Source organism: Syzygium oleosum, unplaced genomic scaffold (genome assembly GCF_021117445.2).
Source record: "Syzygium oleosum isolate NSW1041296 unplaced genomic scaffold, Sole_v2.1 Sole_v2.51, whole genome shotgun sequence".
In the NCBI taxonomy this organism is placed as follows: domain Eukaryota; kingdom Viridiplantae; phylum Streptophyta; class Magnoliopsida; order Myrtales; family Myrtaceae; genus Syzygium; species Syzygium oleosum.
The window spans coordinates 26,367-148,068 of NW_026607535.1; the positions used below are offsets into that span (position 1 = coordinate 26,367).

The following is a 121,702-nucleotide window of genomic DNA, read 5'->3' on the forward strand; positions in this document are numbered from 1 at the left end:
TAGGACCTAATTGACAATATTAAAAGGTTTAGGACTGAATTGGCAAAAATATAATAGATTTAGAAATTTTTGGACAATTTTCTCCCTTTTCCAATCATCTTGCCTTGGCGATCACTTCTTACCCTTGTTTAGCCTAGTCATTACAAGCCCACTAGCTTTCATACCCTTGTTTAGCCTAGTCATTACAAGCCCACTAGCTTTCACATTGTTCTTCTCATTCCGATACTAGCAAACATGCCGTGAACACTATTTTTTTCAAATAGATATCAAATTTTCAAGACATGAGTTTACAAAATCATAAAAGATATGAGCACCACTCATTTGAGAATGCAAAACCAAACAACAAAAGCTATCTCGAGTGTACAAACTTGAAATCCTATCTATTAAGTGAAAAACAAATATCAAAATCAAGTACATATCTGTCTTAACTAAGGCTTGACTAAACTAAGCTTTATTCGGTGACAACATGACTCTTACATGCCAATGAAAAGCTCACTCATAGCGGAACATTTATTGTTGTCCGATGTATCAAGGCAGCTCACACGTCGAATTTGGTCGTATCATATCTATCTCTACTGAATTCCTATTCCAGCGAGCTTATTGTTAAAAACAGAAAAAAGCTCTTTCGAAGTACTAAAAGAATCTAACACTCTCCGACCCAAAAGATTGCCACAAATGGGTAGAAACCAATGCCAAACATAGTAACTCGAAATTATTTCCGATAGCGAGCGAAACTTCAAAAATTCATTCCAATCAAATCATAACCCCAAATCAACTTCCGTAAATTCCCACAGCTTCAATACACCTTAAAGTCTCATTATAATATCATTTTGCAGCTCAACAACTCTTAGAATGAACCCAAAAACTCAAAATTGGAACTACTCCGAATTTACAATGTATGAAAATTCCTTAAATTAAATGAACAAGGACTTCGAATCTTATCGAGCGCTAGAAAACGAAGTTAATTGGATTGTCAGGACCTTCATAGCGTGCATGAAAAAGTTGGGAGACGAGCAGATCAATTATGTATTCCTGATGATTCAGAGTTGAGAAGGAGATATTTCACAAAACTCATTGCACAAGATTATCAATTCATCAAGGTTTGCTTAAATGTAGAGGCGGTGTTGAAATATTATCTTACATTACTTGACAACGAATCATATTTTCTCTTTATATACACATGATCTCCCTCCGCCTATTATTATCTTATAATAATAATCCTCATTCCAACATTCGGATGTGCTTTACGTAATGACAAGGTTTAACATTGAAACTCTAATGTTAAGCATACTCAAGTGAGAGCATTACTAAGATAGTGATGTCTTGGGGAAGTGCTTACTTGTATGCCAAAAGACAAAACCATAAGATTCGGTTTGAGACCAGCCAAATTGGACAACACCTAGAGTGAGTTAATCTAGGGGTGTATGGGAAAATTACCAAAAAAGTCCTAAACCTATTATACGGATGCCAATTTTGTCACAAACTTTTCAATTTGGCCAATTTATTCTAAATCTTTTAACGATTTGTTAATGTAGTCTTTCCGGCCAATTTTAGCTAGCAATCGCTAATGTGGATATCGGCCATCCGACATGGCACGGTCAGCATTGAAGTAGACAATCTTTTACATTTTGTAATTTTTATGATTTTTTTTCTTTTTTTCTTTTTTTTTCTTTTTTTCCTTCTTCCTCTGGTGGCCACAAGTGAGGGTACCCTCACTAGAGGCCAGCGAAGCCTCGCTCAAGATCAACCGTTGTCGAAATGCCTCGCCAAAGGCAAGGTCAACTGTTGCCAGAGGTTGGCAAGGTCCACCCTCGCTGGCCATGGTGATTGGCGGAGGAAGAAAGGAAAAAAGAAAAAGAGAAAGAATAAAGAAAAAGGAAAAAAATAAAGACTGATAAAATTTATAAATAAAAAAATCAGAAAAATTAAAAGGAAAATGCAAAAAATCGTTCATGTCAACGCTGACTATGTCACATAAGACAGCCGATGTCTACGTCAATGATTGCCGGTCAAAATTGGACGGAATGACTAAATTGATAAATAGTCAAAAGGTTTAGGACTGAATTGGTATTGATATAAAAAGTTTATGACTTTTTTGGTGATTATCCCCACAAAGCGAGTCTTGTTAAACCTAACAATAATTATCTAGAGAAAACTAAAAGCTGCAGATACATAATAAGATGTACATTTTCCTGCAGAAATCGAAGAAAGTGATTGCATTGTTGTTACCAACATCTTGCGAAATATTGAGTTCCGAATCGAGGTAAGTTTCTGAAGTCAAGAGAGAATGAGCTGCACAGCTTATGGAAATGGGATACTGCTCGGAGTTCACCTTTCATGTCTGGAAATAAGTCAATTCAAATAGCACTCCAGTATCTCTGGTTGCGTGGATGAAGTTTGCGGTCCAGCCCAACGTGGGGATTACGAATGCCATGATGAAACTGGTCAGAGAGGAGAAATTCGAGTGAAGAGAAAATGGGAAGTAGGCAGAAAAATCTGCTCGTTGCACGGCACGATTGGTGCTACCAACTCCCCTGCTTCAACATGGCTTAGCTGGCTGGCTCAAGTTGGAACGATTTGCGGTGATTAAATTATACGAATATGGAATGGTAAAATCTGTTTTTGACTCTCTCCCACCACTATTATAATATCATTTGTTAGTAATGAGGAAACAAAGATATTGTAATGTAAAGCTACATGCGGTGCTGCGGAGGACTGTCTCTCTCATTTACACTGAGATCTCCCCTGGATTTGGCGACTGCCCATGTTAGAAGAATGTCGTCTGTAATCCCTCTTCTTGTCCTTCACACCACCGCGTAAAGTGGGCTGGCAAATGCAAAGCCCTACCGACATCCCTTCAATAGCAAAATGGCTATTAACACCGCTAATCTTGACGATGCTCCAAATATATATCTACCAAATATAGGGCTATCAATTTTAGATGATCTGGAATCTTGTCTTTAGAAGTTAGAAAGTTTTCTATTTTATTTATTTCTTTCTTGCTAGTAAATCTTTTAGAACGTACTCTTGGGTATTTATATACCCCAACTAAGCTTAATGGAAATACACAACGATTTCTGTCTCAACATAACATATTTTGGTTATGGTAATAATGTGTTTGGCCGATCAGTGAGAACCAGTATTTTATCAATGACCTGTAATGGATGAGTCTATTAAAATATGCTACATAAATAGGTTATGGTCTCCGTTCCCCTCCTAATTCCGTACACCTATAGTTTATCCACTAAGACCGTCTAAGGTAGGAGAAAGAGAGGAAAGCCTAGTCCTGAATTTTATGGCTTTATATGTATTCCTCGATTCAAAGACGGTAATTGGCTAAACTAGGTATATGTCTTTTACTCTAAGGCTAGGTATTGTAAATTCTATAAATGAGTTTTAGATCGTTGAATTTCTTATATGGGTATAAGCACAGTTGTATATGGGTTCAGAATTCACTTGATGCTAAACTAGGTATAAGTCTTTTACTCTAAGGCTAGGTATTGTAAATTCTATAAATGAGTTTTAGATCATTGGATTTCTTATATGGGGTATAAGCGCAGCTGTATATGGGTTCAGAATTTAATTGATGCATAATCTCGATGTAATTTAATGCAGAGTGCATAGATTTCATGGGTTATGGGCGAGTTCTGGAGTCCAATTCTTTTGGTTGCTTACTTTTTATATCGATATGGGATTTTAGTTACCCCTTCTATGGCAAGTCTTCTAGGCAAAATTCGTGTCATAACTCGGTCTATGCCAGGAGAATTTAAAATATTGAAGGGCATGTGAACTGGAAATGATATATTGCAATTTGACCATCTTGCTTGTTATTTTGATGAATTAAATTAGGAAACACTTAATGTGATTATTTCTTTGAAAGAGTGAAATCCAGATAATTGTACTGAGCAATAGATACTAGATATGTCCACATGACCGAATGCATCTTATGATCCGCTAAAGAATGCCAAAAGGCCATATCTATGCTCCTCGGGTTTTTTACTTTGGATCTGAAGGTTCTCGATGCAACCTACGTACGAGCGCAGCACATGCATCTCCCATGGACAGCTGGAGTGCGGTCGGCCAAAGTCAACCCGCCGAAAACAGCCTGCGCTCCAACTCCTCCGCCCGCCGCCCTGCTTCAGCAACACAATCGTCCGGATGTTTCCTTCGCCATTGAATTTATGAATTCAATTTCACTGTTCCCATGGAAATTTGCCTCTCTTCCTTCACGCATAATGCTGACAGAAGTGTAGCTCTCGCGAGGTCAGGATGACCGGAAGGAAGCCCAATCATAGAGAGGGTGGCCAGAGATCTCATACTATCCCCTCCATTCAATTATCTAAATTAACAATTTAACGCACGCACGCACACACACTTAACGCCCAAAAGACGATATTAATCTACACGACACGTTATGGGGGCCACAATCAATCATGCAACACCATTTTACGTTAAAAAAAAACGAAAGAAGAGAAAAACCCTAATCAAGAAGGATCCTAACGACTACGTCTAGCCACTTGATTGGTGCTGCAAGTAACGTGGACCTTTTAGCTATTTAAGAAGCAGAAGAAAGAAGAAACGTCTCTCGTCTTGTGAAGCTTTAGGGAGTCTGCTTTTTGTTGCTTCAAAGTATTGATTTTCGTTTTGTACTCCTTGTTTGTTGTTGCCTTCCAGGATAGCTCCTTACCCGTCTGGAAACTATGCTGCTACTTCTTGACTTGTCCTGATTTTTTGCTTATTTAACTTCCAGCTTCCCTCTCTTGCAGTAGCTGTTCCATTGGAGCATTCGTGATCAAGCATCATGAACAAACTAATGCTGCCCCTCACCTACATTTTACTCCTGTTGATGATCCAGACCGATGATAAGTCATCTTCTAGTTATGCATCCCCTGCCGGTGGGAACATGCGATTGAAGTTGATACACTCGCAAGCATATGCTCTGAAGTCTACTTATGACCAGATGGAGCGCATCAAGGAGCTTGTTCATAGCGACATTGTTCGTCGGGGTACCATGTTCAGTAAGCACCATCAGAGCACGAGGAGGAAGGCGTGGGAAAAGCCAAGAACCCGAACCAATTGCAGTGACGTCTCCATAGAAATGCCCATTTCCTCAGGTCGGGATTACGGAACAGGCCAGTACTTCGTGGAAGTGAAAGTTGGGACGCCCCCTCAGAAGATGTTGCTGATTGCAGATACCGGCAGCGAATTGACCTGGATGAGCTGCAAGCGCCGCAACCGGAGAAGAGGATTTCGGCCAACTCGATCCTCAACCTTCAAAACTGTTCCTTGCTCGTCTCGCACTTGTAAGATTGACTTCGCGGATCTCTTCTCGCTTGCTCGGTGCCCCACCCCATCCACACCCTGTTCCTATGATTACAGGTACCCTGATTCTCTCCTTGCCATCAATGAAATACAGTAATTGTGCACAGGCACACTGACGTGCACTTTACTTTTTAGAACAAGCAGCAGAATTAGCCCATTAGAGTAAGTAACCCCCTTCCATTTTGGTGAAATAGATACTCAGACGGGTCAGGTGCGTTGGGGATCTTTGCACGAGAGACAGTAACGGCAGAAATCACAAATGGAAAGGGGAGGGCTACCAAGGTGGAAGATGTGGTGGTTGGATGTACCCTGACCGTCCAAGGTCAGAGCTTCCAGGGAGCCGACGGGGTGTTGGGCTTGGCATACAGCAACTACTCCTTTGCGACCAGGGCTTCTAACATGTTCGGCGGAACCTTCTCGTATTGCCTTGTTGATCATCTAAGCCACAAGTACCTCTCCAATTATCTCACTTTTGGAGGTGTGGGCGTTGCGAGCCATTCACCGTTGCTTTCACATATGCATTACACCAAGCTTGATCTGGCCACCCTCAGCCCCTTCTATGCGGTGAATGTGAAGGGCATCTCCATCAACGGAGCATTGCTAAAGATTCCCTCCTTGATATGGGCAGCCAATCGGGGCGGCGGAACGATCATTGATTCAGGTACAAGCCTGACGTTTCTAACGGAGCCGGCTTACAGGCCTGTCGTGGGTGCTCTACGATGGGCACTGTCCAAGAGACTTGAAAGGACGAGGTTGGATGGAGGAGGGCCTTTGGAATACTGCTACAAGTATAACAGCACAAGCTCCAGGTTAAGGTTCGAGGAAACGTGGGTGCCGAGACTGGCATTTCATTTTAGTGATGGTGCTCGGTTCGAGCCTCCAGTGAAAAGCTACGTGATCGACGCGGCTCCAGGGGTGAAATGTCTGGGGTTCGTGTCGGCGATGTGGCCCGGCGTCTCAGTGATTGGCAACATCATGCAACAAAATCATGTCTGGGAGTTCAACCTGGTCCAAAGCGTGTTGGGTTATGCACCCTCCACTTGCACCTCCAGATGAATGTATTCATGATTTTGTACTTAGCCTCACACTTACTCTGCCACTCCTCTGTTTTACACACTTGGCGTTTCATATACATACATCACATACTACTCAAATGACTTCGACGTTGCTTTTCTGTTTTTACCAGCAAGACGCGCTTGCGTCTCCTGGGTCTAATATTGTGTCTGTTATATTATTGTAGATGTTGTTATCATCAGTGAATTTTCGCAAGAATAATTAACATACAGAACATTGTAACGATATAAATATCCACATAAAATCGGATCTTTTGCTAGAGTTTACATGAGGAGCTTCATTGAGAGTGGATTTGAAGTCCATCGTGCAAGTTTATTCTCCAATTAAAAGAAAACTTAGAAATATAAAATTTTAATGTGTATTGAATCATACAATGATTACATGGAATATTTAAGTCATTGACTTGCTAAATTGTGCAGTTTATTCTTCGAAATGATTTTCCAATTCAGTTGGTTGTTAATATGTCTTGCATTTATTATACTTCAACTTATTTGATTCCAAACTTTGTAATGTGAAATTGGTTGTATAATTGATTAATTTTTTTTTTACTTATGTTACTATATTTGATATGTTGTATAGACATTAATGTCACGATAGTGAAATATTGGAGGTTCAGTAATTAACATATCTATAGAAAAATTGATATCGAATCAAAGGGAGTAGGAGATATTATTTAGAAGTTCCAATTAAATTTCATTAAGATATATTTTGAAGTGTGATGCAAACTATACTTTGAATTTGTCGCTGCTACAAAATATGTCTTAGAATAGTTATAATATTTAAACAATACCAATAGGTAATTAAAAATATAGTTTATTAATTAACTATACGGGATACGTTGAATGTTGATTGATCTAGATTGTCTTAATTGCTTTAAATTGTCCTATTTTTCCTTCAAAATGAGTCCCAGCACGTATCCATTTATGTGATAGTTCTTAGAGAAGCAACAGTCTGATGAAAATTAATATAAATTGTGTTACTATCATTAACAAATGTAGTAAGGTTTATTCATGTAAATCGAATACTTTATTCGTCTCATCTTCATGATAAAACAACATCTGGGCACATTCCATAAATTTTTTAGCAGGTAAACTTAGTTTTGTATTGATTCTGATCATCTTATAACATACATTTATTTGTGAAGTATGTGCTTACTAGAGGTGTCAAAATGGGTCTTAAACCTATATATGATCCATTTAAAAATAAATGGGTCATATATGAGTCACTTTAATTTTAAAGAGTCAACCTTAAATGGGTTTTAAATTTTAAAGCTTAAAGATAAATAGGTCTAAATGGGTTGAGTTTGGAACCAATGTCCAACCCACCTACTAGACCCATCCACAAACTCTCTCCCTCTTTACAAAATTTTTTAAAAAATCGAAATTTAATTATTTTTTTTCTTTTTCTTTTATTTTTCTTTTTCTTTTCTCTTCTTTCTTTTTTTTTTTTTTTAATTCCGGCCGGTGGTCGGCCACGGCGACCGGCCACCGGGCGGGATGACCTCGCCGAAGGCCGGCGAGGGCTCGAGCTCGCCGGCCTCGGCGAGGCTCGAGCCTCGCCGATCTGGCGAGCCTCGAGCTTGCCGATCTCGAGCAACCTCGAGGCTCGCCCGATCCCGCGACCTCGGGCGAGCCTCGAGCTCACCCGATTCGGCGACCTCGAGGCTCGCCGACCCGTGGTGAGGCTCCAACCTCGCCGATCCGCGAGACTCGAGCTCGCCCGGCCTTAGGCGAGCTCGAGCTCGCCGGGATCTGCGGGCGAGGTGGAGCCTCGCCGAGGCTGGCGAGACTCGAGCTTCGCCGGCCTCGGCGAGGCTCCACCTCGCCGAGATCCGGCGAGCTCGAGTCTCGCCGGATCCAGCAAGCTCGAGCTCGCCGAGGCCGGCGAGCTCGAGTCTCGCCGGAGACGGCGAGGCGGAGCGTCGCTGAGCCGGCGAGGCCTCGGCCTCACTAGATCGGCGAGAACGAGCTTCGCCGGCCTCGGCGAGCTCGTCCTCGCTGTGGTCGGTGCCGCTGGCCACGGCGGCCGGCGATCGGCCAAAAATAAAGGAAAAATAAAAATAAAAATAAAAATAATTAAAAATTCTATTTAAAAAATAAAAAATATTATTTTTATTTTTATTTTTCTTGGATAATGACTTTATGGAAAAATTTTCTAGAAATGTAAATAAATATTCGTAAAAAAACAAAAAATCAATATTAAAATTTTAATTAGGGTAAAATTGTCACTATGCTTTGTATTGCATAAAATGTTTTGGTAAGTTTAAAAGAAATCATGAAACAAGTATTCCTAGATTAGGTTAAATATTTTGATGGTTAAAAAAATAGTTCGGGTAAAATTGTCATGGGGTGTCGGGTATGGGGTTTTTTATGGTCAAAAAAATAATTTGGGGTAAATGTGTCACAAGTGTATCAGTTTAGGGTTTTTTGTGGTATTAACCCACTAAAGTATATATACTTAATTGTGAGAATTTTGTCAAGACTTTTCCAAATACATTTAATAGGGAACTCCATCAAAAGCTCGTTTAAAAAATTACTATAAAGTAATAGAAGTCAAAGTTTATTCTCATCAATTATAAAGTGATAGAAATTCTTTTCATCAAATATAAAGTAATAGAAATTATCTTTGATAATTCATTTAATCATAGCTTAATAATATAAAAAAAATGACATTAATAGGCCCTTAATTTTGCTTCGTGCTTTTTAACGTGCAATTTTGAAGTTTAAATATTAAAACCTATCCATGATCACGCATATAATCATAAGAGTCATCACCAACTTTGCATTTATTCATATTTATTTATAAATTATGGGAAATTATGTAATATCTTAAAATATATTCTTTTTTCTTTAAAGATTGTGCAATTTATTCTTATCTAATGAAATTTATTTCTCTTGATTTTTAAATTTCCATTTTTTAATAATTCTCTAATGTATAACTTTTTGACGGGTTCTTTTATAGATTTAATAATTATTTTATTGATATTGTAACACCCATCTATCTGGGAACTGAGGTATAATTCTTTATTGATGTATTTTTTTATAATCCTTTAATGTCGTTTATTTATCAAATAAAGGACATCATATTATAAATTTTTTTTGATAATCATCTAGCATCATATATTTATAAAATATTCATTATCATGTCATAGAGTCCTTTTTAAAGTAATTGTTTTCTTCAATAAATATTTGTGTTGATGGATAATTTATTATCAATTTTGCTAATGTTCGTTCGTATGTAAAATGAGTTATAATCTAATTTATTTATCACGCCATGCAAGGCAAAATGCTCAAAGGTTTTAAATCCCGATCAGAACATGTTAGCCACACAAATTTGCCTCATCTTGGAGCCACCCTTTCAAGTGCTGATTAATTCACGTTATTATACTCAAAGGTTTTAATATTTTATGTTTGCAACACCCATTTTCCTTTGGGAAAAAACACAAATAGCCTCTGAACTTTGGCCCGATATACAATGCAGTACCTAAACTTTTAAATTGTTCAATGTAGTCCCTAAACTATTACTTAATGTTCAATGTAGTCATTCCATTTTCTCAAATGACAAATCGGATGTTGATGTGGATTATTATATGCTGAGATTGCGTTTTTTTTTAAAATGACGAGTCAAATTGTCCATCGTTTTATCTATCTATATCAGAAAAAGAAAAAAAAACGAAAAGCATTAACATGTCCATCATTATTTAATGGCGTGAATTATTGTATTGTGATTTTTTAGATTAATATCTAACTTGGTTGACTCACATGTAACTTTTTTTGTTCTCCACCATTCAAATTTAACGGATTGGAAGCCACATCAGTAGATTCCATTAATTTGAATTAATGGAATGACAACATTGAATATTTTCATATACTTTAAGGATTAAATTGAAATTTACTAATAGTTCAGGAATCACATTTGAACAAATTAAAAATCCATGAAACGACAAGACATATTGAACCAAAGTTCAACAATAATTTGTGTCATTTTCCCTTTTTCTGTTCTCTACTTGAAAGTGCACCTGGTTTGTGGCAGGCTCAAGTGAATCTGGGTCGGGCTCAAGGCCCCTGTTAATACCATATCTAGGCCCAGCTCAAGAGCCGAGCCTAATGTTTTTTTTCCAGGCTGTCCCTTTCAATTTAGCCAATCTGAAAAGAGAATTCTTGTAGATTTTTCTTGGGTCAGATCTTCAAATCATCTGCTTCAAACATCCAATTTTCTTTTCCTTCGGAATCTTATCATGGGCTGGGTATAATTTCAGGCAAGTTCAACCTCAGGCATACCATTAACTTTGACAAACCGAAGATCCCGTCATTACACATTTACATTCTCCTTGAACAGTGAGGACAGGAAACTCCAGTATCCGTCAGGGAATTCAAAATCAATTAGTTTAAACTTTATTTTCATTATTCAAGTCAAATCATATTGAGTCGAACCAATCCGATCCGAGTTTGCGCTTGATTTTTCAAGCTTAGTCAAACTTGTCGAAATCTAACTGTAACCATTCTAAACGAGTTCCAATGACTCGGATCTACCACAACCCTGTGCAAAAATTCATGGGTAAGAGCATACTCGTCTCTGGTCCATCGACTTCTCAACGTATCAATTTCTAGAGGCAACAGGACTGAGTTCGCAAAAGGGATCTCAACCTACAATTAGGCTACACAAACGAGATCACAGAGCCTCCTCTATAATCAAATTAGGAAAAGAAAAAGAGGATCACGGACGAGGAAGGTTCAGTCGGGTGGAAAAGAATCTCAACCTGCATTTCAGAAAATCTGGTGCCTAGTATATTCTTAACTCATCTTTTAACGTGAGGTTGAGAGTTGAAACAGCTATTTGTGCAATGAACATCTTCAAGCTATAAATGACTACTCACAAAGAATTATTGTCCCTAGTGGATCAGGACATTGATGAACAACCACATGACAAAATTGTCGCATATATATTGAACTTGACATTGTTAGGCTCTCTCCCCTATCTGACAAGAGACCAATTGCAAACAATGCAGCTCCAATTGCAAAATGCAAACCTAAGCAAAAACAGGCAGCTGGACCTTATTTGGAGCTTTGTCCTGGTTCACCCTGGCCACGCCCAGTACGGCCACCACGTCCACGAGCACTTCGGCCACGTACTGCTCTAGCGCGACCCCTGCTCGATGGGGGAGTCACAACTCCAGCCTGTCTCAGGGCTGCTCGCTCCCTGGCTCTCTCCAACAAATTAATGGTAGTTGAGGTGCCACTGGCTGGTGAAGCCCGTTTGCTCTCTTCCACCTCGGCATTGATACTGGAACTACTCTGTACCAAGCTAGCAGCTTCTGCAGAAGCACCAGCGTTTTCACTGCCTGCGGCACCTTCAGAAGTCTGCTCAATGTCCACCGTCACCGCATCACTCCCATCATTCATTTTATCAGAACCTTCAGCAGTTTCCTCAGTTATCTCACCATCTTCAACCTTTTCATGCTGTGGAAGTTCAGAAGAGTTGATCTCACTCAGGTCTGTTACAGTAGCTCCGACATCCACATCATCAGCCCTCCATGGCGAAGTTGTGGGAGTTAATGCCTGCTCAGGCTTGCCTTCTTCGACTTCTGGACTCTCTAGAAGGTTAGACACATCGCCACCACTCTCAACATCAGCAGCATCTGGAATAAGCTCTCCTTCTTCTTTATCGCTAATGAACTCTGCGACTGAGTTAATATTGTCTTGATCAATGGGCTCCTTTGACCCATCGTCAGACTTATTCAGAATCTCCTCAAAGGAAATACTTTTATCATTCTTCCTTTCGGGATCACTAGCCTCCTCTAATTGCTGTGATTCCCTTTCCTCAGCCTTCTCCTCAGGGACCTGAGTGTCTTCCTTCTCATCAACAGCTTCCTCACTGAGAGCTTGGGGTAGATCGCGAAGAGCATCGAAAGATTCCTCAATCGTTAGTCCCACATTAAGATTCTCCAGAGCAGACCCGCGTTTTTCTTGAGCAGCATCATGTGATACATCTACTCCTTTGGACTTCTTCATCAAAGGTGCTGAAGTGTCACCAACTCCTTCTCCTTGGGTCTGTGACTGCTCATGCAACTCAGAAGCAGATGAAGCCAGACGTTTACGAAGCGGATGCTGCAATGATGTCATGATATTACTTTCAGTGTCGGCAGGAGGTCCAACCTTTCCACCATTGTTAGAACCTTCAGCATCAGTCATCTCAACATCCTGATGTTCCTCCATTTTAAGACGTGGCCGAACCAACTTCCTCCCTGTTTTACGAGTTTCAATATTGGGTTTAGGAAGAATGAATCTTCTTTCCTTTTCTTCCACAGCTTTAGGCGCCACGTTGCTTGTTTCAGGAGCACTTATGGTGGCTTGAGCAGAAGCAGAAGAAACTGAAAGGACATTTCATGCATTATCAACCCTTCAACACTAAATATCATTCTATTTCTTTTCTTAATATGCATAACTTATCTTCAGTGCAAAAAAAGTACACAAGTCACCCACATGCACCATACTATGGCTATGCTTAGGAAAAAGAAACCCAGATCTGCCTAAGTTGCTTATTCCTTCAAGAGCTAGGCTACTTTTTTTAATAATTGTCACTGGAAACTCGATTATTGAATCATAGGAGATATTACAGCATTCAAAGCAGAAAAAGGAAAAAGAAAAAAACCTTGTCATGTTATTCCTATGCTGGAAATACCAAGAGCGAAGTAAACCAAGTTACCTGCAGCAGCAGCCAAGGAAGCGTCTGCATCCTGAGTAGAAGCACGAACACCAAGCTCGGTGGCAAGGGTATTTGCAACCCGTTCAAAATTTTCAATAGCCAACACATAGCCAGAGGCAAGATCATCTAATAAGTTCCCAGAAAGAAGCTGAATGACCGCGGTTCCCTAAAAACAACAGCAAATCAGGTTTGAACTATACAGCAAAGAGAGAAGAACGGGGGCGGGGGGCCGATCCACACAAGCAGCATAGAATGTAGATCTTTTCATAGAATTATCACGGAGAATTTAAAATTCTCATCTTTAATAGTCAATTCCAGGATCAAGACTGCAGGCAATAGACACAGCAAATGATACCATAGGACAACTGTATAGTATTTGTCATGGCCTGAATTACTCAAGTACAAATTACTTATGAGTGGTTATAATGCAGATGACATTTTTACCTCAGGAAGACTGTCTTTGGCATGCTTCAGCTTTTCCAGCTCATCGGAAACCTGCCTCAAAACTTGCTTATGTTTCTCGAGTTCCCTTGCAACTTTTGTTTTCTCCTATGGATGATGTCAGTCATTGTAAGCAGAGCAAGGCAACAAATTTACGCTAAATTAACCAGCCGCATTGCGCATAACAAAATAGTGCTTACTTATTAAACAAAAGACTCCTCTCCCAGACTCATACATTTCCACTGGAAATATGCCTGGAGTTTTTAGGAGGCAAACTTGCCCATATATGCCAACACAGGCACGAGAGTGAAGAATAGGGATTCATCTTAAGAACAGAAAAAAGGTTATCTTGAAACATCTGCCGGATTGTGATTAAGCATGAATCATGAACAGCCAACAATCAATTACATTGGGATCATCACGCGGACATGAATCATTGTTGGAGAAACAAACGGTATTGACCTTGCTGCATGACGCCAAAAGGCAATTTTGGATTGGATCAAAGGGTTAAAGCTTATCCACTAAATAGCACCGACACCGACACGCGACACGACACGACATGACACGCCGACACCGGCAACATGTCATATCTCAAAAAATAGAGAATTCCGACACATTGGGACATGTTGTATAATAATATATATTTTTATATATACATCATAAATTATCATTTTTATGATTATTCCAATCGAACTAATTTGATTCAAATCCACAAATAAAAAAATAATAAAAAAAGAGTGTTGGACGAGTGTCGGTGTCCGACACCGACACAGAGGCCCCCGAAGAGTGTCCGTGCTTCCTAGCTTATCCAAGGCTCCAATAACTAAACATTCGTCCGCACCTAATTATGTCCATATAATTTATAACGGAGAAGCAAATCACCTCATCAGCTCTTTTAATGGAGTTCATAATCGTTTCCTCAATCTTTTGGCGCCTTTCTCTCTCTTTCTTTAATCCATCCCTCTGTCTCTCGACAGTTTTCTCCAAAATCTAAATGCGCCAAGGAGAAGTCAGCTGCTGCTTAAAGCTAGTAAACAAATATACGAAGTCTGAAAGCAGACCTGTATCCTGGCCTCTTTTTCCTCCTTCTCCTTCATAACCTGCTCCAAGTTATCTCCCATAGGCCTTCTCACTATAGCAGACCAAGAAGACTTACACAATCAATAGAAAGAAGAAGCCACCATCTCAGTAAAGCAACTGAATCTTACCTTGTTTAGATTCCTCCAACTGCTTTGAAAGAGCTTGACTTTCTTTAATCAGCTCCTCTTTTTCCTTTGTCAGAGTCTCAGCCTTTCTCTTCATAAGGAAAGTGGACAAATTTATTGGAAGAGTCAGGAAGTAAAGAAAACAAGAACCAATGCAAGTATCCAAGTTACCAAACATATCAACAAATCAAGGAATCAATATATCTGCTAAAGAATTTTCACATTAAAAGGAAAGGAAAGCAAAGAACCTTTAATTGAGCTATTAGCCTTTTATGCTTTTCCTGCATGGCAACCAAACAGCGTCAACAGATAAACAACGAAGAAAATAACCCAATAGTTCTTTAAATATTTATCAAATTAATGGATCAGAGAGTTACCTCTGTCTGCAATATATCATGCACTCTCTTTTCTTTCTCATTCAGTTGCAACCTACTATGCTCAAGGTCCTGCTCCAACTGCGAAACTCTATCTTGCTTTTGAGACATCAGCATACTAATTTCTTCGATCTGAGTATCCCGCTCTTTCAACTTCTCCTGCCCAGGAAGAACAGATAAGTACAAGCATTGTTTACAGTAGTATTTGACATTAAAAGTATGTAATACCTGCATTTGTTGAACATCATTCTTCAAGCGATTATAATGCTCTACATCTATGTTCTTCCACCTTTCAATTAACTACATAAAACCAGAGGTCAGTATGGCAAAATTATCTTTCTCAATCACCAAATTGTCCAAGTATGCAATACCTCCTTCACCCTCTTCTCTAGGCCGTATTTTTCTGTTCTCTGTGTTTCAATTTCTTTATTGAGGGCTTCCAACTCAATCTGTTTCTCCATCAAAATATTCTCCAGCTTTGCACGTTCAGTTGCAGCCCTCTGAGTTTCTTCTCGCAATTTCTAAAGTCACATCAAAACCTTCATCGTAAATGGAAGTGTGGAATGGGAACATAGTTGAACACAAAGTTATTATACTCGACCATAGAAGAAAAAAAACTGATTTCCTTCTTTATGTACCTGGCATTCCTCGAAATTGTGTTTGTTTTCCTCTCTGAGTTGCAGATTGCTTTCACGAAGCAAACTGATTTCCCTAACCTGAACAGGAATTCAGATAAAATAAACGTGGAAAATGAGCCTCATACTAAACAGGCCAAAAAAGATCCTTTACACAATGATATGTGGGTGTGAGTGTGGGTGTGGGCGTGTGGGTATGTCTGTGTGTGTGTGTGTGTGTGAGAGAGAGAGAGAGAGAGAGAGAGAGAGAGAACGGAGTATGTACTGCAAAAAGCTTTCTCAATAACAGAAATAAATGTTCAGCATATCTATAGAGAAGGAGACACATTATTGCAACCTCAATAAGGGTAAGAAAAAAAAAGAAAAAACAAAATGGCGGAACCATAACCTGAAGCTGTAGGGATTTGAACTCGTCTTCTGAGAACAACAATGACCTTGAGCTTGCACGCTCAACACGAAGTGACTCCTGGGCAGTTTCTGCTGCCTTTATGGCACTCTCGAGCTGCATAATCACCATATTTAGACAAGAGTACAAGAAAAGGGATAGCCTAAGGATAGATCAGTGGGATGCAAACATTTAATAAATGCTAAATGAGAAGCTTTCGATCATATGCAAAACCACAGAGAGAGGAACAAATTAAACATAGTTACATAACAAGTAGCTTCTTAGAGAAAGAAGAGGAAAATTCCAAACGATTTGTCCAAGAGGGTAAAGTTTAAGCACAGCATTGAACCAAGAGAGAGAGCATATGGTAAAAGGGCATTAAGGTAATCAAGAGAAAAAAAGAGCAGTTCTAGGTAAGGAACGTAATCACTTACTTGTGATTGTAAACGCAACTTTTCCTGTTTTAACAAAGAGATCTCTGTTTCCGCCTGTACAAGATAAACCTCTCGATTGAGTTAGAAAGTGGTGTGGCTGGACACTTTGGTGGGTGAGAGACTGAGAGACACTTACTATTTCCTTTGACCGTCGGAGATAATTAATCACATTCTGCAAGCCAGCATCGTCATCCACAGAGATTCCAGCAGAAGTACGATCTCTCTCGGCTAGTTGAATGTGCAGAGCTCCAAGTCTATCATGCAGTATTTTATTCTGCATAAGATATGTAAAATTCAACTTGGACTGTTTTTATTGGAGATGAAGGTGCTAAGCAGAGTTATGCTTTAAATACTACATCACAGATTAGATTACATAGAAATGACTGATAGATGCAGATATCGGCAATGTTAAACTAAAACTGTTCTTATGTTAATCACTTTTAACAAGCTCTCCAGATATAGCTCTCAAACTAGCATAATTCCAGAGAACATAATCATGTAAAACAGCAAATACAGTATGAGGTTAAACAATGACCTGTTCATTCAATTCGTTGTACTTTTTCTCAGCTTCTGCTTTGGATTCCACTAGCCTTGACTTCTCTGCTTCCCACCTGGCCTTCAATTCATCCTACGCAATTCAGCACCAATAAAGTCATTGATAGCTGCTAACACCGATTTAATAATACAGTTCTGTGAATTGTCAACATATTTCAAATAAAAGGAAAATACGATGCCACAAATGAAAACTTGTGAATATTTGCTTTTCCGGTCCTTTTTCCCAAGCTGCTAGGAAAGGAATTAAAAGAATATTTCACCAGTTGATCCATAAGCAATCACGAGTGTAACTTCAATTGAGACTACTCAGATAACTGTAGAATAGTAAAACCTTTGATTTTATAATCAATGCTCCTTCCCATGGCAAATGCTGTTTTTGCATTCACTGCAGCAATTATGCAAATTTCTTGGAGAGCGTTTATTTTTTACGATCTTTAGACATGCTTATTTCTCCATTAACTGAGAATAAATATATGTATTGGTCTTGTACCCCACCACCCCGAGGACTAGTCCATTGCACGTGGGATACCTCGGTTATCAAAAAAAATATATATATGTGCAACCCATTCCATCACTTTGTGAAAGTGATGTTAGCTTGGTATCCAACTAGCTTCCCAATCAATAAAGGAAGAACTTTACAAATCCTATGCAGATCTTGAGGCCCAGATATATTGTCGAAAACGCAGTCTACCTCCGTGGGCTTGTCCCACATAATCAAACATTTGAAGCAACTTGAATAGAAGATCTAGATTTTTCAGCTCTAAAAGTCAACTAATCCTAGGATGCAGCACTGCTGGTCCGTGTAAATTCAAGAAATTAACATATCTACCATAACTAGGGAGGCATTGACATCAAATTTTCACTAACAAATTACAAATCCACAGCACAACCAACAATTTCTTTAAGCTCCTTCTCCTTCCTACTTCAGCTCACTCACAAAAACAATAACCAAGCAAGTGTTATTTCACTGCAAACCTTCCAGTTCAAGGAGCTTCAATAATGGATGGCCATCTATTTGGGAATAAGCAAACTAATAGAAATTCAAAGAACCAAATTACGCCATTGCGAACAGTCAAATAACTTGTCTAAGATCTAAAGCAAAGATACTTCTTTAGGGTTCTTGCCAAAGTACCACTTCTATTCAGCCTCTCTAACGAAAATTGCATCACCTCCATGAAGCAAGTGATCATCTCTATCCATATTTAAATCATCTTTGTAGAGTTTCATCCTCTTCTCTTCAATTGGGGTCATTCAAATTTTTTCCTGGATATACTTGTCATTACTCTTCTATGACATTGTCACACCTGCACTAAAGCATCTTAATCTTGGTTGGTTGTGAACCGTAGAAGATGCCAAATTCACTTCTTGATTCATGAATCCCACCCGTATTACATGAGTCAAGTCTCCATCAAATTCCCATGATTTTGTGAAAATGATTCCCAAATAGTAAAATCCACGGCGATTTGCTACTTAATAGGATGCCATTTTTTCTCTCAATCAAACCTTTTGAATTCCATGCTTCCCATCCTTATTATTGATTTGAAAGAGCTAAGGTTCGGTTCATTATTCCAAACCATATTCAAACATATCCAAACTGATACACGAAAACTGTAACATCTGTAGAAAGCACACCAAGATACAACTTGCATGTGCCTGATAAACACTCATATGTCTAAGGAAAAGCCAAAACTTCACATAGATCTATATTGTTATAGCTAGCCCTCCTGTAACTCCTCATCCTGTCCTTATCACATCTATCATGCATGTACATTACAGCTGACAATGATGCAATTTAAGGCCTTTTTATTCCACAATACCCTCAAATTGACTTCTCACGGGACTTTTTCATGCACTTTCTCCGGTTCCCTAAAAGACATATCTCCTCTAAACTATCAAAAAATATCTCCATCAAACTTTTCAATGAATTTTCTTTTCAGCCATAGACCTCTTCAACAGATAAATGATGTGACAAGTTAACTTTCCTGGCCAAATCCAAACTGATTCTCCAGAATATGATCCTTTCGCCTCATCTGTTGCTCAAAAACTCTTTCCCACACAGCATGGAGAGGCAGAGAGACATTTACATTGTGATGGTTGTTAGAATGTCCAACGCAGAAGTTCACACCAACAAACGTGAATATAAAGCCCAATGAAACACAATAGACAAGCAATGCAGCATCTAGTTAATACTTCCTTTCACGTGCAAACCATACAAAGAACAATACACAGAATTGACGAACAGAAAGCCTCGCACGCGAAATAAATCTACGGTTGAACCAGGCTTTAATACTATGTTAAGATGTCCAACCCAAAAACTTATACTGATAAGTGGAGGGAGACCACATGAACATAAGGCTCATTGAAACCTTATAGACAAGCAATGTGGGATACACTTAACATTGGTAATTTATTTTCTAGGAACAATGAATATCTCTTATTTTACAATTTCACTGTATTCTATTTCATTTCAACAAAGCATGCAGTCTCTTAATGCTCATACTGTCAATTGTAAGAAAAAATATGAGAAATATTATACGGCACACTTACAACATGAACTATTCAAGTAAAATAATTTAGCAGCACTAAAGCTGAGATGAAGTACATACATTCTCACTTTTCTGGGAATTTGCCAGCCTGCGTGACCCATCTGTCTCCTGTTGCAATGAAGCCAAAGCTTCCGACGTTTTTGTCAACTCTTGAATTGTCTCAGATTGCAGAATAACCTGCCAAAGGTAGAGAGTTCACATCTAGCCTTAGACACACCAAGTTTAAAAACCCAGAGCAGATAATCTCAATAACCATTTAATAACATGTGCCTCTCCTCCGTTCTGGTCATGGAACACGTGAAATAAATCAAAAAATGTATTTTTGTTCAGGAATGAAATCATTGGAACTGTCCATATCCAGTTCATCCTTTGGAACCATATCACATCCCAAATCTGATGATATAGGATGCAACAACAAAACTACAAACCGTCAATACCAAAAGATATAATAAACAAATACAATTGAAGCTTGTTTCTTTAGCATTAAGTGTAAGTAAAAAGTACTTTTTGCCCTCCTGCCAAATTTAAAATATTGTGAAAGTTTCAAGTGTTTCAAGGTAAATAAATAAAAAAGTCAAAGAGCGTCCAGCGCCAGATCAAAAGTCAAAAAATGAAAGTCAATCGGAACAGACCCTGAGATAGTCTGATCAAGTGAAGTTTCTTTTAGCTCTCAAGGACAAGAAGATTAGGGACAGGGATGGGGAAACACTAAGTTTTGTTGAACAGGATTAGAGAGATTTCAACCAATTTTTCCAAGCTTAATTACTGAAATTATTACAAGAATCTTATCCACTTCATTTGATTTGACAGAAATATACAGTTCGAAAATGATGGCTAAATGGGTTTTTTTTTAGCTTTTTCCTTTTTATAAATATTAGGCTCTTATTTAATATTCAATACCTTAAATTATTAAAATAAGAAGATTTTAACATTTGATGTCATCTTAGATTTCTATAACGTTTATGACTAGAGGAGCTTAAAATTTGATGTCGTCTTAGATTTCAGTAATTTCTCGTGAGAAAGCAAAACAGAGATCTAGAGGAGCTTAAAATTGAACCAGACAGGCAAAAACTTAAATTATGTCATTGAAGTACCTGTCGTTCGTAGTTAGACTGAGCAGAACGCCAGCGTTCATGCTCATGCTTCCACTTATCTTCCAACAGAGAAATCTTTGTTTCCAATGTGTCAACTACGGAACTGCACAAAAAAGTGGTATTTGAGAAAAGAAATTCCACATTTATTCACACAAGACACAGATAACTAAACTTGTCGGATCATCATCTAGCACCCTTGCATAATGTCACCACTACCTTCAAAACTGCAACATGGGCATTGCATTCAGACTTGCAAATTAATCATGCAATTGGCTACTAAAATTAGTTCTTTACAGATATACAAAACAAAAGGGAGATTTTGAACTGAGCTCAGTCCTGCAAAAGAAAAGAAAAACATTAAATGTTTCATGTTACTAAGGAAAAAAATACTCACCTTTTAAGTGTGCTTTCTTCTTTCAAACTAGTAATTTCTGCTAGCACAGATGCAAGGGCCTCTTCCTTCTCAACATTGATAGAAGCCACTTGCTGTGATTTATTGTTGACTTCAGTTTCCATTTGAGAAAGCCTCTCTCTTAGTGAAACTACTTCAGCTTCCAAAGATTGCTTTAGTCTCTCTGCCTACAGAATATTTAAGGAACAAAATGCATACAAGAACGTGTCAGTATAGGTATAAACATGTTCAAACAGACTAGCGAAGCTACCTCTGTTTTGAAGTTTTCATGAGCGCATTCCATCTGCTTCAATGCTGATTCGTTGACTTGTGCTATGCTTTTGTACTGCAAACTCATAAAACATTTTTAAGTCCTCGAACAAAATTGAAACTGAAGTAGTATGTCCTTTCAAGTGCTACATGGATACCTGTAGCATGTGATCCTTGTTTGCCTGTGCTTCTTCTCTTAATTTCTCTATTTCTTCTTTTGCAATTTGCAGTTCTGAAATAACCTGAGAAAACAAATAACCAGCGATGTGACCATCTGATAATCTTGCCCTTTATTCCAAGTAACCAGTTAACTTGCAAAATGACCACCAATAAGTGTCTCTGATTTCATGTCCATGTAGGCTAAAGTTAGGGATGCAGTTCACAAGTATATTGCTATACATGTTAAATGGTAAAAGCACAAAGCTGCCTTGCTTATCCAAAGAAATTACATCGTAATCCAATGGAAGCTAACCTCATTAGTTGAAATAGAGAGACTTCCACCAGCATTAGCCACCTCTACAATCTGCATCAATGAGAGGGTTCAAAAGTTGTACCATGCGGGGAACATTTCTCTTCAGAGCAGAAAGATCTCCATCTTATTCGATCAGCACCAGAATTAATTGATTATACGAACATAGGCACCAGAATAAACAAACAAAAACTCATATGAAAAGCAAGTCTGTCATTATCCTAGTCAACCAATCATGATAATGTTCAGCAGGGACAGGAACGTAATGCACCTTTGAATCTGAAGATCTAACCCTTTTCTCCAGATCAGATAGTTTAGCCTGTAAAACAGCAAGGAAATTACTTGTGAATTTTATTTCCAAACATAGCGAACATAGCACCTCATAGAGGAAATATAATACTGAAAGGAAATGTCAAAGTACCTCGGCCACAGCTGCCCTAGTCTCGGCAGCTGCAACAGCATGCAAGGCACTGGCCAACTCCTTTCCCATCTCTTCAACTTGTTTCATTGAATTTTTTAAAGTCTGGTCCCGATCAAGCATTAACTTTCGAACATTATCATGTTCTTCTTGTAGCTCCTTCTTAGCCTCAGCCCATTCCTTCTGCAAATGTACAGTTTTCAGCAGCAGTTTAAGAACATTTCTGTTGCGTTTCAAGCGACTAAATCAGGAGACCATAACAGAACTTCAATTTAGGCATACAAATCCCTTCATCATCAAAATACATTTTCACAAACGTTCAAGGACGAGAAATTATTCTCTTCAAACAGGCAAAAGCAAAATTTTCAATGAGGAAAGCATGAATTTATTATCCAAAATCTACAAATACCATGACCATTTACATGCACCTTTCATCCTATCAATGGTCCTGCTAGCATGATGCTTATCATACACTCAACAAATGCACCCTTTTATATGTAGGTCTCTGATAAAATTGAAACCAAATCTTTTTATAAACCTTTTCTGCAGTTCCGAAGTTGTTCACCAAGACACCACACGATTTATATGAGAGTTCTCAACTTTTTCTTCATGGCAATCCATCTAGCTCACTCTAATTCCAAGTCTTACAACCCCTAATCAGGAAAAGCAGCACATTACAGGAATTTAACTACACCATGATCATTCCCACTATTTCTAAAGTCAACAAAAATTACACTCATTTGTGGAGTAAAGGTTGCACCACTTAAGATATAAGCAGGACAAGGACATGAAAAACCTGAATATGTTGGATATATTCCTCCTGCCTTTTCTTCTCCACAGTCCGTGCTTCCTAAGAATCCCAGAGTATAAGTTAGACTAGAAAACAGCACTGCAGCATCACTCTATAAGAAGTAAAGAGCTAATTATAGGGAAATGCACCTCACGGACTTCCTCAGTGCTCTGAATGGTGTCCAATGTAGCCTATATTCGAAGAAAACAAACCAAAAATGTTCATTTAATTTCTATTTCGAGGAAATGACATGTACATAATAGTTATCGGTTGTTCTCCAGAATGTTACATTCAAAGTACAGCAGTGATATGACAAAGTGCGATATTTCCAAAGTGCTGTATGAGATAAATATGGTGTCTACAATAAATTGCTGGTGATATGCCATGCATTATTGATCAAAACGATTAATATGGTCAAAATGAGGATTCAAAAACTGCTGTAATAAATTAGAATCTTCACAAAAATAGCAGTGTTGGTAACTGATGAGCACTACATGAAACAAGAAACCCAATTAGAGTAATCATCAAAGATAATAAGAAGGGACTAGGTCGCCAGTAGACAATCTATGCAAATGACCTTCAATGGAGATCTCTTTAAGCCAACACAAATTGTGACATTGAAATTGTGCAAATAAGTGTGACATTTTACCTGGAGACGATAAATTCTTTCTGACAAACTTTGAACTTCAGCACAAGCCCTCCTTTCAGCAGATGACAATATTTCTTTTTCTTGCTTCAGAACAGCAACCTTAGGTAACATATAAAGCATCAGCACCAAGGACAAGGGAAAGAAGAAAATGGAAGAGGCATCCAGTTTATCCACTTCATTGTCCTTACCTCCATATTCAATTTCCGAGTAAGCTCCTCAGCAGCATGCAAAGACTCTGAACTTTCACGAACCTTCCGCTGGTAGTCAACTATCAACTGGGAAAACTCCACATTTCTTGCTAGAACTCCATTTATTTCCTCTCTCTAAAATTGTTGCATCATTAGCATATTAGATTACAAAAAGTACATTTCACATAAACTAAGAAATAATAAATATGCTGCAAAAGTCATATTTATGCCTCAAGGTGGTCACATTTCTAGGAGAACGATTAATACATGTACATGTCTTCATAGAGCTAAATTAAACAATAATTAGATCTTAGGTATAATTTGTAGACAAGGACTATGTAAGACAGTACGATCTATACAAAAGGGATAAACTATGCCTGCCCATGGGGGAGCAGCTACCGTGAAACTAGTTTGTCATTTGATTAAAACTCTCTACGGTAATATAAGTAACTTCAGATCATGTGCACAAAGACTTATAGGAACAAAAATTCGAAGGACATATATCAGATACCTTGTGTCCAAATTCATTCATCAGCCTATCAAGTTTCTCCCTCATAAAAGCTGCTTCTAGGGCCATCTTGTCCCGCTCTGACTGCAATAATATAATCTTGCTCCTGAAAATATGAACATGCACTCAGGTAGGACAATGAAACTGGTAGCAGAAAGGATGGTGTCTCTTAGCAGATATAACAAATCATCAAACCCAAACACATGGCGATATTCATCCAACAATAACAACCTCAATCCACCTCAACCAAGTTACACTGCGAAAAGAATAGGGGGAAAAGAGCCACAGTAGTCTAGCCTTTCCTAAAAAGTTGGCTTGGAACAGCAACCAAAGAAAGGATTACCTAGACTTTGCCAACTCTTCTTCAAGACATCTCACTCGTTCCGCAGCATGTTCTTGTGCCTTTTTAGCGGCTTCCTATAGTTTGGACATCCGAACATTATAAAGCAATATAGAGAAAATGCAACAATTAGATATCAAAACATCAAGCTCCGTTATACCTGAGAACCCTCAATAAGCAACTGGAAGCCCGTCCTTCCCTCTTCTGCAATAAAAAAGTCATATGTACAGAAGCATGGAGCAGGACCACAAAGGGAACAAACAGATAAAAGAATATCGCTGGTAATGAAATGAACCCTACATTACAATTGCAAAGAGGAAAAAGAAGAGACATAAGAGAATTTATATATACAAAAAAGAAGCCCCAAAACCTGCCGGTGTCCACAGAGGGAGCAATGAATTTATAAATGATAATCACAATTACTGAGTAAAACAAAACTGACAATTCACATACGAGTAAGGCACAAGAGTTACGTCCTCCTTTAACCATTTATAGGCTTTCTCATTTAACCCATTTTGGCCTCTCAACAAAAGAAGTTTCGCATCACTCATTAAACAAAAGCACAATCAGAAATTGAACAAAATTCCCTCCCTCCCTCCCTACCTAACTGCACCCCTCCCTCCACCTTCCCCCCCCCCCCCCCCTCTTCCCCTTCCTTTTCCCCCTTCCCTCTCTCCCTTAGAGGTAGATCTGGTGGAGAGGGCTGATAACTTAGGTTTCTGACTGAAAGAGATGTAGATGACTTAATTCTCAATCCCGGATATCATGAATTGTTGCTCATAGACCAAGTGCAAGAACATAGTTTGCCAATAAAATTCCAGATATAAAGAGACCCTGGAGGGACTACACTAATGCTTAAAAAGAAGCAAACCATAAGGATCTAGGAAATTACTATCATGCTTATCCTACTAAAAAGTTCTACAGGTCAGAATGGACTATCGCATTATCAATGCCAATCCGTCTCCACATATAGCTGCCCAAAAAGTAGACAAACTACACTTCAAGTTTAACGAGGCATATTTTGAACAAATAAGGCACATAACAGATGGTTCTGCATGCAAAGCAACAAGAAGAACAACCTGGAACTGCAACAGCAGTGTGGGCATTAGAAGAATTAAGTTTATGCTCCTCTTCATATAGCCTTTTGTACATTGAAACCTGTCCCAAAATGGATAATGATCATGATCAGTAAATCATACATGCCTCATACACAGAGGAGGAGAAAAGCACACTAGAGAAACCAATAATGTCAACATTCCTAAACAAAGAACATACTGAGGTGTGCAAGGACTCGATCATAACAGTTTGCTCCTCCGCTCTACGTAAAACAGCAGCAACCTTAGATGCAGCTTCCTCAGTTTGCTTCTTGAGCTCCATTTCTAACTTTTCCTACAATCAACAAATTGATACTCCTAAGCTAATAAAGTAATCACCACGTAATATCAATGAGGTGAACAGGGAACAATCACCACCACATTGATACCTTAAATTCCAACTCTTTATTCTCTATCTGATCAGACAGGCTGCGAACAAGGGTTCTAAGCTGAACATTCTGCTCAACCAATCCGTTTATGTCCTTGAAGGTCAACTGTCAACAATCATGTACCAAAGGAGAAGGCATCAGAAGTTCTGAAGAAGAATCTTAATACTTGCTTTAATAGTTTGTCGAACGTGAAAAAATCCAAGGAACTCACAAGCCGATCAGAAATAACTTTCTCAGTGTCATATTCAGCAATCATCTCCACTGCTCCATTTGTTCCCTTATCATCAGAATAATCATGCAGACTGGATCCATAACGTAATTGTATATCACGGCATTCCTTCAAAAGAACTGTAACCTAAAGGAAAAAAAAAAAGAAAGAAAGAAAAGAAAGCAAAGAAAAGAAAAGAGGGTCAAAACACAAAGATGCTTCAATCAACCCCATCCAATCTCATAGTTGAAATCTAAGATATGGACCAACAGTTGGAAAATTTAATAACATAATCCAGAAAACGCATTTATGAGAGAGCTAAATTATTGCAACCACACTATGTTCAGCCACAAATGCAACACCTGATACTTTCTTGCACTCCAATATTCGACTAGGCCTTAGTCCCAAATGACTTCAAGGTAAAATAAATGATGTCTTTGAGGGACAATAACAGTACCTTAGAAACAACAGATAACACTTTCCTGTAAGAAAGTTAAAAAGGTAAAACACACACACCCTCTTTGTCCTTCCTGGCCCTTTCCTTCCCTCCCTCTCAACAGGAAAAAGCTGTAGAGAACAAAATGCAATTAAAAGCACCAGCTAAAAGCTCTTCAAAATACCTGCTTTTGAAGGTCAACAACCTCCTGCTGAGCAAGCACGTAGTCTCGTTCACGCTTCTTCAGATCAGCCTGAGAATGACACATGATCACCAGCATTAAATGAACTGCAGACATCCTAGCAAGCATGTTAAACTGCTAACCTTTAACTCCCCAATAGCTCTCTCTAGGTTCAACTGTTCAGACGTAGCCTGCTGTAACCTTTGGTTGATCATGGAGTACGCCTCAACCATCCTCTCATGTTCAGCTGCAAGACAGGAGTACTACTTAAGAAGAAAGCTGATGAGAGTTTAGCCACGTGGCACGCTGATATGTGAGCTTTACCCAGCAATTTGTTTTTGATGGTCAATTCAGCAAATCTATAATTCTTGTGCATCTAATGTTTATGTATACAGAGACTTTATTTTAATACTTATGCATATATTGTTATGGATATGTAGATTCTCTTTTACAATATCTATATATATTTAGATAAAAAAAGTTGTAATCCATGATAAAATATTCCATGATCGCACACAATTGGGTAGTAAACTTTGTAAAATAATTGCTTATGAATATAAATACATAGACCTTATATTGAAACATCTATGTAAAAATAAGATTGATTGTGCATATTCTATAATATGAACATTAGCAAATTAAAAATAAATCACCCATTAACACAAAAATCTTATTGAAGAAAAAAATCACTTACGACATGATACTACATATTTCATCGATGTATGATGTTAAAGGATCATTAAAAACGTTATATGGCATGATACCTATAATATATGGCATTAGAAGATCAATAAAAAAATCATCAAAGACCATCTCTTGCAGATTAATGAATATTACAAAATTTATAAAATACTTATTAAATAAAAGAACCCATTACTACATATGACTGAAACATAACTAGTCGTACGCATACCCTTACCCTTACGGTAAAACACATTATTAGAGTTATCATCTTGCAATTCAAATATTTTGGAAGAGTTTAATAATTATAGATATACAATGTAAAGAAAGTTTTTAACAAAAAATGATGTTAGACGACCATAAAAAGTATTGTATATAACATGATAGCTCATATTTGATGAACAAATGATATTAGAAGATCCTACAAGTCATTTTTAAAAATAAATGAATATAAAAAAATTAAAGTTTGCAAATATAAAAACCATAGTTACATATGTTTATAAAAGAAGAATTATACTTTTAATATATTGCACAATTTATCATATTTATATTTCAAAATTACATGTCAACAAACAAGCACGTAAAACAAAATTAAGGCCTGTTACTTTTGAATTTCATATTATTCACCTATAATTAAATGAATTATAAGAGATTACTCCTATTACTTTATAGTTAATTAGATAATTTCTATTACTTTACAATTGGCAAGACCAATGTTCGGAATAAGGATTACAGTAAGTTTTTGAATGAGCTTTTGAAGAAATTCCAGTATTATATGGATTAAATAGGTCTTGAAGAAATTCTCCAATATAGTATGCTTTAGTTAGCAAATATTTAAAAACAAATGAATATCATAAAATGATAGAAATGAATCGAAATTCAACAAAAGAAATTTACCTCTTATTTCAACAACGTTATGAAGGAAAATGTTATTTCACCAAGAAAGATGAGATACATAAATAAGAGATTAACATCTGCTGAACCTAGCTACATTTGGTAATAAGAACTAAGACTTCATGTTGTTAATTTTCATCACAGATGTTGCTCATTTAAAAAAAAAATAAGATAAATGGGTATTTGTTTAGACTCATCGAAGGAAAAAAAAAAGGCAATTTTGATGAATTTTGCAAAGCGATCAAGACAATACCTATCAACATTCAGTTTATCCAACAGGATGCATCAAAACACTAATAAGATTTTCAATCATCTATTGGCATTCTGGAGATTTTACTATATTTTCAATTTGTTGTTCAACTAATACCATTATTCCAAAGCATATTTATGATACAATTTTGTTGAAACTTCTAAATATATCTCACTCCTTTGAATTTAATAACCATTTTTCTTTTAGAGATGTTAAAGGAAGGAGACACTAATCTTTCACAATTGTGAGATGAATGTCAATATAAGACATTTGAAAAAAACAAACCAATACAGAAATTCAATAGAAGTAAACCAAAGACAAGAAAGACAGTGCATAATGGAAAATTACTTTCAACTATTAGCACAAACCTCTTTCATCCAAAATAGCTTCAGCTTTCTCCTCTAGTTCATATAAAACCTGAAACAGTGAGAGCAAAGCAAAACCCTCCTTGTCATATCCATTGAACACATCAAGAAGTCATGCAAGCCGACAGAAATGTAAATGTAGCACTGCATGCACAGCAAGCAGTTTTCTCGATACAAACCGCATGATCCTTTATCGATTGCACAAAGTAAGCTGCCTTACGCATCAAACCAATTCATTATGTCCTTCGCTATACATTGAACATCATAAGTGATTTTAAGGAACTGATTATTAACCGAGTCAACGAGGAAAGACATGTCATGATATATTTCAGGGACATTTTTCAAGTCAAGTGACGATGCAAGCCTACCCTTTGTAACACAGCTTCAGCTTCTTTTCTTCCCATCTGCTCATGTCTCAATGCATCAACTGCCTCTTGGTACTTCGCGTACATCTTTGCAAGCTATACGAAGCACATAAATAAGAAAGCTTTTGCAGATAAAGGCATACATTTTTAAGAAAATTCAGATAGAGAAACTTACACTCCAACCATCACGCAGAAGGGAAGCAGCTAATGCTGTCCCTGATACACCCATTGGTACCCTAGGGACAATTGCGAGATCATCCTGAACCATGTCATTAGGACCAGACGAACCCTTCCAACTGCATAACAGAATATAAGCATAAGCCATGTTTTACGAACCTACACTAGAAGCATATAAATTGATGAAATAACATGAAGTGATGGCTAACGATATTAACAATTCAATGAAAGCAAAGGGCATCAAGCAAACATAGAAATAGATCACAGCAAAAGGTTTCTATAAAAACCCATCCAGAATCCTAGCTCTCAGAACAATCCATGTCAGAAAAAGTTCAGAGATCCCATAAAATAACTGTAAAATATAATTTGGAAGTATAAAAGATAGTTTAAATAGTCTGGAAGATGAGATAAGACTTTCCAGCGGGGATCTCAATACTCAACGGTGAATGTACAGATCATGACAGTGGAAAACATGCAATTATGATAAGTTATGTGATGGTACAACAAACAAAAAGACCCCATAGACGCGGCGCCACACCTTTCTAAACTGAAACTACTAAGAGGAAGAAGATTTGACTCATTATCTTTCCTCTGAGATTCCATTTCAGCTTCACATTTTTCCAGTTTTGCCTTTAGATCTTCAGCTTCCTATACAAAAGAGTGAAAGGAAAGAAAGTCAATAAATACCACAATGAAATGACTAACTATTATGGATAATTTGATTATGACCCCAACGTTTGCTGCAGTACTATAATTGCCAAGATAAGTTAAATAGGGTTGCCACCTCACAAACTAAATGATCGATATACCCAAATGCATAGTGATTATTAAAGCTCACAAATGGCAGCAAACACACGAAAATATTACTAGGGGTTGATTCAATCAAAAGATAAGAAATTATTAATTACCACTGACATATTTTCATCCATGGTCAAAGTTCTACAACCTCAAATAAAACAAGTACGTCTACACAAATTTCTTTAAATTCGCTAATGACTACCAGATATAAGGAACGATAATCAAATTAAGCTGCTCTTAAAAAGAAGAGAGAGAATAGAACACCTTCTCTAGTTGCCTTCTGGTGGATAACTCCTCTTCAAGTTTTTCTTTGTAGTTATTTTCCACTTGAGTTAAATGTGTCTGTCAATGTTGGGGAAAAAGGAAATTACAAAATGGACAATCAAAGTTTCGAAACATTAGGTATTCGCCAAAACCTCACTTCTAAAGCTTTAATAACACCCTCAAGCTCGCCCGCCTTTCTGGACCATTCATCGCTACTTTCTTTATACAATTCAACAAGTCGATTTACCTACACAAGGAGAGACACATAAGAAGCGTTTGTTAGCAACAAGCATGAAAGGTTCCATGCAAAGTATTTAAGAAGAAAAAAGAAGAGTTTCATGATACGCATTATAGAAACTTCTCAAAATGATCAGAGTAGTATTAGGAATAGAACTTGTGCTCCTGGCATTTTGTAGACATGGTTCCAACGATGGATTGAAAGCACGGAGACAAAGAAGAGCACCTAGAGTTGTGAAGTGATTGAAATTGACTTGCGACAGAGACTTTTAAGTTGCGAACCTCAAAGAATGACACGCATCTTTAATCTAGAGATATGACCTACAAAAAAGAGAATATTCCGAACCAAGGATAAAAACCTACAAGGCTCCACATTTAACCCGATGCTTAAGCACAAAAGACTTCTATCATTGGAATCATCAAAGACCCCCTGCACACAATAGAGGCCAAAGCCCCTGAAATTTCTTTGCCAACAACGGAATAATCTACTTCTTTCCCAAGTAATACAAAGTTTGATAAAACGGAATTGCTAAACTTCTAATCGACTGTGCAATATTCCTTCACCGTCAAGAGTTTGCTTATTTACATTTGCAAGATTATCAATCTTAGCCAATCTGGAATAATTAAGTTCATGTTACAGAGGCAAATAATTTTTTTATCACTTACAGTAGAGATTTCTGCTTGAAATCGATCCTCATTGGCTGCTGCAGAATCTTTAGTCGAGCAAAGCTCCTTTTCAATTGAACAAACCATTATCATAACTTGTTTGCAAGTGCAACCTGGAAATCAAATACAATAGCAACAAAAATAGCTAACATCATCATACCTCCTGCACGGCTACTAGTTTCGTTTCTAGCTCCCTCACTCTTTCCTTGTTCCAATTTAAAGATGTAGAGGAATCAGCTAACTGTCTATCTACCTGCAAAGGACAAAAGGGTCAAGTAGAATTCTACAGTGAAAGTATACCAACTAGGATCAAGACAAGTTCTTGCAAGTTTAAACACTTACATCTGCAAGCTTAGCAGACATATCTGCTTCAAGATCAGCATTGACTCTACGCGACTCAGTGGCACTGTCAACTTTGGCATTCAACTCATCATTAAGCCACACATTATGTCGCTCAATCAGTTCTTTTTCCTAAGATACAAATTCATAGCATTAAAACCAGTATCTCTAGCATCGAACCAAGACATCATATTGAGAAAGCAAAATGAACAGAGGATTAAAGATCATAGATATAATTCCAAGTGACAATATAGACTGAATCAAGATTAGTCACATCCTACAATACGTCTACACAGATCTGCGCAAGCATTGCGCCCTTCTGATGGCTAAATACGTAACTTGGACTTGAGATATGCAGTGTCAGCTTTGCTTCAATTGACTAGCTCGGGAATAACACGTTATTGATCCCGAGGGGGGGAAATTAGGAGGGAGAGCATCGACCTCTCTTCGACAATCGAAAGAGCGGAGGCAGAAAAAAAGTCACTGTAACAAGAGAAAAACCAATAGAGCTACTAGGAAAGCCAAAAAATTGAAAGATTTATTCATTTATGATGATAAATTAAAAGTAGGTTACGTCTTCCAACGTCACTGAGGTCTGCACATATCCTAAAACTTCTACACGCCAACCAGCAATAGAGTCATACAAATACAATCAACGTAGGAGACAGAGAAAGAAGTCTAAAGAACGTCTAAAACAGAGAAGGAGCAAATAAGTAACCTGAGAGAGCCGAGAACAGGTAGCCTTGCTTCTTGTTAATTCTGCTTCAATTTCACCGAGACGTGCCTCTCTCTGAGAAGCATTCTCTGTCAAGCTTACCTGCGAAAGGGTATCACGTAAGAGAACAAAGCAACCATCCTTTCAAAGAAGTTTTACATTTGTCCAAGATACGTTTGGGACAGCTACATGAAAAGGAACTACATCTTTAGTACTTGTCATTGCCTGCGGTCACTAAACTGTGGAGCGAATTCTGAAGAGAGAAAATGCGATAAAACAATGGCATATCCCAGCCTACTCCAAACAATACAATGATTACGGGGAGAAATGAACGTGTTAAGAATGATCGTGCTCGAGGGATTATAATAGGGAGGGAGGAAAGGGAGGGAGGGAGGGAGAGAAGGTATATACGATCTTATCGAGATAAGACTTGATGGTGGCGTTCTTCTCGGAAAGCTCGAGGCCCTTGTGCTCCACCAACTCCATGAGCTGCCTCTTCGACTTGTGAAGCTCGGAAACCTCGGTGGCCAGCCTCTCAATCTGGCCATCCTTCTCCATCTGCAGACAAAACGATCGGTCGGGGAACCACAAAATAAGGAAAAAGAGGAGGAAGGGGGGGAGAATCAAGAGCAACGGGAAGGGGTGGGGGGAAGAAGAGGGGAAGAGGGGGGATTACGCATTGGAGGTGGAGGTGGTGCTTCTGAGACTGGAGGTCGGCGAGGTCGGAGAGGCGCTGATCGAGGGAGGACTGGAGGTGGAGGGAGTGGGACTGGAGGTGGGAGAAGTCGGAGGAGAGGGAGAGGTACTTCTGCTCGAGGAGGGAGCAGGTCTGCTCGGCGGTGATGGAGGAGGCGTCGAGGTGGGCCTTGAAGGAGTCGAGCTCCCTCTGGAGGTTGCGGATGAAGGCGTCGGCCTTCTCGGCGACGAGACCGGCATCGTGGGAGCAGCGAGAGAACTCGTCGTCGGTGAGGAACAGGGGCATCCTCGTCGTCGGAGTCGGAGCAGCAGTGCGAGATCAATTGGATTCGGAAGCAGCAGCAGCAGCAGCAGCAGCTGGGTGCATCTCTTTTTGAAGGAGAAAGGAGGAGAAAGGAGAGGAATTTGAAGCGCCCGGGCTTTTCAGGGACTGGGACTGGGAAGCCCTATTTCATTATGGGCTTTTGAGTTGGCTACGACTAAAAATGAAGCGCGGAAAGGAGGAACCAGTTAACCAGTAGGAGATGATGTATGAATATGAATACCAAGCTTGGGATAAATGGTTACAGTTGGCGTAGTTTAGATTTTTTGGTAGCTTTTTTCCTTCTTTTTATGGAGTATTTTTATATTTGGACTCTCATGTATAGATTCAAGTGATATTTCATTCCACGGAGTTTATCATATTCCCGAGTATCTTCATCTTCCTGCTCTTTCCAAACGAGATAAAGACATTTCCTTTTCCCACTTGTATCCGTGATCCCATTCTTCATTTCATGTTATCACAGTTGTGCTGCAGCAGAAGTAAAGGACGTGATTATGGTAAATGTGTGACGAGTAGGAGATGAATCATGTATGAATTAGGGGTGATCAGTTTTAGGGTAAACAGGTTCTGGGCTGGAACCTACCTTGTTATAATCACTTTCCAATTTTTGGAATCAAGAACCTACCTGCTTACCCTCGAACCTGTTTTGGAACCTATCCTATTTTTTCAATCTGGTTCCAGTGTCTACCTGAGAACCTGTTTTTTCTTTTGTTCCTTTTTTTCTAATTTCATTTTTCCAGCAAAATAATATGAGTAGTCATGAAACGATTCAAAGTAAAAATGAATAATAATAATTACTATCCGCCAAAAGCAAGAATCCCTATGATGAGCAATTGAAATTACTATCCATCAAAAACAATAACCCAAAATATAGTAATAGTATATTTTTAACACTAGCTAAAAATTGGTTCCAAAACCGGTCCGGTTTCCGAGTGGATCTTCCCTTGGAAACGGGAATCGAACCGGTTCCCAAAAAATGGAACTCGTACCCAGACCGTTTCAAACAGGAACTAGAAAATATTGTCATTTTTCTGGAAAATGACTTTCCAGAAAACATTTTCCAAACACGTTGCATTTTCCGCGAAATGGACGGAGCCTTAATATACATATATATATATATATATATATATAAATGCCAAGTTGGGGGTAAATGTGTTATAGTGAGCGTAATTTAGGGTTTTTGGTAACTATTTTCCTTCTCTTTACGGAGTATCCATATATTTGGACTCTCATGTACATACTCAACTGGCATTTCATTCAGTAGAGTTTATTATATCACATAGGTATCTTCATCTTTTTGCTCTTTGTAAATGAGATACAAACATTTCCTTTGTCACTTGTATTCATGATGCCATTCTTCTGCTCATTTCATTTAATCGAAAATGTGACGTTTTTTGAAGCTATTTTTTAAGAAAATGACAATATTTTCCAATGTTCGGTTGAAACCTGAAAAATAAACCAGAAAATATTTTCCACCGTTCGATATCTGATAAAAAATTACCAAAAAATTCGAAAAATTTAATTATTTTTTATTTTTAAATTCCTTTTCTTTTTCTTTTTTTTCCTTTACTTTTTTTTTTCTTCTTCCTTGGCCGATTGACAGCCACAAACGAGCTCGAGCCTCGCTTGATGTTGGTGAGGCTTTGGCGACCTCAAGCCTCACCCAGCTCGCCGGATCTAGGGAGGCCTAAGCTCACTAAACTCGAGTGAGGCGGAGCCTCGACAACCTATGGCAAGGCTCGAGCTTGCCTGTGGCTAGTCGTTGGCCGTCGGCCATCATCGTGGCAGGCCGAGGAAGAAGTAAAAAAAATAAAGAAAGGAAAAATTTTAAAATAATTAAAAATTTGATTTTTTTAAAATAAAAAAAATAAAATAAAAAATAAAAGGAAAATGTGTTATTTGAAAGAAAATAAGGTGGAAGAAGATATGGAAAATGTTTTTCGTTTTCTAAAAAGCAGAAAAATTTTCTTCACTTTTGAAGGTGTTTTTTCCATTGGTAGAAAATGTTTTCCTAGTTTATTTTCCGTGAAACGAATATCGAAAAATTCAAAAAACATTTTTCTAGAAGTTGTTTTCTGTGATACAAACGGAGCCTTCATTTCATGTTGTCGCAAGTGCGTTGCCGCGGAAGTGAATCACTTGGTTGGGGTAAATGCGTCATAATTGGCATAATTTAGGTTTTTTTGTAGCTTTTCTTCTTCTTTTTATGGAGCATCCTTATTTTTGGCCTCTCGTGTATATATAGACTCAAGTGGCACTTCATTTCGCAGCTTTTATCATATTCATTAGTATAGGTATTTTCATCCTTTTGCTCATTCTAAATGAGATACAGGTATTTCTTTTTCTACTTGTATTCATGATCCCATTCTTCATTGCAGCAAAAGTGAAGGGCGTGATTGGAGGTAAATGTGTGACGAGTGGTCGATGAATCATGTATGAATTACCATCTCGTGCATAATATGAATGCCAGATTCGAGATAGTCAAAGACCTTTGTTTTGACTAAAAGAACCCGGACATTCTAATTCTAATCTCGGATGTAACCCTTTGTACGATGGATTAGATCAAAAGAAAGTGAAGGTCCCCACAGGCACAGCACCGCACGACAAAGACTAAACTTCTAGTTTCTCCCAGACCCTTCTCCTGCATTTGACTTCCACAAGCCAGAATTCAACTGCACTCCAGGTCCTTCAGGAAGCCACCGCTTGTCTCCCCCTCTTCTATAACTACCACCTCCCTCTCGACTTAGTGTTCAACACAGCATACAGCTACATACTTGGCTTGCTTCCCCACATCACAACCGCCTCCGATCCTACATCATGTCGACGCTTCCCTCCGATTTCTTTGATCATCCCTTTACAGGTCTGATCGCTTATAACTCACCATCAGACCCCCAACCCCAAGTGGACTGGAAGGAAACTCCCGACGCGCACGTCTTCCTCGTGGATCTTCCCGGCTTCTCCAAGGAGGACGTGAAGCTACAACTTGTTGATGGAAGAGCCGTCCTAATAAGCGGGGAGAGGAAAGAGGATGCCGAAGCCGTGGAGAAAGGCTGCAAATGGCACTGCCGAGAGCGGGCGAGTGCCTCCCGTGTCTACCGCCAGTTCCGTCTACCGGACAATGCTAGAGTTGAAGAGATCAAGGCATCGATGCGGGACGGCGTGCTTACTCTGACCGTGCCCAAAGATGTGCACAAGAAGAAGCAGCAGCAGCTGAAGCACAAGGCTGTGGAGATATCCGGAGACGGCAATACCCATCATCCCCCTAAAGGATTCGGCCGCTTTGTTTGCTGCAAAGCTTAAAATCTTAAACTGAGCGCTTAGCAGAAAGCATGTCTGTGTGTGATGCCAGTAAGCTGTCTTCATCGCTTGGTGATCTAGTGTCTTCTTCTTGCGTACATACTCACAAACTAGGTGTCATTGAAGTTTGAATGAATGGAATGCTGGGCTGTTAGCTTAAGTCCCAATGGTACAATTTGGTTCCTTAGCTCCTTTTCATCGTTTCCAAGGCAATCCCGTACATGTAACTAACTAAACGCCCTTCCTTTGGGATTAAATTGATGTGGTGACTGACCACACCAGTCGGCAGTCGCTTATGTAACAAGTTTTAGGTGCCTCGCTCAACGTGGGAAGGTCTTGCAACCCTCTGAAGTTGTCATGGATTAGATCTTACATCAGGATTGGCACCTTGTCATGAAATGCTTTAAGCATATGCTGTTTGCTCACAGTTCGCGCAGGAAGACTCGCGAGATCTTTCGTTTCGTCCTACGGAAATGATTGTTGCGTTTTTTTGCTGACCTGACTCCCCTATTAGTAATACCTTTCATAGCTATAGTTCCCTGTCTCTAGACTCCCACTAATTAAACCGATGTTAGATTATGTTTGCTGTAATTTAAATTACTTACAAGATAAATGTAGTGGTTAATCATAATCACAAACGAATTGCTATATAACATCCTGATAAAGCCAATGACTCACTATTAATTATGATAGTGAGTAATACCTAATTAGTTGTTTTGTTAATGCTTATATAATTATATAATCATACTTTTATAATAAAGTGATAATCCTTTTGATCTAATCAAACGTTATTTGATTAAGAAGATGTAATCACATTCATAAATTATTTGTTAAATAATAAACAAAATTGCTACAATAAACTATTAATATCTCGGTAATACATACAGGGAATTACATTCATGATTGGGTATTAAAGGTGATTTTCGCTATCACTCCATGTAATTCTAACTAGAAGAGTATTTTGAAAATTCCGATGCTAGTCATAATAATCGTCTGTAACACTATAGTTCAAAACTTCTGCACGTGAGAAGCTCCTATATGCACATTAAACTAACTTTTCATATATTCATATTTGCTTCCTTTTTGTTTTTTTGTCTCATTCCTCTTTTCTATATACATGTGTGTGCGATATTTACGAAAATCAAACTCCGAATCTGGTACTTTTTGGCCCCACCCCTCGATCCATTTATCAATAGGGCCGCATGCTTGTTGACGCTCATTTTCCTTGAAAAGTACCAACTATAGGTCTAGTCTCAATTCAAGCCCAAATTTTCTTTGTCTCATAAAAAAATACCAATTTTCGGTTAGTAACAGCTTTTCTTTGTTTCATTAAAAAAAAACACTAATTTTCAGTAAGTACCAAATTTTGCCCCATTAAGTTTCCTCTCTCCCGTCACGTGTCATTTCACGTCATCTTTTTTCTTCTCCGTTTTTCATTTCCTTTTTGCCTTTCATCTTATTCATTGTGGCAGCCATGGCTGTTCAAGCTCATACGTGTGGAGCCATGACGATTCGTGCTCATGGCCAGGGTTGCAAAATCATCAAATTAGTGAAGCTCAAGGTCGCCATGACTGCGCTAGCTTTAAGCTCACGGCGTCCATGGCTGCTCAGGCATTGAGCACGAAACTCAGGCAGCCATGGCTTGCTGCAAGCTCAAATCGAGCAACCATGGCTGCCATGAGCTACAAGCTAGAGCAACCATAACAAAGAGCTCAAAGTCGTATCTCACAACCATCAATCGAACAGATATAACTGCGAGCTCAAGTTGAGCAGCATGGCTGCTGTGAGCTTGAAGATTGAGCGGTCGTAGCCTTGAGCTTCATGGATCAAAATTCAAGCAACCATTGTGCACTTGTGGCTGTGAGCTCGAATCTTGAGCGACCACGATGGCCTCGATCTCACGGCCATGACTGCCGCAAGGTTCCTGACCTAAAGCTTGAACAACCACGGCAGCCTTGAGCTTCGCCGCTCAAAAGGATCTCTCCTGTAGAAGCTCTAAGTTCGGCATGTGTTGACAAGTTGACTTTTTGCTTATTGAGTTTCAGATTATGAGGTTTTGATCTATCATGCATGCTTTTTTTTCGCGACGAAGGAGTTCTCTGGGGTCGAATCAAGGATTAAGAAGGGAAAGAAAAAACAGAGACAACAATGAAGACGACGTGGAATGACACACGGCGGGAGAGAGATAGAGATGCATGTTGAATGACACGTCTATCTTTTACGGCACAGAAACTTGAGTGAATACCTATTGAAAGTTGATGTTTTTTATAAGACAAAAAAAATATATATATATATATATATATATATATATATATAATATATATATTCAAACCTAAATCAAAACCCGACCTAAAGTTAGTCCTTTTTAAAGGAAATTGGGCCAATTTTATTTCAATAATAGATTAAATGCTGTAAATTATCTATGGATTTAAGTAAAAGCCAACTCATGCCCATAAGCTAGGCCGCTGATTCAAATCCATTTAAACGGGCACGATATGTTGACATTAGCTCAAAACAAAAATGACAATGACAGATAATCACAGATTACACACAACAGTAGGTAGGAACCAGTTTGCCGATGTGACACAATTTCAAGAATGCGTACAGCAAGACCGAAAAGACCAAAAAAGTTACCGCAGCATGTTCATTCGTATGCCAATCGGAAAAAGCTCCGGTTTGAATTCTCGGAAGAGCGTGGGGTAGTGGTTGTTATGTATTTTTTTTAACTTCAGTTTAATCAACTTCACGGAGAAAGTAAACGACTTTAAACGGAGTGAAGATTTACATACCTGCACCGTTCATGTGAGTCCCTATGACGACTGATACAACATAGTTCGCGAGACATTCATTCACCACTATATCAAGTAAACCATCTCCTTCCCTTTCTTGACAAGACCTTCGTATACAAAATTAGCGCCCAAAAATGGAGCAAAAATATACATCAAGAAAATTGCAATATCATGTGGAAGAGCATACTTTCCCCCAAAGGAAAGTTAGCCTACATATCCCACAAATTGAAGGTTGCCCCCCATACCGTAACTCTGTTAAAATAAGGTTGCGGTGTCCTGACGGATCCATTTAACTCGGCTGTCAAATCTATTTACTCATGAAAATGCTGAACTGCCATCTCAATCATCTATATCCTGAACCCATGCCAAACCTGCAACAAACATGTTTTTAAGTACCAATTACACTATCCGGTGGTAAACAAAAGGGAAACACGTCCCAGCAATCAAAGCAATAAAGGTTTAGCATCCAAACCAGGAAACAAGACGACAAAAGATGGCTATGCACAAGCACATGGAGACAGAGAGAGAGAGAGAGAGAGAGAGAGAGCAAAGCAACCTTGAAGGACAGATTCAATGGCCGAATTTGGTACAAAAAGCCCCACAATACGCTGTCTGTCAGTAGTAGTTTCAATGTGCACAACACGGAGGCGCTTATGACTTTGCCGAGCCTGCAAACATGTAAATTGAGGTTTCAGCACTTCCAACGAGACATAACCCTAGTGATAAGTCCCACTACCAAAGAGATGAGTATCGTTCAATATGCATAATGAGATGTGCTTGTTCCAAAAGGAATTATAATGAACAAAAGCTTGTCAAATCAAATGAAAGAAATTCGATTAGAGGGTTGCACTCTCTCTATGGCATTAAAAGCTAAGCACTGAGGGGCCAACATACAGCAGTTCCATCAACATCACCCCCATAATCAATATAATCGGGAAAAACCCCTCTTAGAGGCTGCTCCAATCGCAATCAAATGCACAAAATTTGGCAAGTCATTGATATTTACAAGCAAAACAGAAAGCTCACGAGGCATATTAACGCATGGAAGATTTCAATGAATATGCCTAAATACAGCTCCTGAAAGTGCAACATATAAATTGTAGTATAGTTCTAGCATTAACTATCCCAGCCCTTGGTCTCAAGCAAGATAATACCAAAATTTAGGGAGTCACCAGATTATGCAACCACTACTTAAAACCTGCTAAGTAAAATTTATGCTGGCCCCACTGCAATTATGCATTACTTTTTTCTATACATATGCAGTTATGCATTGTTGGCGTCATCTGGAGACGTTGCACGGTAATTCCTTAATGAAAAGCATGCCCCAAAAACTGTGCTCCTAGACCACCAAACTCTTGGTTGGGGAAGAAATAGTGAGAAATAAATGTAGCAGCAGGGCAACCGACCTGCTTAGCAAGGGCCTTCTCGATAGTGCCCCAGACAGGAAGAATGAGGCCGCCCAGGACATTTACTTCCTGTAGTCTCCTCCCAACAGTGCAATAAGTGCCGATTTTACAGTTGGGGCCATGCATGCACTGCAATCATAATTAACACCAATTAAAAAACAGCATTCTAATGAACCATCAGCAAGATGAATGATTGGACAAAATAACAAGAAAATGCACTTCTGGATCATACAAATCCAAAGAAAGAATGACCAGTGACCAGTGGGACAGGGACTTGCATAATTAGCAAGCAAGAATGGATTTCTCCTCATAAGGATATAAAAGAAAGGTATCCACAAAGTTATTGACAGGAAAAGGAAAGTGTAGATAACCAAGCTTCTATGCAGCTCCTTGCAGCAAATGATAGAAAAGAAGAGAGGCTTAACAGCGGGGAGACAATCCAGATCTAGCAACTGTGTCACCCCTTCATAAATTGCAGTTTTACTTTATGTGAGTTGGTGTCCTGGCCACTAACAGCTCACCAAAAATTTTCCAAATGGTCCTATGCACCTAATAGCTGTTATACTGCCACAGGTCAGGAAACTCACAAGTCATAAAGTATGCCCAAAAGAGCCGTAAATTCCTCATTAAGTCATTCTGTGAACTTATCAGCATGGCTAAGCACCCAGATCAGAAGTCAAGATAGATGGACTGACAAAAAGGAGTAAAAGGCACTGTTTTCCAAGAAATAGAACGGCTCCGTTAAATATTGAGGGCGAGCATGCATACATTGCAACCTAGCAGAAATTGACCACATAGTACCATTACAAGGCAAGCAGAACTTCTATAAACAGAAAATTAATCTAACCAGAATGCCATTGCCTACTAAACATGTTAAGCAGATTCATGTAACTCTTCAGATCGATACACATTATATTGACAAAAATAAGGATCAGTAAATTTCTCAAAAGATCCAATAGCACAGAGACACTGTAAATGCATCACACATGCACATAATAGTGCTCGGACCACAAATGTCAAACTTCAGTTAGAAATGCACATCCTCCAAATTCTTCGAGAAAACCAATCCTATTTGTCAATGTCTGGGAGGACCTTATTGTATAGACTTATGCCTGTGGCCCATTGTATTAACATAAATGAATAATTTGTCATTACCTGTTTAGAAGATACTTCATATTCATCTTCCCAACTGCTTCGAGCCTTCTCCAAAGAACTCATTTTTCTGTACTTGTTTTTCAGCTCGGCTAAAGGCCACTCCCTGCCAAAGGTAAGCCAAGTTAGTAAAGAAATCTTGGAAAAAAACTAAATATACATATATCATATTATTTTGCAACCTCAATGACTCCCCAACGGCTGGCCGGATTATCTTGAACATTCCTGAAGTAGAGCTGAAGCACAATAATGAGAAAACCAGCAATTCAGATAGAAATCATCAGTAATCCCAAAAGACAACTGGTCAAATAAACAACTTTCAAAGTCGCCTTACAAAAAATAGGAGATGAAGACTCAAAAGTATGAGAACAAGAGTGGACATACAAACTACTAGAACCTATAAAATTAAGAACACTCATCTGAGAAAGCAAACTCATAACTCATCCAAAGAAGGCATAACAGCTTTGACTCTTCACGATGATATCACTGAGAAGATCTATCTCAACATATCTATCTCCTCCACTGTGCTAGAATGCATCCATTATGACGAAACGGTAGTTGATTATGAATAGTACAGGAGTCACAAGCATGAGACGGAATGAGCACCATTATGGAAAAAATTCTCAGAAAGAAGGTTAAAACTGGGGACTCTACTTATCTAGCAGTGGAGATTCACATAGATAGTTATGCCACCAAATAAACAGTGTCCTATGAACAACCCCAGATCCCAAAGATCAGAAAATCCAATTATTACCTTTCACATGCCAAGATGAAATGACGCCTTCCCAACCATTCTCTCTTGGACTCATAGAATCCGTCACTAGATGAAGCAATGCCATCCTTGTGCCTCTCCTCTAGCAGAGAGCTTGCAGACTGAAACAAAATGTGATCCCAATCTGAGTAATGAAGCACAAAAGAAAAGCAAAAGACAAATCTTACTTTCAGCAAAGAATACCTGCCAAGTGATTCCACGATCCAGAGTGAAAGTAAGGAGCACTGTTGATGCACCCGATGTAGGATCAACATGAACAGTCTGCAGGAAATTGAAGTTAAATGGCTCAGGAGCGAAGCTCAGAATGTTAAAGGTGTTAAAGGCGGAAAAACCTCACCTTTGGAGTTCCTTGTAGTTCTATAGTATTTGCTTTCATGTCAACAATGCCTGAATCAAGATGCCCCTCAATGCGTGCATTTTGAATGACCAGATCTAGAATACTGACAAATAGCTCGAAAAGCCTGGAAAATAAGTTAACTCAGCATGTTAGACTGAGACCAATTCCAGACCATCATACCAATCAATTCAAATGAAACAAACCTATTCTGAATGTCAGGTGGCAGCCCCAACAGTCGATTGAGAAAGCGACCAACATCATGCATGTCTGAATCAATTATACGACCAGAAATCTTAAAATTGTCTTTTCCATTCCCTATATCACAATAAAAATAACTTCAAAATTACAACAGCAAAGCAGAATGGTGGGTCAGACATAATTTCAGAAGTCGCAACTCTGCACAGATACAGCAATATATCATAAATACCATTTATTAGCTTAAAATAGGATGGACATATTATGCCAAAGACAGTAAGATTACCAACGACTGTGTCCCTAACTATTCCGACCGACACTAAAGCAGCCTTTGCCTTCACCATAAAATCCTGGACTTTATCAGGTTCTTCAGATGAACATCCTGGAGGAACAATTGGCAGGGAATCCTGAAGGAAAAAAAACATTAGCACTTACCCAATATAATACAAAACCTAGTGCAAAAATGGTCACAAGGGAACATGACCCACCAGCTCCATTATTCCCCTATACATCAACATCAAGGCCTTCTTTCCATATGTGCTGTCATAATTATAGGCACCCAAAGATGGTCCAGCGCTACTGTTGATTGTAAGAAAGTAATCAAGTTTACAAGTACAAAGATAGGTTCACAAGCAATGGCTCAGAAAACAAACTCAAAGCATTAAATGACAAATCAGTGTATTATTCACAAAACTCACCGGCGATCTCCTTGTGTTAAGGCTCCCAGAGACTCTAATCTCTTGGCGACGATAGATGCAAACCGGCGTTCACCACCAAGATTGGTGAAGAGTAGCCTGTGAAGCAGCATAAAGGGGACTATTTCCATCAAAACCAACAAGCTCATCATTTCACTTAACCCCAACAATGGCTTGAATATGAAAAGCAATCCCTGCCCACTTGACCAATTCTAATATTGATTCAGCGTATAACATATATCCCAGGTCAATGATCTGGTTTTTCCTTGAGCCACGTAAAGAGAGATACTGTAACAAAAGATCCTGAAATTTTGTTGACTTCTAGTAATATTCCCACTTGACTGCACCATGCACCATCTCCACCAAATCGTGCATTATTTTCGTATCAACTAAAAATGAGGCAACTAAATTTCTTTCAAAATAACAGAGCTCAGCGAAGCCTTAGTATGAGCATCTTGCCATTTTAAGAATTTACGCTGCTTTAATCACTAGCGATTTTCGTAGTCTCACATCAAATTAATCTTCCAACTAGTCTCATTTGCTGTCCACCAGAAACATTTTCTGCAGAGTTCAGCCCACCATAATAGACATGTACTACGGGTGCACTTCCTTGCCTCTGACCACTGAAATCAATAATAAAAAAGCAGGATTCTTGCAACTGTTCCTCCCACTTATCAATTATCATAAAATTCGCGAGTAATTTTGCTGAGTGCCAAAACTAAAAACATAACCCTCTTGGAAAACCACTTTATTCATGTATTTTAAGAAGATGAAAATATGCAACAAAGTCAAAAACAGAGAATTGTAGCCAGGCTACAGGTTTCACATTGGGAATGGATATGGACAGACAGAAAATCTGCCCCTCTCCTCGTGAACTGAGAAGCATCTCATCACAAATTAAATATCACAGAATGCATGCTGATCCATCACATCTCATACGTATGTCTTCATATTTCTCCTGACAGTTTATCTCCTTGTTATGTTGATTACGATTCAGCAACAACCATGCCCTCTAACTTTAATAAATTTAGGCCCAGATCAATTTCTATTTTAAGTTGGTTTCATAAATGTAGATAGCCATAAGCATCAAATAGAGTGATACCTTCACTCTAAAGTATGACTTAAACAGCCATCGCGAATCCTTTTTATTCTTAATCTTTTCGCAGAAGCGTGGCAATCAGTTTAGCATATATCAAACTTGAACAAAAACTAATTAAAGCAAGGCCTACTCCACCTGTACACAGGTGCGGAAGCTTGGTTTGACCGATGTGTTCTGCCGAATTGTTGAATTGCCCGATCAGCACTCCAAGGAAGTTCCAGCGTCAAATGCACCCTTCTTTTCTATCATAAGTTATCAATAGCAGACAAACATAAGCAACAATACCAAATAACATTCGGTGAATGTGCACGAAATCTGAACAGCTTTCAAAGTATCAACTTAGGACTTTCAGGAAGCCTTGACAAAAGTAACTCTTCGAGGAAACAGCTCACCTGATTCAATGCTCTTCTATCTGCCTGCAAAGAAACACCAGCAGATCCAGCCTCAGAGATAATAGCCACCAACTTCTTACCATCCATAAAGAGCTGCTTTTCATGCATGTTGACCATCTCCATCGTGACTTCTTTCCTAAGACAAAACTAGAGTTACCTCTAGAGCTAGAAAAACTGCAGTGCATAAAAAAAGAGATGCCATCATAAAACTTACGTGTTACGTGCCTGATAAGTAACACCTTTCCCGCTGGAGGCCCTAACAAGCATTCCTCGCCTTCCAGTCATTTCTGCAACTTTATCAGGGCCTCCAAGCTGCATAAGCATCGTAGTTATTCAATAAACTACAAACATCAGAAGAGGCTAAAAGACACTTCGAGTATACTGCTGATAGATCAACTATCACAGCAGAAAACAATGTTCATACCAGAAATAGCTTACAAAACATCAAATTGTCTTCATGAAATTCTCATTGGGCAACAAATTACTTCAACTTAAACGAAGGCCCTCAAAACAGTTCCCAAATAAAAAAAGAAGGTTTACAAGATAAACAGGTGTTTTTTTTTTGGTCATAAAGATAAACAGGTGTTTAAATACGTAAAAGCTGATATATAAGGCACCAATTGGGTACCAGCCCATTAGAACTTAAAGATGAAACATTTTTTATTAAATTGAACAATTAATAGATATTAGCAATCCTGTTGGCACCCTCAAATTCTATGAATGTCTTTCAGACTGACAGAAAAAGGTAATTGGGGTAGGATATACAATAATTTCTGTAATTTGATATTCGATACAAACGTTTCCTCGCTGCTGCAAATTTGCTTCTATTTGGGAAGAAAAGATCTAAGGAAACACACTAAAGTGCAATCGGCTATGCCACAACGATATAAATACAAATCTTATTACAGGATTCACCAACCCACCTGATCAATGATGTCATCTAGAGGGTTATTCGGAAGATCCAGCAAACGTATTATCTCCAAAATTTTTGATTTCCGCTCCAAAGCTGCTTCATACCTATAATCAAGATCACAATGCTATTCAGCACAGTTGCAAACGTAATCTGCAAGCAGAAGACAGTAAGGGGTTTATTTCTACCTCTTCAAAAGTTCTTGGATGTATACATGTCTAGCTTGTAGATATTCTTCTGTCTTTTGCTTGCATGAGTGACATGACCATTCTTCAGATACTAAATCTTCCATAGGCGGGACAAGACAAGCAGGATGAACCAGCTGACCACAGCACGAACACTGAAGCAACTTCTTCCTTCCCTAAAATCACAGTATAAGAATAACATGAAGTAAAAGCATACGGTTCATCACACAAGGAAGAGAAGTGGTGATTACCTCTTCACCATTGCATATTCCACAGATCTGAAACTCATCATCGGATTCAGTTGAGTCATGTACAGAGTCAGCTACATAAAACAAAGATCAACTTAGTTATTTGGACATACACAATTGTGGATTTTGAACAAGTAAAATGCAAAGCAACATAATTTGAAAATCTGAAGCAAATACTGTCATAGTGGAAAACATATATGTGTGTTATTCCAATTACACCATTCAACCATCGGTAATAACAGAAAAACGACCAATGCGAAAGCACAAATATACATACTGAAGTGAAACAGGCAGAACTAATGTCACACATTCAGCCTAAAGGGACTCACAATCATTATCTTCATCACTTTCATCATCACTAGCGGGCTGCCACTTTGCAACCTTCCTGACTCTTCCTTTTATTGACACGTCAGGTCTCGCTGAATGCCTCTTCCTTTGAAGTTCCTTCACACTTTCCTCTCCTGCAACCAAATCATACTTTTAATTTTACTAACTCAATAGGGAAAAGTGTTGAATAATAGTTGCAGTTTCTCGTAAAAATACCTGAGAGAGGTTCAGGCTTTTCAGGCAGAGGATAATTTTCTTCAACAAATTTCAGTAACAGCTCTCGAGGACCCGAAACAAAATCATCAAGTTCAACACCCTGAGAGATTATCAAGTTCTTATGATTGTCTAAAAAAGAATGCATAATGCTCGTAAAGAACATTAAGATAACTAAATGCAATACACTTGTTATACTGACATATTTTGTGACAGCTTCCTCAGTCCTTGCCTCTCCAGTACTTTGAAGGCCAATAACAACACACTTATCTTCTGTCAATGCCTGCTTTGCTAATCTCACGACTGCAGGCACCTTTGCGGACATACACATGTGTCTAAAGAATCTCTACAATAAGAATATCGGAACATATCAATGAAAAAATGAAAACCAAAATAACCAAATGGCTTAAGTCCAAAAAGGAGGAGCAGACGTAAATGAAAAGAAAAGAACAAATCCTACCACCAACAATCTGTAGAATCACATACCTGATGGCTTGCCCAATACAATCTCCACAATTGACTAGTATTTGGTTTTTCATCAGTGAGAAAGGAACTTGCTGTCAGCAGTTCCACTCGCAACTCTGCCCAAAACTCCGCTGCCTTTTTATACATGTCCTGCAAAAAAACAATACCGGAAGTCGACATTTCTTATACTCACCAATTACTCAGGACATAAAGAACCGAAAAGACGTCTGGTTACTAATTCTGAACCCCCAATAGCTCATCAAACTATTTACACTTTACTAGTTTAACAACCTACTCAACAAAGGATTTCACGGGTAAGCATGCCAAGTTTATAAAGACTGAAAAAAAGGCGCAATAACGCGTGTCTATGTTCAAGATGGCCTATTTCTTAGCTCCATGAGATCTGAACTTAATATTTTTTCAAGTAAAATAGTAAAGCATATGCTTTCAGCCTACCATCATATTTTCTTCAAGAGGTGCTTCCACAATTTCAAATTCTGAGCCTTTATAGCTAAGTGTACGGCACACATACATACCCCTGAAACATATCTTAAGATCAGTTCCAGCAACATCAGATATTATGCATGAAATTAGGTGAACCTATTACCTTGCTTTCATGTCCATTGCAACAAGTTCTAGGGCCCCAACACCACCCTTCTCAAGAGCAACTGCCAGTAATATCAAGTGATAATGTTAAGTCTCGAAGTCAAATCATAGATTAGTCACAAGACAAAATCAAATCTAAAAAGATATTTATCCTCAATCAGAGAAAATTCTTGTAACAAGGAGCTTTCTTTTTCTGGGACCAAAGATAACAAGATGTCATCTAGTTTATCAAAAAAATCCAGTAGGTTGTATGCCAGTACAGAATCATGGAGCTGCAAAACTGATCATCAACAAGGTAGCAACATTTAAGATGACAGTGAATAACCTCCAAGAAAAGTCAACATGAACAAGGACTTCTCCTCCATATGAAAAATGTGCATTCTGATGGAAATGCTTATCAGTGTGTGCTAGTGTGCTGTTCCAACGGCAAGAAATTACTCTTCAGCTCAATTTAGAGCTCAACATGAAAATCCTCATCTTTTACAAGCTTCATTGAAGCGTAACGCCCTTTCTAAAAGCCAAAATTGGTATCCAGTTAAAGCCACTGAGAAGTTTTTCCCGACATTGTCAGTAGAATCTTGCCTTAGAAAATGATTATTAGCAATCTCAACAATCATGTCAATTATCCCGATTGAATCATTTCATTTTTGGCCATAAAAGAGCACTGTATATCATTCAGAAGCTCAATTTACTTTACAATACTGAACCCACACGACTTTGAAAATACCTTACTAGCTTTCAAACTCTTTCAAAAAGGAAATATCTGAATCAAATAACAGGACTTTAATCTCCGACTGAGTAGAGATGATATGAAGCAAATCTAGTCAGGAAATGCAATAGAAAACATGGTACTTTGATGCCAGTAAGGCCATAATTTAACACTGCTGCAGGTATTAATGCTGGTGGCAATTTTAACCCAAGTTCACCAAGGAAGCGCCATAAAGAAAACCCAAAGCATGAAAACCAAAAGCAAACCAATGTCATGTCACCCATAACAGAAAATTCAGGAACTGATATCAAGTCCAGATATGTTAAATTGAAAAGCTTGGCAATCAAACGGCATTAAGAGATAAAACAATCCTGCTAAACAAAATACCTAGGAATTCCCTAAAATCCGAAAAGCCTGTTCCAGCTCCCCAAAGTCCAAGGCGAACCATGTACCCCATGTTGCGGGGTTCAGATGCACCAGTTGCAGAGCAATAAATGACACGAGCTTCAGGAAGTCGGGCCTGCAGTAGTAAACATAACAACTTTTGAAGTTAGGAAAAGCTCAAACTCGCATTAGCAGACAAAACAGCCAGAGCTCAGAATCATCCACAGGTAATAAAGTCAAGCAGCCTAACAAGAATTAAACAAAGGATAGTCATTATGACAAGGGTCTTATTAATGAGTACCCCAAGATCACTAGTTAAGACCCCTATAACATATATCAACACATTTTGAAAATTGAGCAGTGACACATTTCAACAAAGTCACCTACTTCAACTGGAAATGTTTATGTTTCCAGAGCACAATTAATGGCCCCTAAGAGGTGCCCTAGGGGCACTCTTTAAGATTTCCCTAATGACACATAGATTTACTCAAAGGTCTAGGGTTAAGACTTTTGAGAGCACACCATCCAGTTGTGAGTGTTAGAAAGTCCAACCCAAAAGCTTAAGCTATCAGGTGGAAGTACACCACATGAATATAAAAGAGCATTTAGGACCCGTTGTCAATCAATGTGGGATAAATATTTCAACACACCCACTCACGTGCAAGCCGGATTACGAGCAGCACATGAAATTTTGACATCGCACATTCACATGGAATTTTTACCATGCACATTCAAGAAAGGGATAGCATTGGCTCTGATACCATGTTAGAGTCCAACCCAAAAGCTTAAACTATCAGGTGGAGGAAGACCACATGAATATAAAGAATATTTAAGACCCGTTGTCAATCGATGTGGGATAAATATTTCAACACACCCACTCACGTGCAAGCCGGATTACGAGTAGCACATGAAATTTTGACATCGCACATTCACATGGAATTTTTACCACGCACATTCACGAAAGGGATAGCATTGGCTCTGATACCATGTTAGAAAGTCCAACCCAAAAGCTTAAACTATCAGGTGGAGGAAGACCACATGAATATAAAGAGTATTTAAGACCCGTTGTCAATCGATGTGGGATAATACTTCAACGGTGAGAAACAGAAGTGGAGTATCATCTTGAGCGACCCATACTGTAGCTTCACTACTAAAATGCAAAAACTCAAAAAGATGGGCCACTTAAATGGAGCAAAGACCATGAAGAAGGAATAGTTCCAATTATTCACTTTAAGGATACCTGAATATCAAGAACTGCTTCGCCGGTTCGTGTTGATTGGCTTCCAGCTTCAGGCACCAAATTCTTGGCCTTGTGGCACTGCAGTGAAACCATTGAACTTAGACATAAGGTAAAACCAAATCCTCGCTCCATCAGTCAGCTAGGCTTTCAACTCAGTATTGACAAGGTCTAGAGGATAAAAAATTTGCACATGATCACTATTAACAACGAAGTGAAATTGTATTACCTCATCAAATAGGACGAGCCCATCAAATTCAGGTCCGCACCACTGCACAAGCTGCTGCAGACGAGACCGTCCTTTCTCAGAAGATGCTATAAGGCTGCTATATGTCAAAAACACTACCCCTTCTCTCACCCCAACAGACTTGGAATCGAGCTTAGAATAGGGAAGCTTGTTCAGAGCGTGCACTATTCAGATGAATCAACAGATTATATTAATTCCTCTTGGCATGAAATAAGTTATGAATGGTAACAAACGTAAAATAGGACAATGCATCTTGATGATACTTCTCAAGACTGAATATGGAAACAAATGCTAATGTGCGCGTGTAGTATTATGACAGATCCAACTAAAGGAGTACCTTACCATTCCCTTGAGTTTCTTTAAAAGCTACTGTGGGATTCAGTTGCACATGACATGGTATGAGAAAGACATTTTCTTAATAGTTTCTTGAGTTTGTTATTTACCTTCAACACAAGTTGCACCTACGTCATCCAGATCTCTTCTGGCGTCGTACTTCAAGTCAGAACCGACAGAAATCCACCTAGAGATTGCGAAATAATTTCAAGATCATTTCCACTGAGATTTGGTAACGATCGATATGGCATACAAATAAAAACTTACAGCGCTTTTTTTCTTCCTTGATGCCAATTTTCCCAGATTAACCCAGCAATAGTTCGACCTTTACCCACGCCAGCTCCATCTCCAACAAAAAATCCAGCCCTAGTGCCATTGGCAAGGTGCTGAAGGTGTCTCTGTCATGATGACCGAGATTTTCTAATGAGTGAAGGCACATGGATATAATTTGAATTAGTTGCAACCATGAATGTAACCTGACAAGCGTAGACCAGTGTCTCAATTTGCAAGCATGACAAGAGCTTTGAGGTTTCCAGCTTATCCTTAATTTTCATGTCGTACGTAGGCTCAGGAGGTTGAACTGCAGATAACGATGATGTCTCACAAACAGGATCCGGGTGAGGAGGTCCAATGGATAATTTGAGAGGTCGCTGCTTATTAAAAGGATCAAAGGATCACGAAAGGAGGTTAAAGAAATTTAGCTGACAAGCAAGGGGCTGGTTCAAGTGAAAAAAAAGGACATGCAGAACACTCACGTAGTCGGTAAAAGTTTCTCCCAACATCCCACCTTCATCTTCTTCACGTTCCACGTCAATGGCCACCTGGAAAAAATTGGAAGACAACAAAGCGTACAGTTTGCTTAAAAATGGGAAAAGTGAATAAGCAATCAGAATGTTTTAGGAGAAACAAACCACAAACTACAGGATTCATTTGAGATCATTAACATAAGCAAGCCTTTCTAAGGCCAACCAGTCACAAGTTCTATCCCAAATCCCATGTTCTCATCTTAAATTACACCTCAGAACCCGTGACCATAAATAACTATTCGTCTTCTGCCGCCAATGGAGACCATTTAACCATGCAGCATCTCAACAAGCAAAAGAGTCTGTGCTTTTCAATCTCGAAACAAAAGTACACAAGGTAAGAAAATTGTTATCATTTAAAAATTCATGAAAAAACTTCAAGCATATAGATCCACGCAACCCAACTTCTAAAACTATCACCAGAAAACCACCTGATTTGATAAGATTGGTTTCGCAAATGCAGATTTAATCGACAGCCCTTAGTTACTAAAACGTCCCCATGACAACATAAGATCAGAATTGTGTTTAGACATGACAAATTCAGCTCAATAACAGAGATGTTGAAGAATGCAAACTTGCCATTAAATGCAGATGACTCATAAACAATATAGATATGCTGAGGCAAATATGCCAAGCTCAATTACTCCTGGTGACATAACTAAGCAGAAGGAGACACACATCATCTCAATCAATCCAAGAGAAGTGAAAAGTAGGCCAGAAGCATGGACAAGAAACATCTGCTATTCTTTCCTCCTAGATGAAAAACTCCCCATCTTTTACTCACAACAATGGCCCCTAAAGTAATAGGACCTTAACTGCAAAAAAGGGAAGTACTAGCAAAACAATTAGGGACAAAGACTGTTGAATAAAGGAAGTATGATGGAACCTCCCAGATATAATCAGAACGGTTGGCATACATTTCAAAAAGAACATGACAGCAAGTACATTCTCCATGCCGACATGTATTAGTTACATTAATCCTCTTATGCTATCACCTCGTTCCAATGACACATTCCATGCAAGATCGGTACCTTTAACATCCTGCCAATACTTTCTCATGCTTTCCACCGCCTCTTTTGATCCAAATCCTATTAAAGTTCTTATCTTCTCACTAGAGCATCTTAAGGTCACTATTTCATATACCCCACCTGCGACACATTTTCCTACAGAAAATCACATCTCAGTGCTTTAAGCTATTTGAAGATTTTTCAAATTGTTCAAAGTACATTTTTGTTGGATAGGCACTGATAGGGCGCCAGCCCTTGCATAAAATTTATTAGCAAGATATAGTCTCACTGTCCACCACATCTAACGCATCTAGTTATTCCACTCTTCAATGGTGATTAAAGAGCCAATCGGTGGTGAAAATCGAGGCGTATAAAACCAATGGTGAAGAACAAGGCGTATTCGAAACACTCTCTACACCCCCGAACACTGTCATCTTCCTCTCCCTCCCAATATCTGAAGAAATTCAAGATAATGTAAAAGAAACACCTAGTATATGGGTAAATAGCACAATCCATAATCCGCCATTTACCCTCGCTTCAACTCACACCACATATGATCCGTCGATAATATTCTCAGCAGTCGTCTCTTTCTCCAGCAACAAAATAACAAACCAAAATTACCACGATATAGCTAAACATGATTTGAGCCACTTGATGTCTCGTCATGTGATTCAAGTTAACATGGAAGACAATTCCCGTATTGGTTCTATGCTAAAACAGTCATTTCCTTTGTAAATTAACTTGTTATAGTGGGGGTCACTCATCGAAGGGCCTACTGCAGCATAGCGCCATCCTTTTAGACCCCCCAAATGAAGGAACTTTCAAGTAGCAAGCCTCATGACAAAATAAAAAATAAGAAGACAGACGGGAAGCCACATGGGTAAGAAGTTAAGGGGGAATGTGGGAGCAACCAAGGGAGCTAAACGAGCATTTGAGAGTCGTCCGTCGCCGATTGAAGTAATAAGCACAATACACTCATAGATGCCATAACACAAATGGAAGGGCGTATAAGGAACATGATAAAGTGCGTCGGAGAGAATCATGGGAATGGAAAATGAAGAAAAAAGAGAGGAAAGCAGAGAGGGCGAAGAGAAAAGGGGAGAGAGAACCTCGTTGACCTCCTCAGGAGGGGGAGGAGGAGGAAGAGGAAGAGGAAGAAAAGGCTGCTTGACGGCGAGGTCGGTGTCGCACTGAGGGCACTTGAAGCGAGAGAGGCCATGGGGGACGTTGAGGAGGGCCTTGCAGTGAGCGCAGGGAAGCTGGATCTTGGTGGGATCGATGCCGTGGGCAGGCTTCAATTGAGCGACTCTGTTGGGGGTGGTGTTGGTATTGGTATTGGTATTGGAATTGGCATCGGGAGAATTGTAGTGAGGAGGATTGGCAGGGGTGGTGAGCTCGGGGGGTAGCATTTGGGGCAACTGGCAGGTAGGGCAAGAGAACTGCATCACTCCCCTCCCCACGCTCAGTATCATCCGGCAGCCCGCGCACCTGACCTGCACGCCCTGCGGAGCGGCGGCGCCTTCCGAAGCGGGCAGCGGCGGAGGAGGAGGAGGAGGCGGCGGCTGCTGCGTCATGATCCTCGGCCTCCGATCTCCGGTGGAAAAATGGGGCACCGGCTGAACAGTGACACTGTGTCGTCTCTCAAAACTCTCGCGCACCCCCAACCCACCACTCGAAGAGAGAAAGAGAGAAAGGATGAATTAGATTTTGGGGAAAAGGACAGGAAGAAAAGTGGGGGAAGGGATGGAGGTCGGAAGGAAGGAAGGGAGGGGGAAAAAAAGGGGAAGCGGAGAGAGCGCCCCCAGAGAGTTTAGAGGGGTTTCGTTGGCGCGTTGATGCATGTCACCGGCCCTGCCTCTCACCACCACGACCACGGCCACGACCCAAACGAAATGGGCAGAGGAACCGTCTCTCTGTTCTTTAAAATTAAAGGATTAATATCACGGAAACCTCATTTGATACATTCATAATAATTTTATTTCGAACTAATTTTTTGATCACCAAAAATTTCAAATTGGTACACCTGTAATAAATTTACCCTCCGTTAGTTTTCGTTAAATTTCACTATCAAATTACTAAGTTTGATGACACGTGATAATTGATGGATGTACTAATTTAAGATTTTACCCATCTGTTTGTCACAAGTTTATCAATTTGTGATTTTCTATTATATTAATGCAATTTAACGGACACTAACGGAAGGTAAATTTATCACAAATGTACCAGTTCGGGATTTTTAGTGATCCAAAAATTAATTTGAAGTAAAATTATCACATGTGTACCACTTTTCAGTTTTTGGTGTTCAAAAAAATAATTCGGGATAAATTTATCACAAACGTATCAATTTGAGATTTTTCGTGATATTAATCCTTATAATATATGGCTCAATTTTCATTTCAAAGTCCGTGCAACGTAACAATATATATAAGCCCCGTTATCAAATGCTAATACGGACACGCCCCACAAGGAGCTCCAATTGACCCCAAGCTTTTGTTTCTCTGAGTCGCACAAGTTATTACTTGGGGTAAATGGGAAAGGAATCCACGCTTGGAAGTTGAAACCATGACCCTGCCCTCTATTTTGGACACTTCTGCAGCTGCGAGATTCGGCCGACAAAACTCAAAACACGTCTTCCTCGAGACGACAGAGGAGGACTTGTCCATTCACTTCATCAGTTTCTCAAGTGTCCTCGAAGCTCATGGTGAGAGATAATGGACCGTCCGTGTCCATGTGAACCTGCAACTGCAAACTCATGGATGCTGCAACTGCAGCCAATGCTCCAGCAGCAACCAAGCCGCCCATTTAAGGCATCCACGTCAAGAGCAAATCTTGTACGAATTGAGCGACACATTTGGACACAATCGGCTCGTCATCTGGCAAGTTTTGAACTTCACCAACAATCACATCCCCCATCGACGCTCCAGCGACATACCATCGATGAGAGAAAAAGCAATAGTTATTACATAGTATATGCCCAGTCTTAGCATTAAAGTTGCTCAGACCTTTCAACTCAAAACGATGCTCGGAAATAGAAGACTAGAACTAGAGAAAATCGACTCTCACGACCATCATACAACTTAAGAGACTCTACAATTTGATTGCATTAAGTATCCAACTATCTATTTCTTTTTCTCATCAGCCTTCACTGCTTCATTGGCCCTGCTATCTTGCTTCTGCACCGGTTGAATCCTCACGTAAGGATTCCTAGTCAATGTCTCTCCCTTCAGAGCTGCTACGTACCTGTCATTTGTGTCTTCCTTCCTCCGGAGCTCCCCCAGATATTCTGCTAGTCTGTCTCTATTCACTTTTCCCATCATCTAGCACGCGATTACAGCGGGTCAGGATGATTCACTTACTACTTAAGCATGCACGAGAAGAAAGCACTAGCAAAATTTTTGGTGCAAAAGAAGACAAAGCTTAATTTGTTTAGTCTTATGGCAGGTGACAAAACTCATATGCACTTAATATGTACAAATCTGCATTAGAAGTACTGCAATGTGCCAAGAGTCACATCAGATATCAATGGCTGGTGATCCCCCGGGCCTCCATATCTCTACTACAGTCAACAGTAAAGCAACATTGAGTGCCTTGTGGTTGTGCCGGTGGATAGCTGGGTCAAAAACTTAAGGGATTAGCGCAGTGTGAGTTTTTATACACAACTATCACTTTCCCCAATAAGCAGAATTAAAACATGAGATATTCACCAATGACTAGAGCTTCCATTGACATGTGTGCAAAAGGTCTGGCTCAGTATAGTAGTGGCTATTCCAATTTTAACAGCCAATGATTCTATTCATCTACCGTATCAACAACAATTTCCAAACGGACTGTTTTCAAGTGACAAGGCCAGTAGGGAATGCAATGCCAAACCTATTCATAATCTCACAATTGGATGCTAGAGAAAATTTCAAGTCGAGAGAATTGCGCCGCCAAGACATAATCAACGGACACAAGCCTCGGAGAATCAACTACAAACTGTAACACGAGAAGGAGGACCATGAGAAGAAACGTACAAACCCACCAGAAAAGGCGATCGGGAATTCATCACACCATTTAGTCGCCTGATGAATTTCAAAGTGAGGGTTGCACTCAGACGTAGGATCAATTATGGAAAGCTATTGCTAAAGAGACGATAAATAGGATCGAAACTCTTAGGAATCCTCCATGACGGCTCCTCCTCGAGCAAAAAGCTTTTTAAACTGGTAAGCACTTTGGATATGATATGAATCCTCCCTATCCAGCATGTCAGTTAATTATTCAAGCGCACTGCCGATGATTCTCTGCATTGAAGCCTTTCGATTTGGACGTTTTCACAAGGCATTAGAGAAGCATGAGCGAGGAATTGCAGTTCCACTTAGGATCAACGGCGAGACTACAACATTGGCAAGAAGAAAACCGAAAAAAAAGGCGGAATCACGATCCAAGAAGAGAAGGGGGAGGTAATGAACAGCAGAGCCCTAGCGTAAGCGACGAGGACGCGAAGGAAGAAGGAAACAAAAAAAAAGGGGAGGAGGGAGAGACGCACGAGGGATTCGGGGCGAGCGTTCTGGCGGAGGCGAGCCTCGAGCTGGTCGGTGCGGGAGCTGGTGAGCTGCATGACGCAGTAGCCGATGACGCCGGGGACGACGCCGCACACGGTGGCGAAGGCCAAGAAGAAGGGCTTAGAGTCGCGGGTCTTCCGCACGATCCACCTCCAAGCCCCGCTCTTCTCCCACAGGATCGACATCTCTCCCGGAAGTCTCGAAGTCGAGCCCCCACCCTGCGACTCAGCACGGGAGCGCGGCTTTTAAAAGTACGGTTCTGGCCAAAAAAAAAAAAAACAAAGGAAAAGTATGGTTTCGGAAGGAGTGGGCCGGTCAAAAAAGGCCCAGTCAATGAGCCCGAGGATGCATGGGCCCAAAGGAGGGAGGATGGGCCCAGCTTAAAGGTAGGGCTTTTTTGCTTGGAAGGAAGGTTCACCGAATCGCAGCGGCCGCTCCTCCAACTGACGACTGACGCCGACCCTCCACCCCCTCCCCTCCTATCCTATCTTCCTGCCAAGTGGACCCCTCCATCATCCACAGTCCACCCCACGCCACCCCACCCCCACACCCTTCCTTCCATCTTTCTTTCTTTTGTTCTTATTTAAAAGCAATGACGAGACGAGCATAATCAGGAAAAAGCAAAGCTGAGCGAAGGGGGAAGGGGGAAGAGGGAAGAGGGATGGGAGGGAGGGGAGGGTCCATATTTTCACGGGGTCATTGTAGTCAGCCGTTGGACAGATAAGCTGTCCCTTTTGTCTCATTTCATCTTTTGCTAAATAAAGAAAGAGAATTACATGTCCTCTCCCTCTCTCTTTCCTTCCCCTCTCCTTTTTAAAGCTTCCTCCCGTCCGTCCGTCCCCCCATTTGATCAAAAAACATCGTGCCGAGTGATATCGGGATACACAGAGAAACAGGTGAGGGATGAACGCGAGAGGAGGATCGGTGCGGTGGAGGCAGAAATGGAGGCAGCAGCAGCCGCTGGAGCCGCTCATGGAAGGGCCCGACCCGGAGATGCAGCAGCAAGGCCAGCGGAAGGAGCGGTCGTGGGACGCGATCCGGGAATGGTTCCGCTCCCAGAAGGCGGGCGCCCATCACTGCGTCCACACCACCACCAGCAGGGCGGCTGAGCTGAGGCTGCTCCTCAGCGTGCTGGGCTGCCCCCTCGCCCCCATCCCGCTCACCGCCTTGCCCCACCACCCCCTCCTCCCGCCCTACTCCATCCCCATTCAGAACTCCATGGCCCATTACATCCTCAAGCAGTACATGGCCGCCACCGGTTGCTCCCACCCCCACCGCCACCGCGCCCCCGTCGCCAACATGTACGCCGCCGGCCGCGTCAAGATGGCCTGCTGCGAGACCGAGCTCTCCTCCGGCAAGTCCGTCAAGTGCGTCGGCGCCACCCGACCCACCCCCCACCACGGCAGCTTCGTCCTCTGGCAGATGACCCCCGCCTTGTGGTCCGTCGAGCTCGCCCTCGTCGCCGGCGGGCCTCCCAACTCCAATCTACATTCCAGCGACGACTTCTCTCACTACAGTACCGTTAACGACAACAAGGTGGTCGCCGGCAGCGACGGCAAGATCGTGTGGCGTCACACTCCCTGGCTCGGCACTCACGCCGCCAAGGGCCCCCACCGTCCCTTGCGTCGCCTCATTCAGGTACATGTCTAGCATACAGCATTGTATACGTTAGCTTCGCTTCCAATTAACGTCGGTCTCTTCCGTTGCCTCCATTTTACTTTTTAGTTCTCTCCTGGTTAGTTTGTGCCCGCTTTTACTGCTTTGTTCGATGGATGATGAAGTAAAACCTCTGGCACACTGGCCATCGTTCACAACCCATCAACTTCAATCTTTTCACACTTGAGTATGAAGTTATGAACACTCCTAGTTGCCTTCTTTTTCGCCTTTAAGTTTTATGCGTGCGCAATAGCCTTCCTAATCATTCAGTGCAAAGATCTGATATATCGTAGGAGGGAACGATGAACAGTGTCTTTTCTTGGTCAACCCTGAAGGAGTTGAGCTACTCTCATCGTGATCCACGACACCGATCTTATTTAAGGTTCGAAACAGCGTGTTACAGCATGGGAAATTCATATGATGGGATCATCATTTACTGCACTTTTATAGACAAAGCTTGAGAAAGCACAGATATGAGTCCACTAGTTCGGAAAGAAAACCGATAGAGAGAGAGAGAGGTGCAAGGTTAGAGTGGGAGGAAAGAAAGAGGAGGGGGAAGTGAGATCTGACATTGATGGAGAAACTGTCCCATCCTTTACCGGACATAGGACATCTATGGGGTCCCTTCTTTTTCTTTCTTGGACCATTCGACTGAATTGAAAATTTTCAAAAACTTGCAAAAAGAAGAAAAGAGAGGCAAGTGCTGGTTCACACACACACACCCACACACAGAGGCACTGATGAGTCAGGATGGCATGACGAGGATGACGCAGTGCTTCACGAGAAGTCATTATGTAGACCAACGATGAACAATGAAGGTGGAACTAGAACCCTCTTGGGATTCCCGCTTCGTCCATCTCCACATTCCCACTCCTTCACCCTTTTTCTTTTCCTCCGCACAACTTTATTGACCAGTGTGCGCTCCTGCTTCCTTTGGATCTAGGAAGATATTGTCTCCTAGGCTCGATATCTGCAAAATCAGCTATTGGACATTATAAGTATCGAGCATCGTATTTCCAACTATAATCGTGTAACGTTATAAGTATCGAGCATCGTGCCTAAACAGTCAACTAGAATTTGTCGGTAGAAATCAGTTTTAGAAATTGATTCTGCGCGCCTTAACATTGTTCTAAGCTAAGGAGTTCAACCAGATGGTGATATAGATGGCCGTGACATTATGCATTATGGAATTGAACCTTTACTAAACTATCCATTGACGGAAATCAGGGACTTGACCCGGAGAGCACGGCTCGGCTGTTTGGCAAGGCGCAGTGCATGGGGGAGAGGAGCATAGGGGAGGAGGAATGCTTCGTGCTCAAAGTGGCAGCGGAACGGGAAGCGGTGATGGAGAGGAGCGAGGGCGGGGCGGAGGTGTTGAGGCACGTCCTCCATGGCTACTTCAGCCAGAAGAGCGGCCTCCTCATTTACCTCGAGGACTCCCACCTCACCCGTGTGCACCATGTCCCTACCAGTAACAGCCCTGGCGAGGACAGTGAACTAGACGATCAAGAACAACAACACGACGAAGAGCCCGCATCGTTGGGTGAGACTGTGTACTGGGAGACGACGATTGGGAGCAGCATCGGGGACTACAGAGAGGTGGATGGGCTGATGATCGCTCACGAGGGGAAGTCCATCGCCACCCTCTTCCGCTTCGGGGAGACGTCAATGCAGTACAGCCGCACCCGCATGGAAGAAACCTGGACCATCCACGACGTCGACTTCAACGTCCCGGGTCTCTCCTTGGACCACTTCATCCCTCCTTCCGATATCCACAGCCCTTCGCCTTGACACATCCCTACCTCCTAATGACACTCCCATTTAATTGGACGAACCATTCCTAGCTAAATCCCACCTTCTCATAATTAACAACTGCTCACAATGCTTCCTGTATATGAACCCTTTAGATTAATCGTTGGGTTGTTCTAAGTAATTCTTATTTTTCTTTCGCTGTTGTCAAGTTGGGGCCGTTCATTTGATGTCATCTGACTTTTTTCATTACATATAAATGGAGATAAGAGTGCAATTTTGGTGCAAAACAACATTATCACGCAATACGTATGTGCATGGAGACTTACATGTGGCATAAACATGCGCTATCTTCAAAACATCAACAAGACTATCCATGAACGATCCGCAAATTACAATGACAGTCCACAACAAATCCGGATAGGCATGTCCTCATTTACTGCTCTGAACTGTAATGTGGTTACGAAGATGGCCTCCCCATTCCATCGCCATCCCCATTTGTTTTAATACATAGGTGCTCTATCCGAAAATGCAAGCAACCTCAATAACTGCTCTATTGTGGACTGCACTGTCAAGCACATGGAAACTCATCATATTGCAACCAGTGCCATGTGCTTGGATCCTCTCGAACATTCGATATGACATCGATACATATTCATATTGAAAAACAAATGATCCGGAAATCCCAAAATTTGAACCGTTAGTTGGAACGTCAAGGGATTTCTTCCTTATGAATTGAAGGTAACTCATTCAAATCCTACCAATTGAGTAGAAATTTTATGGATCGGGGTCATCTTCATCGATTGAGATTCGGACTCCACCGGTTCACGAAACTTGCGAAGCGTTTCGTGAACTTTCAAATAGTCGAGTCTCTATGCCCATGTCCAGAATTATAAGAGCAAAAGAACTGACGGGCCAACATATATGGCAGTTGAAGAGGGCAATTTCAAAGGGGAAGTGGGCTTGAGGAATTCACTGGATTGGGCCGAGTAAAGAGGCCATAGGAAAGTGGGTCATGGGCTTAACTGTAGCGGCATCAGTTACGCGTTATACGTACTTACGACATTCTGTGGAGCGAGAGCGGAGAGTGACAGTAGCGCTGCACAGCACAGCAGTCCAGTTTAGCAGCATTATTAATTAAGGGGAAGCTTGCGTAGCTGAATGGGGTTCATCGTCCACCAAAGTGCTGCTTTGTCCTTTTCTTTTCCTCGCTTTTTCCTTTACATACGAAAGGCCTTCTTAACAGCCTGTAAGGCAGAATTACCAATGACGATGTATTAGATTTAGACCACATCATGTGTTGCCCCCAAAAAAACTAAAGATCAGATGTCATCACGTGCTTCTTTCCTTTTTTTCCTTCTTCTTTGTCTGTTTATTATTATTATTATTATTATTATTCTTCTTCATCTACATTGCTCACCAGGTATGGTCATGTCATTTTTCTATCCTCACGGTTGAATAGTTTAAAAATTTTGAGTTGAACACTCCAGCACTTTCGATGGTTATACCTGTTATTGAAACATCATACATCACTTGTTTATGGGGTTTATGTGCTCTTTATATACACATAGTCTCTTTACACCTACAGATTAATTTTTTGCGCTGAACATTCTAACATGGTAGTGGAGTAAATTTTGTTACAGTTTATTTCACGTATATAGCTCTCCCTTCATCAATAACGATTGCCATACCCATTTTTTTCGTATTTTACACTTTCACTTCATCTAGTTTTAAAATTTGCACTTTGTTGTTATCACTGCCATACTTGGGCACACATGTGGGGTGTGAGTTGACGGCCTTGTGGCTAACCTAATGTGGTGATCTTTGTTAGGGTCACAACAGAGGCACCAAAGAGGCTAGGTTATCACCGGCGACTTGCCGCAGTCCAATGGGTGAGGCTAAGTTGTCAAATAAATGTGAACCGTTTTACGCATATATTATGCATCACTCATTTAAAGGTGAAAGTAAAATAAGTACTTTCCAACATTCATTTCGTAACACAAGCTAATTATCTTTTGCTATTAGTAATTTCATGATATACGAAAGTACATCTACATTCTTTTTTATGAATATTCTTTGGAATGAGAATGAAGCATCCTATGAGGATTAGCTTCATATTGAAGAGAAGCAACACATTTCTTGAATACATGGATGGGAAAAACAGACATCGGAGGGAGGGAGAGCCTCGTGAATATGTCGTCTATCTAAAAAGAGGAGCAACATTTTATGGCTTTGCGGAAGTGGATAAAGTTCTTCTAACATCAGGGGGCCCTCTAAATTTAGAGATTCTCAATTGGGTGAGCGGTAGCAACAGAAGGTTTGACAACCCAAAGACCAAAGAAATGGCATACAGGATCTTCCGCAAATTTAAGGACATGTTACTCCCTTGATTACCGTGCATGTCTTCTCATCAGCGAACGATATGATGCAACAGAAAAGCAAACCTCATTCAAATGCCATCATTCCATCAGCTTTTTAAGGAGAGAGAGAGAGAGCGACCAACTTCACTTTGGAGTAGAAAAGATAGAAGCTTCCTCGATTTCTGGCCGCGTGGGAGTGCGGTTCGATTCTCCTCTGTCTTTCTTTTTTTTCTTTGTTTTTTGTTGTTTAGAGACTTTAGCTTTTCCGCTGTCTGCATTCTACTTTGCTTTTTCTGATGATCTTTCTCCCCTAAATTCTAACTCGCTGATAATAATCAATTTGCTGGTTTTTGAATGATTTGCGTGTGCTGAGGCACTCTAGGTTCAATAGCAAGCTTGCAGGCTGTGCAACTTTTGATTTCCTTGCCCTAAATTTCCGGTACTTCAACATCATCATCATCATCATCATCATCCTCCTCTTTTTTTCCGCTTTCGCATGCATTTCGTAATCGCTTACCGAGTAGCTAGGCTCAGATGAAAATGTAGGTGCCTTACATATCATCTTAAGTGAAACTCACCCAAAAGGAGCTCGACGAGACTCTCCAAATCTCGGGCCTCCTTTACAAAACATCAATTGAACCCCAATCCTATCCATGAAAAACTCATGCTGTCACACTTTACACAACTTTCCCAATATAGTAGTGCGTCTATCAAATCGGGTGTGATTTATATGCTTACGTACTTTTTGCTGATTTCCTCAATAAGTGCTATCTTTAGATTGTATTCATTTGTTTTGGTCAATTTCCTCTAGTATCACATGGTTATGAGGAATATCCACCATATTCTAGTCCTGATATTGTCAAACTCATCGATATACATCTTGATTCCCATCCAAATACCGATTGTTTTCAGCCATTTCTTCCCCCGCAAAACTGGGGAGGTTTTTTACCATCATGTCGATTGTTCGGTTTCTTGACATATACTCGACTCATTACGCTTCACAACTACCAGTGCCGCAACTTATATCTCATTTGTGAAATAATTTGGTTATTCAAGAGCACAAGTTGGTTTCAATACATCGTGTCACATCATATTCAAGTTTCTATTGGAATGTCAATAATTTCTAGCCCTAACTCTCCATATTGTTGAGCTTGCTGGCAGCAAGATAGTTCTGTATAAACGCCTTCAGGGAGTATTTCAAGTGGTAATATATTAGCCGGTTCACTCGAATTCAAGTCAATTAGTCTAAAAGAAATGCATGAAAGTAGAAGCTAGCGAGCAAGCTAAATTGAAAATTCATAGGTCCATCGAGTGCAGGAAAGGGCTAAGAGAAGATGAACACACCACGCTATCATGACTCTAAAGGACACACAGCATGAGTATTTCTTTTGTATCAGTGCTGGAATAGCTTGAGATCTTGCATCCCCTTTACTTTCTTTGCGAAGCTTGTGGTGTTTCATACTTAAAAGATAGATCGTATCTACCACATCAGCTAAATATTGAGTATATATAGTGAATTCTCTGCATACATGCATGATCTGGGACTGCACTCGTCAATAGCGTAATACCTAAAATTGGATAATAACATCTGAACATGCTACTTCAGAAATCAACATACACGACTGCTCGTGAAAAAACTGAAAAATAAGTAATTTGGAGTACTGATCAATGGCAAAATGTCCATTTCTTGTAGTATGAATGGGATAACTGAAACCAGCGAAAAAGTAGAGAAAAGAAATTTCGGTGCAAAAGTAGATTAATTAGTACATGAAATGATAATACAAGTTAAAACAAGTTCTGCCATGCCTGCATGGCATTATGTGATTCGTATTCTCAACTAGCTAGCTACCACTGGAAACTCGGAGGTGATCAGATAAGTAAACCTAAATAATATTCCTTGATGATCAAAGTTCCCAAAGCCGAGTTCATAATACATATGCTCATACATAGAAGAGCAAGGTTTGAAGACCCGGAAGAAACTCTAGTCCAAAAATAATGAGTGTGACATAATTAATTCAGCTGATTAATTACCATAGCGTAAGAGTAGGGTAGATTTCATCAGCATCAGCATCATCCACCCTGCTGAAAGAGATGGTCATCGTGGCGATGGGGCTTCAAAGGCTTCTGCAGATTCTTCTCAGTCAGATCATCCCCTCCTCCCCCTCCGGGAAGAACTGGCGGTGGCTTCGCTTCATAAATTTCAACGGAGATGGAATCGACCATCTCAGGCGTGTGGATCTGCTCATGGCCATGCTCTGGGAGATCATCGGCAGACCATAGCAAAGGGTTCTTGCCGCTACCACCTGTCACAAAGGGACTCGGTCTCTTCTTTCCAAAACCAGTGTTGTCATGGCTGTTGTTGTTGTTGTTACTGGGGAGATGGTAGGAATCGAGGGAAAGGGAAGGCCGGTCCAGGTTTGGATGAAGATCGAGTTGGTCGGCACCACCGTAGATGTTGAGGTCTTGGAAAGAAGGGAAGTTGAGAGGGGATGAGGATCCAAAGTCTTTGACAAATGGTGCTCCTCCTCCAATGCTATTAATTGGGTTTGGCATATTACTAGGGGTCTTGTGGTTGTGGTAGCCTCCTCCGGATGAATTGTGAAGGACCATGCCTTCACCGGCAAGCGTCTGGCATGCCTTCTCCAACATGGCCTGCATGTACTTCCCTTGCGCCTCTATCCTCAGCTGCAGGTGTCTCTGTACCTGCCCCAATTTGAACCGTTTCTTTTCTAATTACTCAGCATGGAGAATAAGATGTAGAGATAGTTGAAACCTTTATTTTCCCATGTATGAATTAGGTGAGGGCAAGTTTTACCTCTAATTGCTCGTGAAGTCTTCGCTGCACCTCCATTTGCATCCTGACGATGGCATCAACCAACCCATGTTGTGTTAGTCGTGCAAAATATCCAACAAACGGGTAAAAAAAAAGAACCCCAGAACGTCCTTAAGTTTAGGGAAACAAAATAAACGACTTACTCATTCATACTGCGGCCTATCATGGCAGAAGAAGAAGCGGAGCTTCTTTGAAGCTCAAGTGCAGAAGCTGTCAAAAAAAGGTAAGGTATCGCAGCGTCAAATTATATATGCAAGTAGATGAGAAGTGATCCACGGTTATACACCGAAAAGCTACGTGACACATGATGAACATGCACAGAAAACCTAGAAATAGAAGAGACAATATAGAGTCACCTCTCTTACCATCCTTGATGGAGTGGTCATTGAATTCCTTGTGGGGTTGCTTTCCCAGCCTGAATTTCTGCAGCCAACAAGTAGGTCAGGTCTTTGCCCAGATGAGCAAACACAAGAAAAGAAGGAAAAGAAAGGCAAACAAAAGCGGGAACACAATCTCGATCGCCGCAACCACCCACCCCACCTATACACTTTGGACTTAGAACCCTGTGAAGGGGGTGACAGACAAAAAAGCTTGTATAAAGCCGAAAGCAAAACAAATTAAAAGAAGTAGACCTGGAGATGGCTCTTGAGATGGTAAAGAGTGAGACCCTTCACACCCATCACTCTCATGATGGTCTTCGGTGTTGCCTCTGTCGTCACACCAAATTAACATCAAGATTACTTATGGTACATGAATCATTAAACCTTCAGGGCCGAGATAGGCGTGCGTGTAGCTAGCTAGAAAGAAGGAAGATGGAGCTGGAGAGAGCTTCAAACCAAATGAACGAAAGAGAATCGTTGCTACTCACTATCGGGGCCTCCAAGCTGAGTGACAGCGTCGACGAAGCGCTCATGAAGCTCAACGGTCCATCGGAGGCGGGGCTTGGGGTCAGTGGTGAGGACGAGGCCAGAATCACCTTGCACGCACATCCCCCTCTCATGGGAATTCATACCCGAGGCCTTCTTGGGATGGAACATTCTCTCCCTCTCTCTAAGCTGAAGAACAAATGCGATATGGGGGAAAGAGAGAAGGAATAGGGTGCGTTTTTGGAAGAAAGATCAGGCTACCCTTTTCCCCTTTGGCGTTTCTCTATTCCAAAGCAAGCTACTAGCACAGCCCTTTGCAAATATATATCATATTTATTAGTTTATAATAAATTATATAGCCGCTATACCCTCTTCTTTTTCTTTTTCCTTTTTTTTTCCCAAAGCCGTTTGGCCATCGAACAAATAAGTAATCTTCGCAGCTACACCGCCATTCCGTAGATGAAATCTTATCCGATACACATGTATCTTCTACTTTACATGTATCTACGGGGTTTAGTTGACTTTTTACTATACCTTATGTTATATTTAGAAATAAATTTAATTCAATATTGATGGTAAAAAATGTTAAATTAAAGGACAAGGTTAAGACATTGGCACACATATACAATCTATTATCTTAGTAGCTACAATCATTGCATTAATAGATTTAAAGTTTCATGGCTTATGTAAAAAAATCCTGGACTAAAGGTGTTTTTTGTAAGCATTCTTAAAAGATAGATTAATCACACTTAGACTGATTTGCATCCCATCAGTCGTCAATTCCTTTGTATAAATAATAATAATATGTCATTTTAACTCATTAAGACAAGCTTTATAGATCACTCATAAATAGAGAGAATCCACATCCTCCAATTCCGACAATGCAATTGCTCAATTCTACATTGTCACGCATGATCTATTGCCAGATGCTTTTAATGTTCTGATTTCAGTTCTTTTACAGTTTCTCATTATTTCAACTGCTATGACACGATGAGAACTTGCTCTTGATTTAACTTTGACCATGTGTTAGTTCCATGCAAGTGTAGTTGCAGAGATATAAATAGTATTGTATTATCATGCTCTATGCGCCTATACTGCTTGAAATTGGTCACGCAGCAAATTTTACGAGTTATATCATCTTGATATAACGCTAACTCATGTATTAACAAAGGATTTAGTAGTTAAGATAGGTGATTTAGGGACCAATTCTTGTCGCCAATGGTGGTGGTGGTGGTGGTGGTGGTGAGACTGTGAGAGAGAGAAAGAGAGAGAGAGAGTTTCCATCTTTATCGGGGGGAGAGGGTGCATAGACAAATTCTGATTTGGAAGTATTGTTAAGGCCAAAAGGAGAGGCCCTCTTTTGAATATTATTCTCCAATCATGTGAAGCTTCTTTTTGGGTCTTCGCATTTATATTTGAAAGAGAGCCCTTGCTTAGATACAATCATGACTGCCAATTCGTTGAGCTTTGCTTTATCCATCTTTCTTTCAAGTTTTGAACCCCCAAATGCTTTTTATTCATTATAACCCTGAGCCCACCATGCATGCATGACTCATTCTCTCCCCTCTCTTTCTCTTTCGTACCACGACTGCCTTTTTAACTCCGCAGCAGTGCCCCCCAAAATTATAAAGCTACCAGCTTAATTATTAGTAGTAGCTGTAAAATAGCCAAAAATTAGTGATATAAAGTTCTAAACTCGTCATATGAATCATGTCCACGCAGACATTTTGAAGTTAAAATATGTGTTCCATAAATATGATTTAGTGTATCACTATCTCTTCATAAATATGTACTTACACTCGATTTAGTAAAATGAAATTTAAAAGATGAATACCCGGGCAGAAGAACAAAAGATTTACGTCCTAACAAATGGAAAACCCAGTCATGATGAGGAGGGATAGATTCTGCTTCTAGTTACATTCTGCGAGAACTAGTGAGGGAATGTCGTCAACGTCCCTGTCAACTGCAATGATTTAGCAATCACAGAGCTATCGTGGGTTCTTATGGCTCTGTTCCCAACCAGTTTTGCATGGCGTTTACATTGGACGTACGTGAAATTTCACCGAAACAGTCTGCTCTCTCTTCTGACTATCTCCTTCTGCCCTGGAAACAAATTATTGACCACCTCGAATACACATGCTGCATGAATATATGTTTGTGCAACCATTTGAGCTAAGGATCAAATGAGAACAAGCCTACCATATATGTTTGTATAGTCAAACGCGAGAGATTTTGCAAGCGAACTAGCGGTGGTTTAGAAGACGAGATTTGAGCAAATCGCAAGGGCGAAACCATGGAGATGTTTGTTCTTCTACTACTAACTGGGCAGATTAAAGGAAAGATGGATGGGATGGGTGGACCCAAAAACTTTATGGTCTGCGGATTTGTTGGTGAGAGGGAGGGGGACGGGAACTTCTAAGCACAAAGAGAAAAGGAGAACTCAGAGCGAAGCTTTTGATGAAGATATTACGAGGGGGACCTCCCGCATCCTCTAACTCTTTTGTGGAATACAAGATTGTCCTCTCTCAACCGAGAGCTGGTCAAACCCTAGAGCGGAAAGACGAGGGAATTTATGCAACAGTGAAGCCCTACGGCATTAGGGTTTAGTTTGCATTCCGATATTTTCCCTGACGAAAATTTTATAAAAAAAAAAGGAGGGTGAAAGAAAGAGGAAAAAGAACGGAGTAGAAAAGGAGGCAAAAGCTCTCCTCTCATGGTGGGATGCCAAAATCTTAAGGGAGACGAGTGAAAGAGAGAATTGCATGTCATTCGGACATTCACCCAAATCCAGAATAAGGAATAAATGCCTTTCTTCTTTGACAATTAAAGCAAGATTCTCCGTCTCTACCCACATACTCAAACCCTACGAGAATTGCCGGTGACCATGTATGTACATTCGCGAGATTTGGTAAAAAATTAGCACCCGAGCACGACACGTGCTCGGAGCGATTGGCATCCAGCACGATTTCGCCATCACATACAACTATCGTCACTGCATACTTCATAGCTAACTTCATCGATTTACTGTGCAAAAATTCTCTTAATTTCTCCTGAAGAGGCAGCCGCATCACGTTAGAGTGGCAGCTGATGGAAGTCATACCCTCGTTAACACGAATACATAAGATAGGTTGATTCCTCAAATGATGTCGGTGGCCTTTCTTAATCTCTGGCCAAGTGGAGAGGACGTGTAGGCTTCTCCTCTCCCGGGACGAAACAACTTTGTTCAATTCAAACTCGAGATGTAGATGGAGTTTATCCAGAAGGTGAGAAAAAGGAGTTTGCAATCTAGAACGGGAGAGATTCCCACTGCGGTCCGCTTTGGACCACGCTTTGGCCAAGTACGTAGCTGTCTCGTCCGAGAACACATGGGGTCGTTATTATATTCAGGACAAAGCCAGGGTTCTAACTTTGAGGGGTGGTTAGATTTTCATTTTTTGCATAGACTATAAACCCCGGTGGGGAAAAAAGCGGGCTGGGATAGCGTTGAGGCCGTGTCTGCTTGAATTTCAAGCATCTTTATTGTGCATTGCCGAATTATTCTGCCCCCAAATGAATATATTCTCTTCCCAAGTGATCTTCCCGGGCCCAGCTTTTTGTGGTTCGCTTTTCTTCTCTTCCCTCTTCTTTCTTCTTTTTCTGTTTTTGTGGGTCTTTGCTCCACGGGAATCCATAGTTTGGTGCACACGATGGTTCAACACTTCAAAACTCTTATTGGGAATGAATCGCAGACACACCTGCGTTGTAAAAGAAAACTCCTTACTTTGTCATTTGGCATGAGTTACGATGGCGATAATCCTTTGTTCGTTATAAGGTCTAAGTGAACTGTATTTATTCCCCCTCCCCCCCGCCGTTCATTTGACTAATTTGACTTTACCGGGCGATGTGGAAAATAAGTTGCAATTAAAGAAGAAAAACTAGAGCATGAGATTGCTGTCTCGCCAAGAAAAGAACTTCAAGGTTTCTGAAATTTTTCCTCTGCTATGGAATGGAGATGGCCATCTGTCCTTATTCACGTACAAACACAACAAGATACAAAGCCTTAATGCTGCAGTCTTCCTCACGCTCTCTTCAGAAAGGGGGCGGTGACTCGCTGGAAGCATGTGAAGTATCGGATACACGGAAGGAGGGCCTACTGTGCCCCTGGACGTAGGATGACCAATAGTCCATTCCAAGACCTTGCTCATCAGTTAGTGTTCCATGTTTCCAAGGCACACATATTTTAGCTGCAACCACGAAGGAACTTTTTCACTAAGGCAAAGATCTATAGGAATTTGGAGAACGGAGCAAAATGCAATCCAAAAGTTCACTGATAAAGAGGGGGCAAACACGGCTAAATTATTGCGTCAGAGTAGAAAATTTGAAGCAGTATGCTAATTCAAGATGATCGCTAGCACCCATAACTATGTATCAGCATTCAGGGATACTCACTTCCAGATATTCATCAATTCCATACTTTGAGCCTTCCCGTCCAAGACCAGACTGTTTGACGCCACCAAAAGGAGCCACCTAAAGCCAACCAAGTAACTAGACATGTAAACCATCTTTCCTATCAAATGCTAAATGGAGGAGACAGAACGATACCAACCTCTGTTGAGATTAATCCTTCATTAACCCCAACTAAACCATACTCAAGGGCCTCAGTGACACGCCATGTACGTTGAACATTGCTGGTGAAAACATAAGCAGCCAGACCTTTGACACGTGCATGAGAGAGAGAGAGAGAGAGAGAGAGAGAGAGAGAGAGAGAGAGAGAGATTGTCAGTATTGACAAGTAATTTCACATGGCTTACTGCAGATTCATCTGATGCACAACTAAGGCAAGATGAGAAAACCAAATGTCATTCATTTAAAGTCTCCTCAGAATACAAAGTTAGATCATATATATTACTGCAAGTCAAAGAAAGACCTGCATTGGTGTCATTAGCCATGCGGATAGCTTCTTCCTCAGTTCGAAAACGCACAAGTGGAGCTACTGGCCCAAATACTTCCTCTCTGAGAAAGAGACAAAATGCATAAACACTAGCATGGAAGGTCTAGAACAGTCTTAGACAACTATTAAAAACCAATTCACTGCAAAGCTTACAAAATTTGCAGAAGAAAAAGGAAAAACAAGACTCACCAACATCCTTTTGAAAGAGGTTAATGGAATATTAAAGAAATGTGGATAATCTACTATATGCATTGAGATATTTGGCAAAAAGTGACACTGATCTAAGCACTGTGTTTCCCAAGGAGCCTTCAGAAAAATCATTCCTCAAGACCAATACCACCGGCCTGTCTCAGAAGTCCACAAAGGATCTGAAGCACTTAAGTTTCATAAAGGATTTGGATTCCCATATTTGCTCATCAAGCATTGTCTCTAATCGATTGATTCTCTTTTTATAACAAGATAGAACAGCAACAACAATGTACAATCACCAAATTCTGTAGCATAACTTTGGCTAATAAGGATGGACAAAAACTATATTTGCTTCCTGAGTTTTCACTTCAGTTGATACTGTTAGAAGAGTTGCCCAACTTGCTTGCCCAGGAGAACTATATGGCGAAGAGATAGTACTGCTAACTATTCAAAAGAAGCTGTAGACGAGAGAGATATCCGTCTTCCGTAACTCTCAACTATTATGCCAACTATACTACATGTACAGTTTTGTGTATAATGCCTAATATCTCATGCTTGCAACAGTTATTCTGAGATAAGATTGAGTCGGCTAAAAAGTCTACCTTGAAATAAGCATCTCGCTTGTTACATCACCCATAACTGTAGGCTCATAAAAAGTCCTTCCCAGGCTATGTCTTCTGCCTCCAAGAAGGATTTTGGCACCCTTCATTAGCCATGATAGGATGCAAGAAGTTAATCTATGCCATGAACCAAAGACTATATGAATGACAATTCAAGACTCCTGATTAACGTGCCTTGTGAATAAGATTGTTGAATTTATCCGAGCAGAGCCACAAAATATTATCGTTTGCTCAAAATCAATGCTAATACCAATGCCTGTTCACCTACATGCATAATAACTACGATAACCTCTCTTTGTGCATGCATTAAAAGTACCAAGTTACTGTACCACAAAAATGAAAAGTTCAGTATATTACAGAACATACAATCCAGTGGTTCAACTTAATTTTATTTCCTCTACCACCAATCCTGAGTTTTTGTTTTCTAAACTTTCTTCCCGATTACAATCAAAGTCAGGCGGCTCAACAAGCCTTTGTGCCAATTCTGTGATGATAATCTTGTTTAAGCTTTACTCATTGAGCCTTTGTGCCAATTCTGTCATGATAATCTCGTTTAAGCTTACTCATTAATTAGAACAGTTCCATTAACGACATCAACATTTCTGGGGCATAAGTCATAGCTTCAACATCTTTTCCCCTCGGTGCTAAAATCAATGCAAGAAGTTATTCTATGCCATGAACCACCTTTTAAGGAGGCACAAGACAAGCCAAAGACCATATGAATGACAATTCAAGACTGCTAAAAACGTGCCTTATGAATAAGATTGTTGAATTTATCCGAGTAGAGCCACAAAATAGTATCGTTCGCTCAAAATCAATGCTAATACCAATGCCTGTTCACCTACATGCATAATAACTACTATAACTTCTCTTTCTGCATGCATTAAAAGTACCAAGTTACTGTACCGCTAAAATCAAATGTTCAGTACATTACAGAACAAACACTCCAGTGGTTCTACTTAATTTTACTCCCTCTACCACCAATCCTGAGTTTTCTAATCTTTCTTCTCTGCTATGATTAAAGTCAGGCGGCTCAGCAAGCCTTTGTGCCAATTCTGTGATGATAATTTTGTTTAAGCTTACTCATTAAATAGAACAGTTCTGTTAACGACATCGACATTCTATCGCTTCATCGTTATAGCTTCAACATCTTTTCCCCTCGGTGCTAAAATCATAAGTATCCAACAATCAACGCAAAACAGGTCAAATATGGAGTTTCCTGAACTTCAAACTTGGTATACCTAGTACTCCGAGAATCATGCCACAGATCCTGTACATGTTCTAAACAATAGGTGACTTCCGCTTAATGATCAGATTGATCTACCCTATCCAAGAAATACAACTCAATTTGAGGGTGGTGAGTAGGGGTAGCAATTTTTGACACGAAAACGATAACTCAACATGAAATAGAAGGTTTGGGTTGAGGTTAATCGTGTTTGGGTCAATTTTGCGTCAACTCTCGAGACACTTTAGTAATTGTGTCCTGTTCGTGTCCAACCCACCAGAAACGAAATTGACCTATATAACCCGTTTAAATGAACGTGTTTAGACACAATTAACTACGAGACTATCCTTTCATGTTATTCACTTGAAGATTTTATGCCTATAGTATTTCAATGACTGAGCATATTAGTTAATTTGATTTTATGATATTTTGTTGACAGATTATTGCAATTTGTAGATAGATTTTAGGAAAGATTGAGGATATTTCGTGTCACGTTCGTATTCAGTGGATTGATTTCGTGTCATGGTGGGTCATGCAATTGTGTCGACCTGCCAACCCATCATTTAATCTGTTAAATGGGACGTGTCGTGTCAACCGTTAATTTTGGGGTCGTGTCCGTGTCACGAAGGTCGACACAATTAACTAATCATGCTGTGTTCGGGTTGACCTGTTCTGTAGCATACCCTTATGTTGACACGAACACAAATTGCCACACCTAGTAGTGAATCACCTCATTAAATAGTTGAAAAAGAATTGGACGAAGAAAGAAAACTCTGGAAATTATGGAGGACACTAGATGCAGCTAATTACTCACCAATTGACAATAATTTTGGCTCATGGACACAGCATATGCAAGAAATAGGAAGCCATCCGCACTTGACGAATGGACACTGGTTTCTGTAATGAAACTACTAGAACGTCCAGGAAACATTTTTTGAAAACTCATCATCGTCAAGCTCGTGAAGAGTGTACTTTTAAGTGCATATGGCACTAAAAGGAAGAGATGCATCCGAGAGAAACCTTGAATGAAAGTTGTGCCTTTTCTATTCAATTTGTATGCTCGTGGTCATGGTTTAAATTGATCATACCTGCAACTCTACAATCAACTATCAAAAGAGAGTCGAAAAGAACCTTGGATATAGCATCTTCAACAAATGATTCAACCTGCAAGGTCACAAAAGGAAAGAAATGGCATGTGAGTTGTCTGTTAAACGAGGCTCACTGATATCAATTGGCTGGAAATTTGCATATGAAGCAGGACAGCAGACCTTGTGTAGTAAAGCTTCATTGATTAGAGGACCCTGTTAAGAAAAGGATGACAACTATTATTTTCGAGAATATTTACTGACACAGCATCATGAACAGACACTCGAAATCTATTTACTGGTGAGATGGCAGATTCATACGATTAAACAAGGAGCATATCATCTCCAATCTAAGCAGCACTCATATCTAATCAATAGTCTAAATAGTGTGTTGTATGAAGTAGGCACGCACTAGGAAAGGTAGCAAGGGGTAAAGATGGTACTTTGAAAGATTTAAGAGTGGAAGTTTGTCTACCTGAGCAACGCCTTCACTAAAGCCATCGCCAACTTGCAGATTCTGAACAGCTTTGGAAAATGCAGTCGCAAATTTTTCATATATGCCTGCAAGAAAGATTGAAGTTAACCTAATGTTATACCAGGGAAGTGGTACCAAAAACTGGTCAGGAGCTTCAGTTGTCGTTACAAAAGCAGTTGGATTGGAAATCGAGGTTCTGTAGCTTCAGCTAGGTAAATCTAAATAAGATATCCCACACTATAATTTGCTGCAGATTAATTTCTAGATTTCTTTCAATCAGTCAAAAATTAGAACACCATGCATCAAGTGATAATTGCAGTATGTCGTCACAATACCTTCTTGTACAAGGACTCTGTTTGCGCAAACACAGGTCTGTCCGCTGTTGCGAAACTTTGCAGCAAGCTGCACGAAGTGAAAGCATTAGTTGAAGGGGGGAAAGTTGTACGTCTGTCATGTCCATCCTTAGCAGGAAAAGTGTCATTTACGCCCCCAAAAGAATTAAAGAATAATCAGCATGATATGGGGATCAAAACCAAACTAATCTAATGCTTCACTAACATACAGTTCCTTTTACAGCAACATCCACATCCGCGTCATCAAACACTATGCATGGTGCATTCCCGCCAAGCTCCAGAGATACCTGCAAAGTAGAATCGAAGCCTGTTAGAAGCACTCCACTAAACTTATGCATAGGCAGTCACGTGAAAGCTTGTAAACACCTTCTTAACCGTTGCAGCTGCGCCAGCCATCAACTTTTTCCCGACAGCTGTTGAGCCAGTAAATGTAATTTTCCTGACCTGAGAAGAATGATAAAGAACATACTATCTCTTTAAGTCCGTATCCTAGCATGTCACTCAGAAATGACATCAGAAGTCACATTCTTAATCAGTACAGGAGTTGGGGAGGACCTGAGAGCTTTCCAGTAGAGAATCTCCTATATCAGAAGCCTTCCCCATAACTACATTAACAGCACCCTAAATAATGGGAAAATAGGGAAAAATCAAGAAAAAAAGATTTATTCAGTTCAATAGTGACAAGAAACAGTCAGACAGGTAGATCCCTTTTAAAAACACAGTAATACCGAGAACTAGGAGATGACTTGGTCAGATTCACCGACAAATATTGCCTTAATACTGCCATGGTTTAAATTGATATTTGACAAAGAAAAAAAGGGGTCCATGGAAATCAATCAATGAAGAGGAAACGAAGCAGTACCTTCTTCCATCAATAAGATGCAAACTATGTGCAAAGTGAAAGCTTTACACATACAGGTGAACAGCCATTATGCAGTAATAGTAACTGATCAGTAATGACGCTTCTTATCACCATCATACCATAATGAGCACGTAGCATTACTCAGCTTAATGGTGAACCTAAAAATTAACTTCTAGGGTTCTAGCTCAATCCAAATTCACTATTCACCTTCAAGCTTCTCTAATGTGGTGTACTGAAAGGAAGATGAACACGCATGGCATCGAGATGTAAATTTGCGTCTATACATGAGAAATGTAATTCTTGAAAATTAATTCAGTGCAGTATAATACAAATGCCAGGTACCGGTGGTATTCCAGCCTGAAGGGAAAGCTCAGCTGCAGCTAAAGCCGTAAGAGGTGTATGCTCCGAGGGCTTTATAACAACTGTACAGCCACAAGCAAGAGCTGGGCCAACCTGATACGATCAAGAAACATCTTTGAGGAGGATGACCATGTTCTCAGTTATTCACTTCTCTTAGACATAGCTGATTCAAGCTATGTACTAGAAAGAAAATTTTGCGCCGAATAAACCTACGAGGGACATACCTTTCGAGTAATCATAGCCAATGGAAAGTTCCATGGAGCAATTGCACCAACAACACCAACAGGCTGCAGATCAGAGAACAGGCATGTCATCAACCAAAAAGCATAATTCCCCTTGAATTCAAAATGGACACCCACACAGTAAAAGTCAACAATGAAAATAATGTAATTGCATACTTTTATATATCAATACAACGATAAATATCTTCGTCTGGCAAGTCATAGAAAAGATAATTAGATAAATCAGTACCTGCTTCAACACAAGCAATCGACGACCAGCTATTGGTGCCGGAATGATATCTCCATATACACGTTTTGCCTCCTCGGAGAAGAACTCAATAAAACTAGCCCCATAGCCAACCTGTCTCATTTATCAAACAAAGCTACATTAACATCCAATCCTGACGGTAGAGTTTAATGCTTAAATCTCCATTTTGTAAAAGTCCGCATCATATACCTCTCCAATGGCCTCCTTCAATGGTTTCCCTTGCTCTAAAGTTATCAATTGTCCCAACTCTTCTTTGTGGGAGATTAGCAAATCATACCTTGACATAAATGGTAACAGTGCGTCAAATAGAAAGGACTTACAAAAGATATTTCTTGATCCCATAGATAAAGGCAATATCAAGCTATAAAACCTTGATTGTGAAGTTCCAGACAAAACGAGCAATAGTTTCACTAGTAGAAAGTCTGTTCGGTACGGAGGTGACCCTATTGCAGTAGGGGTGTGTCTATTTTATGATATGATGCAGCTCACGTGTTTGGCAACGTGCATGTTGAAGTTTGAACACCTTGAAAGTTGAAACCGGGCAGAGCAGCTTAAAATTGCGGGCGGAATGCTGCAGCTTAGAGATGCTGCAGTTGCAAGCAAACATCTTACAAAAGCCGTAGCACATCGCCCCTTTTCACAAGTGCAGCTTTTGCAAAGAGTTGTACCCAAAACACAATAACTTAAGTTTCCAAAGTACTTAATCTCTATGCCCACCTTTTTATGATGAAATAAGTTATACGATCCAGTCCAAGTTACTGGGCTTCCAAAGAAGGATGCCTCGTGTAAGCTAAGGATTGCTCAACGCATTGTTCAAAGTTTTTTTAGATGTTGCTTTGTGCAACATGATATTGTTGTAAACTCTTTTACTACAGAAATGATCACTATTCTTTATACTTTCTCCTTTTGATGAAGTGTCTGCTATATTAATAGTCTGCTGACTAAAGGTAGCCAATCACACAGACACACACGCGCGCGCGCGCGCGAGGTAAAAAAGAGGGCATGTACCATTTTCTTAGATGTCTGCTCCTCTCAGCCGCAGTCACTTTGCTCCAAGCTGCGCAAGCAAAGACCAACATTCCAAAGCCTTAATAATTAAAGTTATGGAAGCATGCTGCAGCAAAAGCTGAGAAAACCAAATCAAGTTGCAGCTAGAAACTTAATGCCAGGCATATTTACACCAATTAACTTTAGTGGCAAAGTCTTCAGTGATCTTTCCAGATAATTTAGATTAGTTGAACCGAAAAATGGGCTGCAAAGGAATTACTTTCCTGAAGGGTCAGTAATTTTGCAGAGGGATTCCTAGAATCCGATATCTGACAACTTGTCATGAGACAAACAAATCCATTTTAAAGCTCTTTTACCTAGAATATCACAAAGGTCACCTTGTGAAGACCCTTACATTGGAATGCATCATAGGCAGAAGATATTGCGTCTTTTGTCTCTCGTGAGCCCATGCAGGGTACTTCTGTGATAACTTCACCAGTTGCTGGATTGTGCACCTGCCACGATATAACTCAGGAATGATATCGGGCCACAAGTAATAGTTATGACTTCCATAGGATAGTCTAACAAGCCAGCCTCAAGGACATGTCCTTGATCACTCTTATCAATTTGAATAACTACCAAAGAAAATATTGGGAAGGCAAGTGCGACTTGTAGTGTAAGTAATACCTTGATAGTTTTGCCATCATATGCATCAACCCATTTCCCTCCAATGAGCCCCTGACTCCGTAATAGGCCTGAAGTTTTCAACCGGGCAGCGAGACTTTGGGCAGCCATGGTAATCTAAATGCAAAAGGAAACACGTGCGATTACTTGATAAGCAGTCAAAATCAGATGAAAACGAAAAATTATGAACCAGTTAATTTCAAGCTCCTCAAAAACGTATTGTAATGAGCTGTTCCTCGTTTCTCAATTGGTTATTTTTCACTCTTGCAGATAATTCTTTTGTAAATGCCGAACGAGCGTTTTTAAGTCCAAAAGTGCACTTCCATCGAATCCACCGTCTCTCCCCCCAGAGGGCATTTAGCCTTCGAAGGGGGATGAAGGCGGCTCACTCACGGGGGCGCTTGATTGGTGAAAAAAGAAAGCGATTCAGCTCGAGATGCAGCTCGACGACGAACCGTCAACTATCAAAAGCTCCGCCTACAAAGGGATGCTAAAAAGAAACGAGGAGAAAGCAGTCGAAAGGAAAGGACAAACCAGCTCCTCAAGCGGCATTCAAAAGAAAGTAGCGACTCAAGCACAAAGCACCATTCGGGGGGTGGGTGGGGCGGATGCAAGTCACAAAGCACCGACAGAAACTGAGAAGAGGGGAAGGAGCGAGTACGAGAGTGGCGATGATCGACAGACAGAGATAGAGACCGGGAAAAGAGAGAGAGAGAGGATGAATCGAGATTCAGACCGTAGAGCAAACTCCAGGAAGCGCGGTGACGATTCCAAAAAGACCGAGCAGTGAAATATAGAAGAAGAAGAAGAAGAAGAAGAAGAAGAAGAGGAAGGGAGGGAGAGAGGGAGGGAGGGAGGGGGCGTGCCTGGCGGGAGAGGGGAGGAGAGGAGGAGGAGGCGCGCATGGAAGGCAAGTGTGCGGCGGAACAACAGATGGTGCTGAGCTTCGCGGATCGAGCTGCCACTCCGGCCATCCCCATCTCTGCCCTGCTATGCTGTCTCTCTCTCCACTAGACCTGTTAAATAGTGTTAAATAAGTAGGTCAGATCGGGTTTGGACAGGATCACGAATGATTTGACCTAAATTGACTCGTTAATCCGTTTACGACTCATTTATGTGCAATGTAATTTTCTTAATTCATACCCTATTCGATCCATATCCGACTCTATTCGTATTGTTAAAACACTTCTATATTTAATTAAATATAGGAAAATTCATACTTAAACTGATATTAGAATGTAAAGTAAGCGAGCATGAGATTGAGAGAGGGCGAGAGAGATAAGTTGAGTTTAAATAAATTATAAATCCTTTTATGATCTATTTACGATCCATTTAATATCCATATTATTCCTATACCCATTTATGATTCATTTACTAAATATAATTAACTCATTTATGATTTATTTACTAATATATGAATTAAGAAATAGATTTATGACCCATTTTGATAGGACTACGATGTCTATCTCTTTCTTCAAGTTTCCAAGCTCACGGTCAGAGTCACCAGCAGACAAAAAAGGGCCGTCGTTCTCATACATGCCAAATTGAAATGGAAAACAAATCTAAAAAATTGCGATTTATTGTCAATCATCCTTACGCTCCTCCTTTGTGTTCTCTTGATCAAATGGAGCCCACCCGGGAGCAATAATCCTTAGTTTTCCTTGAATCAATTGTCGAATTTACAATTTTTTATTTCTTAAATGTGGCCGTTGGGCGACATTTTCCAAAATCGATTCCATGGATAAGATCTTTCGGATTTAAATCCAATGGCCCATATTTTGTACATAACCGGTCTAGCAAAACACTCTAATGCGATCATGGATTTTAGTCAAATCAAATCAATACGGCTTCCGACCAAAAACAAAATCAACACAACCGAAAGTTGCTCGAGGCCCAGCGACAGTAGCACTCCGCTCCTTTTGTCAGGCACCGCAAGGGTGTACACCACACGTTGTACTTGTCTCCGATTTCTTAACCAAGATTCCTTAACCAAGACTTAAATCAAGAGAAGCATAACTTAGACACCTGAGGTTGTTTTTTTTTTTTCTATTATTCGTATTTAATGTGTTCAATCTAGTGGTAAAAGGGTAGCTTCTTTTCCATTTACAGCCGTGTATGTCATGAGATGGAGTTTTTCAATTCTTGTTGTGAGTACTCTAAAAGCTCTCATGTTTGTATTGTGTGACTGTGGCTAGGGGTGTCAAAACCAAACAATATACCCGAACCGGAACACGAACCAACCCGACCCGATCCGAAGTTTTGGGTATTTTTGGGTCGGGTCAACTTCGTGTTCGGGTATTAGCTAAGCAAATGGGTATCTCAATGGTTTCGGTTCGGTTCGTGTTTAGAACACGAACCGAACCGAAACACATATATTTTTATTTTTAGAACCGAAACACATTCACTTTGTAGCACTGTCGTTCAACTTCGTCCTGGCTTTTTTGACGTGGCATGAACAAAAAGTTTTTGTTCTTTTGCTTGGGTTTACTTGTGTGTGGATCGGTTCAATGTATGCTGTGATTGGGATTTTGGTTGCTTCTGATCGTGCGCTCTTTTCCATCATCCTCATGTGCTGAACATTAGGAGCAGCAGCACATAGAGAGAGAGAGAGAGAGAGAGAGATAGAGAGAGAGAGAGAGAGAGATGGTAAGGCTCGGGCCGCCGAACGGGATGATGCATCAACGTCGTCCCAGTGAGCAATGAGAGGTACTAGCAAATAATAAGGGAGTGGGGGAGGAGGCGATGGGTGACCACTTTATTCCTAGCAAAAATATTTCAAACGACTTCTGTTCTTTTTAATAAATTTCCAGTCTCATTAGAAATGGCAGTCGGCCTTTTTCATGGGAACAGTTTAGGGTGCGAATGACAATGTTTCTAAGCCTAGGAACTATTTCTACTCAGAAATGATTCTTTTTGATTTTGTGCCCGGAAACAATTTCTAAGCATTTAAAGGCGTTTGGTAACTGTCCAAAATTTCTATTCCTGAGATAGAAAAGAACATAAATGCGTTTGGTAACTACACAAAATTTCTTTTTATTAATAATATTTTAATAATATTTTGAATTGTTTAATATATATATTTTTTCTTTCTTTCTTCCTTGGCCATGGCTGGTCGCCGGCGACCAGCCACAGTCCAGGGCGTCGCGGTCATCGCCGCCGCCCGGCCACCGCCGGGCTCGCCGTCGCGACCCACGGCGAGTCGGCTCGCCAGACGGCCAGGCGAGCTCGCCATGGGTCGCGCGCGAGGCTCGGCCTCGCCAAGATTTGGGTGAGGCCAAGCCTCGCCGTCGCGACCCACGGTGGGCCGACCTCGCCGTCGTGACCCACGGCGAGGTCGGCTCGCCGTGGGTCGCGACGGCGAGGCTCGGCCTCGCCCGATCTCGGGCGAGGCCGACCTCGCCATGACGGACGGCGAGCCGCCTCGCCCGGGGGCGAGGGTCCGGCCTCGCCTCGCCTCGCAGGGAGACCCTCACCCTCCGTGGGCGGCGGCGAGGGCCGTGATGCCCTCGCCGGCCCTGGGCTGTGGCCGATCGCCGGTCACCGGCCGCTGGCATCTGGCCACAACCCAAGAAGAGCAACACAAAAGAAGAAAACAAAAAAAAGAAAAAAACTAATTCTCAAAATTGTGCCGAGAAACAAGAAGCAACTTTTTTTTACTTCTTGTTTCTCTTCCAAAACTGTTTCTGGGCACAAATTTTTGCAAAAATGTGCCCGGGAACAAAAAGTTTACCAAACGCATTTCTGTTCGCAAACTATTTCTGGGAACAAAAGAACAGAAATTTTCACTCTTTGGCACGTTACCAAACGGGCCCTTAGAGAGAAAGAGAGATATTGCATCCAAGGATCAAGTAATTGATAGAACCAGGTCGCACTATTGGGACACAAGAAAAGATTCATTTCATGGTACCCTCCCAGTCCCGGACCTTAGTTTTCGTCGTCGAGAGCAATCGATGTTCGCGACGGGCCTTTTTGAGCTCCTCGTTTGATCGGGACGAATTGACCGGAGATCTTTCCTGTAGAATGGCATCGTATGTGGATACACGGAAAAAATATCTTAACTGCTCCAGTCTTGGAATGAACGGATTAGCGCTCAATTTATTGCCGATGGGGATTGGTGGAGGCATTGGGTAATTCCGATAACTTTCAAGCAATTGTAATATCGTCAAATATTAGCTTGAACCCAAAAAGACCCGAAACCCGACCCGGTTTTTGCGTTTCGGGTCATGTTCGGTTCGGGTCAAGAGTCCACATATCTTTTATGATTCGGGTCGAGTAGGGTAGCGTGGAGACTAGACCCAACCCGATCCATTGACACCCCTAGGTGTAACTTAACCTTAATTTATAATAAAAATATAAAACACGAACCCGAACCGAACCCGACCCGACCCGAACCGACACGATCGTGCGGTTATATCATGTTCGGGTCTTGTTTTGGGTCGGGCCAATCACACATATTCATTGTTTCGGGTTGGGTATCATGAAAATCCAACCCGACCCGACCCATTGACACCCCTAACTGTGGCATATCTTCATGTGAAGTGATTTCATAACTACTAACTAGTATATTGATGGGATGGGCTCAAGTACTTTTTTTTTTTTGCTAGAAATTAAACTTTAGATTGCAAACAAAGCAATTACAAAAAGGAAGCATTACCTACATTAGAGCGAAATATAAAAGAAGACTCTACTAGTACAATATTTTTAACTCTAGAAGGGAAATCATGGTAAAGAAAAGAGGATGTGGTGCCTATATGATTAGAGGCCCAATTTGCAAGTACATGAGCAGCTCCATTCTTGGATCTACGGGTCCAGTCCAAGCTCCAACCTGGATTGTGCTGAAATTGAAAGCGAAAATCTGCGACGAAAGGTTGAATACTCCAAGGGCAAAGACCATGGGCTCAAGTACTTTAGACCTTTGGGGTGACGAGTGACGAAGAAAAGTAAAAACTCAAATTGAACATGAGGATCTCATCATAACGCTCGGAAATTATTCTAGTACTAATTCCCTTCCTCACTCTTTTGCCAATCACAAAAAGAAAAAATCAATCTGTTTGGGCGTGAACCATATATTTTAAGACATGATTGGACTTGAGCAAAGGACTTTAGGTGCCTGCTGAGTCGAAAATATATTTTAAGACACGGCCAGTGCAGATGACATGATTGAACCGTATATTTTTAAGACATGATTGAATATATGGTTCAATCATGACTTGACCAGAAATCAATTTCTGGCGACGCGGCCAGTGTGGAGGACGGCAGCCGGTGTCGGGCAGCAGCGGGAGGTAAGCTACGGCCGACAGCGGGAGGTGGGCGGCGGCGGCAGGAGGAGGGTGACCGGCGGCGAGAGAATATGGCCGGTGGACGGCTGGTGGCGGCCCACGGCGATCGACGGCGAGAGGCGGGTGGTGGTGAGAGGAGGGAGGTCGGTGGCGGAAGACAATGGCCGGTGGACGGTGGTGGGAGGCGGGCGACGGGGGGAGGCGAGCGGCGACGGGAGGAGGGCGGCCGACGGCGGGAGACGGTGACCGGTGGACGGCGGCGGGAGACGGTGACCGGTGGACGGCGGCTAGCGGCGGGAGACAACGAATAGGTGGAGGCAGCAGCCGGCAAGTAGGCGGCGGGTGGGTGACCGGCTGGTAGCGAGGGCGAGCGATGAGAATAATTTTTATTTTTCATTTTTGTTCCAGAAAATAGAAAAGCATTTCTATTTCAAACCTATTTTTGAAATCAAAATTTGTTCCAGAAATATAAAAGTGAAATTGGGTTATCAAACGGGTTTTTGTTCAAAACCTGTTTCTAGAACAGAAAAATAGAAACAAAATGGTTATTATCCACGGCCTTCGCAGCCAACACCGACTAATCCAAGAACTACAACCTCTCGCATGCTTACAAGCTTCGTATGCAGGTGAATTGATTTGTTGATTCCCGCCTGTGAACCTATTAACCACAGAAGCAAAGGATGACTAGGCAAGAGAGATGATATGAATATTTCAAACGAGAAATTCATTGCCGAAACAATTTACTTAGGAAATGATGATGACGGACTACTATTACGTCAGAATGGAAATAGTATTTAATATAACTAATAAATAAAGTCTCCTTACTTCTAAAAGTCATAAAATTGTCTTAAAATAACGGGATAAGTGTACAGAAAGTCCAAAAACTTGTCACGAAGATGCAATTAAGTCCTGAAACTTTCAAAAAGTGCAATTAAATCCTAAAACTTATCAAGTTTGTACAATCAAGTCATTTCATTAACTCCATCCAACTTGACAAACGAAAAATGCTAACAAATTTTAGGACTTAATTGCATCAACTTGATAAGTTTTAGTACTTGATTGCACAAACTTTACAAGTTTTAGGACTTAATTGCACATTTAAAAAGTTTTATGACTCAATTGCATTTTCGAGACAAGTTTTATGATTTGATTACAATTTTTGAAAGTCTTATAACTCAATTGCACTTTCGTGACAAGTTTCGGGATTTACAAAGCACTTATCTCTAAAACGATTGAGCTCCTTCTGGCGTTAGAGGATGTAAAAGTTGTGCTTAAAGGACATTTGAGAGATCTATTTATTTTAGAATTATCGGGTTGGGATTAGCTAATGGATTTTGAGGAAACCAAATTAAGTGGAACTCAAGAATAAGATCAACCTGACAAGGATCCTTAATGTTTTAGATTGAGAGCACATAAGGACGTTTAGATTGGATGATAGTTACATACAAATAGATAAATAAAAGATTAAGGGGAAAAGGACACTGGAGCTTACTTTGGTGCAAAAACTTTTCAACGGATTACTTTAGTGCCACTTTTAAAAAAAAAAATTACTTAATTGCTAATTCCGATTTACGATGCCGGAAATTTGATGTGACGATTTTTTTTTATCAATTTTTCTCACCTACGCGGCTTGCTGGTATGCCCTGTCAGCATTAATAGTCTCAAACAACGTTGTTTACATGTTTATCCCAAACATAAACCATAATTTGGACAAATCAAGCCATTTCCCAAAATTTTTCAAGCCCAAATCTTACAAACCAAGCACGATATATCGAGGAGAGAAAGACTAGCTTAAGCCATCAAGGATCGAACCTGACAAGACAATCGCGAAAGTAATTTTGAGGATTGGATCTAGCAAGTGAAGTAGTGGCGGCCACGAAAAGAGCTCTTCAGCGATGGCATTCAAAAACAGGCGTGACAGAAAGCAATGGTTGTGGTGGTTTTTTGGTGACTTGAGGACAATGAAGAAGACCTAAGATAGTTTAGTATCTCGAACAAACACTCATCGAAAGAGAGTTCAACTTCATCATTCCATCGAACACCTCCCTTGCAAACTCCTCTTTGACCAGCGCTCTCATAGTGGGAAGACTCATCGAAATAGTCGTGCCAAAGGGCGCTCAAAGAATCGCCAAGTTTTCACCCGTTTTCTCCATCCGAAACACTTGTCCAAATCTGGTTGGTTCTGTCGCCACGACTCTAGATTTGGTCGGCCAAATCTAATTGGCCAAGTGAAGGCAAAGAGAGGACAACCTGCCTTGTCAGTCATGGAGCAGCTATGGCAGCCACGGACTGTGATTGTAGAAGGGGGGCAACCCGTCTTATCAGTCATACAGCAGCAACAGTGGCCATGGACGATGGCTCATTCGATGCCTTGGACGACGACACGATGTGTTTTCATTATCTGTGTAGACTTGATTGGCTAAAGATGTAGATGGCGTGGGACTTTCCGTTTCTTATAAAAAAAATTCATATAAAATCACGTAAGTTGATATTTAAGTGATCGATTTTAATCAAATTTGATACTTCAGTGGCGATGCACGAGGTCAGGTCTAGATAATCTAATGTTCACTTCTCTGGATTTTGGGCCCAAACGCCGTGCCTGGGGATCAACGAAGGATCAATGTCCGTAGCCCGATTCCCCCGATGTCCCCTGATTCTTGTTCTTCTTAATAATTATTTATTTAGAATAATTTTTTGGGAAAAGGCAATTTTAGCAAATTCAGGAAAAATTCTGACAGGACAGCACGATCACGTTCATGTAGTAAACACGAGAAAAAAAGAAAAGCCCTAGGGGTATGCAACCGGACCGGATTTACCTAAACCGAACCGGCACCCGAAAAACAAGTCGGAGTGGTTCCATTTTTGGGAACATGTTTTGCCCAAGTAAAAACCAACCGAACCGATTTTAGAACCGGTTTTGAGATAATGTAAAAAAGTAAAAACCCTAGATCACGTTACCCTACTTCTCCGGTTTTAAAATCGGTTTCCGATTTAATATTGGGATCTGCTTCACAACTATGAAGCGAAACAATACTGGCTCTTAAAGTCATATAAATATTATGTGATTCATATGAGATATATAGATATTTCTCAGTAAGAGCATATGCTTTATTGTAAGTCTCTTGATTTTCCTTTCAAGATATTTCATTCGAAAACGAAGTGGGAGTTTTTCATCATTGGCGCAAAATAAAGAGCTAAACATGTTGAAGCATTCCCGAAAATGTGACTCTTAAAGATTTATGCGATGGACTATGTCTTGCCACATAGTACTTTTGGATTGTTGATTTTGATGGATTGTAATTTCAATTGCTCATTTTGAGGATTGTTACTTTTGGCGGATAGTGATTTTTGTTATTCAAAAAGCCCGTCACTTTATCTTTTCCGCTTCTCTGTCTTCCTTTACCGACGGTCGACAACACTCCCCGCACCGCCCACACGCACTCACCACGGAGACGACATAGCAACCATACTCCTTCACAACAACGATAAGTCTCTGTCGATGCAAAGAAACCGTCCCTCCCAATCCATTCTGAACGGTAGTTCCAGTTCCAGTTCCAGTTCCAGTTCCAGATCTCCCTCTCTCTAGCTCGTTCGAACGCGCACGCGAGAACCGGAACGTAGCCGGAAAGCCACAGAGGAATCGAGCGCGAAAATGGCGAGGAAGGCGCTGCTGATCGGGTGCAACTACGCGGGCACCAAGGCCGAGCTCAAGGGCTGCATCAACGACGTCAACAGGATGTACCGCTGCCTCGTCGACCGCTACGGCTTCTCCCAGGACGACATCACCGTCCTCATCGACGCCGACGACTCCTCCCTCCAGCCCACCGGCAAGAACATCCGTCGCGCCCTCTCCGATCTCCTTCGATCCGCCGAGCCCGGCGACTTCCTCTTCGTCCACTACAGCGGCCACGGCACCCGCCTCCCCGCCGAGACGGGCGAGGAGGACGACACCGGCTACGACGAGTGCATCGTCCCCTGCGACATGAATCTCATCACCGGTACGATCGCTTCGATACCCTCCCTTTTTTTCCTTTCTTTTATGCGGATCGCATCCATTCTCTTGGCCTCTAGCTATTACTTGACATGATTCACCAGAATATCGCATGCTTCCGCCTCTAGCTACTGAACACACATCATCCAAGGGCAGAAGAGATGGGGATCGGTTTTACGAAATGGAAATTACTCGATCGGAACCAAATCGAGCGTGTTTTGACCTTTTTATTCGATCCCTGTGCAAGTGGATCGTCTTCGATCGAGGATCCAGACTTATTCATCCGAGCAATTTCAATATGCTTGAATCGATCTGTGTTCATCAAATCTCTGATATAGCAGTACCAGATTTGGACCCTGTCGGTCGGTAAAGCTTGCTCCGTTCTTGTGTGATCCGCTGTGTTAATGTCGACTATGCGGATGAACTCATTCAATCATGTCTAGTCTAACCTATGGATAGAGTGAGCTGGTTATGATAGAGAGAAGAGAGAAGGTCGTAATTCTCTGTGCCCCCTGCGGACTTGCGAGGTGGCTCCCAGTTACTTCAGACATTGCAAAACGACGTGTGATTAACATCTTCTCTCATGGAACAGTGGCTGCAGCTGTATTGCTATATAGCATGTGCCGCATATCATCATAGCCTTAGTTACTTAGATCGACCCTGCGTTTGTTTAATTTTGTATTTGGCTCTAGGCTAGATTGCTTTTAAAGCTTGCTCTCCATGAGATTGACTGTCGGGCTAGGTTTCTGATTTGATCTTTAGAAGGCACCGTGTGAAGACAGCTTGATAATTAGTTCCTGAGTTTTGTGATTTCATTCGTTCACTTGTGTCATGTTCTTAATCATTAGTTGTGAAGTCCATCCGATTCTAGTCACCAAAGCTGACTCGCCAGTATTGCACAACAGACGATGATTTCAGGGAGTTTGTCGACCAAGTCCCTGAAGGTTGCCGCCTCACAATTGTATCTGATTCCTGCCACAGCGGCGGTCTTATCGAGCAAGCTAAGGAGCAGATTGGCGAGAGCACTAGGAATCAGGATCAGGAGCATGAATCATCAGGCTCTGGTTTTGGATTCGGAAGCTTCCTGAAGCAGACCGTGCAAGGTGAACTTGAGTCTCGGGGGATTCATATCCCTTCAGCATTCCGTCACCATCGGCATCAAGATGAAGAGGAGGAGCGAGAGGTGGAAAGCGCTTATGGTGACAGAGGCTATGTGAAGAGTAGATCGTTGCCACTTTCTACTCTAATAGAGATACTTAAGCAGAAGACCGGTAAAGATGACATCGATGTAGGTAAGTTGAGGCCGGCCCTTTTCGATATCTTTGGTGAAGATGCAAGTCCTAAGGTGAAGAAGTTCATGAAAGTCATATTGAACAAACTCCAACATGGACATGGAGATGGGGAAGGCGGAGGTGGTTTTATGGGCATGGTCGGAAGCCTGGCACAGGAATTTCTCAAGCAGAAGCTGGACGGGAGCGACGAGGGGTATGCAAAACCTGCCATGGAGGTAGAAGTAGGAAGCAATCAAGAAGTTTATGCTGGGACAACAAAGCGTTCCTTTCCAGATGGTGGTATTCTGATCAGCGGTTGCCAGACCGATCAAACTTCAGCCGACGCCAGCCCTTCAGGAAACGCCCGTGAAGCTTATGGGGCTCTCAGCAATGCCATCCAGACCCTGATCGCTGAGACGGATGGTGCAATCACCAATCACAAACTTGTTACGCGGGCGAGGGAGATGCTGGAGGGCCAGGGCTTCACCCAGCGCCCTGGCCTCTACTGCAGCGACCACCATGTGGATGCTCCCTTTGTTTGCTAATCCGAATGTGTTTCTTCTTTTCAAGGGATCATGAATAATTATCAGCGTTTGGAAGAGTTTGTGGAGAGTTTGTGTTGTTTTTTCCTACCTCAGTTTGTCTGATAAACTCGATGGGAGAGATTATAAGAGAAAGAAAAAGAAGAGAGATTGTGGTAAACTGAAGAGTTTATGTTCAGACCTTTGACTTTGATAATATGCAGTCGTATTGGGTGTTAAGCACGTTTGCTGAGGGGGAAACTAATAACGAATTACATGTGGCCTTCCCTGGCTCAAACAAGTCTACATCAGGAACGATGCCCCAATGGATGGAAGATGTTTTCCCTCCCGGACAAGCAGATGCAATACTTGGGAATGCTTGCATTCCCAGATCACTGAGTGTACTCCTCATGGATCATGCCTTGCGGATTCAAACCGTCGTTTGCTCGCGAAAGTCTCTCTTGTTTCTTCTCAATCATCGATACCCTAGCCTATTATCCACTCTGCAACAGTCTGGGAAATGTTTTAGCGTCGTGAAATTGTGGACCTCGCATTGTTGAAACTCTGAAGATGTTGAGAGTACTTGGCTAATAGGGGCATATTTGTTTATTTCCTTTATTATTTTATATATTGCAACAATAAGGGTAAAATTGTAATTTTGGCCTTTTTGGCTTTATTATAAATAGATAGCTTGGGGTCACATAAACCTAACCAAGCATTCAGTTCAGTTTTTTCTCTCAACATGGTATCAGAGCCGATCTGAACTGAAACCCTAACCCTAATCTCTCCTCTGCGCAACCTTTCTTTTTTCCTCTCTTCACGCCTTCACTCTCTCCCAATGCAGTTCCTTCTCATCTTCTCCTTTGCTATCTTTCACAGTGTAGGGCAGCACTAATGAAGTGATTCTTTGAATCTAGTGTCCGTCCTAAACTTCACCTCTATGACATAACTAAAACTTCTTTGCAGTCCGCGATAGGTGGTTCAACTTCTTCTGCGATTTTTTGGATCTTCTTGTCTGGAATTGTTTCTGCCTTGCCGCTGGCCTACAATTCTCTCGTGTGTGAAGACCAAAGCACTGCAGTTCGTGGACCACCATATTTTTTCAAATTCTTTGGGATAAATTAGAATTATCGATTTTTTTCAAGATTTCAAAATCTTGAAAAAAATCGATTTTTTTCTTCCCTTGATCTGATCTTGCTGATTTTTTGGAGGATATTTTTAGCCTACTACCAGTGACAATGTCTGACGATTCAGTTGAGAACCGTCCACCTACAGGAGATGGCCGTACAGATTATATTACTTTCGCTACAATTTTTGTAAAGCTCAACGGCACAAATTATTTGATATGGTCTCGATCTGTATTATTGACTATTGCAGGCCGTGGGCTTACAGGTCATATCAACGGCACTTCTTTGAAGCCGGAAACATCGGGTGCTACTCAAGACAAGTGGATCTCGAATGACTCTTTGGTAATGTCTTTTTTGCTTAACTCGATGCAGCCACGTATTGCAAAAGGATATTTGCTTCTTGATACTACGGCGCAAATTTGGTCAGCTGCTAGGGATACTTATGGTCAAATCGGGAATGATGCACAGGTGTATGAACTTCGAAAAAGGGTTCATGACACTTCTCAGAAGGAGATGACTATATCTCAATATTATGCTGAGCTTCGAAGTTTATGGCAAGAGTTAGATCATTATACTGATTATCAACCAACTAATGCTATAGACATTGCTGCCTACAAGAACCATGTGGACAAGATCAGAGTTTATGATTTCTTGGCAGGATTGAATGTTGAATATGATCAGATACGTGTTCAAGTCCTTAGCCGGTCTCCATTCCCCACTCTAGAACAGTCATATGCCCTAGTTCACTCAGAAGAACGCCGTAGGACAGCAATGCTCCACTCCTCTACTATTGATCGATCTGCTCTACAAATCAGTGCTGGCACTATTACTAAATCTGGTTCGTTCTCTCGATTTAATGATACCCCTAAGGAAGTTGTGAAGTGTGAATATTGTCATAGGCCTTATCATACTAAGGCTACTTGCTGGAAGTTACATGGAAAACCTGCAGATTTTGAGGAAAAAAAGGCACAGAGGAAGACAAAAAACAAAGCAAACCATACTGAAACTGTTACTGCTACACCTACTACTCATATTGGTTTATCCCAGGAAGAACTTCGGGCATTTCGACGTCTACTGAAAGCTTCTACTACTGCTGCTTCCTCCACAGTTGCCAATTCGTCTTCTCATTTTGCTTCAAATCTAGCCACTTCAGGTATCTTCTTTGGGGGGTTTAATACATCTGTTGTTTCCAGCCCATGGATCATTGATACAGGGGCTACAGATCATATGACAGGTTCTTCTGGTCTTTTTCATCAATACACCCCTACTTCCGGTAGAGACAAAGTTCGTATAGCTGATGGAACCTTCTCTTCCATCGCTGGAAAAGGGTCTATCAATTGTTCCTCCACTCTTCCCTTGTCTTCTGTTTTACATATTCCATCATTCTCTAATAATCTCCTTTCTATTAGTAGTTTGACTCGAGACTTAAATTGTAAAGTAACTTTTTTCCCTTCTTACTGTATTTTTTAAGATCTGGTAACGGAGAAGGAGATTGGATATGGTAGATTGGATGGTGGTCTTTATCTGCTCGAGGGTAGTGGGGTTTCTACTTCTATGTCGTCTACTACGCCCCATCAAGTTAATTCAGCATTGACAGATCTCCATCAGTGGCATTGCAGATTAGGTCATCCCCCTTTAGGAACTTTAGAAAAAGTTTTCCCGAGTCTCGTTTCAGCTTGTAATAAAGATGAGTTTTTTTTGTGAAGCTTGTGTCTTTGCTAAACAAACTCGTTCTACATATTCATCTTCAAATAATAAAAGTCGTTTCCCTTTTCATGTGATTCATACTGATGTGTGGGGTCCTTCCCAACGTACTTCTATTTCTGATCATCGATGGTTTGTTACTTTTATCGATTGTCATTCTCGTGCAGCTTGGGTTTATTTGTTGAAGCATAAGAGTGACGTTTTTCGTTTTTTTCAAATTTTTCACAAAATGATTCAAACTCAATTCAACGCCACTGTGAAAATTCTTCGCAATGACAATGGCACTGAGTACACTGAAGGTCAGTTTCAACGGTATCTCTTTTATCATGGCATTATTCATCATACCAGTTGTGTTGATACCCCAGCACAAAATTGTGTTGCCGAAAGAAAGAACCGACATTTGTTAGAGGTCGTCAGGTCTCTTATGTTTGCACGTCATGTCCCCTCTCAGTATTGGAGTGATGCTATTTTAACCGCTGCCTATTTAATCAATCGGATGCCGACTAGAATTCTTGATTTTCGCACACCTATTGATGTTTTACAGGGATCATCAACTTTTATTCTTCCTCCAAAAATTTTTGGTTGTGTTTGTTATGCTCGTAACACTACCTCTAAGAGTAAGTTGGAACCCCGCGGTCTCCGCTGCATATTTCTTGGTTATTCAGCTACTCTAAAGGGTTATAAGTGTTATCATCCTCCTTCTAGGCACAGTATTATATCTATGGATGTGATTTTTCATGAGTCTACTTCTTATTATTTCGCTTCACCTCTTCAGAGGGAGTGTCTTAGTATAGAGGTGTTGCCAATTCTAAATGTTCCTAAGGATATTACTTACTCTTCTCCTCCTCCTCCTCCAATAGTCTCTGATCGTCCTTCTCAAGAGGAGAACGATGCAACGCAAGTAGAGAATAATGCAATACCTCAGGGGGAGATATCAAAGGTTCAGGGGGAGACCACACCTGTTAAGCAAAGTATTGGTATCTTTCAAAGGCGGATTGATAGTGGGGAAACATTGAAGACATATCGTCGTAGGAATTCCACTACCAACATGCAGGTTAAAACCACCGATACATTGCCTATTCAGTCATCATCTCCGGATCCGGATTCTACTACTCATTCTGATCTTCCTATCGCACTCCGAAAGGGTATTAGAACTTGTACTCAACACCCTATATCCAATGTTGTTTCATATGACTCTTTGTTCAGCTCTTAGTGTACTTTTGTATCTTCTCTATCTTCTGTTTCTATTCCACAGAATTGGCAAGAAGCTTTTGTAGATGAGAAGTGGAAGACAGCAATGGTGGAGGAAATGCATGCTTTGAAGAAAAATGACAAGTGGGATCTTGTTGTTCTTCCTCCTGGGAAATAACCGGTAGGATGTAAGTGGGTGTTTGTAGTCAAACAGAATATGCATGGTACTGTGGACAGATATAAAGCACGGTTAGTGGTGAAGGGATTTACTCAGACTTATGGGATTGACTATCAAGAAACCTTTGCTTCTGTTGCCAAGTTGAATACTGTTCGAGTGTTACTTTCGTGTGCTGTAAACCAGGGAAGGAATCTTCAGCAGTTAGATGTGAAGAATGCCTTTCTTCATGGAGAGTTGGAAGAGGGGATATATATGGAGATTCCTCCAGGTTTTTCTTGTGACAAAACTCAAGGTAAAGTGTGTAAGCTGAAACGTGCACTTTATGGTTTAAAGCAATCACCTCGAGCTTGGTTTGGTAGATTTCAAAAAGCTATGATCTTTGTTGGGTATAAACAAAGTAATGCTGATCATACTTTGTTTGTGAAGAGATCAGGTGCTAAAGTCACTATTCTTATTGTCTATGTAGACGACATTATTGTCACAGGGAATGATATTGATGAGATAAGCCGGTTGAAGAATTTTCTTGGACAAGAATTCGAAATAAAGGATCTTGGAAAGCTCCGATACTTTTTTGGGATTGAAGTTGCCAGATCTTCAAACTTTCTATCCCAAAGGAAGTATGTCCTTGATCTTTTAACAGAAGTTGGGTTATTAGGATGTCGTCCCTCTGATACACCTATTGAGGTCAATACTCGTCTTCGAGAAAAGGATGGTGATCCCGTAGATAAGGGTCGTTATCAACGGTTAGTGGGCAAGTTGATTTATTTATCACACACCAGACCCGATATTGCTTTTGCCGTGAGCCTAGTGAGTCAGTTTATGCATGATCCATACTCTACTCATATGGATGGTGTTCTTCGAATCCTTCGATATTTGAAGTTTGCTCCCGGAAAAGGGATTCTTTTATCTCCTCGTGATGGCTTGAAAGTTGAAGCCTATACAGACGCTGATTGGGCTCGATCTCCTGACCGAAAGTCTATTTCTGGGTATTGTACTTTCTTAGGAGGGAATCTTGTGACTTGGCGCAGCAAAAAGCAGAATGTGATTGCTCGATCTAGTGCTGAAGCAGAATTTCGTGCAATGGCATATGGAGTTTGTGAACTGTTATGGCTTAAAGGATTACTTGAAGATCTTGGTGTATCTGTTCCTATTCTTATGATGCTATATTGTGATAATAAAGCCGCCATTAGTATTGCTCACAATCCTGTACAGCATGACCGTACAAAACATGTGGAGATTGATATGCACTTTATCAAAGAGAAGTTGGAGAGCGGTTTAATTTGTATGCCCTTTGTTCAGTTCGGTGATCAACTTGCTGATGTGTTGACTAAAGGATTGGGGAGTAAATCGTTTCATCTTGTTTTAGTCAAGTTGGGCATGTGTGATATCTATGCTCCAACTTGAGGGGAAGTGTTGAGAGTACTTAGCTAATAGGGGCATATTTGTTTATTTCCTTTATTATTTTATATATTGCAACAATAAGGGTAATATTGTAATTTTGGTCTTTTTGGCTTTATTATAAATAGATAGCTTGAGGTCACATAGACCTAACCAAGCATTTTTTAGTTTTTTCTCTCAACAAAAGATTTTAAAAGCAATAGAAATCGCCATAACAGAAAATGTCAGACTTAACCGAAAAGCAGGAGGATTACAGGAGCAAAATTTCTGTCTCCAGTCTCTTGTCTCTCTGTCTTGCTTATCAATCAAAACAAGAAATCATACAGAATATCCAGCAAAGGAATGAAACGTGGAGCGGCTATTATATGGCAGCGGTCTGGAATGGATGAATCGGAAGAGTTGATTTTTTCATTGCTAGTAGAGCAGCATATTCTTTGTCGACGTCTGAAGGCAACCAAAGCAAAATTCATATCAAATCCGTCTCAATAAAAGAAATATTTCTTTCTTTCAGGTTTTTTTTCTTTTTTTTTGTGGGTAGTTTTTCCAAGTCGAGTCGAGGGAAGGAAAAGTAGTTGGCGCGTAGAAAGTCCATGCAGAGACAAGAGTTTGCGGGTCCAAGTCGAATCGGACCGGGTCCAACCGTGTATGCGGGTCCGCGTCTTTTGTTGGACCTTCCTTTCCTTTATTTTACTGTTCACATCATCAATCCATGAATTTTGCTCAGGCTTCGCCTTCGTTGCTGACCTTCTAGACGAGCGAGAGCAAGAGAGAGAGAGACAAGTCCAAGGAGAGAGGCCGCCCGATGCTATAACGAGGTGCGGGGGAACCTGCGATCTTCATCCTTCCTCCTCCTCCTCCTTCAAAAGTCAAATACACCAAACCTCACCTCCATTGTCTCTGTCTCTCTCTCTCTCTAGACCTTCTAGGGTTTTATACCATCCTCCCCGATCTCCGACCTCCCGCGTTCCACGTCCGCTTCGCGATCTCCGTCTCTCTCCTCCTCCTTTTGGATTTGCTCCCGCTTCTCTCCGATGAGTTCGACCGCGGTGCCGTCCAGCTCCGGGGCCCCTGGATCCGCCGATTCTTCTGCTGTCCGCAGGAATTCCAAGCGTCCCAAGTGTATGCTCTCTGCTTGTCCCCTTCCCCCTTCTATCCGTATCCCGTGTTTTTTCGATTTCTTTCTAGCAGCTTGGAGTTTCCGACTGTGATTCCCCTCTCGATCCTATCGATATCATGTGTTTGATCTCCCTCCCAGATGATCGGGTTATCCTCTTGTGATCCCCCTTTCCCCCCCCCCCCTAATTCTTTTCAATCTCTTCCCCTCTCGTTCCGTCGCGGATTGGTGTTGGGGATTTGGCATAGACGAGTTCGCGGAGTCGTCTGATCACTCTCGTTTGTTGTATTTCTTGTTGAGCTGCTATCGTGGTTTCGTCGATTCGTCTGTGTATTTGAATTGTGGTCGTCTTGCCTTTTTGGTCCTTTCTTGTGCTTTTTGTTCACCTGAGTACGCTTGTGTGAGCTCTTTGTACTGGGCTTATGTCGAGGAGAACAGCAAAACATGCTCACCACAAAACCAACGCACTTACCTTCTGTTAGGACGATCTGATTCGTAAGGATTTGATCGGTTAAGTGCGCGAACAATACTCTACTGACATAAACAATCTATCACGTACGCTAATAACCACTGTGTATGCCTTGTTCTTATGATTTGTGCAAGTCAATGTGATGAGGTAATTGCTGCTGATTTTGGCATCGATTAAACTCGCCAACCGCTTTGGAATGTCTGTAATTCCTTTGAATCCTTTTCTGAAATAAAAGTTTGCTGTCTTCAATTGCCTTTTGGGCCTCTCAGACTCAAAGTTTACCCAACAGGAGCTTCCTGCTTGCAAGCCAATCCTCACACCCCGATGGGTGAGACCTCGTTGCCTTTTGCCAATTCCTGATACCTCCTCGATTATCGGATTAGCGGTAAAAATACTTAAGTCTCCCTTTCTTTGTGCAGGTGATTTCGGCATTTATGCTGGTTAGCATTGTTTTCATTCCCATCGGAGTTGCCTCTTTGTTTGCTTCCCGTGATGTAAGCATGATCCTAAGGCTAGTTGCTTTCTCTGTTATTATGATGTACAGCTGTTTATACATCTATTGCTATCTTTTAGGTTGTCGAGATAATTGATCGGTACGACATTGATTGCATACCAGAATCTAACAGAACGGATAAAGTCCAGTACATACAGAGCTCTCCGAACAACACCTGCATCAGGAAATTAACAGTAAGCTTTTCTTGATAAAGTAATTCGGTAGTTGCACGTAGAACTTGAATAACCCTCTCACTATATATGCTTTTAAGAGAAGATGACACTGACTATGTGAAACTGAGGATTATCTCCCCTCCACTTTTTGCTTTGTCTTCAGGTGCCTAAGCGTATGAAGCAACCTATTTACGTATACTACCAGCTGGATAACTTCTACCAGAATCATCGCAGGTTTGTATCGGTTGCCTCAGCAACCTTTGCATCCTCAGCATATTTTCCGTGTGAAAGAGTATCTGAAAACAGTAGTTAGTTTTGTCTAACTCAGTCAGACTTTGGTGCTAATTAACATGAAGATGTTATGTCTCTGGTAGCTTTTTGGATATAGATACACTTATTCTCTTCTGCCACATAGTATTTTTGATTTTTTGTCTGATCCATGCCTTTTATTTTTGTATTTTGAGTAGCATGAGATAATGTGGCCTGAGCCGGTGCATCTTCCAATCTACGCATGTATACTTCGTAGCTAATGCTCGATAAAAGGAGATGAACTTTTTATGATCGGAATGCCACATCATAATGTCTTGGTTTGCCTTTAGTAATGCTTGTTAGGAAAGCCATAATGGATGGCTTTATAGAAAGAAAACCAACATGCATTTCATGTCAGGAAAAATATTTGGTATTACAATCTCTTGTGATCTTTATGGGCTTTACCTATTATTTGATTGGATTTCCATGGGCAATTGGTACGGTAGCATCGGAAAAAGGGATATGGTATGTTAGCAATGAAGTCCAGTCGTCATAGTATGATAAACAAGACAGCAGATTTGTTTGGCCATATGATATTCCATTAATTGTGATGGGGTGGTTTAATTTCAGGTATGTGAAGAGTCGAAGTGATCAACAGTTAAGGGATGCTAGCAGTGCAAATGATGTTAGTGACTGTAAACCAGAAGATACTACGGCTAATGGCTCGTTTATTGTTCCCTGTGGTCTCATAGCCTGGAGCTTATTCAACGACACCTATAGTTTCTCGATCAATAGTGCGCAATTGAACGTGAATAAGAAGGGTATCTCATGGAAGAGTGATAGGGAACATAAATTTGGTAAAGATGTGTACCCGAAGAACTTTCAAAGTGGAGGCCTAATAGGTGGAGCAAAACTTAATGCATCCATTCCGGTAAGCCTGGCTAGAATCTCAAGACTCGAGAATTATGAATTGCACTGTCGTTGTTAGTCTTAGATCATATTTGGCTTGAGCATCTATTACTGAAAAATATTGCGAAATTTCTGACTGTATTTTACGCAATGAAAGCAATTGAATGTCGCTGCATGTAATTAATTAGCATCTCTCAGAAGATTTCTGGTAACGCCTTTTGAGTTGACTGTCTAATTGCATCATAAATCATAATAAGCAATGGAAGTGCTTTAAATTTCCGAGTAAGAATGTCTAAAGATTTAACTTGTTGAGTTTGTCTGGTTTGTAGCTGAGTGAGCAGGAGGACCTCATTGTATGGATGAGAACTGCAGCTCTTCCTACTTTCAGGAAATTATATGGGAAGATAGAGCAAGATCTAGAGGAGAATGCTGAGATACAAGTGTCGCTGGGGAATTTCTACAACACATACAGTTTTAATGGAAAAAAGAAGCTTGTGCTTTCCACCACCAGCTGGCTCGGAGGAAAGAATGATTTTCTTGGCATTGCTTACCTGACTGTGGGTGGATTGTGCTTTTTCTTGGCCATGGCTTTCACCATTGTATACCTTGTGAAGCCAAGGTGAGGTCTTTAGCTTCGTCTGGCTAGTTCTCCATGCCTTCCTTTTTCTCACGAAAGTGATCGCTTGCTTAATAAAAGATATAGCAGAAAATATTTAGATTATAGTCACAGTAAAGAGTAGGAGCCGTCTTGCAAAATTTTACTTGAGTTGGAGTATGATTGGGCTACTGATTTGCTGTATGCTCTAGCATTAAAGACATTCTTGCCTGTTAAACACGCGTCTTAATTTTTATGTAAAAATGTTTGATAACTGCTATTCCATTATACAAACTCGCTAATACCACCTCTTTTCGACCAGGCAACTTGGAGATCCTTCGTACTTGTCTTGGAACCGGACCCCAGGATGGAACTAAGCAATCACATGGACTTCTTGATGGCTTGTGGTTTGATGCGTCATGGCTGTTTATGTAGTTTTGTGTATCAAAAATCTTTGAGTAATCTATTTTTTTTATTTACTTGTTATTGTGGTTGAAAAGCAATTGAATATGGAAATGTTAGATCTTGTATAACAGCTAGACGATCTGTACCTAATTCAACGGCTCGCTTTTATTAACGACTTCCATAGTACAGTCATTGGAATAATGCTGAACCGGAGGGAGCAACGTACGAAGTACATCTCCTGTAGTTTCTTGTTGGCCAATGCACAGCATTAATCAAGAGAAAGAAACAAGAGACCTTTAGTGTTTCAGAAATGAGGTCCGACTCTGCATTCCGATGTGGTGCATGAGAGAGGGATTTGGTCATATTATTTTGCCGAGCTAATTTTGATGGCCAGAAAAGTGGATATCCATGCATGAATGCTGGTTATTAAATTGAATCTCGTCATCGGAGCAGTTGATTTGTTAGATGCTGAATGTCCCTACCATCTTTCCCAGAGTTTTCACATTTATATTATTATTGATGGATCTGCATACACCTCCAGATGAAGAGTGGAAGCATATGATGCGGGCCGCAGATACTAGACCTGGAATTAAACGTCACTTTAGCTATCTACCTATAGAAAAACTATGCTTAAACTGAATCTTCAGAGAAAGCGGTCAGATTATTCTGGCGGAGCAGTAAAAGCTACTTAGGCAATACCTCCTGTGATCAGCAGTAATGTGGTGGCCAAAGAAAGAATTTGCGACGTGCATTTTGCTTGGGAGAAACTTGCAGTTTAATCCTCAAATATGTCTAATAAGCTTTCTTCATGTTCAAGTCAAAGGAGAGGCCGCCAGACAAAGCAGTCGCATTTCACGTAAAGAATGGCATCGTCGAGTATGAACAGAATCTTTCTTCCTCATTTTACAAGTCATTTCAAATTTGGTGGAAGGTTCATTCTAGCTAGCGATCTAACCCCAACCGGACCGTTTGTACCACCAAGGGGCTCAACCCTTTTTGACATTTCCAGCCTAGGTAGGACGCTTCGATAGGAATGGGGCTATTCGTATTGAGAAGATTGTAGAGTTATTACACGGAAGCGCTAGTGTGGGGACGAATACTTACCTGGAGGAAAAAACCTAAGGCCTTAAAAAGCCAATCACTTCCTTCCCCGTGACAAACGAAGATTTAAGCATCTCTCTCGAAGAATAGTTCAGTCCTCACAATGAAAGAACAAAATGAAATGGCGCATTATTTCAAAAGTAGTTCTACTGCTAATAATGACATTGCCTCAACCAAACACTGATCTTCAGCACATATCAGTGAGGATAAAATGCTTTTGCGTGTACGTCTCTTCCTAATGCAAGTGAAAGCATTTAAATAAACGGTATAAGGAAAGGGAGTAGCCGCCTGATTCTAAATGGTCTGATATGATCCATCCACCTCATACTTTATTCTTGTGCTCAGGCCTGTGAGTAAACTCAAAATCAATATGGACGAAAGCTCGCTCAACTTCGGGCAATTGCTCCAGCTTCTCCTGAAGTGCTTCCCCGATATTGTGGGCTTGGTTCAAGAGCATGTCTTTGGGCAATACTATGTCGACCTCCACGAAGTAATGTAAACCAAAAGTGTAAGCTCTGACCGTGTCAATGTGCTTGATCTCTTCATGGTGGTTCCAAATGAGATATGTTAACTTCGCTATAAATTCAGGTGGGGCTGTTCTTCCAATAAGCGACCATACATTCTCGATCACCGTTCTTGCCCACGTGCTTATGGTGTATATTGCTATCTGCAGAGTACGTAACAATTTTGGCTGAGAAAAGCTGTGCGCAACATAAACCTGTGGATAGGATGGCGGGGGGCAGTGAATCTATAACAGTCAAAAAACACACTATGGAAAAACTATGTTGGACTACTTGAGATGAACTTACCATTATAGCTCCAATTGGATCTATCCACCAGTGGTATTGGATGGATAGGACAGCCGCCACCAGACCGACAGAATTAGTTATAACATCGAAGAAATGATCTTGAGCATAGGCTCTGACAATTTCATTCTTGAATCTTCGACAATAGACCATAAGGGCAAACTTCACTACTGCCACCGAAACCATAATCCCGATCATCCACTTCTCCTTCTCACGATCAGTTTCTGGGCGTGACTGCACGTAGATTTGATTGAAATATAATGGGATAAGATGAGTGAACTGGAGGAATAAGATGACAGTCTAAACTTTAGTAACCGTATCTTAAGTCTGCCTGGTTAAAACAATTGGTTATTAGAAGGTAGCAGCAAAACTGGATGAACCACTCGGTCATTCTGTGATGCAGCAACATTTTTATTTCCACAAATTTCTAAAAGAACCCATATGAAAAAATCAGAAGAAGTTTATATCCTTTAAGGTAAGTTCTAAAAGTTTTAATTAAGACTAGAATATCCATGTACCCAGAGGAGACTCAAAGCCTTCTTTCCATTATTGTTAGCTCATTCTAACTGCTCTGTAAACTCGTCTATCCCAGGCTCTGTATTTGAATTTGCTTGCAAGTGACATGAAAAAGCAAACAACATAAAGATAACTTGCCTTGGAGATGATTTCTCGAACAGACTCCAACAGGATTTGTAAGCCAAGAGTTGCCATCACTGAAGCAAATACAATAATACCCTGCATTTTCAGACCATCAATACCATTTACACTCATAGTTTAATCACAAAATTTGGTTAGTCAACACATAGTATTCTGATCGAGAAAATTTCAAGTAATTTCTTATTGGTAGTAATACTGGGGTCATTGGCTGCTAGTACCTTAAAAAACATGGTCTTATTTTTCTTTTGACTGGTTTCTCCTTTATACAAGCATTTATTCAGATATTTTTACCCATCCTACATATGAAACCATTTGTGTCAGACTGCAGCCATCATATTCATCGATTTGTAGACAAAACAGTCCATTTTCTTTTTGTTTATGCGCGGATCATATGAACTGGAGATATGGAGTTGAACCAAAAAAAAAAAAGAACTAGTTTGGTATGGTTCATAAGCCCCCCTGCCCACCTCTCTCTCTCTCTCTCATTATTGTGATTTATTGTGTTTTGACATTAAAATGAAGGATTGTATGACAAGACCATATGTAACATCCCAAATTTCACTTAGCTCCAACGCCGAAATCGTAGCAACCTAATATTTACTTATGTGATACGTAGTAATTCTCATGGTAAGAGGCTATTACATTCTCCCCCCAGTGAAGACAAAATTTATCTAGTCTAATCTAAAGCCTCGAATCACCTCATCACTCCAACCAAAGCTTAGTCTTCCTGATCTTAATTCACCCACCTTATCACTCCATAACCTGCTCTGAAACCAAAACTGTAACATCCAAATTTCACTTAGCTCTGATACTATTTAATCTTAAGTACTTCACATGGTTAATCAATACCACAGACGGATTAACTATGACTTAAGCTTGAGGTTGATCAGGCTTTTGTAAGTAACGGACCGCAGTGACCCAACAATGGATACACTTAAGACACCGCCATCACAATCTCGACCTGAAGCCAAATCAAACCAAAACCTTCTACTCTTATCAATTTTTTGTTACTCCTGGTCTGCTTGGCTATTTGGTTCCTATTATCAGTGTCACGCTTCATCCTACTGTACTTCAATAGCCCTGCTATACAAAAAATTATATCTGACACCACCTTCTTTGGTGAGCTAATCATAGAGACGAAGGTAAATTGAGTATAATTTGGTGACTAATTCAACTAAGCCAGCTGTTATCTAAAGATAACACATGCATTATCACGGTAGCTAAAGCTATTGAACAACAAGGACTCCATCGTAATCCGAGTGACATAACAAAGAGAAAAGAAGGCACAGCAGAAGAATCAATTACATGGTCAGTCAGAATCAAACATCTCCTTATTCTAGGAGTAAGGGAGAAAAGTAATCCATAAACAATAGTTAATACTCACGAGACTACACAAGGCTAGTAAAATTTAGTGGGAGCAAAAGAAAAGTCGAATCGATTAACATGTTTACGTATGGAACCACAACAATTTTTTAACCGAGGAAGCAGGGGAACATACCACTGGTTGCATCCGCTTCTTACCAATAGGGTAATGATAATGGTTTGGGTTCCTCATAGCATTTGCCGTGAACCACAAAATAAACCCTGATAATAGATCTAAGAATGAATCCAAGGTTGAGGCGATAACTGCCAGTGATCTGCTCTCTACGGAAGCGTAGACCTTTGCTATGAAAAGCACCATGTTTGCTATGTTTGAAATATGAACTGCAAATCTTTCGCTCTTTGCCAGCTGCTTCATTTCATCCTGACGAAATGCAGTTCACTGATCAAAAGCGATGTAAGCGATGTCTTCTTAGAGAACTTGAAATACAATGTCATAAAATCATGTCCATTATCTCCATGATTGTTTCTCTTGCTTCGAGAGCTACCAAGTGGAGAAACATTTCATTGTGCTAAAGAATCTGCTTTTTTCTAGGACTAGGAATGCACAATCCTCTCAAAGGTCTGAAACTAAAGAAACTTAGGAACATGTGAGCTGTAAAGAATCTACCTCAGTTAAACTTCCTGGAAAACACCCTGATTCAGTCATAGCCTCCATCTCTTTGTACCCTTCAAGGAGGCTTTCCTGTTTCTGGTAATATTCTGCTATCTTGCGCTCCTTCCCTAAATTGAAATTATTAGATACAATCTGAGTAGTGACAAGCAAAACAAGAAGGTCCAGAGACTCGAATTAAAACAGTATCCCTGATCTTGAAAGTACAAAAATATTCTATGATATGACTTAGCTCTCCAACACTACGACCTGAATTTGACCATGGGTCAGAGTAAAAATTACATGTCACTCAACCTCTTAAAACTCCATACCCACTTTCCAATTCACTTATATGATGCTTATAGAATGAATTTGGCAAAAGAACATTACAAGTGCTATAACTTGTGTACGGCGCTCACTTTGGTGCCATAAGTTTTTTTTTTATTGCTTTAGTGCTAAAATTTTTGAAAAACGATCACTTAAGTGCCAACTTCAATGCCATATACAGTTTTTCTCTGGAAATCCGACGTGGTATTTTTTTTATTAATTTCTGAAGCTGACGCGGCTCGCCGCAGATTGGCACTTAAGTGATCGCTTTTCAAAAAATTTAGCACTTAAGTGATCGTTTTTCAAAAATTGTAGCACTTAAGTGATCTAAAAAAAACTTTTGGCACTTAAGTGATCGTTTTTCCTCCGATTTGGCACTTAAATGAGTCGGCGAAAACTTTTGGCATTAAAGTGAGCGCCGTACACAAGTTGTGGCACTTATAATGTCCTTTTGCCGAATGACTTCTGTCCTAAGCTCAGTTGAAAGGAGGCGGTGTGATAGATGTAGACAGTCTAAGGAAGCAAGAAGTCGGACCTAGTTAATTTTCATCTGTGTTTCTGTTGATTGATACCACTGGCTGGAAGAAAATACCAAGGAAGAAAAGAAAAAAGGCTCGAAAGCTATGCATAATCATTATAGCTACGAAATGAACCAATCTTATCCACTGAAAATGAGCGCAGAGAAGCAACTCAACACTCCGAATTCGCGAAGCAATGAATGTCTGTGTTATTGTGGGATCCCACCGCAGGGGTACACTGCCAAGCGGACCAAGACCCGAACTGATCCATACAAACAAACACAGACCAAGCAAAAGCAGTTCGGTCCCAGAGATTGTGTGGCTTTTGCAAGAGAAGTTACCAGAGAATGACGTATACAGGACACGGCATGTTAATTTCCACCAATCAGCGAAAACGTGAGGATATCTCATGGAGTCAGCGACGGTGCATGCGCGCCAAGAAGGCGCCGTCGCTTTCGACGGAGAAGTCGAAGCACGAGGCGATCGTACGGAGTGTAGTGTAGTATATAGATGACGTGCAACGGGAGACGCTCGGACTACGCAACAGAGATACAAAATGGCGAATAAGCGAGAAAACGACTGTCCAGAAAATGCCAGGATTAACGCTACGACGGAGGCAGTTTCAGTTCCAGAGAGAGAGAGAGAGAGAGAGAGAGAGAGAGAGAGAGAGAGAGAGAGAGAGAGAGAGAGATACTTGGAGTAGGGAGGAGGTGGCGGCAGGAGAAGCGAGGGTGGTGGCGGTGATCGCGGGGAGGGAGGCGGAACTCGGTGAGGCTGAGACGCCATGAGGAGGGAGCGGAGGAGGAGTGGCGGCGGCGGGGGTCGTCCATGGAGGAAGAAGGAACGTCGTCGGGGACAGGAGAGAGGAGCTCGCGTCGGGATTCGCCAATGGGGACGCCCAGGTTGTGGTTGTTGTGGTTGTTGTTGTTGTTGTTGTTCTGCTCCATGATTGTCGCCCAACAAAATTCTTTTTGAGTCTTCCGCAGTCGGTTTCCAGAAACCAGCACGGCACTACCAGTCCGCGGAACTCACTCGTTCGTTTGGATGATGTGAGGCCCAAACTCTCATCTTTCTCTTTCCGTCCTTCCTTCTTATATATCTTTAGGATAACTGCACTTTGTGATGGCCAAAAGAAGCAAACCATATAATATAATTATAAATATAATAATAATATATTGTTAATCTCTCTCTCTCTTTCTCTCACTCATCGTTCAGAAAGGATACTCTATTATCTTTTATGTATGAGGTGAACATCGCACCCACGTTTAGAAGGGGACTCAGTAAAAAACTGACATCCACGAGCAGTTTCAGTCACCTGACAAAATGGTCAACTTCCTATTCCTGCATGCATGTATGTTTGTATGTTCCTTTTTTTCTTTTTGGTCTGAATGTACGTACGTTGCTTAGGACCCGTTTGGCAAGTTACCAAATAGTAAAAATTTATATTCTTTTATTTTCAGAATCAATTTGAAAATAGAAATCTATTTATTAAAATTTTTGCATTCGGGCACAAATTTACAAAAATTCGTTCCCAGAATCAGTTTTGGAACAAAATCAAGAAGCAAAAAAAAAAAGCTTCTTGATTCTGGAAACAATTTTTTCATATTTTATTCTTCTTGGTTTTCTTTTTCCCTCTTGGTTTGTTGTTCTTCGCGACGCCCTTGCTGGCCCTGGCCTGTGGCCAGTCGCCGGCGCCGGCGACCGACCATGGCCAAGGAAGGGAAGGGAAAGAAAAAAAAGAGAGAAAGAAATATTAAAAAATTCAATATATATTATTAATAAAAAGAAATTTTGTGTAGTTGCCAAGCGTATTTATGTTCTTTTTCTATTCTAAGAATAGAAATTTTGGGCAGTTACCAAACGCCTTCAAATGCTTATAAATTATTTCCGGGTACGAAATAAAAAAGAATTATTTATGAGCAGAATCAGTTCTCGGGTATGAAATAAAAAAGAATCATTTCTGAGCAGAATCAGTTCTCGGGTATAGAATCGTCGCCGCGCGCATCTTTAAAAACCAAAGAATCATCATATTCGACGCCAACTTGCTTTCAGGTCATCTTTCTCAGATGTCCTTCTTGTTCCGAGTGTGGAGCATGCGATTTGCTGCTCCCAAATGCAATTTACTGAGTTGACCAATATACCCCATAATTATAAATCATAATCCCCTTTTGTCCCCAATTTATAAGTTGACTCTAGAACCAAAGTAAGACATGGCATGGGCTGACAACCGATTGTTTCTTTCCAGTTTAAAATAGCAGTTATACTTCTAGTAACAGCACTTTTGATCAATAAATTCCTTTTTTTATCGAAAGCTCGCAATCCCCCGTTCCATTTCATATGATACATTCCTCCAATCACATCCTTGATTGGTAGGTTGAACGCATCGACACTACTCTCCCATTGAGTTTCCACGTGAGTGATGCGCATAATTTGCCATCCGCCAATCAGATGCTCCTCCGATCGGGATTGTACGAAATTATGGCCCCTTTTGTTCTCGCGTGACCTCGAGATGTCAGTAAACTTAGAAAACTCTGTGAAAATTACTAGTATTTTCTTTCTGTCTGCCGGTGGCTCCAATCCAGAGTCAGGTCATGATATCTCACTTCAGAAGATTCCATAAATCCCACAACAGAGAGCAGTGACAATACAAACAAAAACGGTCCACAAGGAGAGAGAGAGAGAGAGAGCAGGGCTTGTTGCCAAAACACTCGTGCGCTTTCGAATTTGTTCTTTCACTCGCGCATTAAACAAGTTTTGGGGGCGGCTGGGGTGGCCAAAACACTCGTGCGCTTTCGAATTTGTTCTTTCACACGCGCATTAAGCAAGTTTTGGGGGCGGCTGGGGTGGTGGTGCGAGGAAGGAGAGGAGGAAGCTGCCTCACGTCTCTCTCGCAAACCCAAGCGGCATTCCAAGCAAGAGACGAGAATGGGACGACACTGCAGCAAACCGCAACAGCAAGCGGCATCTGCCCCGAAATCGCGCGTGACAAGTTCGTTCGTGAAGAGAGATATATCACCCTCTTTCTATCTTGTAATGGGAAAGGAATAAGAGAAGAGACGAGACGCGTGAGTGCTGCTTTTGGGAGTGGTGAGTGGTGACGACCGAGTAAAGAGATCCACTTCGTCTTCCACGCTCGCCGACTTCGACACTTTACTTACCCCCACCCATTAGCACGCCTAAAAACTAAGCAAAGCAATTATCCCGTGCACGTATGTCCATTTCAGACCGCAACTAATCCACTTGCCCCGCCAAAACGACACTTTTGATTGCGTAATAACCCCGAAAATAGTATCTCGATTGAATCGTGGCCGACTATTCAATCAACGCTTGGCCCCGGCGAGGCAAATAAAGTGGGAGATGGTAACTTATCAATCATCTGTCATCCCTTTTTCTTTTTGGGGGCCTTTACCTCCACCGAAAAAGATTAATAGATTCTATATTGGGAAAATTATCTGAAAAATTCTAAATTTATTGCACTTTTATCAATTCAGTCCTAAGTCTTTGCATTTTGTTAATTGAGTCTTAAATCTTTTCAGGTTTTATCAATTGGGTCCATCGGGCCAATTTGGTCGGAAATCGCTAACATGGACGGCTGTTCTACGTGGTATAGTCAACGCTAATGTGAAATAATTTTTAATAACATTTTTTTCGAATTTTTAATTAATTTTTTTCTTTTCTATGTTTTTTCGCCAACTGTGGCCAATAAGGTTGCCTGACATGGGCGAGAGCGTCGCGGCCCTCCATCCTCACCTGTTGGCCGGCGAAATAGACCTTGCCTGTGGCCAGCGAGGGCCAGCAACGCCCTTAGGTGGGTTGGGCGAGGGTTGCTAACCCTCGGCAATGGTCGGTTGGCAAGGTCGTCGGCCACAGTTGGGGAAACAGAACAAAGAAAAGTAAAAATAAAGGAAAAATAAAAAGATAAATTAATAAAAAAATCGGAAAAATATGAAAATATTACTAAAAATTGCTAGTATTAGTGTCGGTCACGCCACGTAAGACGGTCAGCATTTACGTTAGCGATTTATGGCTAAAATTGGCCGGATTGGCTTGATTGGTAAAACGTGAGATGATTTAGGAATTGATTGACACAATTAAAAGATTTAAGATCGAATTGATGAAATACAATAGAAAACATAGGACTTTTGACAATTTTTTTCTTTTATATTCCGTGTAAAAACCAAGTGATAAAGAAACGAGATAAAGCCGACATATCATTTGAGGGTCTCATCCGAGGGGAGGTCCTTTTCATGAGTATCAAAGCCCAGTGGGCCTTTTCCCACAAGCACAGACTCAACTCAATGAAAACATAGAACTTTGATTAATGAGATACTAATTTGACTTGGACTGCTTTCAATTATAATGTTTTGTATGGAGACAACTGAAGGATGAAGATGCATGATGCTGATGATCTTACTACCACTGCTGATAATGTTCTTCATCATATCAAGTTAGATTTTCCCTATGGATTGGCTTTGGTAAAGGACTGTAGGAGTTTCCTTCCCGTTGTTTATCTAGGCAAATGAAATCCTTGCTTATCCTAAATGAAGAAAAACCGGGAGGGCGTCGTTTGATGGATCGGATTGGATAGATTGGCATAATTTGGATTTGGACAAGAACCCGGATGAGGTGTTCGGACTATAGGGACAAGATAATTTTACCTGACTGGATAGGACAGAGATGGTCACCCTCTGCCGCAATTGTGGCGATGGTCATCGTGAGGGCGATCGCCCCGCGGTGATGATCGCCTTTAACTGTTACTCGATTAGGGGGTTTTCTCTTTCCATTTTTGTGTTATTTCGCCTCCATCCAGAACATCTTCTGGGTAGCAAAAGTTGCTTGTGTGTGATAAACCCAGACCAATTCCTTTAATTCATTAGATTAGGTTCCATACATGTTTTATACATCTCACTTAGTCCATGCATAGATTATATCATTGCATCTTTATCTTTTGACTGATAGTTTAGAGGGCTTCCGTCCTGGGGATCGATAATAAGGCTTTGGTTAGGCTTGCTTGATGCATTTCGGGTTACTTAATTTCTCCTTGCAATTTATTTACTGCTTTAATTATTGGATATTTATCTTTATTGCTTGTGCACCTTGCATGATTACTTTCACATGTTAGCAATTTCGGATAATAAAAATGATGAAGATCGCATGATAAACGTATTCATAAAAAGAGAAAAAGATATTGAAATGATATTAGATTTATCTAGCGTAACCAAATCCCTAGACTCATGATTCCCTGGTTCACAGAAGTAAAACATCCTCACGTGTTTTAGTTGGGTTCTGAATCGATCGATAATAGATTAGTGACAACTCTAAAATGATTTAAATTGCATAATTGAATTGAGAATTCAAGTTGCGATCGGTAAGGTTTGGGAGGACTCATGCTAAGTGTAAGTACCGCATGGTGAGAGGAATCATTTGTGCTCGTTCAGTAATTCATCAGTTTTTCCTTGGTGGTTCACCTTTGGGAGGGTCACGGCATATATTGGTTAATAATGGGATAGCGAACCACATTATTGTTGGCAGACATCTCAACGGAAGGGACGAAACCTACAAAGTACATCTCCAGTCGTTTGTCGTTTGCTAGTGCAGAGCATTAGTGTAGAAAAGAAACGAGAGAATTTCAGAGTTTCAGGAATGGGGCTCGGTTCTGCATTTGGGTGTGATGAACGAGGGGGATTTGGTCAATATTATTTTGCCAAAATTTGATGGCTAGAAAAGTGGCAGTTGATGGATGAATGTTGGGTATTGAAATGAGTCAGACTCATCAACGAAGTAGTTGATTTGTTAGATGCCGAATGTCCCATCTTCAGTTATGAACAAAGTTTTGTCACGGAGTCGTGATATTTCTAGCACCTTTCCTAGAGACACTTACACCATTTTTGCACATTTATATTGTTAATAGATCTGTGTATATCTGCAGATTTATATAACAAAGGATATGACGCGCGTGCGCACACATAATGAAGTGTGGCACTGGCAACTTGGTCACGTCTGTAGATCCTACGCCTGGTATCGAACGTCACCCTGACTCTCCCAGCTATCTACCAAAAGAAAAACTGTGCCAGACTGATTCTTCAGATAAAGCAGTCAAATTATTCTGGAGGAGCAGGAAGTTCCTTTGATAGCACCATCTGTGATCAGCAGTAATGTGGACGCAAAAGAAAAAAATGAAATGGCGCATTATTTCAAAAGTAGTTCTACTAATAAAAAGGACACTGCCTCAACCAACCACTGATCTTCAGCACATATCAGTGAGGATAAAAAGCTTTTGCGTGTACGTCTCTTCCTAATGCAAGTGAAAGCATTTAAATAAACGGTATAAGGAAAGGGAGTAGCCGCCTGATTCTAAATGGTCAGATATGATCCATCCACCTCATACTTTAGTGCTCAGGCCTGTGAGTAAACTCAAAATCAATATGGACGAAAGCTCGCTCAACTTCGGGCAATTGCTCCAGCTTCTCCTGAAGTGTTTCCCCGATATCGTGGGCTTGGTTCAAAAGCATGTCTTCAGGCAATACTATGTCGACCTCCACAAAGTAATGAGAACCAAAAGTGTAAGCTCTCACTGTGTCAATGTGCTTGATCTCTTCATGGTGGTTCCAAATGAGATATGTTAACTTTGCTATACATTCAGGTGGGGCTGTTCTTCCAATAAGCGACCATACATTCTCAATCACCGTTCTGGCCCACGTGCCTATGGTATATATTGCTATCTGCAGAGTACGTAATGATTTTGGCTGAGAAAAGTCGTGCCTAACATAAACCAATTGATAGGATGGAGGGGGATAGTAGATCTATAACAGTCAGAAACACACAATGGAAAAACTAAAAGTAGGACTGCTCGAGATGAACTTACTATTATAGCTCCAACTGGATCTATCCACCAGTAGTACTGAATGGATAGGACAGCCGCCACCAGACCGACAGAATTAGTTATAACATCAAAGAAGTGATCTTGAGCATAGGCCCTGATAATTTCATTCTTGAATCTTCGACAGTAGACCATAAGGGCAAACTTCACTACTGTAACAGAAACCATAATCCCGATCATCCACTTCTCCTTCTCATGAGCAGTTTCTGGGTGTGACTGCATGTAGATTTGATTGAAATATAATGAAATAAGATAAGTGAAATTGAGGGATGGGATGAAGTCTAAGCTTTAGTAAGTCAGTAGCTGTATCTTAAGTCCGCCAGCTTAAAACAATTGGTTACTGGCAAGGTGGCAGTGAAACCGGGTGAACCAATCGGTCAATCTGTGATGCAGCAACATTTTTATTCCCACAAATTTCTAAAAGTGTCTAAATGAAAAAATCAGAAGAAAGAAGTTCATATCCTCTTAATGTAAGTTCTAAACGGTACAAGTAAGACTAGAATATCCTAGTCCCAAGAGGAGACTCAAAGCCTTCTTTCCATTTTAGCAGGCTCAATAGAAAACCTGAAGTCCTCCCATTCCAACTGCTCCGTAAACAAGTCTATACCAGCCTCTTTATGAGTATGTTTGCAAGTGACACGACAAAGCAAACAACAAAAAGATCACTTGCCTTGGACATGATATCTCGAAAAGACTCCAACAGGATTTGTAAGCCAAGAGTTGCCATCACCGAAGCAAATACAATTATACCCTGCATTATCAAGCCGTCAATACCATTACACCTGTAGCTTAATCACAAAGATTTATTACGTCAACACATATTATTCTGGTCGAGAAACTTTAGAATTTCGTATTGGTAATATTGGGGTCATTAGCTCCTCGTATCTGAAAAACACATGGTCAGGCTTTTGTTAGTAGCGGACCACAGTGACCCCAACAATGCATACACTTAGACACCACCAAGACAATCTCGACCTGAAGCCAAATCAAACCAAAATAATCTTTTACCCTGATCATTTTTTCGATACCCCTTGTCTGCATGGCTATTTGGTTCCTATCATCAGTCGTCACGCTTCATCCTACTCTACTTCAATAGCCCTGCTATACAAGAACTATATCTGACAGTGCCTTCTTCAGTGAGCTAACTACGGAGGCCAAGGGAAATTGACTAAGCCATGCATTATCACGGTAAGTGGCCCATCTTTTATTTTTGAAGTCTCACATAAAACTTAGCTAGCTGAAGCTATCGGATAACGAGCATGCCATCGTAAATCAAGTTACATAACAAACAGTAAAGAAGGCAGGACAGAAGAATCAAGTTATAGTCATAAGACTAGGCTAGGCTAGTGAAATTTAGCGGGAGCAAAGAAAAATCGGATTCAATTAGAATGTCTAACCAAGGAAGCAGGGGAACATACCACTGGTTGCATCCGCTTCTTACCAATAGGGTAATGATAATGGTTTGGTTTCCTCATAGCTTTTGCCGTGAACCACAAGATAAACCCTGATAGTAGATCCAAGAATGAATCCAAGGTCGAGGCGATAACTGCCAGCGATCTGCTCTCGACGGAAGCGTAGACCTTTGCCATGAAAAGCACCATGTTTGCCACGTTTGAAATATGGACTGCAAATCTTTCACTCTTTGCGAGCTGCCTCATTTCATCCTACAAAATGCGGTTCATTGATCAGAAGCGATTTCTTCTTAGAAAACTTCAAAAATAATGTCATAAACTCATGTTTTATTCTCCAATTCAAATAAAAGTTGTGAAAGATCTCCATGATTGTTTCTCTTGCTTCCAGAGCTACCGAGTGGAGAGAAGCATTTCAATATATTGAAGAATCTCCTTTTTCCTAGGAGTAAGAAAGCACAATCCTAAGGTCTGAAACTAAGGAAGTGTAGGACGATGTGAGCTATAAAGAATCTACCTCAGTCAGGCTTCCGGGAAAACACCCGGACTCAGTCATGGCCTCTATCTCATTGTACCCTTCGAGAAGGCTTTCCTGTTTCTTGTAATATTCTGCTAGCTTGCGCTCTTTCCCTAAATTGAAATTATTTAATACAATCTGATCACTGACGAGCCAAATAAGAAGGTTCCCACTTTAATCAAAACAGTCGCCCGTATAAACATTCTATGATATAACTTGACTCTCCAACACAATGACCTGAATTTGACCACGGGTGAGAGTAACCATTACGTGTCAGACCCTGTTAACTTTCCATCTGTGTTTGCGTTGATCGATACCTCTGGCTGGAAGAAGATAACCAGGGGAAACAAAAAATGCTCCAAAGCTAAGGTCATACTAACGAACCAATTCCAACCTCCGAAAATGAGCAAATAGAAGCAATACCTGATACCCCTTCACTTTGGGAGATCGCCAAGAGAGAGCTCAAGTCCGAGCCCGTCAACGTATCCAGTTGGACCCACATTCACTCAAAAGTTTAAGCCAATAAGTTATAGGCCAACTAGGATATATTAACTGCTCAACACCACGTCAATTATCCGACGTGAGACTTCTCTAACACAGCTCGCACGTGTATCTCAGCATAATTGTCGGTTCCCACCACAGCAGTACACTAACAAGCGGACCAAGCCCAAATTCATCCATTACGTACAAAAACACGGACCAAAGTAAAAGAGTAGGTCGGTCGCAGACATTGTGGCGCTTTCGCAAGAGAAGTTGCCAGTTGCCATTACAGGACACACAGCACGTTAATCTCCATCAATCACCGAAAATGTCAAAAGCACGAGCCCCAACGTACCAACTGCAGCGACATATATAGGCGGCGGATATATAATGGCGAATACGCCACAAAATACTAGGGATAAAAACGCTAAAGATCGAGGCAGTTTCGCTTCCACGGAAAAGCGGCACAGGAGGGAGGGAGGGAGATACATACTCGGGGGAGGGAGAAGGTGGCGGCAGGAGAAGCGAGAGTTGGCGGGGCGGGGGGGGCGGCGGCCGTCGCGGGGAGGGAGTTGGAACTCGGTGAGGCTGAGACGCCATGAGGAGGGAGCGGCGGCGGAGGAGGCGTCGTCGTTGTAGTCGTCCATGGAGGAAGGATGATCGTGGCGGACTGGAAGGATGATCTGCTCCATATTACGGATGGATCACACAATTCACTTGTTTTTTTTTATCTGCGCCGGAAGCTGAAGCTTCGTCGCGTCTCTCTAGCGCACTGGATGGAGCGAGAGCGTACCAATGACGGTGCGCATCGGTCTTTGAACCAAGTCAAAAGTCGACTCCCACAACGATCGGTTGGTTTAGTGAGATACTTTCGGCTGCTCTCCGCATTTATATAGCTCGTTCGTTATCCGGGTGAATTCTTTAAAAAAATCCTCAACTTTTTAAGTCGAGTTTCAAATTTACCCCGAACTTTTTTTATCTCGAAAAATACCCCAAAAATTAGGTTCAAAAATACCAAATCTGCCTCGAACTTTTTTTTATCATGAAAAAAACCTCAAACTTTAAGTTCAATCCCAAATCTGCTCCGAATTTTATTCCGTGAAAAAAAAATCAACAAATTTCAATTTGTTTTCAAAAATAAACCCCTGTGATCCGGTTCCAATTTGACGTGGCACTTCCGCGTCGATAACAAATCCACATCAGCAAAGTAATGGGGCGATATGTACAGACCGACGATGCATTTCCACTTCGATAGCAAATCCAACCCAATAAAAATTGTTGAAATTCTCCAAAATAAAACCGTTCTAGGATATGAAAATTAGGGACAATAGCAAATCCACCCCAAAAAACTTTAAAAAAAAAAACCCAATTTTTAGGTTCGGTCCAAATTTGCCCTAAACTTTTCTTTGTCGAAAAGAAAGCCCCATTACTTTGTTTATGTTGATTTATTGTCGACATGAAAGTGCCACATCAAGTTGAGACTGGATCATGGGATGTATTTTTGAAAATAAATTGGATTTTTGTGATTTTTTTTATACAAAACAAAATTTGGGGTAAGATTTCTAAAATTGGTCTTCGCTTCCCAACTCACGTTCTGAATAAAACTAAAAGGAAAGAAAGTGTTGCCTGAGCAAGGACCGGCGGACGCAGGTGGCGTGCGATCATGCAACGATTGCGATCGGGCGGCAACAACAAAACGGTTTCTTTCCTTCAAGTTGAAATAGCAGTTCTAATTTTACTAACAACAATGTACCTGATGATTAATTCTCCTATTTTGCATGTATTGAAAGCTTATGATCAACCGTTTCATTCCATATTGTAGTATTTTCCCTTCAGACATGCTTCCGATTGATGGGTTACAAGTATCGATATCGCTATCTCAATAAGTTTGCATATCCACTTACAAAACTTGAGAGAATATATTCTCTTCCCTTCTTCTGATGGCTAAAGCAACAGTGAGGTCACGAATACAGCTTTGGAATCTGTTCTCTCGTACACAGATTTAACAAACGGGGGCGAGGACTGACGTTAATATATTCAACAAGATTCGTCGGTGATGTGAGGCCACAGTTGACATTAGCGCTAAAGATCCGAACTTATATTAACGCTGAACAAAACATATTAGGTAGGCCGGGCCCCCTTCACGTCACCATAGGGCTGGCCCACTCAACGAACGACACGTGTCATCCTGGGTCCCTCACGCCCTCCGCCCTCTATCTCATTGAACCAGTAGAGAGAGAAAGAGAAGAACCCTCGTTGGTGGCAGCATTAATGGCCTCGAAGATGTGATCCTCGTCGGAGGGTGCGGGTGGGCGGCAAAGAAGAAAAACAGGCGAGGGCGGCAAGGAGGGACCAGGTGGCGTCGTGGTGGCTGAGGGCGAAGTTCCTGGATGTCTCTAAAAACTCTTAGATGGTGCCCGCATGCAACCTCTGATGTGAGCTTACTGCGGCGCGGCCCTATATCAGATTTTGAAAAATAATTTTCAATTTTTTATATAGAAAATCATTTTCCTTAATTGAAGCTTTGGTAAGGAAAACAATTTCCGTCGATCTATTCTCCTAAGCGATCCAAATGCCAGAAAATGGAAAGCATATTTTTTTTAAAAATATTTTTCGCGAAATAAACGAAAATAGGAGCGAACAGACGAACAAAATGGTCTAAAAAGGAGAGTTGCGACGGTTGCCGAAAGGCGTGAGCCACCCAAAAAACAAGGTAGCACAGCTTTTGAACTTGTTTCCACGCACATTAAACAAATTGGGGAGAGGAAGGAAGGAGAGGTGGAAGCTTCCTCCCCAAACGACATGCCAATTGGAATACGACTAGCAATACAAGCATTGGAGGAAACAGCAATCGCAACCGCATCGGCACGCCTCGATATTGCGCAGTAAGTTCCTCTAGGGGTTTGATTAGGGAGTAGAGACTTACTTCATCATCCACGCTCGCCGACTTTGACAGTTACTTGCCATTGTTACCTTATAAACTAAAGCATTATTACATTCTGACCGCAACTAATCCACCTGCCCTGGAAAACGATAGCTCGAATAGCATACCCCCAGCATCTGTATCATTACATAAAAATTCACAAACGACTTTGGGCAATACGAGAGACGTAGGATTCACCCCTATCTGAACTGAATCGTATCAGCTCTTGGAGACGATGACTTGTCATCATCCTCATCCCTTTTTACTTTGGGCCCTTACATCCACCGAAAAGATCAATAGATTCTCAACTGTGTAAAAACCAAGTGATAAGAAACAAGATAAGCCCAGAAATCATCTGGCTGTCCCGTCCAATCGGAGCTTCTTTCATGCGTATCAAAGCCCAGTGAGCTTCCTTAAACAAGCACAGACTCAACTCAATCATAATTTGACTTGGAAGGCTATCACGCATCATGGTTTGTACGGAGACAATTGAAAGATGAAGATGCATGATGCTGATCTTAATACCACTGCTGATGATGTTGTTCATCATCAGTGCTTAGATTACAGAACAAGCACAGAAAAACCTAGTACTCCCAACAGAACCCAACTCTCGATCCTCTCAAAATTAGGGAATCTATCATGTATTACTAACCAAGAAATAAAGCCAAATCTTGGGACATTGGGGGAGAATACACGAGTTTGTGCCACTCAACATTAGCACTCTTGCTTCTGATAATTTCCCAAGCAACAGTAGTCATTTGTCAAACTAGGAACTTCATGTTGCTATTACTCACTCTTTGTTGAGTCATGTGATCTTATTTGATCATGTTTATCTATCCTATTATAGTCAGTTGTTTGTTGTCCTAGTTTTTAGGAGTCTGTTTTATAGTGGTGCTGAACATGGGTTTGTGTTTTACCAAGTCAGTAGGTGGTTTCTGCACGTTGCTATTTTTAGGAGTTAGTGGATGCACTTTCTTTCTTAACCGTCATGTATTAGCTCTTTAAAAGAGCATCCGTTGTAAGCATTCTGTTTTTTTAAGAAGTAAGAAATAGACTTACTTCATTGCATATTGTCAGTTTTCTTTCTCTCTAATACTGTAACAGTGGTATCAGAGCCTGGTTGTGAGAAGGCAGCATCAATCTTTTTTTTCTCAATGGCCACTGATAATTTCGTTTAGCCAGCTATCCCTCACTTTGATGGTCACTATGATCATTGGAGCATGTTGATGGGGAATTTCCTGCGGTCCAAAGAGTACTGGCATGTCGTTGATTCTAGAGTAGCAGAACTAGCGGCTGGAGTGGTATTGACTGATACACAAAAAGTTGACTTAGATGCATTGAAACTAAAGAATCTCAAAGCCAAGAATTACCTTTTTCAAGCTATTGATCGATCAACCTTGGAGACAATTCTTTGCAAAGACACCTCCAAGCATATTTGGGATGCAATGAAGAAAAAGTATCAAGGGAACGTGAGGGCAAAGCGCGTGCAACTTCAAGGGCTTCGGACGGAATTTGAGAACCTACGCATGAAGACCGGCGAATCCGTTACTGATTACTTATCAAGAACAATGATGATCGCTAACAAGATGCGGATCCATGGCGAGAAGATTGATGACGTCACCATCATCGAGAAGATTCTTCTATCAATGACACCGAAATTTAATTTCGTTGTTTGTTCTATAGAAGAATCTAAAGATATTGATGAACTTTCAATTGACGAGTTGCAGAGTTCTTTGCTGGTTCATGAGCAAAAAATTGTCCAGCAAGATAAAGAGGAACAAGCATTAAAGGCAGTAGCCAATCCAAGAGGTCCTGATCGTGGGAAAGGGAGATGGAAGGACAAAGTTTCACACCAGAAATCAAATGAGGATCATGCTACTGATTCCAAATGGAAAGCGAAATGCCGTGACAACAACTATTCAACTGGTAACAAATCGAAGTTTGTAGACAAGTCAAATGTTGAATGTTATAGATGTCACAGGTATGGCCACTATAAATCTGAATGTAGAACCAATCTCAACAAAAATCGTGGTGTAAAATCAAATTTTGCAGAGAAAGTAGAAGAAGTGTCGCTGTTGATGGCTTGTCATGCAAAAGAAGAGGTTCATCACAATTTGTGGTATTTAGATACCGGCTGCAGCAATCACATGTGTGGAGATAAGTCTGTATTTTCAAACTTGGATGAATCGTTCCGTAACACTGTGACGTTTGGTGACAAATCTTCAGTTTCTGTCATGGGCAAAGGCAACGTTAAGATCCACACCAAGAAGAACTCTACTCAGATTATTTCTAACGTTTACTTTGTTCCAGATTTGAAAACCAACTTGCTTAGCATTGGTTAGTTACAAGAGAAGGGATATGAGATCTCTATCAAAGATGGAGTTTGTCGCATTCAAGATGAAAAGTTGGACTTAATTGCTCAAGTCAACATGACAACAAACCGGATGTTTCCACTATATCTCGATAACACCACCCGATGGTGCTTCTCTGCGAGATTGAAGGACGAAGCCTGGTTGTGGTATTTTCGCTATGGACATCTGAATTTTGGTGGTCTAAAAACGCTGCAGCAAAAGAATATGGTGACGGGTCTTCCGCAAATTCAAAGTCCTTCTCAAGTTTGTGAAGAGTGTGTTGTTGGCAAACAACATCGAGACCCGTTTCCGAAAGGAAAAACATGTAGAGCGAAGAAGGTGTTGGAACTGATTCATTCAGACTTATGCGGACCCATTAATCCGACATCAAACGGTGGTAAACGTTATTTTATAACATTCATTAATGATTATAGTCGGAAAACCTGGGTTTATTTTCTGCAGAGAAGTCTGAAGCTTTTTTAACTTTCAAAAACTTCAAAGTACTAGTCGAAAAAGAAGCATGCACACTTGTAAAGACTCTTCGCAGCGATCATGATGGAGAATATAACTCACAAGAATTCGTAAATTTTTGTGAGACTCGTGGAATTCAAAAACAGCTTACAACAGCTTATACGCCGCAACAGAATGGCGTTGCAGAGAGGAAGAATCGCACGATCATGAACATGGTACGAACCATTTTGGCAAGAAATGGTGTCCCAAGAAGTTTTTGGCCTGAAGCTGTCAATTGGAGC

The 121,702-nt window shown here is 40.7% G+C and overlaps 12 protein-coding genes and 1 long non-coding RNA gene across 15 annotated transcripts; 6 read left to right on the plus strand and 7 right to left on the minus strand.

The window, feature by feature from the left end:
- Positions 1 to 4,570: 4,570 nt before the first annotated feature.
- On the plus strand, positions 4,571 to 6,476 carry LOC115689639 (aspartic proteinase NANA, chloroplast). The gene is made up of 2 exons (XM_030615760.2): positions 4,571 to 5,379; positions 5,517 to 6,476. The coding sequence occupies exons 1-2, from the start codon at positions 4,802 to 4,804 to the stop codon at positions 6,376 to 6,378; spliced, it is 1,440 nt and encodes a 479-aa protein (XP_030471620.2). The 5' UTR covers positions 4,571 to 4,801; the 3' UTR covers positions 6,379 to 6,476.
- A 4,843-nt stretch (positions 6,477 to 11,319) lies between these two features.
- LOC115689638 (nuclear-pore anchor) lies at positions 11,320 to 33,907 on the minus strand. Of its 2 annotated transcripts, none has more exons than XM_030615759.2 (48): positions 33,529 to 33,907; positions 33,264 to 33,410; positions 32,856 to 32,954; positions 32,141 to 32,269; positions 31,959 to 32,051; positions 31,799 to 31,864; positions 31,053 to 31,142; positions 30,896 to 30,973; positions 30,372 to 30,481; positions 29,832 to 29,952; positions 29,660 to 29,752; positions 29,295 to 29,343; positions 27,245 to 27,348; positions 27,105 to 27,173; positions 26,488 to 26,631; positions 26,277 to 26,381; positions 26,069 to 26,182; positions 25,873 to 25,951; positions 24,954 to 24,994; positions 24,797 to 24,870; positions 24,457 to 24,559; positions 23,946 to 24,080; positions 23,758 to 23,856; positions 23,258 to 23,299; positions 23,115 to 23,168; positions 22,322 to 22,501; positions 22,172 to 22,219; positions 21,904 to 21,954; positions 21,590 to 21,673; positions 21,433 to 21,507; positions 21,165 to 21,349; positions 20,771 to 20,873; positions 19,737 to 19,853; positions 17,111 to 17,203; positions 16,712 to 16,849; positions 16,576 to 16,629; positions 16,145 to 16,258; positions 15,760 to 15,837; positions 15,493 to 15,642; positions 15,350 to 15,421; positions 15,125 to 15,280; positions 14,996 to 15,028; positions 14,751 to 14,838; positions 14,604 to 14,674; positions 14,425 to 14,532; positions 13,546 to 13,650; positions 13,102 to 13,267; positions 11,320 to 12,766 (listed from the first exon to the last, which is right to left on the minus strand). In XM_030615759.2, the coding sequence occupies exons 1-48, from the start codon at positions 33,832 to 33,834 to the stop codon at positions 11,451 to 11,453; spliced, it is 6,129 nt and encodes a 2,042-aa protein (XP_030471619.2). In that variant the 5' UTR covers positions 33,835 to 33,907; the 3' UTR covers positions 11,320 to 11,450. The 2 variants fall into 2 exon arrangements, with proteins under 2 accessions (XP_030471619.2, XP_030471618.2); XM_030615758.2 differs by having other exon boundaries at positions 24,954 to 24,997.
- A 2,697-nt stretch (positions 33,908 to 36,604) lies between these two features.
- LOC115689629 (17.3 kDa class I heat shock protein-like) lies at positions 36,605 to 39,448 on the plus strand. Its single transcript, XM_056307188.1, has 2 exons — positions 36,605 to 37,218; positions 39,213 to 39,448. Exon 1 carries the CDS (start codon positions 36,688 to 36,690, stop codon positions 37,168 to 37,170), a length of 483 nt encoding a protein of 160 aa, XP_056163163.1. The 5' UTR covers positions 36,605 to 36,687; the 3' UTR covers positions 37,171 to 37,218; positions 39,213 to 39,448.
- Positions 39,449 to 39,909: 461 nt separating this feature from the next.
- Positions 39,910 to 55,425, minus strand: LOC115689601 (protein FORGETTER 1). 2 transcript variants are annotated; one of them, XM_030615702.2, is made up of 32 exons: positions 54,788 to 55,425; positions 52,624 to 52,689; positions 52,345 to 52,518; positions 52,136 to 52,266; positions 51,979 to 52,055; positions 51,518 to 51,699; positions 51,292 to 51,369; positions 50,055 to 50,187; positions 48,960 to 49,020; positions 48,809 to 48,890; positions 48,374 to 48,502; positions 48,090 to 48,233; positions 47,891 to 47,990; positions 47,677 to 47,808; positions 47,351 to 47,421; positions 47,103 to 47,275; positions 46,928 to 47,021; positions 46,219 to 46,316; positions 46,005 to 46,140; positions 45,748 to 45,854; positions 44,517 to 44,612; positions 44,307 to 44,394; positions 44,105 to 44,225; positions 43,827 to 43,938; positions 43,624 to 43,747; positions 43,470 to 43,547; positions 43,269 to 43,387; positions 42,697 to 42,750; positions 42,518 to 42,620; positions 41,363 to 41,491; positions 40,513 to 40,624; positions 39,910 to 40,327 (listed from the first exon to the last, which is right to left on the minus strand). In XM_030615702.2, exons 1-32 carry the CDS (start codon positions 55,250 to 55,252, stop codon positions 40,296 to 40,298), a joined length of 3,801 nt encoding a protein of 1,266 aa, XP_030471562.2. In that variant the 5' UTR covers positions 55,253 to 55,425; the 3' UTR covers positions 39,910 to 40,295. The 2 variants fall into 2 exon arrangements, with proteins under 2 accessions (XP_030471562.2, XP_056163185.1); XM_056307210.1 differs by having other exon boundaries at positions 44,307 to 44,397.
- A 1,282-nt stretch (positions 55,426 to 56,707) lies between these two features.
- On the minus strand, positions 56,708 to 58,447 carry LOC115689582 (uncharacterized). The gene is made up of 2 exons (XM_030615670.2): positions 58,204 to 58,447; positions 56,708 to 56,995 (listed from the first exon to the last, which is right to left on the minus strand). The coding sequence occupies exons 1-2, from the start codon at positions 58,402 to 58,404 to the stop codon at positions 56,798 to 56,800; spliced, it is 399 nt and encodes a 132-aa protein (XP_030471530.2). The 5' UTR covers positions 58,405 to 58,447; the 3' UTR covers positions 56,708 to 56,797.
- A 594-nt stretch (positions 58,448 to 59,041) lies between these two features.
- Positions 59,042 to 61,835, plus strand: LOC115689620 (uncharacterized). The gene is made up of 2 exons (XM_030615727.2): positions 59,042 to 59,857; positions 61,103 to 61,835. The coding sequence occupies exons 1-2, from the start codon at positions 59,123 to 59,125 to the stop codon at positions 61,664 to 61,666; spliced, it is 1,299 nt and encodes a 432-aa protein (XP_030471587.2). The 5' UTR covers positions 59,042 to 59,122; the 3' UTR covers positions 61,667 to 61,835.
- A 3,887-nt stretch (positions 61,836 to 65,722) lies between these two features.
- On the minus strand, positions 65,723 to 67,986 carry LOC115689621 (myb family transcription factor IPN2). Its single transcript, XM_030615729.2, has 6 exons — positions 67,686 to 67,986; positions 67,450 to 67,526; positions 67,183 to 67,240; positions 66,961 to 67,027; positions 66,800 to 66,842; positions 65,723 to 66,687 (listed from the first exon to the last, which is right to left on the minus strand). Exons 1-6 carry the CDS (start codon positions 67,852 to 67,854, stop codon positions 66,055 to 66,057), a joined length of 1,047 nt encoding a protein of 348 aa, XP_030471589.1. The 5' UTR covers positions 67,855 to 67,986; the 3' UTR covers positions 65,723 to 66,054.
- A 3,591-nt stretch (positions 67,987 to 71,577) lies between these two features.
- On the minus strand, positions 71,578 to 80,971 carry LOC115689592 (succinate-semialdehyde dehydrogenase, mitochondrial). The gene is made up of 20 exons (XM_030615688.2): positions 80,809 to 80,971; positions 79,946 to 80,059; positions 79,674 to 79,773; positions 79,280 to 79,328; positions 78,461 to 78,548; positions 78,254 to 78,364; positions 78,007 to 78,069; positions 77,765 to 77,875; positions 77,116 to 77,181; positions 76,927 to 77,004; positions 76,770 to 76,847; positions 76,543 to 76,609; positions 76,208 to 76,293; positions 75,916 to 75,948; positions 75,779 to 75,811; positions 73,405 to 73,505; positions 72,590 to 72,675; positions 72,269 to 72,375; positions 72,112 to 72,189; positions 71,578 to 71,906 (listed from the first exon to the last, which is right to left on the minus strand). The coding sequence occupies exons 1-20, from the start codon at positions 80,920 to 80,922 to the stop codon at positions 71,871 to 71,873; spliced, it is 1,599 nt and encodes a 532-aa protein (XP_030471548.1). The 5' UTR covers positions 80,923 to 80,971; the 3' UTR covers positions 71,578 to 71,870.
- Positions 80,972 to 88,617: 7,646 nt separating this feature from the next.
- On the plus strand, positions 88,618 to 91,244 carry LOC115689595 (metacaspase-4-like). Its single transcript, XM_030615696.2, has 2 exons — positions 88,618 to 89,219; positions 90,118 to 91,244. The coding sequence occupies exons 1-2, from the start codon at positions 88,874 to 88,876 to the stop codon at positions 91,026 to 91,028; spliced, it is 1,257 nt and encodes a 418-aa protein (XP_030471556.1). The 5' UTR covers positions 88,618 to 88,873; the 3' UTR covers positions 91,029 to 91,244.
- Positions 91,245 to 97,326: 6,082 nt separating this feature from the next.
- On the plus strand, positions 97,327 to 101,181 carry LOC115689597 (ALA-interacting subunit 3-like). Its single transcript, XM_030615697.2, has 8 exons — positions 97,327 to 97,721; positions 98,455 to 98,513; positions 98,605 to 98,679; positions 98,759 to 98,872; positions 99,015 to 99,085; positions 99,731 to 100,031; positions 100,339 to 100,628; positions 100,927 to 101,181. Exons 1-8 carry the CDS (start codon positions 97,634 to 97,636, stop codon positions 100,979 to 100,981), a joined length of 1,053 nt encoding a protein of 350 aa, XP_030471557.1. The 5' UTR covers positions 97,327 to 97,633; the 3' UTR covers positions 100,982 to 101,181.
- A 1,033-nt stretch (positions 101,182 to 102,214) lies between these two features.
- LOC115689594 (metal tolerance protein 9-like) lies at positions 102,215 to 107,489 on the minus strand. Its single transcript, XM_030615694.2, has 6 exons — positions 107,085 to 107,489; positions 105,564 to 105,676; positions 105,072 to 105,317; positions 103,571 to 103,651; positions 102,920 to 103,150; positions 102,215 to 102,777 (listed from the first exon to the last, which is right to left on the minus strand). The coding sequence occupies exons 1-6, from the start codon at positions 107,335 to 107,337 to the stop codon at positions 102,433 to 102,435; spliced, it is 1,269 nt and encodes a 422-aa protein (XP_030471554.1). The 5' UTR covers positions 107,338 to 107,489; the 3' UTR covers positions 102,215 to 102,432.
- Positions 107,152 to 107,578, plus strand: LOC130136830 (uncharacterized). Its single transcript, XR_008815541.1, has 2 exons — positions 107,152 to 107,292; positions 107,377 to 107,578. It is a non-coding gene; the product is annotated as an uncharacterized LOC130136830 (long non-coding RNA).
- A 4,983-nt stretch (positions 107,579 to 112,561) lies between these two features.
- Positions 112,562 to 116,503, minus strand: LOC115689596 (metal tolerance protein 9-like). Its single transcript, XM_056307214.1, has 6 exons — positions 116,170 to 116,503; positions 115,197 to 115,309; positions 114,689 to 114,934; positions 113,941 to 114,021; positions 113,256 to 113,486; positions 112,562 to 113,112 (listed from the first exon to the last, which is right to left on the minus strand). Exons 1-6 carry the CDS (start codon positions 116,366 to 116,368, stop codon positions 112,780 to 112,782), a joined length of 1,203 nt encoding a protein of 400 aa, XP_056163189.1. The 5' UTR covers positions 116,369 to 116,503; the 3' UTR covers positions 112,562 to 112,779.
- Between the last annotated feature and the right edge of the window lie 5,199 nt (positions 116,504 to 121,702).

What these genes read in the sequence shown, in the direction of transcription:
- LOC115689639 (XM_030615760.2), top strand. Translation starts at nt 4,802, where the DNA reads ATGAACAAACTAATGCTGCCCCTCACCTACATTTTACTCCTGTTGATG. An exon ending in CCCTGTTCCTATGATTACAG is followed by an intron (nt 5,380 to 5,516) that starts GTACCCTGATTC and finishes TTGGTGAAATAG; the next exon opens with ATACTCAGACGGGTCAGGTG.
- LOC115689638 (XM_030615758.2), bottom strand. Translation starts at nt 33,834, where the DNA reads ATGCCCCTGTTCCTCACCGACGACGAGTTCTCTCGCTGCTCCCACGAT. An exon ending in AGTTGCGTTTACAATCACAA is followed by an intron (nt 16,259 to 16,575) that starts GTAAGTGATTAC and finishes GTGATTATGCAG; the next exon opens with CTCGAGAGTGCCATAAAGGC. An exon ending in TTCCTTGGCTGCTGCTGCAG is followed by an intron (nt 12,767 to 13,101) that starts GTAACTTGGTTT and finishes ATGTCCTTTCAG; the next exon opens with TTTCTTCTGCTTCTGCTCAA.
- LOC115689629 (XM_056307188.1), top strand. Translation starts at nt 36,688, where the DNA reads ATGTCGACGCTTCCCTCCGATTTCTTTGATCATCCCTTTACAGGTCTG.
- LOC115689601 (XM_056307210.1), bottom strand. Translation starts at nt 55,252, where the DNA reads ATGACGCAGCAGCCGCCGCCTCCTCCTCCTCCTCCGCCGCTGCCCGCT. An exon ending in ATAGGGGAATAATGGAGCTG is followed by an intron (nt 44,226 to 44,306) that starts GTGGGTCATGTT and finishes TTTTTCCTTCAG; the next exon opens with GATTCCCTGCCAATTGTTCC. An exon ending in ATGAAGTATCTTCTAAACAG is followed by an intron (nt 41,492 to 42,517) that starts GTAATGACAAAT and finishes TTATGATTGCAG; the next exon opens with TGCATGCATGGCCCCAACTG.
- LOC115689582 (XM_030615670.2), bottom strand. Translation starts at nt 58,404, where the DNA reads ATGTCGATCCTGTGGGAGAAGAGCGGGGCTTGGAGGTGGATCGTGCGG. An exon ending in ACGCTCGCCCCGAATCCCTC is followed by an intron (nt 56,996 to 58,203) that starts GTGCGTCTCTCC and finishes ATCGCGTGCTAG; the next exon opens with ATGATGGGAAAAGTGAATAG.
- LOC115689620 (XM_030615727.2), top strand. Translation starts at nt 59,123, where the DNA reads ATGAACGCGAGAGGAGGATCGGTGCGGTGGAGGCAGAAATGGAGGCAG. An exon ending in CCTTGCGTCGCCTCATTCAG is followed by an intron (nt 59,858 to 61,102) that starts GTACATGTCTAG and finishes GACGGAAATCAG; the next exon opens with GGACTTGACCCGGAGAGCAC.
- LOC115689621 (XM_030615729.2), bottom strand. Translation starts at nt 67,854, where the DNA reads ATGTTCCATCCCAAGAAGGCCTCGGGTATGAATTCCCATGAGAGGGGG. An exon ending in ATCTCAAGAGCCATCTCCAG is followed by an intron (nt 67,241 to 67,449) that starts GTCTACTTCTTT and finishes TGTTGGCTGCAG; the next exon opens with AAATTCAGGCTGGGAAAGCA. An exon ending in ATAGGCCGCAGTATGAATGA is followed by an intron (nt 66,843 to 66,960) that starts GTAAGTCGTTTA and finishes TGCCATCGTCAG; the next exon opens with GATGCAAATGGAGGTGCAGC.
- LOC115689592 (XM_030615688.2), bottom strand. Translation starts at nt 80,922, where the DNA reads ATGGGGATGGCCGGAGTGGCAGCTCGATCCGCGAAGCTCAGCACCATC. An exon ending in CAGCTGCAACGGTTAAGAAG is followed by an intron (nt 76,848 to 76,926) that starts GTGTTTACAAGC and finishes TCTACTTTGCAG; the next exon opens with GTATCTCTGGAGCTTGGCGG. An exon ending in GGCTAATGACACCAATGCAG is followed by an intron (nt 72,376 to 72,589) that starts GTCTTTCTTTGA and finishes CACGTGTCAAAG; the next exon opens with GTCTGGCTGCTTATGTTTTC.
- LOC115689595 (XM_030615696.2), top strand. Translation starts at nt 88,874, where the DNA reads ATGGCGAGGAAGGCGCTGCTGATCGGGTGCAACTACGCGGGCACCAAG. An exon ending in CGACATGAATCTCATCACCG is followed by an intron (nt 89,220 to 90,117) that starts GTACGATCGCTT and finishes ATTGCACAACAG; the next exon opens with ACGATGATTTCAGGGAGTTT.
- LOC115689597 (XM_030615697.2), top strand. Translation starts at nt 97,634, where the DNA reads ATGAGTTCGACCGCGGTGCCGTCCAGCTCCGGGGCCCCTGGATCCGCC. An exon ending in GAATTCCAAGCGTCCCAAGT is followed by an intron (nt 97,722 to 98,454) that starts GTATGCTCTCTG and finishes TGGGCCTCTCAG; the next exon opens with ACTCAAAGTTTACCCAACAG. An exon ending in CTTTGTTTGCTTCCCGTGAT is followed by an intron (nt 98,680 to 98,758) that starts GTAAGCATGATC and finishes GCTATCTTTTAG; the next exon opens with GTTGTCGAGATAATTGATCG.
- LOC115689594 (XM_030615694.2), bottom strand. Translation starts at nt 107,337, where the DNA reads ATGGAGCAGAACAACAACAACAACAACAACCACAACAACCACAACCTG. An exon ending in CCACCTCCTCCCTACTCCAA is followed by an intron (nt 105,677 to 107,084) that starts GTATCTCTCTCT and finishes ATTTCAATTTAG; the next exon opens with GGAAGGAGCGCAAGATAGCA. An exon ending in TTCCAGGAAGTTTAACTGAG is followed by an intron (nt 105,318 to 105,563) that starts GTAGATTCTTTA and finishes GCATTTCGTCAG; the next exon opens with GATGAAATGAAGCAGCTGGC.
- LOC115689596 (XM_056307214.1), bottom strand. Translation starts at nt 116,368, where the DNA reads ATGGAGCAGATCATCCTTCCAGTCCGCCACGATCATCCTTCCTCCATG. An exon ending in TTCCCGGAAGCCTGACTGAG is followed by an intron (nt 114,935 to 115,196) that starts GTAGATTCTTTA and finishes CGCATTTTGTAG; the next exon opens with GATGAAATGAGGCAGCTCGC. An exon ending in AGAAGCGGATGCAACCAGTG is followed by an intron (nt 114,022 to 114,688) that starts GTATGTTCCCCT and finishes TTGATAATGCAG; the next exon opens with GGTATAATTGTATTTGCTTC.